The 144,179-nt window shown below is 38.7% G+C and overlaps 3 protein-coding genes and 1 pseudogene across 10 annotated transcripts in view; 1 reads left to right on the plus strand and 3 right to left on the minus strand.

The window, feature by feature from the left end:
- Positions 1-495: 495 nt before the first annotated feature.
- Positions 496-24,455, plus strand: Il7r (interleukin 7 receptor). Of its 2 annotated transcripts, XM_034523659.2 has the most exons (8): positions 496-667; positions 5,118-5,256; positions 13,528-13,685; positions 16,927-17,084; positions 18,783-18,951; positions 19,769-19,862; positions 19,968-20,043; positions 20,409-24,455. In XM_034523659.2, exons 1-8 carry the CDS (start codon positions 586-588, stop codon positions 20,904-20,906), a joined length of 1,374 nt encoding a protein of 457 aa, XP_034379550.1. In that variant the 5' UTR covers positions 496-585; the 3' UTR covers positions 20,907-24,455. The 2 variants fall into 2 exon arrangements, with proteins under 2 accessions (XP_034379550.1, XP_076772215.1); XM_076916100.1 differs by lacking the exons at positions 19,769-19,862; positions 20,409-24,455 and having other exon boundaries at positions 19,968-20,047.
- Positions 24,456-40,079: 15,624 nt separating this feature from the next.
- On the minus strand, positions 40,080-113,189 carry Capsl (calcyphosine like). Of its 6 annotated transcripts, XM_076916103.1 has the most exons (8): positions 77,744-77,875; positions 64,880-65,145; positions 61,702-61,838; positions 55,545-55,722; positions 54,730-54,939; positions 51,665-51,700; positions 47,534-47,622; positions 40,080-44,600 (listed from the first exon to the last, which is right to left on the minus strand). In XM_076916103.1, exons 3-8 carry the CDS (start codon positions 61,836-61,838, stop codon positions 44,579-44,581), a joined length of 672 nt encoding a protein of 223 aa, XP_076772218.1. In that variant the 5' UTR covers positions 64,880-65,145; positions 77,744-77,875; the 3' UTR covers positions 40,080-44,578. The 6 variants fall into 6 exon arrangements, with proteins under 6 accessions (XP_076772218.1, XP_076772219.1, XP_076772217.1 ...); XM_076916104.1 differs by lacking the exons at positions 64,880-65,145; positions 77,744-77,875 and adding an exon at positions 113,103-113,189; XM_076916102.1 differs by lacking the exon at positions 64,880-65,145.
- LOC117723731 (UDP-glucuronosyltransferase 3A2-like) lies at positions 83,523-113,196 on the minus strand (annotated as a pseudogene).
- Positions 113,197-142,220: 29,024 nt separating this feature from the next.
- Positions 142,221-144,179, minus strand: part of LOC117723971 (UDP-glucuronosyltransferase 3A2-like) — a 21,843-nt gene continuing 19,884 nt past the window's right edge. For both annotated transcript variants that reach the window (XM_034523574.2, XM_076916107.1), the window contains one exon: positions 142,221-143,120. In XM_034523574.2, coding sequence (XP_034379465.1) covers positions 142,844-143,120 — 277 coding nt within the window. In that variant the 3' untranslated portion in view covers positions 142,221-142,843. The remainder of the gene's footprint in view (positions 143,121-144,179) is intronic.

Here is a 144,179-nt window from a genome sequence, read left to right on the forward strand (position 1 = left end):
AAAACACTACTATTTTTTTTTAAACATAGTATCAAACTGTCTTCTAGACATTTGTCCTTATGCCCACAGAACAGTCCAGCCTTGCCTCTCATTAGAGAAGCTCTTTTTTCACTTCTCTCTCAGAGAGCAGAGAACTGGGTGTGACCATTGAGGGTTCAGCCCTAAGTTGGACAACCATATTTTAGCATCATTATCCTAAAACAAGAGCTTGCCCAAACAACCAACTGGGGAGCATCATACATTTTGGTTTTGGCCTTGTGATCCTATTACATTGGGTCCTGAGGTCATCTGAACCATCACTTGAAGTCTACCACCTTGCTCAAAAGTAAGCAGTTATGTTCTGCAAGGAATACTAAGATATATACCAAAAAAAAAAAAAAAAAAATTACACTCTGCCTCTCAGTTTCCTCTACCTCTGCTTACAGCAGCAATCCTTTTGCTCAGACTTCCTGTTTCTGGCACTTGCCTTCTTCTGTGATGTTCATAGTTCCCTGTCTGTGGTTAAGTAGGCACAGAGCTGGGTTTGGTCTCCCCCTCTCTCATTCACTTGCACACACAAGTGAATTCTCTCTTCTCTCTCTCAGAATGATGGCTCTGGGTAGAGCTTTGGCTACAGTTTTCTGCTTAATTCAAGCTGTTTCTGGAGAAAGTGGCAATGCCCAGGATGGTGAGTCATTTCTAACTCCTTTTTAAAAAGGATTTCAGATTACCTTTAGCATATATGATCAGGGTAACCCAGTTCTCTAACAGGCTGGGGAGCTGGGCAGCTAGTATTTGGCACAAGTTAGGTTGTTTTGTGGGTATTAATCATCAGGACAGAGGGAATGAGGATGATACTGCAGATGGCTTGTAACTCACGAGAACTGTCAAGGAGCACTGAGTTTCATTCAAAGTCTGTCTCATAAATGTGGATGGATGCTTGTGCTCTCAGAAAAGAAACCTCATAGCAATTCTGTTTGGGCTTGTTGGACAATCTCTTCCAAAATTGCACCTGCCTGAAAATCAAGCCATCACTGTTTTGTTTAACTATTTATTGGAGTACTGAATCCTTAGATATCCATGATAAATTAATGGCCAGAAGCAATAGATTTGTGTATTCACCAGAACTGTATTTCTAGTGTCTAGAACATAGAAGTTACTTAATAATGTATTTCTTCAAAATACTTTAGCTTTGGCAGATTCATGTTAGGTTGCTGATGAATAATTCAGTAATGGGCTGGGGAAAATGTCTTCTTTGAAATACACAGGGTTGCTTATATATTCAGAGAATACATCATATGGTCATCATAATTCTCTTCAGAATCCATAAAATACTTAGATCTTGAATGCTGAACTATGCATTTTAATTACAAGACTGTGCTCAAAAGTCTCTGATAAACACAAGAGCTCCATGGAATGTGAATCTCCAATTTTTTTCTACAAATTAATTAAAAACTGTTTTTATACACACAAACACACACCATTAAAACGGGGATAAGTGTGTGTGTGTATGTGTGTGTGTATGTGTGTGTATGTGTGTATGTGTGTATGTGTGTTTATGTATGTGTGTATGTGTGTGTATGTGTGTGTATGTGTGTGTGTGTGTGTGTGTGTGTGTGTGTGTGTGTGTGTATGCCTGACCTATATGTGCATGCCTAAACTGGGTGCAGTAGCACATTCCTGTCATCCTGAAGCTTAGGGGGCTGAGGCAGGAAGATCCTGAGTTCCAGACCAGCCTAAGCTACAGAGTCAAAGCTGGTCTGGAAATACGTATGCATTTTCTTTATCAACAATATCAAGCCTCGTGACTTGGTTTAGCTCTTTAGTCAAATTCCCTTAGTAACCTTTCCTAGGCTCAGATATTTGTGTGACTTTACTTTGTAATCAGCAAGGATGGAAAACCCTTGCCTTTTCTCATGACGAGAATCTTCAGAGGAGTCACACTTTGCAGCATGACAGAGCATGAGTCACATTGTGAGGGAGACTCGTTATCTCATGTTAAATGTGTGCAAATCCATGGCAGGAAGCATGAGAACCTTGTAGCTGTATGGTGCAATACTTTGCCACTATTTTCTCCTGTTGACCATATTATTTCTTAAAAAAAAAAAGTAAAAATTCTTGCTGTAAACTGGATTTTTACTTCAGCTTTTGAAATTTTGGAATGTTCTCAGATTGGTGAGCATAGCCACCCATCCACGTCACACAGCCATGTCAAAATACATCCCACTCTGTGCTCAAAGAAATCTGCTACTGTTGGTTTAAAGACAAAGTTAGTTTTCTGATAACTAAAGGATGGTCAAATCAAGCAAAGGAAACCTCAAAAGCCCTGGCAGTTCAAGCTCTTCATCAAGAAATTTCTCTGTAAGAAGTCCTCTAAATGACACTGCCTTGCTTATAATATGTATTCCAAACCTTTTAAATTTCTTTACTTAGGATTTTTATTTAATGCTTAGGTACTTCCTATTAAACATTGGATGCATTAACTCAGTGTTCCACATAATGACAAAACCACATTAAGAATAAAAGCTTCTGTTGATTCACTACAATTTTTTTCAAAAGAACTCCAAATGTTGCATGCATATTTCCATTAATTATAACTCACATCTTACCTTTCATCCTGACTTCTCCAAGACTCATAGGAGAGCTCTCACCCTTACTGAGAACTTACTATGATCTGAAGGAAACCTCTGTGCAGATCTATCCAATGGCTTCTGTTGTGTGTGTGTGTGTGTGTGTGTGTGTGTGTATGTGTGCATATGAATAGGGGGCTTTAGGTGTCTGTGTATGCAGTAAGGGAGCCCAGCTCCAAAGTTAGAACAGCACAGATCAGCATGCAAGCCCTCTGCATGTGCTACTCTCAGCTATGAGTTCTTTGGCTCACAGCAAGTGGAATACGCTCCCACAGTGGCATGTGACTTTCTCCCTGTTTTTTTTACTGGAATGTTTTTGGTTACAGAGCAATTGCTCCCCATAACAACACCTGCTAAAGACACAGCTGCATTGATTGCAGGAAACATGGCATGATCAGCTAGTTGCATATCGTGTGAGGTAACTTGAGACATAACTGTCAGCCTGGGTGGCTGGAGTGTGTAGAGGTCCTCTCTTCAGCTGGTACCTGTCATCTGCGTGAAGTGTGCCTTCTCTGTCTCGTGCCATTGATGGAAATGTTTTGTAATTAGGATGTTCCACAGGCTGTCTACATCTAAACAGTAAGTCATATCTATTACAGAGTGAAAGTCACAAGCAAAGCACCAGACAGTGTGAGAGCTAAGAGCTGCCATGGAAGGGCAGGCAACAACTTACACCACACATACAGAAACCTGCTGAGGTTCTACCTGTGACATGCTAGGCTCTGAGAATGCCTAAAAAGTTAAATCCCTGCAGCAGTGCACAGCGACCCCAGTCTGTATCTAGGTGAGCTCTGAGATCTATTCTTTAGTACAGTCACTTACCTGGTTGACCTGTTCATAACCAATTCTATTAACCTTTTCATCGACCTTTGAAGATCAGTAAATGAAGAGAATGCAATTGAAACTGTGCATAGCTGCTAAGCCACTCACCTGGGGCCATTGTTAGTACATCCTGTTTCCATATGAAAATGAGAAAAGGATAAAGTCTTTATTTTGGGTGAGATTAAACCCCTGGAAGCTGTCAGGATCCTCATACTCCACCATCATGATATAAACCTCTGATTACTCTAGATTTTCCTTGTCCTCATTGAAATGTATTTACTTAAAGATTTTTCTGACTTTGTTCTGCTATTAAATATAATTATACATACATAGTGTATATATGTATATGTGCAGACTTTATGTATACATATGTGTATATTTTATGTGCATATAAACACACAAATACCTATTTAATTGTAGGCTCTACAAGTCAGCTCAGGATGTCAAATAATATCTTTGACAAATGGCAGTTACCAAAAATTGCTACACGTACAAAAAAAATTCATTTCCCACTTTCTCTGAGAATATTATTGATATGTATAGAATGCAGTACCTAAAAAAATCTAATCATTAAAGCTAAAATGTTTCATCCTTGGAGTTTATTGTTTTATAGTTGCCTCAGTAGACACTTAAGATGCTCTTTGTTGCCTCAGAATGGCGCCATCAATATTGCTAGTAAGTTATGATGCCCTTTTAGGCAACAATAAGCAATCCCATAAAAATGCGAACTTGGAACCAAAATAGTTATTATCATTTTTCATTTGAAAAGTAACTTGAAAAGGGAACAACGGAAGACCAGCAGGGAAAAAAACCAAAATTGGATTAGGTGGCATACAAATGAAATATAAGATCTCTTATCTGAAATGTGTAAACACTTCAGTGTAAAAAAAGATAATTTCAACATTTTAAAGTCTCATTGGGGATTCATTCATTAACATTTAGCACATTCTATATATGTGAGGCATTGCCTTCCCTGAACATGTTAGATCACCTGGATGAAGGAGAGAATATAGCCTCAAATAAATATTTTCTAAATATAGTTTTAAAGTGTAGCAAAGGAATTCTGAAATAAACAAGGAAAGGGGTTTGTTTATGTCCCTTATAATTTTCCAACATACTAGTCCAATGGTAGAACTGTTTAGACACACCTAGAACTTATGAATGGTAGAACTGTTTAGACATACCTAGAACTTATGAATGGTAGAACTGTTTAGACATACCTAGAACTTATGAATGGTAGAACTGTTTAGACATACCTGGAACTTATACCACCACTATGATAAAATTTTTTCAGTTAGAACACTCTGTAAACTGCACCTACACATTTGGTTTTGCATGTGTGTTTCTGGTGTGTGTGTGTGTGTGTGTGTGTGTGTGTGTGTGTGTGTGTGTGTGTGTGTTTTAGAGAGAGAGAGAGAGAGAGAGAGAGAGAGAGAGAGAGAGAGAGACTGAGACAGACAAAGACAGAGAGACAGAGCGACAGAGAGACAGAGAGACCACACTGAAACATTTTCTCTGTCCTTAGAATTTCTTCCTATATGTGTGTGTGTGTATGTGTGTATGTATGTATGTATGTATGTATGTATGTATGTATATAGTTTCTCCTTCATGTCTGTCACATAGGTGACAGTTTATTAAAGGGTATCAGACTTTTGCCCCTTCAGAGCTGTGCTTTGCTCTTCACAGGAGACCTAGAAGATGCAGAACCGGACGATCTCTCCTTCTGGTGCTACAGCCAGCTGGAAGTAGATGGGAATCAGCATTCACTGACTTGTGGCTTTAATGACTCAGACATCAACACCACGAACCTGGAATTTGAAATACGGTGAGGAAGATAGTGTCCATGGTGCTTAGAAGTCCATCTCCTGACTTTCTCTGTGTTCTTTTCAGGACCTGCAAAGGAAGGAGTATCTGTCCTAAGTATCAAATGCTGAAATTTACTAGGTTCTCACAACTTTCTGAAATACTTTGTCCATTGCCAGAAATTAAAGTGAGGCAACTCGCACTTCATTTATTAGTTCCCGGGGACACATACAAATGGTGGTTTTTGATCTTGGAGATTCTACATCCCTCCATATTCACAGCAATCTAAATAAGTGCTGCTTCTCCTAAAACATTCTCTTAAGGCAGTGTACTATTTTCAAATTCTATTATGTAGTGTAATTCCCTGGCTTCCAGTCCCAATGCCAATGCTTAGTAACTTTTTGATTTGCAGCAAGTTATGTAACATATATTCTTTAGTTTCTTCATTTAAAATAATGAATAACTAGATCTCACAAGAAAGTTCTGGTGGTTAAACAATTTAATATCTGTAAAGATCTCAAATAAACATCTAATATCTAATTAAGTGATAAGTCTATGAATATATATATATATATCACCTACTCTGTTGAAACAGTTTAAGTCCACATAATCTAGTCAATTGAAACGTCCAGTAATCCATAGGACCAAGTTGATTCTTGGTTTCATCTGGCCCTGGAGAAAATGAAAGAGAAGCTTTAGGTCAGAAAGCTGATAAAGAACTGACGGAGTTGTACTTTCTCCCTCCCCCACCAGCCATCACTTGTTGTCAAGGGTTATTATCTCTGGTGACTTGAAAAAAAAGTACTCTAATATGAAATTCTGACTTGTGGCTATTTCCAAATTCATATCAGATGACCTCATTTTTTGTAAGTTTCCATATAAGGAAAGTATGTCGAGGCCTGCAGTAGTAAAAGAGGACTTTCTTAAGTTCTAGGAGCACTAAGGAAGTCCTTTGCCACCTACAGCCCAGATAAGCTGTAGATCCTCCCTTTCCTGAATCTATAGCAGTTTCCTGAATCTATGCACAACTTTTTCCTGAAGTCATTGGAGGAACAACATCATGGAGTTGAATGTCAAAGCATAACCTCAGTCTGTCTTTGTTATTGTATTTTTATAGCACACTTCCTATGGAGAACAAAAGCATAAATATCCAAGATCTGGAGACAAGCCTCAGTCAGTAAAATTTTTGTTATGCAAGCCAGTGAACCTGAGTTGAGATGCATAGAATCTACGTAAAACCTGAGTGCAGTGTCTGTAATCCTACCCCTGAGCTATGCTATGGATGGGGAGTTATGAAGATGGATGGAGCTGTGAGCTTTGCTAGCTAGTCAAGCTAGCCCAGTCAATGAGCTCCGGGTTCATTGAGAGACCTTGTTTAAGACAGTATAGAGCAAAGAATGATAGAGGAAAACCCAAGACATTGGCCACTGTCCTCCAAGTGTGTGTGCACACATGAACACCCACAGGCATATGCACGCTCGCGCGCGCGTGCACACACACACACACACACACACACACACAATGGGCATACATACATGCCCCACACTCAAACTGAAACAAAATGCAGATGTCAAGAGTCATTCCTACAACTTGGTAGATCAGATAGTTAACTCATCTAAACAGTGTTCTCAGTTTTTATAGGGAAAAAAAATACCCCTTCACACAGACGTCTGACGCTAGGTTTTCCCACCCGGATCTTAATGAACTGTGGTGAGTGCTGCTGTGTCACTTGACCAAGCCAGGACTGACCTTTGTGTCCACTTTCATTCACATATTCAGTCATGTTCTTGCCCACTGTAACAAAGTTCCCTTTACTGTTTTCAGTTTCTCTGACGTATATTAGTCTCTCCAGAGCAGCATTACGTTATGTTTTCCAGTTAGATATTTCTGTTTAGAAAGCCTGCCTTAATGTGTGTGTGTGTGTGTGTGTGTGTGTGTGTGTGTGTGTGTGTGTGACTTAAGCCATACATAAGGTATATAAAGTGGAAAATACCTAAAAAACAATTTCTAGATCACTAACATTTCCATGAGGCATCTACACTGTCAGTGGGATATTCATGTACCTTCTAGGTTGAGAAGATGGTACCTAAAGAGTTCTTAATTTGTGTGTTTCTTCTTCAAGAATACTAGCTATTGTAGACTATTGGTTTTCTTTTAAAATACATGTATGAAGTAGAAGTTTGGATTTGATGAAGTTGTTTACATAGGTGGTAAATTTAACATCTGTCCTAGATCCAGTTACCAATCTCTGAACAAGAAATGTATTGTTTGTTTGTTTGTTTTTTCAGTTAACTGATCTTCAGGGAGGGATCAGGTCAACAAAGATCACAGATATGAATTACATGTACACCAATGAACTAGTTCACAATGACAGATACAATTATTATGAAGATATGGATATTCTTTATGGGCTCTGGTCCTATAGGATTTAGTGGGGAAAGTGTACAGAGCGTGGAAAATTCCAGCAGATTACATACCAGAATAAACCCAGAATTACCTGGGGAAGAGTTCTACCTTTTCTTCACTGAAATTCTAGTCAGGTTTTTGGTGCCAACTGATGTTATAGCCCTTACCATTGATATCTATCAAGTATCGTTAAGTATTCAGTTCTCTGTATAGTAGATACCTCCTTACATTGTTAAGGGTTTTCAAGCCATATTCTGTCTTTCTGGGCCATTTTTGTTGGTTTTGTTTCTTTCTTTGTTTGTTTGTTTGGTTGATTGATTTTGCTATATTTGTTTTTCTGCCATTTTTTCTTTCAGTCTGAACATCTGTTTATATTGATAAGACAAATGCATCTCTCATCCTAAATTGCACAAGACTAGGGGAGGGAGAGAAAAATGGAATTAAAATTTAGGTTAAATGGTCCTTAGTCATCACTCTCTATTTTCAGAACCAGATCTGAGAATGTGGCTTAGGGCCAGTGTCCCAAGGAATGTCATACAAGGTCAGAATCCTGAGCTATGTTTGTATTACCTGAGTAATAACTGTGATCTTCTCCTTTCTGCACATAGTCTAGAACATTTAAGGTCAATAAAAATATAATGCAATCAATAAATCTATTAGCATACAGGTCATTTTAAATTTTTTAAAATTATATTTTAATTACATTTATTGTTTGTGTTTGTGCATATGCATATATATATATGCAAGTGTGCATGCATGCGTGTATGTGTGTGTATATGTGTGTAGTACACAGGTGCCACCAATTCTCTTTTTCCATTATAGGGGTTTTGTAGATTAATCCAGAGTCTTACCTACTGAGTTGTCTTCTAGCAGGACATTTTTTCAAAAACTAAAATAAAAATGAAGTAAATCACAACATGTGATTTGATCAAATTTAATTTGGTACACTCAAAAAATTATTATTTCAACATGTAATCAATACACATAGCATACTCAGATACTTTATGCCCTTTTTATATAGAACATATTCAAACTGAATGGTAAATACATTTAGACCATATTGTAGTTTGGACTAGCCATATTTCAATTGTTTTACAAATATATATATAGGAGACTGGCTAGTGTGTTGGACAGTAGAGTTTCAAACCATCTCTAAGTCAGCCAATACACAGTTAGAAACAGAATAAATTTTTGTAAATGAACTGCATATTTCCACTGGTGGTGATAGTGAGTTTCCTCCCATTTTGTAAGTAAAGTCAATGGCACAAACAAAAGTTGGTCATTGTAATCAGTTTGCTTTACTTTAGTGTGTTAGCATGGCTTCCCTTCCACATGGCCAGTTCTTGGATCATAAGACCCCTCAACAAAGGGCCTGGATTCATGGACAATACATGGAACTCCTTATTAGTCATCACTTACTAATGTCATTGTCAAAGAAATGGTCTGAGACCATTTGCAATCAGGCCTAAATTTCTAAAATACCAGAAAGCTGCTTCAGGCTCATGGCATATAGCTGAATAGTTTACTCATTTACTTGAAGGATGTTTTAAATTTAAGTATTAGCGTGAAGCCCACTAGCCTCTGTTTTCTCCACATTGCACAGGTACCTCGGGCTCAAAAGTCGGTATTTCCCCCAGTGTTATCTCTCACTTCTGTTCTAACTCAGCAAATCTTGGCATTATTGCAACTAAACAGTTGTTGGTGACAGGCTTCTGAGCTTTTCACTCATTTAACATCTGTTCCCTTGTATGTAATTTACTTCGTTGCTTTTTAAATTTGTACTCTTTTCTAAGTGATACATTTCAGGGAAGACATTGTATTCAACCCACACACAGAGATCCTGGAGTGTGGGCTCTTGAATAACTCTCTATCCTGATAGATAGTAGTCCAGAAAAACTAAAATTGGGCAGTGGAAGGGGAGGACCGGATGGAAGGAGGATCTACATGATCTACATGAGGAGAGGGAGGCTGATATTGAGGTGGAAAGTGAATAAATAAATTTAATAAATATAAAAATTTAAAAAATATATGTTAAAAATATACTTAAAATAAACTACAATTTGTTTACTTATCTCTAGTTTCAATAATTACATCTGGTTTTGACCACGTCTAGCTTTGCCAAAGCTATGAGGATACCTTTGTCTTTCTCTACAAAGGACAAGATCTATCTAATAAAAATTAAAAATGTATAGCATACTCCTCCAGTGACTTGCTACTCATTATTTACAAAGATGAGGTATAAGAAAATAAGCATTATCTAAAATACAACTCCTAGGCATGTGACCAAGTGAAAGAAATCAAGTATGAAAGAATAGTAAGGTTATTGCATTGATGAGAACTACTACTGGTTGGCAAAACTAAGATGTGGTAGAAGGGAGAATTCTGGTCTTTTTCTTAGGAATCAGGTTAACTGTCACACACTCAAAAGGCAACTCTTCAGTGTAAAAGAAATATCCTATACCTAGAACTTGACTGATGTTGGCATGTCATACACATTTCTCAAAAACCATTGAAGACGGAGATATTTTGCTATGTACAATTCCCTCCTCCCCCTCCAAACCCTGCAGTGAACTGTCAGCAAAGAAGAAAGTAGGCAAGGTTAAGTGAGTTATGGGGAAAAAATAAAGAAATAATGAAGTCATGCATTCTTACTATAAAAATAAATGATACCAAATAAAAGGAAAATTACTAGGTTTTTCTCTTTTCACACTTTTAAGTTTAATTTTCCTCTTTTTGAAAAATGTCCTTGTGAGCCTGTTTGCCCACAGGCTCTTTGTTCTTCAAGCCCAGGTAAGTCATCCTTAAGAGAGGAAAATCTAGGATTAGAAGTAGAGGTCTTGGCAGAATGCCTCTATGCAAGTTGTTTACTCCAAAAGAATTCTTCCTACTAACCAGATACATGTGAATGTGTGTGAGAGTGTCTGTGCACATCTGTGTGTCTGTGTGTGTTTGTGAATCTGTATGTGTGAGAGGAAGAGACAGTAACTGTGTATGTATCTGTCTCTCTGTCTCTGCTTCCCACTCCTCTCTGTGTATGTGTGTGTGTGTGCATGTGTGTATGTGCATGTGTGTGTTTGCATGTGTGTATGTGCATGTGTGTGTGCATGTGTGTGTGCATGTGTGTGTGCATGTGTGTGCATTCATCTGTGAGTGTGCATGTATGTGTATGTGCATGTGCATGCATGTGTGCATGTGCATGTGTGTGTACATGTGTGTATAAATGTGTGTACATGTGTGTGTGAGTATGCATGTGTATGCATGTGTGTGTAAGTGTGCATGTGTGTGTGCATGTATGCCCACAAGCATATGTGATCAGAACGTATTATGGGTCTTGGAAACTAAGAAAGTTTGGTGATTTTTTTTTGGTGAACTGCATGAGTGTGCCTTTTTTGGTGTGTAGTCAAATCCTGGTTACTCTGAAAATTGAAAAAAATTTTTTACATTTTTTCCTATTTTTATTGCTTAAGCTTTAGATTTAGATTTAAGATATGTATAAAATTGTGTTGGATTAAGGATCATATTTATACACTATGGCATTCTGTGTCATCTGTTTTTATTCTTCTATTTTTCAGTGATGTTTTGGGTTTTTTTATATTTTTAAAATATTGATAAAATTTTGATAAATAGTATATAACCTGTTAAGGGAAACACTCTTAATTTATCAATAGCAAATTTGCTAGCACATGAACATAGCTCCCATTTATTTAAATTTCTTCAAATACCTCTTTGAAATATTTAGTAATTTCTACCACAAAGGCCTTGAACATCCTCTATAAATTTCATTTCTAAGCCTTATCTTTCTACTACTATCACAAGAGAACTATCATTTTTAAACTTCACTTTCTAATTTTCTGATGTTATTCATAGAAACATAGCTGGCTGTTTTCTGGTGGCTTTGATGAATTTAATTATTTCATATAATTATGTTGGAAGTCTTGATAAATGTCCATGTAAACAGAATTTTTTTTCTGCAAATAAATGTGTTTTTTTCTTCTCAACTTTGCTTATACTTGCATTTGTTTCTCTTCTCTTGTGAACTGAGGAGGACCTCCAGAGTGCTGCTGTGTATGTGTGTACAAAGAGAACTGTCCCCCTTGTCCTGATCTTTACCATTTTGATTTATATTAAATTTTTATAATTGCATTTCAGTGAATTGAACAAGCAGCTTTATTCTGTTTCTTGTTGGTTGGGGAGTTTTTAATCATGAATAAATATGTGATTCTATCAAAAAAATCTGCTTCTGCAAAAGATGAGTAACTTTTTAGTGTTTTATTCTGTTAATGTGGTAAATTATGCCAGTTGATGATTGAATACTGAGCCTGCTTTGTGTTGCTGGCACTCACCATACCTGACACAATACAGTATGATTATTTTGAAGACCATCATACACACAGTTCTTAATTATTATTCTTTCATCTTTTTTAATAGTCCAGTCATTATCCCCCTCCTGGCCCACCCTCTAACAGTTCCTCATCTTATTCCTCCTCCCCCCATGTCCAAGCGGATGTTCCTACCCAACACCCACCCCACCAGACCTCCCCACTCCATGGGGCTTCAAGTCTCTCAAGGGTTAGGTTCACTGAAGCCAGACCAGGCAGTCCTCTGCTCAAATGCACATTTTTAAGACAATGTTTTATATGTCCTATGCTGGCTCAGTCTTACTAAGTGGATGAAGATGATCTCAAACTTCTAGTGTTTCTCCCTCCATGCTTCGAGCATTGTGAATACAGGTATATTCCACCATACCAGATTTATGTAGGGTTTTGAAGAAACTGGGTAAGTATTCTACAAGTGAGTCATATCCCCAATCCCATGTATGCTAGGTTTGGGTTTCAATTTTAAACTGGCTTCACAGAATAGCATATATCATCTCTACTTGGGAAAGAAATTTGGTGGTATTGGCACTGTGTCTTTTTTAACCAATTAATAGAACCCAGCATCCTATAGCTATTAAGCATATAGTTTTAATTGTGAGGGTATGTGTTCATATAAACCTGACTTATATTAAGATCTTCAGTTTGTATGGGGGGTTTTAAGAATGCTTTCACTTCAAAAATTTACATTGACTCTCACAAATTGTTATGTTTCCTATAGTTTTAATATTTACGTAATATACAGTTGTGTCTCCTCTGATATTTAAGTATTGGTAACTTCTAATCTTATACCTATGGTATCATAGAAGTTCTATATAGATGGTGCTGGACTCAAATCCACAGCAATCCCCCTGATTTACACTTTCAAATGTTAGGATTATAGTCATGATCCACCACACAGAACTTTGTTTCCTTTTCTTGACCTATCTTGTGGAGTCTCAGTAGCCAAAGCACCTGTGACCCTGGGCATGGTGATGCATACCTTCAGAACTACGTGGGATTTCTGTGAGTTCAGGGCCAATCTAGTCTATGTAATACATTTGGGGCTATATAAAAAGATTTCTGTCTCAAACAACAAAACAAAATAAAAGGCTCCATGAAAACACCTTAGTTTACTTATTAAATATATGTATTTGTATATACAAACATTTTCAAGCAATTTTGCATTTTTTAATCCTATTTGAAGTAATAGTATCAACATTTCTTACAGTTATAATAGATTTCATTTGTCCCCAGAAGACACTGATTAATTTTTTTACCTAAACAAAGCCTTTGCTTCTTAATGATCAATTCTGAAACTACATAGATCTTGCTCCTAGTTTCCACAAGCCTGCTTTTACTGCTTCAAACTCATTCTCAAATAATAATTGTAATAAAACAAAGAACTATGTTATTTTAATTCATTCTTTTTTCTCTCAGTATTATCTCTCCTACTTATATACCTACAATGTTATTTTAATTTTATACAGAAAATCCTACCTAAATAAAGATTTATAATTTTTTTCTTTCTACAGTGGTGCTCTTTTAGGCACGAGTTGTGAAACTCTTAATAAGCTGCAAGACGTATATTTTAGAAAGCCCATAAAATTCTCACTGATTGGTAACAGCCAAATATGTGTGAAGCTTGGAAAAAAGGATTTAATTTGCAAAACTGTGGATATAACCAAAATAGGTAAGAAGTTGTATATGATTGTATGGTTTCCATGGTTTTGATAGCTGCCAAAACATGTCTTTGCTTTCAGAATGATAAAAATATGCAAGTTATGAAAACACTTTGTAGTAGACAATAGCAACTTTTCTAACTAATTTTTTAAAAAATGAAAATTTGACGCTTGAATCATGAATTCCTACTGTGAGAAAGTATGCTGAGAATATTCAAATTCAGCTAGGAAAGAGAGTGTTCAATATCAGCATAACGAATGTCACTGAAGCAGGCTATCTAGCACCTTCCCACACACCTTTTCTGGTTTTCATTCACTTTCTCTGAAGGTCTTGAGGTCTTTTCTCCATATTCACATCATATTCCAAATATGTATAGTTCAATTAACAAATCATTTAAACAATATATTTTCCATATTTTTCAAAGTTCTACAAATGAAAGAGAACTTATGGGTAGGAGATAAATGGGTGGATAGATAGATAGATAAATAAGTGAATGATAAATAGATGATAGGTAGGTAGGTAAATTGATGGATGATAGATAGATAGTTAAATATATATATATATATAGATAGATAGATAGATAGATAGATAGATAGATAGATATGGTATAATACAGTTATAGATAGATAGATAGATAGATAGATAGATAGATAGATAGATAGATAGATAGATATGATATAGTTAGAGATGATAAATATATAGATACATAGATATGATATGATATAGTTACAGTAGATAGATAGATAGATAGATAGATAGATAGATAGATAGATAGATAGATAGATAGATAGATGAGACACAGGTTAATTTTAAGAAGTAGTTCATATGATTGGGATAGTTGTGAGTTTAAAATCTTTCAGATTAGCTAGAGGGTATAAATGAAGAATAAGTGTGGATGTTGCAGAATTGAGTCCAAGTTCTTAAGGCAGGAAACAAGAATGTACTGAATTCTTGAGTCAGACTTGTTTCTGAAAGAAATTTCTACCTGTGAACTAAATGTTTTTTACTGATCAGACAATGCCTACTGATTATGGAAGGTGTCACCCAAGTCTACTTACTTACATTTTAATCATATCTTTAAAATACCATTAGACTGATACTTAGCTTTTAAAATGTAAATAGCCTAGCCACTATGACCTATAATATAATTATATTTCCAAAGAGATTAAGTGAGGCATGAAACATAGCCAAATTGATTTGACCTAGAATACACATGATTATATTTTGTTAAGCATAAATAGTAAAAGCAGTTATATTTTATGTTAAATTATAATTTAAATTAATACAATGTCATGTTACCTATATATATTTTTTCTGCCTTGGGGAATTTACAAATGAAATATTATATGGGAAAGCACTCAGAATAATCACATAAATGCAAGTTTTGCTGGTTTTAAAGGCTATGACCCCCCCTTCCCAAATATCTCTTTCACTGCCTTAAAAGAAAACAGAGCTATTCTTACTGGATGTGAGATACAGTGGGAAAGTTACCTCAATTGTTTAATGATAATGATAAATAGTAAAAATAGAAGTTCCATGTCTAAACAATATCTTGGGGAAAGAGCAGAAGTCACAGAAATGAAATATTCGCCACATAGCTTTACATGCTGACCATACAAGAACAGCATGCGCTAGCCTGGCACAAATGGCAGAGGAGGCAAGAATTCCAATGGACAAGATCTTTGAGTTTTGCGCATGAGCACGGTGGTGTTTACTCATTTGGAGATGAGGTTTTCTATGGATCAGTGCTGAATTCGTGCACTGTGCCAAGGCACCATATTTAAAGGTTCGCCATTCATATTGCAGAGGTATTTCTCTTGGAGAGTGAGCAGAATGGGTACCAACTCTTGATTTTCTAAGAAAACAATGCAACGTTGGGAGAACATCTGTTCTCTTTCTTACATTAGCTCATCTAAGCACACAAACTTGTGCAGTCCTGGGAACATGTAGAGCACACCCACAGGATCTGGAGATACCTGCCTCATTCATGGTCCCAGCTCCAAAATACCCAGTGCTCATAGAGAACCATGTGGCATCTTCCACAACAGACTTCAAGACTAACCTCTTATGTGAGGGGCAATGAGGGGAGCCCATCTCACTGAGAAAAAGGTGGTGTGGGTCTTAGGGGGTCCTGGAAATTACCTGCACCCCTGAGCAAATAAGATTAAAATAATAATACTTCTCATAGGATTATTTCCTCCTAGTTCCTCAGGAGCCATCTCATTCACTGAATTATCATTTCCACAATTTTAAACTAAATGTTCCTGACTAACACCTAGAACCAGAATCCTAGTTATCTGCAAATTTCTCTCCTACTTCCATTTCCTCAGGGACCCTAGCCTCTAAGGCTAGAGGCCCAGTTTCCCGACTTCCTGCTTTGTTTCAGTCATATTGAGAACATTGTCTCAGGGCAAAGCTGGACATAACAACCTGATAAAGATGCTTTTCTAGAAAATCAATACTTTCCTCTGGGTTTGTGCTGAATGATGTGATACCTTTCTCCTTCCAGTAGTGTATCTTACGTGACAAATTGTTTTCTAAGCAGAAACTCTTGAGGCAGGCACAGGCCTATGAAGCAAAATAGGCTAATTTAGCTAAAATTGACAGAGGAGAAAGTCTGGAGGCCACTCTGGAATTAGTTAGCCAGGGCCAGGATAAAGACTCTGCACTTATTTGTATCTAAGATGAGGTCCAGAGGTCCCAGATATATCCTTGCAATTTTTTATTTTACTTTGGAGCCCATTAATAACATTCTGATGTACATAGGTGATGCTATTTATTTTATGACCACTTAGGACTTCCTCCATACTGTGACCCAATTTTCTTTCCCAAAGGCCTTCAGTATATAGAAAGAGGCCAATATGAGAATTATACATGGGAGGATTTGGGGGCCAAGACTAGAACTGGTACAGTTCTGTCTACTCACAACACTCAACCACAGGGAGGGTGTGGCAATGCTGTCTAGATGTGAACCAAGGAGAAAGAAGATTTGTCTTTGTGAATAGTCAGCTCCTAAAATAAAAGGCTCTGGGATCAGTTTTAGAGCAGCAGGGTTTTAAAACATGTAGTTATCAACAATTAATGAAAAAATTATGAATTTGAAAGAGGGCAAGGAGGGTATGTGAGGGGTTGGAGGATAAGAAAGGGGAAAATGACATAATTACATAATTTCCAAATGTACGTATGTCTTTTAGCTCCATACACAGATTTCATTTCATTTCTTTTCTTTTCTTTTTTATTTTTTTTAACAGTTAAAGCTGAGGCTCCTTCTGACCTGGAAGTAGTTTATCGAAAAGAGGCAAATGACTTTTTGGTGACATTTAATACACCTCACTCAAAAAAGAAATATGTAAAAATATTAAAGCATGATGTGGCCTACCGCCCAGAAGGGGGTGAAAGTAACTGGACGGTAATGTAGATCAATCACGTTCATAAAATAAATATCATCTTGCTCTATTTTCAGAACTTAGTCTTCACTCAAAGACCCCACACTGCCTGCATCTGTCTTGGCTCCTCTTCCGTAAACTTGCTTTAGTTCATCTTTATGGTTTGAACTTAGGTAAAAATGCACACTCAGACAAACCTGGTCCCTGCTATACAAAGCCTCCATGGGGTGTGTACGGGATAATCAGGAAGAATGATGGCTCTGCATAGCATAACCAAGAACTAGCCATGATTTTTTTCCCTAGGACTTTTGGGGGCAGCAGGAGGTCAGTAGAAGAAAGGGCAGAAAGGTTTTCCTGTCATTTTGTTTTTACACTAATGCCTAAGGATTCAGTGGCAGAAGGAACACATTGTTCTTCTGCTCTTCATTTTCTGGATGTTAAGTCATCCTCATCATTGTCTGCTGAGGTTAAAATGATCTTGCTGGGCTTATCATCTATTTGGGAGACGAGCTGAGAGAGAAACAGAGGATTCTGGGCAGTTAGGATTCTCCTAATCTGCCAGATCAACGTCAGCCATCTATTATTTATCTAAAATAGATAAATAAATAAAATAGTTTATTTATCTAAAATAGATAAATCTCTCATAAATATCTAAAATAGATAAATAAACAATGGCTTCTCTTTCTCAAGAGCAAAAAATGCTCACATATGCCTGATGCACCCTTTACTCTAGCTGGGTAATGGGTATTACTTTGCAGTGTGCTGAGGCATGCTACTTACAGATATGCATTTCTATCCAAACCATCTGATGCCTTTCTCTGCCTACTCCACACCCACACACAAACTGGATGACCTTCATCTTACTTTCTCCCGATAATCATCTAGGCCACCAGCGGAAAAGCAACATTAGAAGAAGAAAGAAGGGGTATGAACAGATGGTTCTAAGACAATCAGCTTACTGTCTTGTTAAGAAAAAAGTAAATTAAAATGTCTAAACTCTACTGGAGGTTTATTTATGTCAATACACACAAATATAATTTTAAGTCGAATAAAAAATTCGTATTAAATTACCACAGAACTGCTAACAGATGGTCTGTCTACATAAAATCATTAGATCATCATTAAGCAATCATTGTTGAAAGCATTGCAACAGGTGAATGAGCAGAAAACTTAGAAAACTGTCATAAATAAGAAATATATAAATTCATAGAGCATTCAAATAAATATAAATAACAATGGGATACTTCTTTTGTCTGTAAAATCAATATAATATCTTTTTCTTAAAAACAATACAGTGTTGGAAAAATCATATCTTTATTATTATGTGTGGTGTCAAATGTTATCATTCTGGAAGGAAATGACTAGTGTTCACTGCCTACCTTTTGTTTTCCTTTGGTGCATGGAAAAGATAGGAAGGAAAAGGAGATAGTGGAACAGAGGATACAGCTATGAGCCTAGAAGTATACCTTCCAAAGTGTAAGACAATAATTCAGCTGAGGGCAGATCCATCCCATTAGTGTTTTCTGACCTCACCTGATGTCATTTAGAGCCTGCCCCTCCTTCTGCCGCTAAACCTTTGTAGAGTTCTATTCCTTCATTTAAGGAATATGAAAGAACTTCCAGAGACTACCAGCATGACTGAAAGAGTTCGTGTTAGAATTGAGAGATCTAGTCAACATGTCTTTTTACTTCTAATAATGTGACTTGTTTTTTCACCCTAGCATGTATATTTATCCCATACAAGAACAACAATCCTAGTGAGAAAACTACGACCAAAGGCAGTGTATGAAATCAAAGTCCGATCCATTCCCCATCACGAATACTTCCAAGGCTTCTGGAGTAAGTGGAGTCCAAGTTCTACCTTCCAAACTCCAGAGCCCAAGAATCAAGGTAGGGGAAAAGGATGTAAAGCCCTGGGCCTTCTTCCACAAGACTTCATATTCTGAAGTGTAGCAGATCAGTGTAAAAAAACCCACAAGTCAGGACACAGGGAGCCCTCTTCTCTCTTTGGAGTATTTTCTGGCTGCCACCTTTGCCATTTTTATGGGATGAGATCAGTGGGAGCTGAGCCATAGTGCCTGATAACGGATATAGATTGTTTCCATGTCACTGTCTCAGGTACTCAGGGATCTAATGAATCTGCATGAACTTATTACACACTATCCTTTCTGCTTTTGTCAGGGGTCATGGCTGATGTCTCTGTGATCTCTCTAGGTAATAAATATTTTTGACTATCTATTACATCTTCTTTCCCAGAACAATAAAGATGCTATGGGGAATACAAATAGCCTGAGCAGCCAGAGTGCATGCTCCAGGACAGTGTCCAAAGCAACTTAACTAAAACTTCTTCTATTGGAGGGGAATGGAGGTTTCCCCTGCTGTACCAGCTTCACACTCTCATTCTGGAACTTGCTGCAGCTTCAGTGTGAACATTTATCTCTTCGACTCTTATTTAGACTTTTTTCCTTTGGGGTATGTGTAGTTGGATAGATGTTTTTAGGCCATAATGAAAGGTTATCTTTACATTTCAAGTAGCTGATGTTCTTGCCATGGTCATTGAGATCAACACTACTCTTCCTGTCTCTCAAAGAACTGTTTCTAAGAAACAGTAAGTGAGACTGTTATTAAGTAAAATCAAACCACCCTAAATATATAACCCCACTTTATGCTTAGTGAATTTTAACCTTTATCTCTCCTTATATTCCAGGTGGATGGGACCCTGTTTTGCCAAGTGTCATCATTCTGAGTTTGTTCTCTATGATTTTGTTGGTCATCTTAGCCCATGTGCTATGGAAAAAAAGGTGATTTTCTTTAATAATTAATCTCCCTCAAATAAGGAGAAAGAGATGTTTGTGTGCCTTCTCCTTCTGCCATTTATTTTATGTCTGAATGTTCTCTGGCTTTAGGATTAAACCTGTTGTATGGCCTAGTCTCCCTGATCATAAGAAAACTCTGGAACAACTATGTAAGAAGCCAAAAAAGGTAATTGTTTAAGGTGGAGAGAGAAACACCATAATGTTGACATCTTAGTCTAAAGCAAATAAGACAAGGGGAAACTGACGCTCAACTTTTGGTCTTTTATGTATCACATAAATGAGATTCCTTGTAAGACTCTGAGGAATAAAACCAAGATACACAGGGCATGGAGGTGGGGAAAATTAATGTTTATCTCAAACCTGGAGTATCATAGCTCCTTCAGAAGTGAAGCCAACTGAAGAGCAAGCAGGTCATTTTCTCACATTGTGCAGTACATTTTGTGAGAAAGTTTCTTAGACTTTTTTTTCCTGAGTCAAATATACAGTAGTGCCTCTTTCCAGTGCCACTAATGCTTCTGTCTTTCTCTGCAGAATCTGAATGTGAGTTTCAATCCTGAAAGTTTCCTGGACTGCCAGATTCATGAAGTAAATGGCATTCAAGCCAGAGATGAAGTGGAAAGTTTTCTGCAAAATGATCTTCTTCCACAGACTGAGGAGCTGGAGAAGCAGGGACACAGAGCAGCTGTACACAGTGCCAACTGGCCATCTGAGACTTTAGTCAGCCCACCAGAAACATTCAGAAGAGAGACACCCCTAAGATGCCTGGCTAGAAATCTGAGCACATGCAATACCCCTACATCCCTTTCCTCTAGGTCCCCTGACTACAGAGAAAATGAAGGGAATAGGCCTCATGTATATCAAGACTTGCTGCCAAGCTCTGGAAACACAAATGCCACTGTCCCTCAACCATTTCCTCTCCAGTCAGGACTCCTGACACCAGTTTCTCAGAGACAGCCCATCTCTACTTCCTCAGTACTGAATCAAGAAGAAGCATATGTCACTATGTCTAGTTTTTACCAAAACAAATGAATTATAAGACATCTAAGACCCCTTCCACTGAAAACCAAATGATCACTGAGATGGAAAGTTTGGAATGCTTGTTCTCCCCCATAGCTCACAGAAGAGAAAGTCAATACACATCTTTCAACCTTCTCAGAAATCATTTTGATCTCCTAGCTCAGAAGCATCTTCACAAAACTAGAAATTTCCCCTTTGTTGGATTAGTCATAAGAGTCCAGATGACCCAGTTAAAATCACAAAACTCAATTAAATGAAAAGTAAAGGGAAAGATAGAAGGAAGTAATGACTGCAGGAAGAAGAAAAGGAAAGATGTGAGTGGTGGGTTTATCATTAGTGTTTAATGTATATCCAGCATTGCACAACTGCCCGCATTTCCTCCTCATGATACTACAATGTGGGCTCATCCATTACAATTGTTATTTTCTTTGTCATAGATGCTAAAGTTGAAAGTAGAAATTTTAAATAGTGTCTAAGTTTTTCTTCCAGCAACAGAGGAGGCATGCATTCCAACTTCACTCCTCCCTTGCCATGAACTTGTCTTACTGTTGAATGTCAAACATCATCACTAAGTGGATGGTTACGTAGTTATTATCCAAACTGGGTCGTTTTGGAAAGGAAAAGTGAGAAATAAGTAAGCATAAACTGTGTCTGTCTCAGAGATATGTGGATGCATGGCCATTTTACTTAAAGTAGCTATGAGTGTGGACGTGGAGAACAAAACACACTTATGGGTGTGGAATACCATTACTGTGTATCAAAGGAAGTGGGAGAAAGAAAAAAGGCACCAAGCTCATTGGATTTTGTTTTATCATCTTGTTTGAAAACAAACTCAAGAAGCAATAAGTTACAAGCCAAGAAGTTCCAGAGTCAGTTCTCAAGACCACGATCTTCCTGCTGCTATTATCCATTGACTTCCATGGGAAGTCGTAGGAGGAGCTACAGCCAACCTACAGCAGTTCAACATTTAACACGGAGTGGAGAAATAGTCCTCTTATGTGTGGAGACACCATTACAAAATTACCCCAAGTTCTACAGCCTCGGATAGTGCCTGAAATATAGGAAGAAGGGGCTTTGCACACCTTGATGAGTACCCCAGCTGAAACTATGCTCACGGAAACACAAAGAAGATGGGTAAGTTACTCGAGTTCAAATGTTGATTCACAACTGCAAGCCACAAATTTGAATCCCTGCTGCTTATGGCCAGTCTCCGGAAGAAAACCACAAATAACTGAAAGACACCATGATTGAGTGACTTAGCATTAAAATTCTGTTTCAGTGTTGACATTGGTTGTTTGAATTGGTATGTTTGTCCAGTAATGTATTATATCCATGTATTATATTCAGATAAGCACAACTACTGCTAATGCCTAATTATATACTCAGAACTATATACAATGTAATATTACTGCTTGGGTCTGCCAATTTTCCTCTTGGTATTTATAAAGGAAAACCAAAACTCTTGGCCAGAGACAATATGCAAAACAGAGATGTCAAGTACTATGTCCAAGTAATGAGAAGTACAATGAGAAACAGGTAACGAATTCATCAATCAACTATGTCTGGATTCAGAGAATCTCTAGTTACTCATTTTCTGTAAGCCATTGTCTCTCTCTTAACCCAGGCTGCCATGGAAATGTTTGCCTTCAAATACAAGAATGGGGTATTTTCTGGAATTGACAGCACTGGTCGTGTGTGTGTGTGTGTGTGTGTGTGTGTGTGTGTGTGTGTGTGTATGTGTATGTGTGTGTGTAAGCTCAGCAGTTTTTCTCTGGCATTCTTTAATACATCCACCATCCACTATAGTGAAGGCCTCTGGATTGACTGTATACTTTATTAAATGAATTAATAGTATTCTGTAGAGCTGTTACACAGATGAATGTATGGTGTGCTTCTCATTTCACATTTAACTAAATGTTAAGGAATTCTATGGCTGTAATGTACTCTGTGACAGTGACAACTACACGCAAATGGGCTCTACAGGTCAGCACAGGCTTTTTTTTTTTCTTTCTTTTTTTTTTTTTTAGCTGCTCAAAACATTCTTAGGTCATTTAATTTGATAAGATTTTCAGAGAGATTATTTTTTAGTTAATTCAATAATGAACTAATAGTCATTTATTGAGAAGCCATGCTGCCTTACTTTTACACTATGTTAGCCACCAAACAACGGAACTAGGCACTCCAAGCTCACAGTTATATGGAAAAAAGAACAGACTAGTATTAAAATACCATACTTAAGTTTCATGCCAAATATTAGTCAAGATTCTAAACATTTAACAAAATCAGTGCATTTTAAGCAGAGTTTCCTAAAAATATTAGATAGTTCTCAGAACAGCTGGAAGAGTAAAGAGCCAGTCTTGCAGGCCACAATGTCTTCCTGTATCTCTGAGACTGACAAGTCCAGAAACTGAAGATAGTTACCTTCACTTGGGTCTTCTGCTCCTGGGAAGTCTCAACAATGACACCCAGGGACTTCACACCACAGATTGCCGGAGTATGACAGAGCTACAGCTTGTGGATGACAGCAGCAAGCTTTGCCCTTGTGTGGGACATAGGGGTAGGTAAGAGAAACCCTGGTGTTTACACATACAGTAAGAGGCAGGCATTACTACAGGGTGGGGGTGGGGGAATCCCTACCATACAATGAAGATTCCACTACTCGGGCAGAAGAAAAGATAAACAAAACCAGGTAAAGAGGATGATGAGATAACTCAGCAACTATGAACACTAGCTGCTCTTCAGTTTCAGAGAACCCAAGTTCAATTCCCAGTATCCCTATGGTGATTCATCACTGTCTGTAACTTCTTTTTGTAGGAATCCAACCCCCTATTCTGGCCTCCCTGGGCACTAGGAGGGAATGTGATACACAGGTGTAGATGCAAACAAAATACCCACACAGATAAAATAATAATTTTTAAAATGTTAAAAAAAAATTAGGTAAAGACTATATGGAAGAAGATGCAAACAAGGGCAAAGTGAAGGTCACATTTCCTGTGGTAACACAAAGCACTGGAGTGGGCCAAGTAGCCGAGCCTGGAGATGACATGGGGTTTTTCTCAATATAGGAGAAAGTATAGGGAACCAAGGACTTGTGAGAAAAAGCCTTCAGAGAAATGGACACAAAACGCAACTCCTGCAGTCATCACTAACTCAGCATCAGTATCTTCAGAAATCAAGAGAAGTCACATTTTCATAAAAGTAACATCATTCGTCTTGAACGTTCACTTTAAGCATATCTGTATACTCTGTGTTGCGTTGGTGAACTTATACAAAGCACTGTGGTACAGGTAACTTACAAACAACAGAAAGTCATTTCTCTCAGCTGTCATGGGGTTCTGAGGGAGGCTCTGTATCAAAGAGCACTGAGTTCTCACTGTGCCTTCCATCTTGGAAGGTGTTCCCGAGGACCTTTGGACCAATTTTACAAGTTCCTACCTCGGAGTAGAATGCACAATTTCAATATGAATTGTGAGGATACCAATAATCAGACTGCAGCATATTATAAGGTCATTCTTCCTAGGGTACGTTCATAATTTCATCAATAAACTGAATAACAAATGACTCTTTAACTTTTTATTTCTTTGAAATGAGAAATGATTTCAAGATAATTGAAGATACAGAAAGAGTTTCATCTTTAAAAATATTTATTTGCCATCTTTAGAATTTCTGCAAACATTCTGCCCCTCAATTTTTTAGCAATATTCTTAGATTGTAGAGTTATCTCCTCAGAATTTTCAAGGTCATTTTCTTAGATCAAGAGCTGCCTTTTGCTGCATATTCATAATTCATTAACTCTCTAACTATAATTATCACAACTTCTACTGCCTTAAATGAGTGGCAACATCTTTATCTATCTTCTGTGAACATCCATGTGATTTAGTACAAACAGTTGTACAGAATGTACTCTCATCCTCGTCTTAATGGAGATGCCATTGTATTTAAAACAAGATGGATAGGAACTGTTCACTTGGTGAGTGGTGTGGTGAATTATGTCTATGAGTTAATACTTACCGAAGATCAAGTATTCCAGAGAGTCTAAAGAGTTGTGATTAGAGAGGAAATGACAGAGTTGATAGAGGTCAACAATTTAGCATACAATTTGAATGTTGTTTTTCATCCTATAGGGGCTGGGTATGCTTGCAAAGATGTGTGGCTTTAAGAACTTCACGTGGTCCATCATCTCCCACTGAGGCCAGACAAGGCAGCCATAGAGACTGAGCTTCACGTCTGCTACAGATGTGCTGGGAGCCTTGTTTCAGCCCATGTATCTTCTTTAGTTGTGGGTATAGGGGGAGGGACTCTGTGAAGGAAGGACCAAGAAGGGGAGCAGCATTTAGAATGGATGGAGAGAAAGAGAAAAAGAGAGAGAGAGAGAGAAAGAGAGAGCAAGAGAGAGAAAGAGAGAGAGAGAGAGAGAGAGAGAGAGAGAGAGAGAGAGAGAGAGGAGAGAGAGAGAGAGAGAGAGAGAGAGAGAGAGAGAGAGAGAGAGGTGAAAACAGAACTTCATGTGGGAGCTGGAGAGATGGCTCAGCATTTAAGAACTTACTGTTCTTGCAGAACTCAGTTCAGTTTTCTGCACCCACATGGCAGCTAAAAATTGCCTATAATTTCAGTTCTAAGGCTTGTGTTGTTCTCTTCTTGTCACCTGGGATTCCTTCACGCACATAGTACATATAAGCTCATGCGGGCACATGCACACACACAACACACACATGCACACAAACACACACACATGCATACACACACAACACACACATGCACGCTCACACACACACACACACACACACCTGGTAAATCTTTTTTTTTTTTTTTCATAAAGGTATTTAATAATTTGGGAACCCAAATTGACACTCTATAAATTGTCATTTTCATGATAAAGATTCCACTTTTTCCTTGCTCTTATGAGGGGATTCTGTGTCCCTACATCATCTGGACAGCTAAGTGTATCTGAAAAACTAGTGAAAACTCAATTTCTAGGATACAAATTTCTGTATGGAGGCTTTCTTCTGACCCAGACTTAGTTAGTAAGATACAAATTAGACATTGCAAAGATCTGTATTAAATAATTTGTCCACATATGATAATTTTAACTATAATAATTAAAGGTAAAATTCTACAAGGATCTAGAAAGAATGAACACAGATACAAACACAAACTCATATATATACATATCACAATAGCAAAGAATTAATAATCACATGAGATCCAGAAAGATCTGAACTCATAGACTGTGGCAGCATGCATGCGGCCTGCACAGATGAAATCTGAAGATTCCAATGGTCAAAACTAAATTTTCCTTTGCAAAAGGGTGTCATTTGCAGACAAGTAAATCTTTTAAACACATATTTCAAAGCCATCAGGTACAAGTATGTACTGGATTTCATGGATGGAAACAAAATGCTTTTTAACATTTTCCTGCCATTTTGATCAGAGGCAGCCTACTAAACTCTATTTGATTGACTCAGCCCTTCTGGTCCAGTTACATGCCCTCATGCTTTGACTTACATAAAATCACCTCTGATTCTTAATAATTCCAGGGTTCCAAAGTATCAGACACATTTTCTTAGCTCCCCCACAATTCTTTCCATCTTTATGTGGCTTCCCCACCCTAGCCCCTATATAATTTTCTTACAGAAGACATCACCATGTCAAAATCAATATCCTTTTCTATGTCACTTTTCCATGCCTTTATTTCCTCCACATCTCCTTTTATAGTACTAATTACCTTTTCCCTTCATTGATTTCTGGCAATTCTCTTCCATTTTAAAATTCAGCTTCTACTTAACATCTGTTGTCCTCTCTATTCTTAGGTGTTTAATAGATACTAATCCATGCAAGTGATGAAGTGGTTGGCCAAGGAGAGGAAATTGACACAAAGACCTATTTGATATTTTGGCCTTAGGTTCATCTTAGACATAGTTATAGTTCTGGGTAGACGGAGAAGTTCTTCCTGTGCTGTTTCTCATATGAGATGCCCCACACAATATCAGAAGAAATCTGATCAAGTCTTGCCCCAGGGAAAACCTTTTGATGGCTTCCAAGGAAGGTACTGAAGGCTCTTGGGGATCTAATATATTCATTTCTTATGGCTACTGCTGCAAATGATCACCCTATTTAGATGGTTAAAACAAATGTATTCCCCCTATGTATCAAGGGGTCAGGTATCCAAAACAAATCATAGATGGGTAAAGATCCAAGTGTTGACTGGACTACATTGTTCTGGAATCTCTAGAGAATTCATTTCTTGCTTTTCTCACTACTTATACAAATAGTATTTTCTAGAATCTTGAGTCCAGACCATACCTCTATCATGGAAAGGGATCATTGCAACCTCTCTTCTTCTTATCATAACATCTTCTTTGGATGTCATCCTCTTCCTTTCTCATAATGAGAACTGATGTGGTTATATTAAACTTACTCAGATGAGAATAATCTCTCCATTTTAATATGTTTACTTAATCACATCTACAGAGCTTGTTTGTCCTGTGCACATGCTCTTGTAATCAGGATATATCCATCTTCAGAAGCCTACTGTATAAGGTGCCTTGTCTAATTTCTGGTCTATCTTCATTTCCATTACATCTCAGATACTATCTTCTCTGCAAGGGTGTAGCCTGATAGGTCAGGATTTGGCTGATCTGTAAATCCCTGTACCACTTTATGCTAATTGCTGTCAGTACCACACCAATTGGGGATTAATGTTGCATTAGTCAACTAGTTTATTCGTCGATTTTCTAAATAAAAAGATAAGCTTAGCTGCTCACAAAGAGCTGGTCCCACATCCTTGAGAAATACGGCATCTGGGTAGCCACGTGCAAGGAGTCAGTTGACTTCCCTGTCCACATTTCCCTCCCCAGCTGTGCTCTTAACCACTGTGACCACAAAAGTGGGGAAATTATAGAGTGATGGGCGTAAGAATTTTCCTAGCTTCACTTCTCTGATAATTATCTACATTTAATTTTGTTTATTGATAAATTTAGTTCATTTAAGATCACCACGAAAGTCAACCTTAACTTCTGAATTATGACACTGTGTGCTTTTGTGCAGACATTTGTATGTAGCTTGAAGTAAGAGCTGTAAAGAGTAAGAAAATGTTATGTATAAAACTTGATGAGTCCAAGGAACATATTAATACTCCTCAAGACATGGACAAAAACAAAATGTGGGGCAAACAACAGGCAAATCCCCTGAGGTTTGGAAAATAACCTGAAGGTTCATTTCTGTTGAAACACTTGAGTTAATCTGGAACACTCCTCAACTGTAAATTATTTGTGCTATTCTCTCTCTATTCAAGATAAATATTTATCATCCTGAAGGGCAATACATCATGTAGTATGAAAAAAGATTTCTATTGATGTCATATTTGCTCCTAAATATGTAAGGAGTTTAAGACCTTGGATCAAAATATTTAGAAAACTCCTAGGTATTTTAATGTTAATTTTAGCTGCTAGTGGACTAAATTATTACTTTTAGAGACCGTGGAATCAATAATTTAATTATATAAAAGTTCAGTAAATGCTGTAATATGACATTGATACAAACACTGTAAAATTTATATCTGCACAGTAATACATTTTCTTAAGGTTAAGTTGCCAACATAGATTTCAATAATGGTTAGTAGTTTGCATTTAAATACTTAGTAAAATTCTAATAGAACTTAAGACAACATCATTCTCAGTTATGAGCTACTAAAATATACCAAAAGATGTAAAAATGTCAAGTTATATTATCATTGGAAACTGAAGTTACTTCATGCTTAGAAAACACCAAAGAATAGAGTAAATAAAAAGTTGAGGCTTCCTAAGGCATTTCACTTGCAATATTTCTTTATGTTCACTTACTCCTTTAACCCTTATTGGGTTTTTACTATTCCACCAGCATAGTATTTTATTTTACACCAACCTCTATAACTTAACAAAAATCCTCGAATCTCATTCTTAACAGGCCATCATGTTTAAAAACTGATGTTCATTTTGTTTACATTTCACATGTATGTACTATGTGTACATTGTTCCCCTCCTCCCTTCTGCAATCTTTTCAGTGTTCCTCCCTTCATGGATTCCTGTAAAACACATGGCTTCTTTTTCTTGAATTGTATTTGCTACATATATACAGAACAAATATATAAATACCTAGTCTAGTATAAGGTTTTATTGTTCACTGTTTGAAATTAGATGACCAATTAAGAGTCTCATTTTTATACGTAGCCTGTTATTCTAAGTATGGCATATAGAAATAAATGTTCAGTAGCTTGCATAATTCCAAAGAACAAAAGAATTTGCAAAATACTAATTATAGGTGCTAGAGAGATTGCTCATGGATTAAGAGTAATGGCAACTCTTTCAGATGACTCAGGGTAGATTCTCTGCACTCACATAGTGGCGCTCAAGCATGTGTATCTACAGGTTCAGGTGACCCAACACCTCTTCTGGGCTCTATAGGCACTAGGCATGCAGGCAGTCAAAGCACTGACACCCAAAATGAATTAAGATATTTTTAAATCATTATAAATACTAGTTGTACACAGACATTCAGGCAGACAAAGCACTCTAACAGAAAATAAATTAAAATAGTTTAAAATCATTAAAAACACTAACTGTATAAGTGCTCTTGCAATTTGATTCAGTAGGCATTGATAATCAGTGGTACAGAATGCATAATTTTTGGGTTGAGAACTAATTATGAAAACTTAATCTAGTCCAAAATTTTGAGATTTATTTTAATTTTATGTGCATAGATGTTTGTGCCCGCACATATATATCTATGCACAAGTTGCATGCCTGGTGTTTATAGAGGCCAAAAGAAGGTGCCAGATCTTCGGGATCTGGAGGTATATAGATGGTTGTAGACTACCATGTGGGTGCTGGAAATCAAATGCTGGTCCTCTGGAAAAGCAGTGCTCTTAACTGCTGAGTCATCTCTCCAGCCCCATTTTTAATTTGTAAAGAAAAAATACATTATTTTAAAAATTAGTTTAGAGAAATATATCAAATATTTGTGGGTAAAGAAAAAAAAAACCTATCTAGCCTGTTATTTCAAAGTGAAGTCCACATCACTGAGAATATTTTAAAGGTGACAACAAGTGTTGTAGAGGCTGTGACTGGATGATCTTGAGCTTTGTGGATGATTTTGTGGGTTTTTTTTTTTTTTTTTTTTTTGGATGTGGAAACATTTCTAAATAAGGCATGACATACAGAAGCAAGACAAGCAAAAAATTTTTAAAAATCAGATACAATTTAGAATGGTGATGATTTTATTATTAGGTTCTAAAATCTCCTCAACAAAAGATTAAAATAAAATAAAAAATATAGAAACAAACAAACAAAAAGAAAGACAGTGAAATGTCCTTAACAGTCCTTAACATTCAAAAACTTTTAGAAGACTGAGAATCCAAGGAGGAAATGAGTAAAGCATATTAATAGTAACTTGAAGAATAAATGAGACTAATTCAAATATAAAAACATGCTCCATTACATCAATAATAAACCTGATCAGGTATTGGGTGAGGGCAAAGGACTGAAGCCCTGAGGGCCAGCAGAAAAAAAAATGGAAATATGCAACCTCAGAAGGTAGGGACCCTCCAGACTACACCAGAGACCTGGGAGGTGAGAGACTCTCAGGACTCAAAGAGAGGGACCTTAGATGAAATGCCTCACAGTAGAGAGAGGGAACTTAAAGAGCCCACCTCCAACAGGAAGACAGGGCATCAAATGAGAGAGGGGGGTTGCCCTCCCACAGTCAGAACTCTGACTCATATTCCTTCCTGTCTGAAAGAACTACAGTAATGGAAATGGAGAGGAGCCTGAGGAAGAGAAGGTCCAGTGACAGGCCCAAAGTCGGACCTAGCTCAAGGGGAGGCCCCAAGGCCTGACACTATTACTGAAGCTATAGTCCGCTCTCAAAAAGGGACCTAGCATGACCATACTCCGGAAGACCCAACAAGCAGCTAAAAGAGTCAGATGCAGATATTTGCACCCAACCAATGGACAGAAGCTGCTGAGCCCTGTGGTTGAATTAGAAAAAGGCTAGAAGAAGCTGAGGAGGAGGGCGACCTGCAGGACTAGTAGTCTCAATTAATCTGGACCCCTGAGATGTCCTAACCACTGAACCACCAGAAAAGCAGCATATACCAGCTGATATGAGGCCTCCAGCACATATACATCAGAGAACTGCCGGGTCTATGTTCAATCAGAAGTGATGCATCTAACTCTCAAGAGACTGGAGGCCCCTGGGAGTTTAGAGGTCAGGTGGGGTGGGGAATGAGGAATGGAGACATCCTCGTGGAGACAGGAGGGTGGGGAGGAGGTGTGAGATGTGGAATAGTCAGAGGGTAGACCAGGGTCGGAGAGATAAAATCTGGAGTGTATAATAATAATAATAATAATAATAATAATAATAATAATAATAATAAATAAAAGAAAAACAATAAAAATGGCAACAAGTCGAAGGTGTGTGTCTTTTAAAACAGCACTGGAAAGAAAGGAGCCAGCTGCTTCCAAGGTTCTTGTGGCAATGAGTCCACAAGACTCTGTGTTTCCCTCTTGGAACTAGGTGACTAGCTTAGTTGAGTTTCACATAGTGGAGCAAGAAGAGGAACAGTGCAAAAACTGTTACTCTCATCTGATAGCACCCTATTCATCAGTTATCCATTTTATCATCCAAGTGTGTCCTGTGATTAACCTAAACTCAAAAAAATAAGGAAATACACTCCCCAGGCACAGAATCACATGTCAAAGAGGAGAACAGGGAAAAAACTGAAGAGTCAAGACACACAAATCGATTGGTCACACATGAGAACAACTCCAGCTGCATTTATTTGTTAATAAACATTTCCCTCTGAAGGACCAGGCCTGTCTCATGGGCATGACTGCCATTTTTCTACCACTTATGAAATAGCTATTCTCTCTCTCATATATATATGTGTATATGTATATGTATACATATTATATATTATATATATATATATAATATAGATATATATTTCTCCCTCTCTAACACACATACCACAATAATAAAATAGCAACAATTATATAAAACATTTTAATATAATTCTTATTTGTAATTAGAATTCCCATTCCAATTCTTCTCTGCAAAATTGGGATTAAAATAGCTTTATTACTGACATATGAAATGAAAAGGAGATCGGTATTACAATAAATGCCTGAAAGGCCAGCACTCGGGAAACTAAGGCAGAATGTGTGAGAATTTGGGGTAGCCTGATCTGTATATAGAATGTGTGAGAATTTGGGGTAGCCTGATCTGTATATAGAATGTGTGAGAATTTGGGGTAGCCTGGTCTGTATATAGAATGTGTGAGAATTTGGGGTAGCCTGATCTGTATATAGAATGTGTGAGAATTTGGGGTAGCCTGATCTGTATATAGACATTCCTTTCCAAAAATAAATAAAAGATATTGCGCTGTTTGAGTCCTAATCTGAATCCTTTGTGGTATGGCTGGTTGAGAAATATAATTGAAGATTCTGTGTACTCTCTTTTAAATGCCTGTTAAATCCCATCACAATTCATGCAGTATGTCTCTACAAACTACAGTGCCAGACACAATGGGAAAAGATTATGCATATTATCTCTCTGTGTACATCTCTGCTTGTACACCCTATCTGCAGAATTAATAGTGAAAAACCACATGGTGCTGCCAAGGGACATCTAAAGAAACCTAGGCTTTCTTCATCAGTGCTGGGTAACATCTTCCCTCAAAGCTCTTTATAGCTATCTCCAGACTTTTATCTTCTGAAGCAAGTCCTCTCTTGAATCTATTTTAATTCCACAATAAGACTTTATTATAGAAAAAAGGGGGATTAATAATGGGAGAGGATAGAGAAAGACACACACACACACACACACACACACACACACACAGAGAGAGAGAGAGAGAGAGAGAGAGAGAGAGAGAGAGAGAGAGAGAGAGAGAGAGAGAATGCTGACTCCCATGATTGCAAGTATTGGGCAATATTAAGTAAGGGGCAGACCTGCGCATAAGAGTCAGCAGCCAGGGTTGATGCTGGGAATTGGAATGATGTCAGCCCTATGTTACCACTGAGGGCCATGCAGTCGTCTGGTCTGTTCTGCAGCCTAAAGCCATGTTGATGTTCATGAGCAGTGCTGCCATCACCAGGGGCCATATTCATGTGAATGGTCTACACTGCCATGTCGGGTTAAGGTGAAGTTCTGGTTCTTACTGCTACCAAGGGCCATATCTGGGTCCAAGGTCCTACTGCAGCTGGGGTTTGTGTTGATATCTGTGGCATCTGTTACAGCTAAAGACCACCCAGATGTCTATGCTCTGTGCTGCCACCTGAAGCCACACCAGTGCCCATAATGCTGCCTTGGGGGAGACAAGGGGGCATCTTGATTTGGCTGCCACCTGAAGCCACATTGATGTCCATGCTTCAGAAAGCTTCTGAGGGTCTTGTCTGGGTCTGTGGTCCCACTGCAGCAGATCTGTGGTCTGTGCTGTCACCAGAAATGATGTGGAGGTCCCATGGTCTGTGCTCCCATTGACTGTGAAGAGCAAGAAGGCTACTTTTGCTGTGATACCAATGACCCCAGAGGCACTGTTGAGAGGGAGGAATATGGGAAGCTTCTGTGACAACACCTACCACCCCAACACCCCTCCAAAAAATGTAATAGCCTAAACAGGAACCCACCAAAGAAAGAACTCTTTAAAAATGTGATGGAGATGCCAAAGAGTAGCTCTCTACAATTGATGGATTCTGTCAAAGGTGTGGGAGGGAAAGGACTCAGTTTTTTGTTTTACCTCATTTATGGGATGAGGAAGTCACAAGGGGAGTGGACAGACATGGAATGACTGGGAAGGGATTGTGATTGGGGTGTATGATGTTAAACTCCCAGAGAATCAGAAGTGTTATGTGATGGAAAAATTTCTGTCAAGTAAGCCAACAAACTAGAAACTCACGTAACTATTAATGTTACAATCCTGATTGAATTTTGATGCTCAGGTCATTCAAAGCAGATACTCAGAGTGGGTTTCTGTGTTGCAGTCTTCAATTTATAGTCAGTCAGTCAGTGCAGATTCCTGTGCCTTACTATCAATAAGTTGTCAACAACACAGTTCACTCGGAGATTTCAGAAAATAGCTCTGCTTAAATTTAGTTTCACTACAATGGATACAAGTCAGGGCAATCAACCAAATAATAGAAGCAATACAGTGTTCATCCTCATGATGTCATAGAACACCACACTCTTGTTCATACATCAACCAGGAAGAGACATTGTCTCGGCACTCAGGCGTTATTGTAGCTGATGGGGCAGATGCCAATGGGACACACAAAGTCCCTTTTGTTATCACTGATTAAGATCTGAGCCATGTGTTTTCAGAATCTCGGCATTTTACTTAAGCAGCTAAAATACAGGCTTGCATAGATTATAAAAGTATAAGAAAACATTTATTTGAATCAAAGGTTAGAACGGGTTAGAGAGCAGCTGCCTACGGACATAAAAGTATCCCAAGGCCATGATTACAAATTAAGGATTTCTTTTATTCAAGAACTCAAGATTCAAGAGAATGAAGGTTTGATTATAAAAGTACATATTAAGTGTGGTTCTACTCTGATTGATTAGGTTGTATAATCATTTTTATACTGTTCATATTCTTTCCCCCTAATGTATAGGATTTTAATCCTAAGAACTCTTAACTGTGCATTGGCATAAGATGGTAAATAGAGGATTCTCTTCAGCAATTTCTGAAGGATGCAGTTTGTCTTTTTGCTAACACATACAGAACCAGTTCAGATCAGATGTGACGTTATTCTGCCCCGCCAATACAACAGTGCTGTTAGAGAAGAAGTCTATTCGATTGTGTAGAGAAGGATGCACATGTAACATAATGCAATTAGGGGCCTGGAGTTTCTAGGTGCATATCATTCAGAGTGTATGTGTGCAGAGTGTGTGTAGGTGTTGGCCAGGTTGCCAGGAACACTATAAGTAGAAGGAGATAAATATCAACTAAGACAAATGAAGTCCTAGGTAACTAAGCGATCCCCAAATTAGCCTGCATCACTTTTTTAGGTTCTTTGACATACAGATTTTTTGAGAGTTAAAAATTAATTAATTAACTCAAGAGAAAGCTCAAGAATAATTTTATTGACGTTTGAGTGGGGGAAAAGTACAGAGTAGACAAAGATCTACTTTGGCAACTGCCAAGATGAGGTGGAAAAGGAAAAATAAAACCACTAAGTTTTGTTTTCAGAGCCAGAGGTGACAGCAGCAGACAAGACAGACTGTGACTCTGTGAGCAGAAACTTTAGAATAAGGATGCTGTCCACAAGTATAAGATGCCCAGGATGTCAGGAAAAGAAAAAGTCAGATTGTGGTCTGTATCCAAAAATGAGAAATGGGAGAAAAGGAAAGAAACAAGTATTACTTTCACTCAGAATGTGGGCAGGCTTAGCATCTGGAAAGACACAACACATACTTCTCCTCACCCCAGATAGGGAACCCACAACATACCAAAGTACAACAGTCCTGTGAACACCACACTTGACTACCACAGTGACCACTATGACTGACCAGAACAGTGGATACTACAGCTGACCCACATCAATGACCAACAGAATGACAGTTATTGACCACCACAGTAGACACTACAACTGACCTCCACAGTAGCCACAATAACTGACTGTCACCATGAACACTACAACTAACCTCATCAGTGACCACCACACTGACCGCTATGACTGCCAATTACAGTGGACACTATAACTGAATGCCCCAATGACCACCACAGGAACTCACTACTATGACTGACTTCACAGCTAACACTACAACTCACTCCTGCAGTGACCGCAATGGCCAACCACATCAATGATCAGCACAGTGACCAATATTTCTCCCGTTTTCTCTTGGGTCTTCAGATGTATCGTGGTTCTTTTAACCTTCAGAACCCAGGCTGCTCTTTGGAGGTTGTAAAACAGGATTTTCTCATGGAACTGCCTGGGTGACAGGAGCTCTGTCTGTATCAGAAATTATCTTATTGGCCATGAATAGTGCCATTTTAGTCCAGAAAGGTGACATAGATATGTTGTGCCCCAAAGAGTGCCTGGAAAGTAGCTAGCTTCAAGTGTTTATTATACCCCCTACTACAGGAATGACTAGAGTATGGTTTTCCATAAGATGAGAATTGAACTCTAAAATCCCTCTTCTTCTTAGAGGCTAGGATGGTGAAAGTCCAAAATTTCTACATGGATGATTGAATTCTTTACTAACAAGACAATTTTTTAATCTATGAAGGTGCTCAGTCTGACCCACTGTATGGTCACTTAATAGATGATGCCCATCATTCAGCAACTACGAGGGTTTTAGAAGCTCTTTTGCATCCAGGACAAATACCAAAGCACTAAGCAGGTTCTCCATCTGTACACATATAGCAGAAGCATGGGAGATGACAATATGCCATAGAAGATCCCTCTGAAAATGGAAGTTAGTGGACATTGTGGATAACTTAACTGCCAGCTGAGGTGACTGAACTTACCAGTGAGGTAGAGATGACTATTCATGATGTGAGTGAACTTTAGACTTTAAAGCTTGTGGGGGATGGGTAGGAAGGTGTGAGAGTGCAGGCAGGGGAAGGCTTTGGGATCTGTAACAATATTTAAGATAAGCTGAGAATGCAAAGTGAGAAGAGCCACAAACTATAAACAGTTGACTCTAATATGAAATAACATGAAATACTGACAAGCACTTGTGCAGAGCTTTCACGGTTGTGAGTCACAGCTGCAAGAGAACAGATTCATGTGTGCTACCTGTTTGGCCCTCATTCTGTAGTGTAGTCACTATTATAACCTGCTTAGATGAGGAAACTAGGTTTTATTTATGTCAAAAATGAGTGTATTACTAATAGGTGTTATTTCTACAACCCAGTTTGCTTTATTGTGATATTTTCATATTATATGAAAGTATTTTGAGTTCCTGGGGAAGACTGATTCTCTCTCTCTCTTTTTTAGCTGTTGTTAGTAGCCTGTAGCTCTTTATCTAGGGTGGACCTTCTAATATTCACTCCATTGATGCTAGCACACACTGTGTAAGTCTTGTTTAGGTAAGCATGTGGTTGAGACTTCATGAATGCTACTTCCCTGTTATATATAGAAGACATACAATCACAGAACGTATCCTACTTTTCTGGCTCTTGCAGCGTTTCTGGCCCCTGTGCTCTGCTGTTCTCTGAACCTTGGACATAGGAGTTTGGTTGCAGCTTCTCTACCAGTTGGGCTTCTCTGCATTTTGACTATTTGTGTGTTTCTGCTGTCATCCATCTGCAGGGAAAAGAAGCTTCTTTGATGAGGAATAAGACCCATACTTTTCTGTGGGTATAAGGATAAGTATTCAGATTGCAGTTAGAAATTATACTGATTTAGGAGAGTGGCAGCTATCTTTCTTTTTAAATACAGGTTCTGCTATTAGAGAAAAATGTGGTATTTGTCTGAGTCTAATTTGCTTTGCGTAACATGGTGTTCTCAATTCCAACTAGTTACCTACAAATGACATAACTTTGTAATTTTTGGTGTCTAAATAATACGTTTTCTTGTATGTATGTATGTATGTATGTACATATGTATGTGTGTGTCATGTATATACACATACATGACATGTACATACATCACATTTTCTTTACTCATCCATTGGTGAGTTCTTAGGCTGGTTCTTTACTGTCTTTTGTGACTAGTGCTAAAGTAATCACCAATGTGTAGATACATCTTCTGTAGGGTTAAGGGGGGAGGGGCTTGTGTCTGCTCCTCCACAGGACTCTGCCACTAAGGGAAGTAGGACTAGGGAAGTCGACCACATTTATCCCATGCTGTCACAGGGTAGGTGTCAGGCTGTGGGGAAGCCATGGGACACTGCTTTAGAAGGTAAGGAAGCACAGTCTAGGGTGCAGGACAGCTGGAGCTTGCTTGGGGTCCCTGGGCCTGCAAGGAGGCCGGGGCCATCTGGTTCTCAGGCTCTTGGACACTTAGGCACAACTGGGAGCTGGAGAAGAGCTGAGAACTGAGTGGGGCCATGGGCTGGATCTGGCTCTGGGCCAAAGGGGAAAAGGGGGGAGCTCCAGCTGGTCCCATGGGGGAGAATCTTTAGCTTGACAGCAGCAAGCTTGAGCTTGAGCTTGGCTTCAGCTTGGTGGTACTGTGGCTGGCAGTGCAGAGAGGCCTTCTACGAGAGATTAGATGAAAGCTCTATAGGCAAAGGCCTTCTCCATGGCTTCCCATGGTGGATCCCAATGTAAAAGGCAGTCGATGGTTTTAAGGAATTTGTTGTCATGGCGGAAATTGTATGAGTAAAACCATACCCCTACTTCTCAGGGTGGGCCTGAGGTTAAATACCTTTTGCTGGGAGGAATGTCTGAGAAGGAAAGTTTATTGGCTAAGCCTCCAGGCCTTTAAGTACCTCATTAAAATGGAGATCTGTCTTGAGTCTATGTGACCTGTCCTCTACCTGTGGAGGGTCTCTGGGCATTTCCCTTATGTGGCTGATGGCCACAAAGCTATGGAGGGCTGTAGCTACTGACAAGGGCTTGGTGCCTGGGAATCAGGTGAAATGCCTACTGTCCCTTCAGGGTCACCAGGGTTTCTGGCCTTAGCTCAACCAGAAACCAGGCTACCTTTCACGGTCCCATAATCTTCTATATGCTGAGTTGAGTTCTTTATGTAAGTACCAAAACATGGTATATATAGCAGAGCCAAGTGACAGTTTTATTTTCCATCTTTTGAGGACCAGTTATACTGATTTCCATAGCAGTTGAAAGTTAATTTGAGGTTCCACCAAGGGTGAATATGGGTTTCTTCAACACATAACCGTCATTGTATATCTTCTTTAAACAAAAAAGATCTGTATATTTGTGTGTAGTACCCATCTATGTTTGTGTATGTGCACTGTTTGCATGCCTGTTGCCTGCTGATGTCAGAAGAGGATGATAATTACCCTAGACGTAGAGTTCCAGACAATTATAAGCTGCTACATGGATTCTGGGAATGGCATGTAGGTCCTCTACAAGAGCAGCCAGTGCTCCACGGTACTGAGCCATCTCTTCAGGCCCGAGCTTATCTTCTTGATGATAATCATTTTCCTATAATGAGACAGAATTTTAATATAATTTAATTAGCACATCCTTTATGGCTAAGGATTTCATGTAGTCATTGACAGTTTTGCTTCCCTTGAGGACTTTCTGGCCCATTCATTTGCCCATTTATTGGTAGATTATTTGTTCTTTTATTTTATTTTTATTTACATTCTTTGTACCAATTCCTTTTCACATGAACATCCATCAGAGTGTTGTCCATTCTCCAGTATGTCACCTGCTTTCTTCTCCAGGCAAAACCTTGGAATTTCAACCTCACATATTTTTATTGTGTGTCTTCTAATATTGAAGCTGTATTTGGAAACACTTTGGTTTTCTCTGTATCTTGAATTTCTTCTACTTTTCTTCCTAGTGGTTTCAAAGCTTCAGGTCTTAAAGTGTTCACTCTATTCACAAACACATGTCTCCTCCTGATTTATTAAATTGTAAGGATTAGTTATTCTAGTTAATGATCTCCAGGTAATGTGGAGCAGAGACTAAAGAAAAGGCCATAGAAGACTGCCCCACCTGGGGATCAATTCTATATATAGACACCAAATCCAGACACTACTGTGGATGCCAAAAAGTGCTTGCTTACAGGAACCTGTTATAGCTGTCTCCTAAGAGGCTTTGCCAGAGCCTGACAAATACAGAGGTGGAAGCTTGCAGCTAACCACTGGACTGAACATGGGGTCTGCAATGGAGGGGTTATAGAAAGGACTGAAGGAGCTAAAGGGGTTTGCAACCCCCATAGGAAGAACAACAATATCAACCAATCAGACTCACCAGAGCTCCCAGAAACTAAACCACCAATCAAAGAGTACACATGGAGGGTCCCATGGCTCCAGCCATATATGTAGCAGAGAAAGGCATTGTCTGGCATCAATAGGAGGAGAGGCCTTTGGTCCTGTGAAGGCTCAATGCCCCAACATAGGGGAATGCCAGGGCAAGGAGGTAGGAGTGGGTGGGTGGGTGGGTGGGTGGGGAAGTACCCTCATAGAAGCTCAAGGAAGGGGAATGGGAGAGGAGGTTCCAGAGGGGAAACTGAGAAATGAAATAACATTTGAAATGTAAATACATAAAATACCCAATAAAAATGATCTCCAGGTAAAATTTATTCACTTTTCATTTTTTTATTTTTGAGATTATAATACTCTTTATTTCTCACTCCCTCTGACATGATGTACACAAAGCAGCTGAATTCTGCAGTCTGCCCAGTGGAGATACATTAATGCAAATTCAAACAACGTGAAAATAATCAACAAAGATATACTAAGATAGCTGTGATAATTTAAATAAAACTAATAACTCAGATGCTTTATTCTTCTAAGCCTGGTTATCAACATATAATGGATTTGCTTGCTAACAACAAAAAAATTTCTCACAGTCTGGAAGCTAGAAGAAAGAATCAAGACACTGAAAACTGAAATCTGGCCTAGTTCATAGGCCAATTTCCCTAAAGAAACCAAGCATCACTGGATAGACAGGTTGGCTATATTCAGAGCAAGATCATGACAATATTAACGAAACTAAAGTCTCCCTTTTACAGTTAGATATCCAAAAAGAAAGGCCAGCAATTATCTATTACAGTCTTCAGATGTGAGTATTGTGATCTCATTAGCAAGCTGCAGAAAGCAGCTTAATTCTCTCATGTTTTAATATTCAAACCCCTTGCTCTGACTTAAATGACTAAACATCTCTCATGACTGTAATTAGTACTCCAATAACAGATTTGCCTCTAGAATAAAATTTTTCTCATTTGCCGACATTGATAAATAACAAGTTTAAAGTATATGTGATCATTTCAATTCCCCTCAGGAAAAAAATAACCTCCTAATTTAGATAAATGAAAACTATCTCCCTGCCTTCCACAGAGACAGATAAATAAAGAATTGTTACTGAGCTGTAGCACACATTCAAGTGCTGGAATGATACCAATAGGCCCTGGTGATAGGATTTGCCTTATGGAAAATCATTACCTTGAGTGATTATGTAAGTTAATTTTATATTTGCTAAAATTGCCAAAAATGGGAGGATCTCAGTTCTGTTCTTCTTTATCCTGACTGAGATCTATACAGCATACTCCACAGAGGATTGAGGCCACCAAGCCTGCTTCTGTGATCAAGAGAAAGGCAACAGGGACCATGGTTTTAAAGAGGGAGACAGCTGCTTGTCCAGAAAACCACTTTTACTCTGCTTCCATTAAGTCAGCTCTCAATGGAAAGAAGTTTTGCTCTTAGAACTATATTTCTCTGTATTTATTAGAACGAAGAGTTAAGCTGCTGTTTCTCACATCCTTAATGTTAGATTCACACCAGACTCAACTAGATTCAATCTTCCCGCATCTTGATTTTGTCTTCCAGCTTCCAGACTGTGAGAAGCAAGTTTGTTTGGCTCATGAAATATACATTACAACCAAACCCATTGTATGTTGCTGCAGCAGGCTGAACTCTAAGGGTGGAGTTTTGTAAAACTTTTCTCATCCACATTGGCATATTTTGTGGTCATTACTTAGGTTCCATTTATATAAACATATTGTTGAGTTTGCATAAGCATACCTAAATGACTTCCAGGTACCCTGCAAAATACATACTATAGGTGTGGAGGTTGAGTTCTCATTCAGTGATAACTGCTTCTTTACTAACAAAGTTAGCTGAAAGTTGATTGCTCACGTCTTTGAGCCCTTTGTAGCAGAGACCTGAAAGAAATAAGTAGGAGAAGACACAGAAAGATGCTGTTGTGCTTGTCATGCCTCACTGAACACATGACCATTTGGGAATTTTGTCAAAATGTTATTTCTAATGCAGAAGTTTAGGATGGCTGCTAAGCTTTGGCCAGTGAGATCTGAGTTCTTATTAGTATTATATAAAAATCATAGTGATTGCTTGACCAGCCTGACTCCCTCTTAAGGTCAGAAGCTATCTTGTTACATGTCAAAATAAGTTAATTCCTGGTATTTTGGGGGTAAAGGGGATGACATCTTGAGCCATTTTTCATAGCCTGACCTCCACCCTTATCAGATGTTCTGCCAAATAATTTTGAAATATGCAGCCAAATTCTTTTGTAACAACAACAACAAAATAAACCCAACCCTTGAAAAATCCCTAGTCTTTTAGTATGTCAAGCTATAACAACCCCACTATCTCCTTTGTTTGCTGCTGTTTTCTCCACACCCCCTGAGGAAGAGAGCCTGTCAGACAGAAAATAAAGCTTGCTTACTTTGAACAAAAACATAGGTGATAGCCTTTACTCTCATTCTGTGGGACTGACAGAAGCTCAATGTGTCTTTGTGATTATTTTGATTCAACCAGGAAGCAGGGGGTTGTATTTGCCATAGCTGACCAGTGGCCAGAGGTCTAGTTTTAGCAACTACTGATATGAGTTAGGAGTCTGCACTAGCAAGACCCGAGTTTCAATGTTTTGTCCAGTGGGGAGTTTGTTTCTCTCCAATCCACGCCTATGTGCCATTGTTTTCACCATCTCATGATTTTTAAAGACTATGGAAAGACAGGTGAAGCAGCAGCCAAAGTTTACAAAGTATAATGAAATAGTGAAGGTGGGAAAATCACTGGCCAAACACCAAACGGCATACTAGTTAGAATCTCTACCCTTCTCCACTCAAAGGCTCCTCTAAAAACCAGAGACATCAACACCACAATGAACCTTGTTCACTGACCAGCTTTAGGAAGCTTAGCAGCCATCCTAAACTTCTGAATCAGAAACAGCATGCTGACCAAATTCTCAGGGGGTCATGTGTTCAGTGAGGCATGACAAGCACAACAGCATCATCTTTCCGTATATTCTCCCACTCATTTCTTTCAGTTCTCTGCTACAAAGGGCCCACAGACATGAGCAATTAACTTTCAGCTAACTTTGTTAGTAAAGAAACAGTTATCACTGAATGAGAACTCAAGTTTCACACCTATAGTACATATTCTGTAGGGTGCCTAGAAATCATTTAGATACACTTATGCAAACTCAAGAATATGTTTGTATAAATGGAACCTAAGTAATGACCATAAAATATGCCAATGTGGATGAGAGAAATTTTACAAAGCCCCACCCCTAGATTAAGAACTACAATAAAGCATTAGCTACTGAGAGAAGAAGAACTGTTTTTTGTTTTTTGTTTTTTTCCGGAACAAACCTCACAATATAATGTACAACCCCAGTGGTCATTCTCAACACATGTCCATATAAGCAATACTAAATGAAATGGAGTCAGTAAGTTGTGTGTTCATATGTGTGTGTATGTGTATATGTGTATCAATGTACATATTGTGCTTGTGTATATATAATAGTCAGAATTGAAGAAGATATCATGAATTTGGTAGAGAATGGAGGGCACATGGGAGAACTTAGAGTTGGTCAAGGAGGTGTAGAAATAATGTAAACACACTTCTCTTACATAAAACTCTTAAAGAAAAAAAAAAAAACACTGGAAAAATTCTCCAGATGATATGAACCCCATCTCCATAGTTTAACACAAAGTTCCAAAATACATCCAGTTATAACCACCACTCCATCATCCTTTTGCTGAGATAATAAGTGATCTCATTCCGTGAAAGTCCAATCTCCAACCTGGTATATTACCCAGCACACCTGCCATTTCTCCTATATTTATGTCTCTCGTACTTGATGGCGTGGGACTTTGCTGAGTTTTAAACTTTGCATTAAAAATTGCAGCTGAAGAAAATCATGCTTTCAAGAGTAAAATGTGAAGTATTTCAGTAGAGTAAGTAAATTCAGGAAATCTTACAATTAGATCTTACATCAGTCAAGACCAGGAACAACACAGAAGTGTGTGTGTGTGTGTGTGTGTGTGTGTGTGTGTGTGTGTGTGTGTCACTACAACAGAAATAACCAATACAAGTGACTTTTATACAGAAACAACTTCCTAATCTCAGTTCATGATTCCCTTCTTTTATTTGTTCCTTCCTTTCATATTGACTTAAAACTAGATTCTCGAGCATTTGTGAAAATGAATACATTCAAGTTCTTATTAAGATTACTCAAGAGCTATTGCAATTAAAACACCGGATTTTAAAAAACATTTTAGTTTTATCTTTTAAAATATGTTTAAGGTACAATATATCACTTCTCCCTTTTTTTCCCTCCCTCCAACCTCTTCCATATCACCTCCCTCTAGGTCCTCTAAAATGTATAGACTCTTCTTTATTATTGTGATAGATAAATGATATAGATAGATGATAGATAGATAGATAGATAGATAGATGATAATAAATAGATAGACTCACAAATATATGAATACAACCTGCAAAGCCCACTTTTGTTGTCTAAGAGTATATGGTTTCAGGGATAACTGCTTTTTATTGGATAACCAATCAGAGCTCTCATTGTTGGAAATAATAGTTCTCTTAGCAATTGTTAGTTTCCTGAAGTTTTTGTCTAGAGTTAGTTTGCATCTTGTTATAATCCATAGCATTAGACTCCTTGCAAATGCATTCTGCTTTCTGAGAGCTCTCAATTTCCTCCAAGAGGATGTTAAACAGAATTTATAATCTCCAAGAATTTGTCATCATCAAAACGAAATAAGCATCTGTGTCGATTGAAGCGCTGACGCCTGCATAATAATTCAGAAAGTCTTCCTCTGAAACCTGAAAGGAAGAAGGTAAGGGTGGAAGAAACAGTGTCAAAATATGAGAGCCATATACTTCATTTCTCCCAAGACACTAGCTATATGTGTGGTTTGCAACAAATGATCTAGCAGCATTGCCTAAATCAGCAAGAATTTGTCCTGTTTTCTGAGTTGGGATATTTACAGTGGGCAGCCAAAGACTCACCTGCATCTCAGTTGTATAAACTCCTTCCTCAGGACATTACTATTGATCTCTAGATCTCTTTCACGTCACACAATAAGGTAGTCATTGACCATATATAGGTGTTTGAATTTATGCTAATTAAAATGAAGTCTAATGAAAAAATCAAATTTCTTGGGAACTGACCATACTCCCTCTGCTGACCAGCTACATTTAGCCAGCAACTGGCCTACTTGAAAACATAGATGAGATCAATTCTGACACTACAGCAAGTCCTATGAGGCAGTCCTGCTCTAGAATGTACACTGCCTACTTGTGATCATGATTAATACAGTCAACCCTCTGTGCTCACAGGGTCTGTATTCATGGATTTCATCAACTTTTTTGGAAGAATTTAAAGTAAGTAAAATTGTGTCTATACCATATATGTACAAGAAGTATGAAACTTATGAACAAAAAAAATGATGTCATTTCATATAAAGAACTTGAGGATTTAAGAATTTTGTTATTTAGGGTAAGTCCTGGAATAAATACTCTATGGATAAAGAGAGATGATTAAGCCTTAGGATAAAGATTTTATAGTATAAATGAGCAGACAATAAATGCTTTTCAGAAGAGTCCAGGCCAAATACATGTAGAGATAGAACTAGAGAAAGGGACATCTTACAGAATTCATAAGGGGGCACTCTGAAGACAGGATGCATACTACCTGCATCAGGGGCAACAGCCAGGTGCAAGACAATTGCCATATAGAAGGTACAGCATCCGACTTATCAGTATGGTCAAAAAGTGTGTTTCCATGATTAGATCAACCCTGGCTTTCTATGCTAGGTGACTGTACTGAGAACAAAGAATAGTAACCCGAATCTAGTTTCCCTTCCTCCCACTCTCCTTCACATCTCCCTCTCTCCCTCTATCCTTTCCTCTCTCCCTCCCCTTCTTCCCTTCTTGTTCTTGGCCTCCACAATTCCTTGCACTAGTAATAGGGTTATTCTATCCTTCTTGTTCCTAGAAGCACAACCCAAGGCTGAAAATGAAATGAAGTTGGTAAGCCTCTTAGGTGAACATAGTCTGACCCTGTGGAAAGAATAGAAAGGAATAATAATAGCAAATTGTGTTTTAATATCCTATCCTTGGCTGTCAAAATGATAATTTTATGAGTAATTATGTCATGCATTTTAAAAAGACTCACCACTTTCAAAATAAAATGTTATCACCTGTAATGGAAACATCATACCAATAATATTTATAAATGACCCTGAAGTACAATCACTTTACTGTAATAAGGTCATCAATCAAAACATCACACATCTAGATTAAAGTAGGGACAAAAATCAACACTTGCCCAGTCCCCAAAAATATACATTCCTGTTAACTTCTCTACAGTTCATTACAGTAAAGTATTCTATATTGGAAAAAAGTACTGCATTTTTATCAAAATCTAAAGCCCAGCCAGGGAGCCTAAGGAACCAAGTAACATGTTAGGTAATGAGAGAAAACGTACTTTGGAAATTGTTTACTGGCACAGTTAGATGTTCTTTTATTCAAACAGTTGCTGTTTCTGACCTTTAATTTTAAAAAAAAAAATCTGCTAAGTCAGAACTTGTTAAAGGCAAATCTCTCAGAAAGTACCAAATGATGTTTTTTTTTTTTTACCAGTCTAAACTGGTAGTTCACAGAAATCTCAATTTCTGGTTACTAGAGAGGATGTCCCAGTTGTTTTCATTATCACAAGTAGATAACTTCACATACATAGAGCTTACTGCTGGAAGCACACATTAGTTTAAATAAAACATGTATAGTATAAATACCATCAAAATTCTTATTTACCTAGTAGAATGCTGTTTTGAAACAAGTGTTTATTCAATTTCTACTTAACTGCTTGCTGTCAAGATAATATTTAAGCATGAGAACATCTCACTGTAGAGAAAGTAGCTTGAGCGACAGTTTTGTGATAAAATGACAACTCACTATTGGCCTGGGACTGTTTTAAAAGCTGTACGGGACATTTTCACCACTAGTATACTCATTATATTTACATGCAAATAAATATCTCCCGTAAACCTATGGATATAGGAAGACACAGCCCTTGTAAGTATTGTTACGTTATTGATTTATTTATTTAACATTTGTTTTTGGTTTTAGTTTAGATGAAATAAGAGTGACTTTCTACTCAAACACTTTCTAAATAACTAATTAGTTAAGCTTAAATTCCCAGTGATTTACTGCATGCACTTTCCAGCTTCAACAACGATCTTAAGTAAATGTATTTTGAATGATATTGCTAAATGACATTTGAGACATGAGTAACTATGAAACTTGTAGAATGGTACTTTATTTCTCTGTTCCCTTGGAAACGAATGGAATGTCCTGGACTTAGTAAAGCAGTACCTGCCATTAGATAATACCCCATATTTATGATGTACTTTGTCCTATCAGTGTAGAAGAACCAAGACCCAAGGGAATCCTGGAAGGAACAAGCCACTCTCCCATCCATTATTTTCTCTCCATGTTGGGTTCCCTTTCTGTTTTGAGTCTCTCTCAGACAGATGATTGTCACGAGTTCTGTACACAGCCTAAGCATTTCTAAAATACCAGCCTCTGGTATCTTAAAGCACTAGAGAAAGATGCTACAAGATCAATACCAGTGTCTGAGTGCCGAGTGTTAAGGTCAGTAAATTCTGTTATGAAGAATCAGGAGAAGAATCCAATACAAGTGATTTTAAAAAAAAAATGACATTTTGAGGGGTTTTTCCTGCGGTGTACTTTACCTTTCTGCTACGTGTGAGATCCATATCAGAGACTCAGCTGCCAGTGCGTGGTTTGTATTCTCAGTGAGTTTTACTTCCATTACTTTTTTCTGAGGGGAAGAAAAAACTGGCTTTGGCAAAGCAGGTGTGAGAATTAAACTAGAAGACCGCTGTATTCTCAGAGAGGAAGGGCTGCTTCACCACAGCCTCTCACCACACCAACCCAGAGAGAATGTCTTCTCACAACAATGTTCTCAGAAGTCCCATCAATCATTTGCTTATATATCTTTCAACAGATTCCACCCGTCGTCTATTTTAGAAGGAACAATTTGCAGCATTAACTTGGTGAGGTCTTTTCTGTTAAAACAAAAGAACTTAGCCAGCTCTAACCTGAGTACACAGTTTTCATCTAAGCAACTTGGAGGAGTTAAACTAGGCTGAGAAGATGGTCTGTCAAACTAATCTCTTATACAGCAGATTCTTGGAGCTTTTCTTTGTACTTTGAGCCACAGTATTTTTTAAGATTTAAAATCTTGTTGTTGTATTCGAGAAGCTCTTAGTTTTAAAGCCCCTCAAAAATCTTTGTTCTCCCTTTGAGTCAAAAGCAGTCCCGTGACTAAAATTTCTTTTGCTGCATCAAATAGATTTCTTTAATTAAAATAATAATAATTTCCAAGAAGATAAGCCAATTTGTTGGCCAATTTGGAAAGTTTGAAGTTATATATTTTGTATTCTGTACTCAAAACAGATTTGCAGAAATGAATGTATGTGAGTCACAAGTTCCTAATACAATTTTATCAAACAGGAGTAGAAGAGTACCCACATACCAGCTAACTCCTTCCTTGATTAAATATCAATGTAACAGACTAACCGTAGGTAGATTCATGAATGGGGTCACTTCTTACTTGTACTCTCATGGTCCAATAAGACAATCTACATTGGCCAGGACAACTGAATGAATACATCCACTATCTTCCCTCACAAATAGGATATGCATTGAAATATGCTCACACTGTCATAGCAGACTGTTAAGATTAACTGTTAAGATGTTAAGAAGCATGTTTATTAAGTTGTAATTCCTTCACACAGTGCCATATGATGGACTCTAGCTGTCTACCTGAAAGGCTAGGTGAGGGTTGGAGAAGGAAATTTCAATGTTAGGTTGTACACCTTCCCCACTATCTCTCATCTATCAACTGTTGAATGTCAATTTGGTTTACAGGCCACTGGTAGGATCAAATTCACTGTCCCATGCCCACTCCAGAGAAGAGCATGAAGTTCAGTAAATAATTATCAAGATATTTTTACTGGCAAGCCATGCATGCTGAGTCATTATATTACATGCTGAATCAGTTGGCAGGTGACGTGGAGGGCTGCCATGCCTGCCTTCGATGTGATATGAGAGTCTGAACTGGAACTATCCTCATGCATATAAACTACACGGAGCAAATGAACTGTTACACAGGGGTGGAAAGATCCTACCAAGAACAAGAGAGTGGTGAGAAAGTAGTTCTTCAGATTGAGGAGGGATTCTGCTCCAATCTATACCTAATTCAATGCATTTTGTTTCTCATTTGCACTGAGACTGGAATCCAGCTCTTGTCAGTAACTAAGTCTCTTCCCATTCTTACACAAGGCTATGTTCTGAAAGACACCTTCCAGGTTCAGTATTAGGTAGTATTTCAGCCAAGCTTTGGCTTGGTCAGAAGATTCCAGCTTGGAAATGTCTACATGCATTAGTTTTATTTCATTAAAAAGGCTAATAATTCTACCCTCTCTCCTTTCCTGTATTGGATCCATGTCCAGTAGAAAAAGTCTTCCCTAGGAATGTGTTTAAGGATTTGTGTTGTGTTCTGCCTTCTGACCCAAGTGGTTACTTCTCATTTTACAGGTGGAACTCTGTTTAAAATCTAGAAGTTAAATAAATTGGAAGCATGTTTATTAAGTTGTTAGAAAATATCTTTAAATGGCTTTTCTCTCTTTCTTCCGTAGCTACTAGGAGTGAATTAATAAGTCATTCTTGACTGTTTGTGTAAAAAAAAAAAATCACACATGAAATTGAAGTAGGGATGCAGTATCCCTTGGATGTTAGGTTCTTAAGAGACCTTGTTTCTCTAAGGTGAGAGAGGGCCTTGGTGGAATCTTGTTCCTGAGTCCAGAACATAAACCTATGAAAGGGAGGCAACTGAATGTGCACAGTGAGACAAGAGTTATCTAAAATTAGATTGTTGTGTCCTGAACCCCCATAAGACAGGAAGCAAAATATCACTGGAAGAAACAGAGCTGAAAGTCATGACCTAGGCTGGGCTCAGAATCACATGCTCACTTCATAACCCCCATTAAGCAAGACATGAGTCATACCCAGAATATCAAAGACATAAATCTATCCAGAGAAGTAGGCTTGATATCCACCATGCCTAGGACACAGGAGACTTCTCCTGAGCCACAGTTTGCAGGGTACATGCTTTTAAAATGATACCTTCCTGCATAGTTGTGCTTCCTATATGACTTATAAATATTTTCTTATTACATTTGGTATTGATTGCCCTGCCATTCTCTAAAAAGATGAGTTAGTAAATCCAATGGAAAATATGGCTTGTATAATTATTGGGGTTGGGGTGTGGGGAGAGGCTGGCTTCCTATGACATGAAGACATTCATGCCCAATCTCAAGATAAAGGCCTCTTTTCCAGCCAGTATTAAGACAAATAAGTTGAACTTCCCTAACAAGAAACAAAAGCAAGACACACTAATAAAGAATGATATAATTCTCAACTTGCAACACTTGTTTCCGCAGGTTTTAAATCAATATCATTCCTAATATCAACTTAGAGAAGTGTGTAAAAAAAGAATTAAGTAATGGGGATGGGGTAAAATTAAAACAAAGCATCTTCAGACCCACACTATGGAGCTTCTTAAAGTCATAAGATAAAGTCATAATGGTGAAGACACCATTAACCAAATCTATGTCCATAAGCCAATGCCTACGGGTAGCCAGATATAGGGTCTGTACAAGGACTTTCAAGCAAGAAAAGCAGCTAGAATTCCTCCCAGCCCCAAACCAGAGGCTGCACACTGTGTTGTGTGTCCATTCAGAGTAGAAACTGCAGCTTCAGGCTCTGTTTCTCTCATTTCTGGGGCTTCCTGTAAATATCCACTAGCCCCTGTGGGTCAGTTCTCTCATGTCAATAATATACAAGCATATACAAGCAGGGCTGAGTTCAAGAAGGAGAATTGAAGTCATGAAGTGTCAAGATGGAAACTCTACTTTGGAATGTTCTTTGATTTTATTCTGTGCCACACCCATCCTCTTTGGATGGATAGAATTGTCAACAATGATGGGTGACATCAGACAAGAGTTAAACATTGCAAAAAAAGGAGCGTTTGCTAGTTACCACAGTGAAGCTGTTACATATAAAAGAGTAGAGTCTAGCCCAGGGAAGTGTTAAACAGCCACGGGTCTACCCTTCAAAGAAATCACCTCCACTCTCACATCTGTCTTTAAAAAACAATACAGTCAAACAAACCAATGGTCATGTTCAATCTATTTGTCAAAGCAATGCTTTCATAGACTCCAAGGAGTAAAATGCCAGATTCACTTGTAGAAATTATTGAATCTAGGATATTGTTTCTTTCTGATCCCCAAATTGAGACTAAAACTCTTAAGATTTTACTATATAAATAAAGGAATTCTCATACCTGGATTAAAGATGAAAATATACTGGTTATCTGAGCAAACATGAGATCATAATTAAAATATTCAAGATTTCATTGATGACCAAGGCAGACAAGCCAAAGTTGGTTAAGTATCTGTGTGAATCAGCCACAGTGTTAGGAAATTCAGAGATGTAAATTTAATAATTCTTATTTTAGAGATAAGGAAATAGTTTCAAAGGAGGCAAACCCTTAGTTAATTACTTAGCGACTTTATTTCTGTTCTTTTGTCAGTTCTAGAAATACAGTGTGTTGGCAAAGAAGAGTCTGTGCAATGAACAGTGAATAAAAGAGCATTCTGAGTTCGGGGGTGGAGCTTAATCAATTGGAGTCACGTGACTGCATACATAGCCTGGTCTCCAGGGCCAGGTATTTAGAGCTTCCAGGCAGTGGTCATCATGATGATGAAGTACACGTCTGTGTCAATGGATGCACTTACACCTGCATAGTAGTTCATGAATTCCTCAGGGGTCACCTGTAGTGGCAAAGTCAGAAAGAAAAAGAACACTTTGCTTCTTGTTTCAATGGAGGCTTCCCTTCCAGCCCTGTAAAGAGAAAGAGCAATCCCAGCAAGGATTTATTTATTCCTATGGGATTCCAGCTGAGGAGCAAACCTAAAAGAAAAGATGAAACCAAGCCAAAGATAATGGTGAGAGTGACTCAGGGCAGGAGGAGAGGTGACCTGTGAAAATATCCAAGCCATCCTAAGTGGAGAGACAGTCATGGAGTGAGTGACATCTTTGCTTTAAGAAGTGAGGCTTGTTAGTTCAGACACAAGAGACTAGACTCAGAATAAGAAATATGTGTCCTTCAGCCTCAGTTAATACTGTCTGGCACATGTCAGAAGCAGGCTATGTCCTATGTCAGCATAAGCAATGTCTCACCTTTCAGTAAATGCTTTGTTCTATGGTTAAAGAAAGTCATTTCTAGTAAAACACATGTGGTTTGCATTCATTTCTTAGGTATGAATTCCTCATTCAAGGCTGAGAGTAAGCAGAAACACAACCTTCTGCTGCTTTCCTCCCAGCCTTCCCCGGCCTCTCCACTGTGTACTGCATATGACTGACTGATGAGCATATCAGCAGATGTGTTTATTCATGTTAAGATTCATAGGATTTGGGGGACAGAGAATGAGGGAAAGTCTCATAAACTAATAGGAGATGACAACTTCTAAGTCAAAAGATAAAATCATTACAAGAAAGGAACTTGATAAGATAAATAACTGAAGAATTGTTTCTAGTCCATAACAACTTAATCTGTCCCACTAATCTTTAGAACCATTAGCCTCCCTTTCATGTTCATTCGGGGTTCATTGACCAACAGGAAAATTAAACAAAACAAAACGAAAAGCAATAAGCTAACCAAATCTATAATCTTCCCCAAACCTCTTCCCTCAAAACCAGTGAAAGACTTTAGGAAAAAATGACCCTGAATTAAGTGAATAGTGGATCTGAAAATACAAATAAATAATGTACACATGGGAATTATTCTCTATGTTAAAGTGTTTGTCATAGGGTCAGTTTTTGTCTACAATATACTATGGCTCTTAGGATGTTAGTAAAACTATAAAAGTTTGAGGGATGGAGAGATGGCTCAGCAGTAAGAGGGCTGGCTTTTCTTTTAGAGTACCTGGGTTCAATTCCCAGAACCCATAAAAGTTTGAATCACTTTGATGAACATATTTGTTATGCCTATTAAATAAGATATCTGTGAAGCCTTAGAAAACTGCTAGGTGATAAGTATCCAATAATATTGTTCAAATTTATTGTTATATTAAATAAGGCTGTGTATAGACTATGTTTAGTAATTAAAAATAAGCTTTTTATATGACTTAGATGTAAGAATCTCAAATATGGGGGTGTGTGAGCGTACATTAAATATGAGGCATACATTAAATATGCAAAGACTTAGGGTATGTCTTTCTAAATGTCGGGTTTTGTAGTTCCTCAGTATAGCTAGAAATCTCAATTTTCACCCCCCCCCAATGATAATGAACAGCTAATACTCAACATTACCAGGCTTATGGTACTCAAGCAACATCAAATATTGTAACTACCCCAAAAAAAAAAAACCCTCAATAACCTTTTGAGAATTTGAGAGATCACCGTGACTGATTAAGATAAATGTCAGAAGGAGATGAAACGGGGACGTTAAATCAGTTGAATCACAAATGGCTACTTGGACTTGTTAGAGACAAGGAGACAAGGGCAGCTGACATTTCCCCTGTGACAAAGAGGAACCACCTGCAGGAGGAACCAGAGACAACAAGGACCCATGTAGAGCTGAGCTATTAGGGGAAATGGCAGTTGGCTATTTTTCTCTGACATCTTGGAGATCAAAGACAGCAGTACTAGAGGAAACACGCTGTTCTGTTATTTCTGTCCTAGACATTTGGCTGCCCAACAGAAGCTGGGACTCTCTTGTATCTGCTGTCACAATTCTTCAACCTACAAGACACTACTTCAGCTACTTCTCCATGTCTGTCTGCAAAATGTCAGCAGGAAGGGAACTTCCCCTTCTTACCTCCCACCCAGTGATAATAAGACAAGTCATCGGGCTTTCTGGGAAAGGGAGGGGGAAATTCTCTTCAGAGGGAGGAGGCTTGCTGCTTCTTACCATATCCACTATCCCTTCCTAGTCACTGTCCCAGTCACCTTTTCTATGGCCTAAAGTTTCAAAGGTTCTGCTCTTGCTGCTGCTGCTGCTGCTGCTGCTGCTGCTGCTGCTGCTGCTGCTGCTGCTGCTGTTGCTGCTGCTGCTGCTGCTGCTGAGGCATTCCCCTCCCCCAACCCCATAAATATCAGATCATCTAAGACAAAAACTGCCTCCAACTGGTTAAACAGAGAGCTTATGCATCTTATTCCATCTCTCCCGTTACACATTTTGTATACTTGAAGGTAGCTAGCAATTGATGAAGATGGAGTTGCCTTTGTCTTGAAGTTCACTGTAATTTAGATGTGCACACTAATCTCAGAACTGACTAAAGAGTGAGTCAGGGTAAATTCTTCTCTCTGAGACTCCTTTACCAACGGCCTCTTTTCACACAGTCAAGTGTGAAGGCGAACGATGCTCCTGAGGGCAAGAGTAAAAGGAGCCAAACATCCTGAAAGGCCTTGTGAGTCTGCTCCAAAGCATCTTGGTCTCATTTAAAATCAAGCATGCTTTTATTGTAATCCACTTCATGAGAATATAGCTAGCTGCACATAGGGAATACAGTAACAATAAAACGGGCTGATGTTCAAAACAACACATTTTCCATGATGAATCATTAGTAACTCACAGATCTCCTACTAAGAAAGAGATGCCTGTCTTATTACACGTTCGAAGTGAATATTTTATCACTTTAGTTTTCAACCATTCATATGGCCACCAAGGAATGTTTTCTTCTATTTGTAACAGTTATGGGGTCAACATATTGAGATTTGTAAGTATCCAAACCTATTTCTCATTTACAATTTTAATTGGGGTAGATAAATTGCATTTGGATTCATCTTTTTCACTTACCAATCCATCTTTATCATAGGGTGAGTCAAAGTTATCCAGAAATTTCCTAAAGACTTGTTCCTCCGTCCATTCCCCATTTTGATACTTTGGATGATGTTTAGCGTTATAAACTTCACGAAGGTCTTCGATGGTTATAACCCCATCTCCAGTTTTGTCTAACTTTCTGAAAGCTTTCATGATTACCTCTTTTCTGGCTCTGGACATTGGGGGCTAGATAAATAAAGAAGATGGAGAAATACACATGCAAATGAGCCTCTTCTGCTGCAGATGTGATTCCTTACTCCTTTTAACAGTGTGAAATTGCTTGCATACCACTAACTAAGATGTTTCAGAAAGTCCCTCGGCTGTTTCACAGTGTTTTGCCCACACTCTCTGAGATATACTAGCCAGTTCTGGAAACAAGCCTTGAGGTAGCAGCTAACCCTAAAACACAAGAAAGCCAAACTCCTCAGCAGAAAATATTGATCCATGGGAGTAGGGTTGAGGACCATGCTTACTCTTTTTTTCTTAACTTTTTACTGATTCTTTGTGAATTTCACATTATATACTTCAATCTCACTCATCTCCCTGTCCCTTCAGATCTGCCCTCTATCCTTGCAACCTCCCCCCTCAAAAGAAACCAGAAATTATAAACAAGCGAGTAAATAAATAAGAAACAACACCCATCTTGTCATAGAAGCTACAGTGTGTCACAAAGTATACCATGTTGTCCAAATACCCTTTGCTTACAAATGTTCATGGCAGTGAGTGATTGGTTTGGTTCAAGTCCCTGGCTTCACTATCAATACTGAATCCTCACATGGGCTCACACTTACTCTTAATGTGAGTAGAAACTCATTGAAGTCTATCGTTCCATTCCCATCTCTATCGAATCTCCGGAAAAGTTCTTCTGCCTCCTCTTTTTCCATGACCACAGCATAATCATTTAAGCCTTTTAAAAATTCTTTGAAATCAAGGGTTCGGTTGTTATTGTCATCCATAATCCGAAATACTCTGAAGATAACAATATGAAACAAAATTAATAGCAAAAAATAGATGAAAACATAAAAACAATGTGTAAGTGAGAAAATGCAAAGAGCAAACCACCCCTCTTTGTCTTTAAAGTACAACACAGAAGTTTTAGTTTTCTCCCATAGCCTCACTGCCAAGTGCAGAGGTTTCCTTTGGCACTTCATCCAGTAAGCGAACCTTCAAACACACATGTGCATGGGCATACAAATCCACAGAGAATGCTACAATTGCACTGTTTGATTCTAAGTATATGGCACGGACAATAGTTTGGATCTTTTCTGTCTCCTGAAGATCTAGGTGTGAAGGCTTGGCTGTCGGGTGCTCTGTGGACCTGGAGGTTAGTGATGCCCACAGAGACCTCGTGGAAAGATGTCAGATGTTTGCAGTCATGTCTTTGCAAGGGATATTTATCCCTACTGCCTGTTCTTTGGGTTGATGCATTGCCTTGCCACAGGCCCAAAGCAATAAAGTTCAGTGATCCTAGACTGAAGCCTTGGAAACTGTCAGCCAAAATAAACTTGTCATTCTTGTAGGCTTATTATCTTGTTATTATAATGAATAGCTACTAGCATAGGTAATGTTTTCAGAAATTCATGTTTGCTAATAAACCCATAGTTTCCTTGTCTTCTACTAAAAGAAATGGCAGGAAAAAAATGTGGACAAGCAATTGAATAATAGTACCATATTAATCTTGGTAAAATTTCTAGAACCTAATATTGAGCACAAATAAAGTCTCTAATTTCTCCACCATATGTGCACTGACCACAAAAACTGAATGGATGTTATTTTGTCTACAGAAAGCTGCTTAGAAACACATCGGTTACAGCCAAGGAATCTAATCATTCCAAATACATGATACTTACTATTTTTATGGAAGAGATGATATATCTACTTATTGATCTTGTGATGCTTAAGGTCTTTCTATGAATTTCATAGCACACTGTTATGATCTTCCTCTTTCCCACCCTTTCTCTTCTTTCCCACCATACCCCACTCCCAATACAAAAGCCCCAAGAATTATGTTTTCACTCATAAGAGACAGAGTTATCATTTAGGATTTCAAAAAGACAAGCTTGTCTTCTAGCTCTACAGTAACACCAGCTATGTAAACTTGAGCGTAACTTATTACCACTCTGGGCCTCACTTTCTATAAAAGACTACACTGCTGATCCTTCATTTCTAGTTAAAGCTAAAATAATAGGCAATTTCTAAGTTACAACTTACAAGTTCTCTTCACAAGTTCTGCAATGAGCAATTCAGATGCAAATGACAAAGAAGCTGAGGCCTGACTATGGGGAGAAAGTAGACCAGTAAGGAGTAGAAAAATGGATGATGCATATGTGTAAAATGCCACAATGAGACCATCTACACTGAATGGCAATGCAAAACATAAAAATAAATAAATTTTCAGTTTCTTATTCCTTTGTGTCCCATATATTTAGAAAAATAAAAACAGAACAAGAACACTTTGAATATTGAATAAGCACACCAAACAGACCTGAACATGGGCTATATGATAGCAGAGCCCAACTGTTTTACATTGTAATAACTTTACTATGTAACAATAACTCTACTAATATTCTTCAACTAGATGAGTTAATGAACAAATTTTCCTTCTATTAGAAGTGGATTGATAAGTTTCTTCTTTAAGTGACAAATGTTGTGAATTTGGTCTAATGCTTGTATTATGTTAAATGGGTTCCCCAAATTGCACAAGAATCTGCATGTAAGATGCTGAGGGTCCCTGCCCCCAGTTTGTTCTGATTGGTAAATAAAGTTGCTGGCAATCAATGGTTGGGCAGGGAAACAGAGGCAGGACTTTAGGATTCCCTGGCAAGGGGACCAGACCAAGAAAGGAAGGAGGATTTAGAACCACCATGCTGAGAAAGGAGAAAGACCAGGCCTGAGAAGTGTAGGACAAAGAGACTGTCAACATGTAAGAGTCAGGGATCATGGCCCAGGAGGGCTGCAGACCTGGGTCCAGGGTGGCCAGGATATAATATAAGTTTTAGTAAGTAAAAATTCAGGAATATCGGAGAAGAGAGAGTGTTAACCATGTGGAGGTTTTGGAGTGACCCAACCATTGAGCTGTTGAAGGCATACTAAAATATAAGGTTGCATGTGTGTGTCCTTCATTCAGGAACTCAGAACACTGGGGTGTGTAGCAAAGAAAGTGCACCCAGAACACTGGGGCGGGTGGCAAGGGAAGCACACCAACACTGCTGGGGTGATTTGAGTAGGATTGATCAGCAACTGCTACAGATAAATCTTAAACAAATACTGTATTGTTAACATGTCTTGTATTGTTCAATTAACTTCAACATCAGTTGGATATCTATCTATAAGCTGCCATATGTTAGATTAAACTTGTAATGGGAAATACAAAGGTGAATAAGACACTCTATCCTTAAGAAATTCAGAGAAATAGAGGAGAGAGGGAGGGAGGAATAGAGGGAGGGAAGGAGAGGGGGAGGGGGAAGGGAGGGGAAGGGAAAAGGGAAGGGGAGGTGGGGAGGGAGAGGGAGGGGAGGGAGAGGAGGAGGAAGGGAGGGGGAGGAGGAAGGGAGGGGGAGAGGAGAGGGAGGGGAAAGGGAGAGGGAGGGGAAGGGAGAGGGAGGGGAGGGAGAGGGAGGGGAAAGGAGAGGGAGAGGGAGGGGAGGGAGAGGGAGAGGGAGAGGAGAGAGAGGGAGAGGAGGAAGGAGAGGGGGAGGGAGAGGGAGAAAGAGAGGTGATCAGTTATTCTGAGTTCTGTCAAAGATAAGCCTTTTCAGATCAACAATAGTTTGTAGGACAGCCCTTGTCCATTTGTGTAAACAAAAAGCTACCAAAGGTTCAAAAAGATGTAATAAACATGGACAAGTCGATCCATAGAAAAACATGAAGAATTTTAATCTCAAATTCTAAATGACTTAAGCTTTGTTACATGTTTAAAAGGTAACTACATAGTTTTCATGAGCAGATGTCAAAAGGATAAAATATTAGAGACACACTTAGACATAGCTAGTTGAAAGAATTATAATGCAGAAACTTTGGAAGTGAATGAACCAGTTAAGGTGCTGTGATAAAAGCCCAGGGGAAGGGATTGAGTGTCTGCACATGAGCAACTGAGATGAAAATATGAGAAGAGACCTGAAGTTACTATAGAAGTCATGACATCAGTGTGGTGGGCTGATGAAGATAGTCCTCGGTTTTCCAACTCAAGGAATAATGAGTGTTGGTAGCTTCATTTATAGAAAGAACTGATTCATCTTGTGAGATAGTAAAGCAACTAGCAGAGATTTCACTAGCTGCCAATTGGTTAAAAACTTAGCTTATATCTTTCTTATATAAGATACAAACTAAAGCTCAAGAGAGAATTTTCTGTCTAGTGTGTACAAGGGGATAAAGTAAGAATGAGCTATCTCAGCAGGGCATAGGATGTATGATGAATCCAAGGTATGACTAGAAACAGCAGCTAAATAATTTTTTTTTGGATACTAGAAATTATTTAAGAAAAAATAAATACTACTGAAATTCTCCAGACTTCAGTGTTAAAAAGTAAAGATGTCAAAATAATAATAGTCACTTTATGTTAACCTTGAGAATAAATACTTACAACAGGCTGGGAAGATGGTTCTATGAACCTCTGTTTCACAGAATAAGTGTTCTGGAGGTTGGCAGATGGTAGATACTGACTGAAGGGATGGCCTTTAAAGGCAAGGCTGCTGAGAATGGTCGTGTTTGTGTGGACATATTTACTGGACTACAGATTTAAAAGAAAGGGGAGTGCCTGCCTTTCAGTAGATTTTAAGGCAAAGGTACAAAAAGGGCTCCCTTCTGTATGAATTGAGGACAGACTAAGAGACACCACGGGCAACAATGGAGACAGATGGCAGTTTAAGCAGAAAGCCCATGGTGAGATGGTCTCAGCTCACATTGGAAAGACTAGACTGGGTGAAGGTAACAAATGGTGGGAATGGCATGGGCAGCAGGAAGCATCCAACATTATCATCAATACTGGAAGACAAGTCAGCGTTTCTCTGATGTCTGCTCTGAACACAAAGAAATGAATCCAAGGTGAAAGACCTAGAGGTTGGAACCACACAACACTGAAAGGAAGTGGCCTATGAGAGCATGACTGCCCAGGTCCATGTATCTATATCCCTGAGTCAAACTTAGTTTAAGAAAAGCATGAGAGTGAGAATTTGTTTCTTGGGATTTTTTTTTTTTCTTTTTGCGGTGCTAAGAATAGATTTCTGGCATCTTTGGGTGTGAGGTTGGATTCTCCTGACAAAGCCATCCTGCAATTCTTTATCAAACACCTTCTTGTATGCGCCCCCTTTTTCTCCCAGGAGGCTGTTGGCCACAATCCTGAAGGGAAAGGGGGAGCACAGGCAGAGAGCTGGGTTCAGACAGCCATGAGTATGGACAAAATGACCTCAGGAGACTGCTGCAGTGAGACGAGTCTACATTGTTGTTTTAGGGATAAGGTATATAATGGCTTTTGGGGGGTACAGGTGGAAAGGGCTAATTGGTCATGGCATCAAGCAATCTGGAAAGGCCGATTGGTTATAGTACAGGACCTAATTATGATGCAAGTAGGAAGTCAGAGGTGGAAATGTGTGCTGAGTTATGCAGCCATACAGGGAGCTCTGTATAAGGTCACTTTTTATACAAAGCCAGACAAGGTCAACCTCCTGTATTCAGGGACACAAAGATAGGCAAAGATATGGAAGTCCTGCTGAGAAAGGGAATCTCCCATTTTGCAATGAACTCAGAAAGCAGTCCAGTCATGGGGGGCTGCTACCTTAATAGCAAGGTTCTCCACTACTTATTCCACTGAAAGGCACATTTAGAAGATGCTTACTCTCTTGGTCTCAGTCCCCCATGTGACCTGAAGAAGCTTGTCTACCCATGATGTCCCCAGAATACGTCCAAGGCCAGGCTTATGTAAGATATTCAATATAATTTGTTAAAATACACACAAGATCCATCCTTAGGAGGCTCACAGTATCCTTTCTTCTTGGGATTTTCAGTCCTCATGTCCTCATGTTTAGTCACACTATCAAATGTCAGAGAATATAAGACGAATCGTCTGATCCACAGAATGCTACTGGGAATGACCACTCAGTTATCCCATGAGCAGTTACAGAGACAAGTAAGACTTGATAGCCTGGCTAGGAGCAAACTCTTAGATGCAATCTCATGTAGCCAAAGCTGCTGGCCTTTAGCCAGAAAAGACATTGGACTGCTGGTCATGTAGCCTCCACCTTCCAGTGCTAGGATGACAGGCATGTGCCACCATGACTGTTTTCCAAATTCTTTAATCTCTGATCTGTCTCCTTCCTCTACCCCAGCTTTGGGGAAGGCCTTTCTCCATAGTCTTCCAAGCACCCATTACCCTACTTGTGCTTTCTTTTATCCCCATTGTCCCGGGAGCATCCCTTCCTTGGAAAAGACAAATGCTTTGCTGAGTTTGGGGTTAAGAAACATTTCACGAGGACTCAGATATCAGTTCTCTCAAACAATGCATTTCATACCTGAGAAACTGAGGCCTTAAGAAGAAATGATTTGTCCAATGTCACAACAACAGTGTAAGGCTTTCCAAGCCATTTCAGAGTTTTCTACTTACTAAGATATTCCTTGTATCCTCAACTGTGGGTGTTTGAAAGAGAGTGGCTCCCTTAAATGCACACCTTTGAATCTGGTCCTCATCTTTCTCTCTCTCCTCCCTCCTTCCTTCCCTCCCTCCTTCCTGTTTGTGGATCAAGGTGTGAGTTTTCATCTACTACTCTAGTGCCATACATACCTGCTTGCCTGTTGCCATGTTCCTTGCTGTGATGGTCATTGACATGAACCCTCTAGAACCACGAGAGCCAAACTAAATGTTTTCTTGCATAAGTTGCCTAAGTAACAAATGTTACTTACATCATGTTTTTTTTTTAACTGCAATAGAAATATATAACAAAGACACCATCCTACCTGCCAAGTCCTTTGATGCCTGCAGAACCCCTGGCCAGGCACTGTAATCTCAATCTTTCAATAGGATCAGTGGCTGTGGAGAGCTTTTTCTTGGATTGGATTGCCATCTCTCGGTCATGGCGTGCTGTCCCTGCCATCTGAGAGGAGAACCCAAAGCATGTTAGTGGCATTTACACCCTACTGCCTACCTCTGGCTAGGCAGTTGACAAAAGAAACTTTACAGCTTTCTGTCTACTGGCCTCCAGGGTCTAGTCTCAAACATCACAGAATTTGCCATTTTTGACTATGCCTATTGTGCACGTGGCATATTTGCAACTTATCACGTTTCAAAGACACCTGCTTCCTTCCCTGTGGACAATAACTTAAGTGCACAGCCATTTACCAATATGCTTTGATCCTTCCAAAGCCTTCCTCCCACCATACAAACAAGTCCTTATAAAGAAGGGAAAGGGCCCAGGGAAAGGGACATAAGAAAGAGTTCAAAGGCTGCTAACAATGCTAAATTTAAACAAAGCAGGATGTATGTAGACATGGAAGTACCAGAAGCCATTTATCCTGGACCATTATCTAATAGTTAATTTCTCAGCGTTCCCTTGTTTGAACAAATTGTTTGTGCTATATACTCTTTTTATTTATAATGCCCCATATGCCTTTGACTCCCCATTTAACATTCTCCAACTTGGATTAAATGCTAACTTCTGTTGCTTCTGTTTTCACTGAACTCAATATGAGTATTAATGATGCTTAACAGTAACTCATAGACTCCCTTTAGTAGGTTAATACTCTCAAACCAATTCTCTCTCTCTCTCTCTCTCTCTCTCTCTCTCTCTGTCACACACACACACACACACACATACACACACACATACACACACACACACATAACTTTGTCTATTTGTTTGTGTTTGTGTAATAAAATATTCAGAAATAGAAGAAGTTAATCTAGGCAGCCCAGAGTTAGTTTTCAGAGCTTTTGCTTCCATGAAAAAAGCACAAGACCAAAAGCCTAGCGACCTGGCCTTTGGTCTTGCCTCTTTAAACCATTCCTGATGAATACGAGTTTAGCAAAGTCTCCATTATCTACTGCTTATGACAGTAGAGACCAGAGAGCACACAGCACCAGGATCTGCTCAGCATCTAATGAGGGACTTTTTACTTCATCATGACACAGAAGGCATCACATACCATAGCAGAAGCATCTTAGCTCAGGGCCCCTTTCTCTTCTGTCAAGCCATACTCTAGCCATTATGGAGATTCCACTTGTGGACCTCCATTAAGTTTAATTTTATCTTAGAGGTTCTACTCGAAAGTGCCATTAGCATATGAACTTTAGAATTAAGCTTCTAACACATGAATGGCGAGTGCACATTAAAACCAGAGCAGGAACCAAAGTTTAGATTGGTAAAATAACTTTCCTGCAAGTCCCCTCAAACAGAAGACATTGGGATTTTGAATCCTAGCAGGACTCTTTCTCTTCCACCATATGTAACAATATGTAAGAAATTCAAAGTAAATTTTGTTGGCACTTTCTTATGCAAAATAAAAACAGAGTTTGGGAAAACCAGATACTGGGAATTGGGACTCTACCCACTTCTGCCTTCTGAGACTGGTTCTACCAAGGCTGATGTAGGCTGATATCTCCGAGGATGACTTGATAACTTCAGGAAGGAAATTATAGCCAAGCATGTGTTTGAAATGCCCATATTAAGCATCCTTCTCTATAAGTTAGCCCCTCAACTCATCAACAAACATCCAATATTTACTATGTTGTATCCTTTTTTAATGTACCATGTCAGGACAGAAGGTAGGAGGGGCACCTGAAAGAACCAATCTCTTGAATAGCATAGACTCTTAATTTGAGGCCTAATATTAAAGCAGAACAGGACAAAAGAAAGTTTTCAGGACCTGGGTTTGAGGAAAAGACAGGATAGAATAGTATTTCTGATAATGAAGGGCAACACATAAGAGATCTGAGGTTTCAATGACACATGCAGCCTCTGGATAAGATATCATGCTGTCACTGACATCACAGCCCTCATTAAAGTGTTTCTAAATCCAAAAGACCCCCTTCTGACTCTTTGAGCACAACAATATAATTTGTCAGGTTGGCCTGGGCCTAAAAGGAGGTCCTTCCTGATGCATGTGGCCACAGCACCACCATGTGTTGGCTCATCATATGTACAGTTCCCATATTAGAGGTACAGTTCAGTCCATTCCTTCAACAAATGTCTGAGAGATTCATTCCCTCTGCCCAGTTTGCTAGGTTTGGGGCAACTGAGGACACAGACGGCCTGCAGAGCCTGGAAAACCCATGTAGGTCCATTACTGAGCTACAGTTCATGTCAACAAGAAGGGCGTGGCTATCACAGCTCAGCATGGGGACTTTCTGAGACACCAGAAAGGAAATGATGCCTACATTTTACTCATAATGGAAGGCAAAAATTTTCAAGGTTACAACAGTGAGGGTCTGACAAGCAGAGCAGTATATATCTTAGATGACTATCATATACACGCTCTGACCAAAGCAGATGAGTAAATAACACGAGTAGGCCAATTTTTATTTTCATTTCCTTTGTATGTGTGTGTCTATGTACATGTATGTCACATGTGTAAGGGTATACAAGGAGGACAGAAGAGAGAACTGGATGCTATGAATCTGGTCATGGACAGGTGTGAGCTGTGTAATATGAGTGTTGAGATCTTGGGTCTTCTGGAAGTGCAGCAAGTGGTCTTAACTGCTGAACCATGGAGGGCTGGTGGAGATGGAAAGGAAGTGTTGGAAGGAGAGATGTGGGGGAGAGTAAAACCAGTCAGGTAACTGACATCCAATCAAAAAGAGCTTAGAACGAGAATGAGGGATGAAGGTGGACCACAATGCTTACAAAAAGGAAAAAAACAAAACAAAACAAAAAAAAAAAACAAAAAAACAAAAAAACGTGATGTAGAGGATCCTGTGGGTACAGTGTAGAGAAGGTACAGAAGATGGGCTGCATGGCCAGGATGAGCCTGGTGCATCCGATGTGCTGCCTGGACCCTGTGGACAGTAATAGATGCATTTAAAATGGCAGATGACTGAACTTGGGTTTTGAGGGGAAGGGGGGACTAGGGCTCCAAAGCTCTTGGTTGCCTCTGCTTCTCCCTCCCCACACCCACAATATCAAGTGAAGGAGACACTCACAGAACAGCAGGAGGCAGTGACTGGGAGATCTGGGACAGAGGTTGAATGGAGTAGCCAGCCTCAAAGGAGACTGGTCCACTGGTCTGGAGCAGGCTGGCTTGATCCAGCATTCTTTTGAACAGCTGGCTGCCCTTGACAGAGTTCTCAGCCTCGACTTCCAGCAATCTTGTCAGATGAGATGTGGAAAGTTGCAAACGCAGGGACCTGCTTCTGAGAACATTTCTTTTTCCTTTCTTTTTTTCACAATAAAGATAAATCTATTTTGACTATAGTGTGAAAAGAGAAAAGAGTGATATGTATCATAAGGAAGTTTTTAAACATACAGAGAGATAGACAGATGGACATGGATAAATGGATGGATGGTAGATGATAGATAGATAGATAGATAGATAGATAGATAGATAGATAGATAGATAGATAGATGAGACAGAGACAAGTGTGTCTTTCTTTTATCTTTACTATTTTCCTTCTTATGAAAACAGACATGCAACTTTTTCTATAACCTCAGATTCTTTTATTTAAAGTTTATGATTCTTATTAGTTTTTCTTCTTCAAACTGTTCTCACACAGATTTATCAAGTCTGTTCTGCATTCATCTTTTTCTTTCTTTCTTCCTTCCTTCCTTCTTTCCTTTCTTCTTAAAGGTTCTGTTTAGACTGACCCATAGGAAATAAAGATTCACTAAGTGCAGGCCCCACCTGCACTTCTCCACTCCATTGGGTCGTCTTTATTGCTACCTGGTAGCTGCAAACTGAATTATCCCTCCCTCCCCTCTCCCTCTCTCTGCGGGTCCACATGGTCTTAAGTGAGGACAGAATGACATTGTTCCTGCCCCAGGGATAGGGCCAATAGACAGGGCCTCCACATGTATCGATGACTGCCAAGAGCACAAGGCTTGTTTGTACACTATTGTACATATTTTCACATCCCTCCAAGGAATGTCCTCCCCTGTTAATGACTTCATGATAATTAGAGACAGTATGAGTCCAGAAGACCAAGGTGTGGCTAACGTAAAATTGTAAATGCTGGGACCTTCTCAATTATGCAAAAATATAAGGATGCAATATACATTATATTGTAGAAACTTAAAATTAATAAAAAGCTTCTATTTCTGTTTTAAACTCAAACATTAACTTCCCCCAGGGACACATCCCAGGAGAAGCACATTCTAAAGACTCAAACAAACATTCCAGGAAGAAAGACCCAAGAAAGGAGTTTATGAGCCCTTAACACAGTAAAACCTGGGTAAGCAGAAGCTACTTAAGCTGATATTTTTTTGTTGTAAAAAGATAAGGTGTAAATTTGAGTTACTTAGCCTGAGGACAGAAACCGAGCCTGAGAACAGCTGTTGGAGTTTGGCCTTTATGGTTAATGTTTAAGAAGTAATTGTATAACTGCCCTCATAAATTTTGTAAAAACAGTATATAAGCTGCCCTCAGCTGTAATTCAGGGTTATTCTTGCTGGCATACAAGGTAACCCCAGTGCACTGGGTTTTTTTTTTTTTATCAATTTATCAATTTATTAATAAACCTCATGTTATTGCAGCGAGTCCCACATCTGTGAGTGTCTCTGGGGGAGAGTGTTGCCTGGTTTTAGATCATTAAGTCCAACAATATCAAGGGCTTCACAGATCTAAAGGAACAGAGGCAGCTACACTATGAACCAGCTTGTCAGAAAGATACAAAGTCAGGCAGATACAAATGCAGGAAGATTCCTGAGTTCAAGGTCAGCCTTGGTCAGAGCTAATTTAGGCTCAGGTATAGTAGACGGGAATTTCAGGACAAAGTCTCACCCAGCTAAGTTTACAAAAGCAGGCAGCTCTCTGAATTCTTTTGCAATGTATTTTTTAAAAAGTGCTTGCAGTCTCCTAAGAATGAAGGGGCTGGGTCACAGAATGCTGATTCATAGGATAATCAAGGAGAACCTGAAGTAAATGACTGGACAGATATGTAAAATAAAAGACTGGGCTTCTAATCTGCAAGAGATGAGCTATCAAGAGAAATTTTTTTTTTTTTTAGAATTTCAAGAGAGAACTGTCTCAAGCAGAACATAGAGAGCTGTCTAGAGATCAAAACAGAGAGAAAGCAAGCTGGAAAGCCATCTCTAGCAGAGCGTAGGCTGTGAGCTTCGACCCAGAAGTTTGACTTCTGGCAGTTTGTTTTGCATCTCTCAGACACCCTTCCTCAGAACCCTTCTCCAAGCCTAGGCTGATCCTTGACATCCTTCTCTCCTTCTCTCCTCTACAAAGAACCTGTAAACACAGTAGTAGATGTAGTCACCCTTATTACTAACTCCAAAAAGACATCTTTCTGTATTCTCAAAAATGAAACCCTGCCTTTGGTTTCCCTAACAAGAGGTCAAGGGAACTGAAGCAGGGTGGGCCTTCTCAAATAAAATTAAAAGAAAGGAGTCAGTCTGTGAAGATGCAGAGGGTATAGGACAGACTTATAACTGAGCAGAGGACACACAGGGGCGTGCAACCAGGAATATACCAGGAGGAAAAAATGCCTGCTCTCCTGGCCAACAGGGGTGTGTACCACAGTGATGGGCTTGGTCATTTGGTTTCTGTGGTCTTCCTTTGTCCCCTAGTGTCTAGTGTCGGGAATGTGTACTACAAGAAAACCACCCTACTGGGTGGCAGTCTCGTGAGCCCAGCCTTGTAAGTGCCGTTTTAGGCATTTCTGTAACTGTTAAGTATCCACTCCATCACATTAGACTATTGCAAAAGCAAAAGACATAGAGCTGTAATAATTCGGCAGCTTTCAAACATTGCTCTGTGTGCAAAGAGCAGAGTAGAAAGCAGTCTACAAAAAAAGCAGGTGGCTACTAATTAAGATAGAAGGACTTTCGGTGATTTGAAAGAGGAAAGCAAGCTGGCCTTCTACTCCAGTTCCTTTCCTAACTCTGTTAACACAGACTTCATCCTGAGGAAATGAGGAGGAAAATTCCACCAGACCCCTCCCCTCCTGGAAAAGAAAGGTCATAGAATGCTTTGGCACTCCTCCCCTCCAGAAGGGAGAAGCTAATTAACATTCCTCAGACCACAAGGGGTGGGGACTGACCTGAGAGGGGGGCACATGGCCCAGAGCACATGAACATTGGTCATGCACAGACAAGGGAGGTCCTTATGCCTCATTCCCTAAAGACCAATCAGTTTAAAATGTCACACTGTGCTGCCAATTGAATTATGCCTAATGACTGCTGCCCTAAAGGACTGTATAAAAATTCAATGAATGAGTGGCATGGGGTCACTTCTCCTTTTGGGATGCAGGATAGCCCGAGCATTAGAAATTTCTCTTGCTTTTTTCAAGAACCGTGTGGTTCACTCAGGGGGTCTCCGGTAAACAAAGGCTCTGGTCACCAGAATCTTACAGAACTTGACCATGACTTTTGTTGCTTTCACATCCATTTCAAGTACAGATTTGTTTTGTTTTGTTTTGTTTTGTTTTGTTTTGTTTTGTTTTAACATTTTCTTGATTCTTCATGAGTTTTTCATCATGCACCCCAATTCCACTCACCTCCCCAATTTTTTGTATCTGCCCTCTGCCCTTGCAATCCCTCCACAAGAAAAAAATACAAAAACCTCATTGTGTAGTATGTCACAGTGTATCCCACAGTATACTATTTTGTCTATACTTCTTTACTTGCAAATATTCATTGCAATGAGTCATTGTCCTTCGAGGCCTCTGGCTTCAGCTATGCCATCAATACTGGATCTTCACCTGGATTTCTCTCAGACATTCTGTTATTGCCCTGTGTCATGAAGAACCTGCAGTTTTGCATCTATACCAACACATGAAGGTGAGCTTTCCTGCACTACCCTGTGTAGCTTGCCCAGTGCCTTAGCTAGCAAGGGGCAGAGCCAGATCTTCCACTTTCATGACCTCTTGGCCAGCTTACTCACACCATTTCTCCAGAGTGCCCCAGTCAGTGAGGAGCAAGGCCAGTCTGCACAGTCCTTGGACATCAACATGATCCCAGGAGGCAGCCCAGACCAGGATCATCTGCATGGTCTTCAGTGATAACGTGAGCCACAGACTTCTATGCAGATCCCTGCTGCTGCATGGCCATGAACCCAGACATAGCTCTCAGTGGCAGCACAGGCTGGGACTTCACCATGGCCTCTGGTGGCAGGGCCACCTATTCAAATCAGACTATTCTTCTCCACCCTAAAGTCTCCAGTTCTGCTTCTCTTTATTATGCTCAAACTGCTTCTCATTCTTTCCTGTCTTAGTCAAGGTTTCTATTCTTGCACGAAACATCATGCCCAAGAAGCAAGTTGGGGAGGAAAGGGTTTATTCAGCTTACACTTCCACATTGCTGTTCATCACCAAAGGAAGTTAGGACTGGAACTCAAGCAGATCAGGAAGCAGGAGCTGATGCAGAGGCCATGGAGGGATGTTACTTACTGGCTTGCTTCCCTGGCTTGCTCAGTTTGCTTTCTTGTAGAACCCAGGACTACCAGCCCAGGAATGGCACATTCACAATGGCCCTCCCATTCTTGATCACTAATTGAGAAAATGCCTTACAGCTGGATCTCAAGGGAGGCTCCTTTCTCTGTGATAACTCCAGGTTGTGTCAAGTTGACACACAAAACTAGCCAGTACATCTCCCATCTCCCCACTACATACTTGCATATCACAGTGGCTTCCGCTGTGGGGAGGCACCTGGCAGGTGGACCTCTGGGTTTCTTGTGCCATCTGAGACTTGTGGAAATGGGCTGTTTTCTGGATGTTTTCCACTTCCCATTGCTACATTAGCATGATAGGGGGCTTTAGCTGGGTGTCTACAGCCTGAATATTTATGTCACATGCCGGTAGGCTGGCTTCTCAGTACAAGTTTATCTTTTCAGTCATTCTGATAGGGTTTCAGGTTTAGCAAATGGCTCAAGCCAAGGTCAGAGATAACATCTTAAAGGCATCTCTCCTTCTGACTGTCTAGACCCAATGCTTGCTCTAAATCCTATTCTATAGGGTCCCTTAAATATGCTTCTGGTCTAATCCTCTCTCTTCTCCTTCACTCTTTCCTAATAAAATACCACAAACTAGATAATTTATTTAAAAAAATAAATTTATTTCCTAGAGTTCTAGAGGATGGAAGGCCAAGAGCAAGGCACTAAAGTTTAGTGGCTGGTGAAACCCTCTCTGTTCTTTCAATGCAATGCCATGAACCCTGTATTCTTCAGAAGTCTATTCTTTATTCTTTCTATTAATACTGAGGTAAAAATTAAGTACTACTCTTTATGTTTGTGATAGAACATATTTGAAAACTACTTCTTAAGTTATCATTGTTTTATGGTCTCTATGGCTGTAAGAAAACACCATGGCCAACGCAATGGGGAACAGTTTATTTTCATCCACAGCTTAGCCTGTCACTGAAGGAAGTCAGGGAAGAAATTAAGACAGAGCAGGAACCTGGAGGCAGGAACTCATGCAGAAGACATAGAGGAGTGCTGCTTCCTGGCTTGTTTCTCATGGCTTACTCAGCCTACTTTCATATAGCACCTAGGAACACCAGCCCAAGGGTAGCACTGCCCACAGATATTTTGTCCCTTCCACATCAATCATCAATCACTAAGGCCTTGCTCACAGGACAATCAAGTGAGTGCAATTTCTCAACAGAGCATCCTTCTTCTAAAAGGATTCAAGTTTGTGTTAACTGGACACAAAACCAGCCGGCACAATTATCATGATAAAATATCTACTTCATGACTTCCTTTTTAAAAAATTCATTCAACTGGCCTTAGGACTCCTAACGCAAGGACATGGGACAATGTTTAAAGAGCACATAGGGCCTGGAACACAAAATGTGAGGAGTGACTCTATTTTCAAGACCACAAAATTTAGCCCTACATTTGTCCACCATTAAGAATAGAGATATTCTTAATATTTGTCTCAAAAACAAAACAAAACAAAACAAAAAAAGAATAGAGATGATGATTATGTATCTCCTTAACTCTTGAGCCATGCACCTCCCTTGTCTCATTCTGGTCTTCATCGTGCTTTCAACATGCTTATTGGATATCTAGTCTGTGCTACCCAGTAGCAATGTAGGAAGTACTCAATGACCTTTGCATTCTTAGGGAAAGTTTCAACTCTTGAGTTTGAACTACAGCTGATTTTGTTGACACCAGAAACTAATTCACTGTCACTCCATGCCCCTCTTACTCTCATATACTGTATTTTCCAACTGATGGCCTTGGGAACAAATTCTAGCCAATGAGATCTAAATGAGACTGTGGAAGAGTCTGGAATATATCTTCTATCTGTTTTGCCTCACTTCTGTCTTGATTTAGGTTATGATGTCTGACCATAGAAGCCTCTGCATATTCCTGAGGGAGAGATAGGGGCTCATAGCTATAACACCTTAGAACACTAATATCATAAAGCTGTTTCACCTGACTCCAGGGTACTGTTGCACGATTTGTATTGCGTGTTTAGTCCGTTGATGGTCAGGTCTTTTGACGTTTGCACCTAAAACATTCTTGTTTGACATAACTGGCAAACACTTATTCCCATGGTGACTTTATTTATTGATTCTAATTGATTTAGATATTGATTTCGATCTGGGTAAAACAACTATACAGACTATTAGGATAAACTTTTCCCTCTAAGAATTAGGCTGCAGTAGGGGTAGGAAGGTGGAGGGGAGTACCGCTCCATTATAAACCTCTTCTCCCAACTTAATGTTATTTGTTACATATCAGCCTCTTTAAGGCTTTTTTTGACCATGGAAGAGAGAGAAATCTGCTCAGCATGCCATTTGAGGGCTCCTGTGACTTACATGCACAGTGAACATCCAGACTCAAACACAGAGATTACATTCAGATTCTGTCACGATGAGCTCTTTTGGGACTGCCAGGCAGTGTTGAGGAAGCCTAAGATCATCTTCATTGTTGTTCCTCTGTCATCTCTCTCTCCTCCTGGACTGGCTTTGAGTCTCTGGGGTTTTGATCAGAACATAACTCGCAGCCTATTCTGAATCTAATCAACCTGCCAGATGAAAACTCTTAAAGTGAGAATATATGTAGCTTTTAACCAAAATGAGCATAGATCTAGCCAGATTTGTACACAAGACAGTAAACAGATCAATAAAGTCTAGAAAAAGGAAAGATGAAATGAATGTTTCCAGACTCCCTGGTTTCAATAGCATGCTAATGTGAACGAGCAAGCGACATTTTTCCAGAACGATAAAGACTTGATCTCAGGCAGTGGTCTCTAATTCACTTCAAGGACAAAGATTTTTCTCAACATTTTCAAATGCAGGAAGAGCCACAATCCCAGTTAGCATTTATACCTTTGTAGCCATTACTCACCCAAAACACTAAGTCACTTGTGTAATCTGGTACAGTGTTTCTCTGGGAATCATTTGTTTATATAAATTCAATATGTAGACATCCACATAGCTTATGAGTCTTTTGGTATCTTTAATTGATACTTCCAGAAAATGGAAAATTATTAGTAGATAGAGATCTAGTGTCCTAGTACAACATTGGTGAGACCGGTATATCTGGATGGATTGCTGGCATAACCACTATTCATAGCTGAGAGTAAGACTTTGATCTCCTTCAATGTAAAAAAAAAAAATCTGGAAGCAGTCTCTCCAGTCAATGTAGTCCCAAGATACTAGTTACTTTTATACTCAAAGGTTTCTAAAAGTCCATAGTAGCAGAAGCAACACCAGTCAGTACATCCACACTCCAAGAATCAGGAAACATCAAGAGACAATGCCCGTCTAAGCCAGATCCCTCATTAAGTGCCTTTCAGAAAATCAATTCTACTTCTACTATGGAAATATTATGGGTCACTCCTGAAAAGGAGACTAAAAACCCTGATTTGGGGCTGAGGACTCTATTCCAACCCTGACCCCTAAGTTTCTGTTCATACAAAAGAGTCTTGGGATTGAACTGGCAGCCTACAGTTTTTGCGACTGCTAGCAGAAGAAGCAGCTATTTGAGGAAGTTAGACTATTGCATCTCTATAACAGCTCATTCCTCAACACTGACTACTGCAGTGGTTCTCAACCTGTGGGTCACGACCCCCTAGAGGGTCACATATTCGATCTTCTGTATAGCAGATATTCATATTACTATTCATAACAGTAGAAAAATTACAATTATGAAGTAGCAACGAAATAATTTTATGGTTGAGTGTCACCACAACATGAGGAACTGTATTAAATGGTCACAGCATTAGAAAGGTCAGAACCACTGATCTGTAATCTGAGGTTTGTACAGGCATGTAGAGGACCTACATGGAGAAGACTAAATTCAGAATTTACCACAGCAATGACGTCATACCTTCCAACCACTGTTTCTTCAAACCATATGCTGTTAAAGGTTTCGAAGCTGAGATTGTGATAGTGAATAATATGTTCACGATTTGTACTTCAAGAATCCACGAGAAATCGGCTTCAGCTTGTAAGCTGAGGGTTTGTGAAAGGTACCCTGTCAATGAACTGATATAAGATAGATGACTTCCCCAGAATAGTTGAGCTAATCTTAAGAAACTGCCCATTGTCATAAATTTTACTACCTCTATTGTTCTTGCAAGACAATGGGCCCCGGGAACTAACTGTTATGTTTTGCTATTGTAACTACTGTTTGCTTGCTGGAGATAACTGAGGCATCTGTAGAATGTCTGTTGTAAAAGTTAAGCACTGTAGGATATGAGCTAATTTGACTCACAAAAGCCTTGTAACTTTGTGTGTCTGTGTCTGTTTTTTCCTTTATAAACCCTGCACTAACAACATGTCAGGGCTATACTCTCAGTTTCTAGCATGCTCCCGGACAGTATCCACAGTCTTGCCCAGTATTTGATAAAGCCTTTTATTTGTTAAAATGTATTCATGGTCACAGTAAATTTCTGATAGACCCATAACAAGATACTCTGGGTTCATACAAACATAATAAAAAATAGCCTCTACCCAAGAACATACAAGCCTCATCACCAAATCTGCCCCTCCACCTGCTTCTGTAACTAAGGATTTATTGGAAAGCAGTGCACAGATGTGTTTATACAGGACCTGTGTCTACCTTCCTGCTGTGCCTAAAAGATAAAGAATTGCATCCAAGACTTTATGTCACAAAACCCGGAGTGTTTATTGTTGGGTTTATAAAAAAACAATTTGTAAAAGATAAAAATAAGAGCAACAGGAAAGATTATTTAGCACATAAACTATATCAAGGTCACCTGCTATCGACTGAACTATGTTTTTCAGATAATTTACAACCAGTCTATTTGAAACAGAGTTGTTCTTTTGGTTTGTTTGGTTGGTTTGTTTGTTTTGTTTTTCATCTGAAGCCAGTGAGGTGGCTATATGGGTAAAGCTGCTTGCCACCAAGACTGGTAACCTGAGTTTAACCTGGGACCCACACAGGGAAAAAAAAAAAAAAAAAAAAAAGACAGCGCTAGCAAGTGTTTTTCTTTGTTTGTTTGTTTGTTTGTTTGTTTGTTTGTATTCCTCAAGCATGACAAGACACCCATCATGCCCCCAACTAAAACAAATTAATTGAAAAAGAGGAAGAGAAAATGAAGGAGGAAGTAGAAGGAAGAGGAGGAGGAGAAGAAGAACGAGAAGGAGAGGAAGGGGAAGGGGAAGGAGGAGGAGGAGAAGGGGAGGAAGAGGAAGAAGAAGAGGAAGAGGAGGAAGAAGAAGAAGAGGAGGAAGAGGAGAAGGAAGAAGGAGGAGGAGGAAGAAGAAGAGGAGGAAGAGGAGGAGGAAGAAGAGGAGGAAGAGGAGGAGGAGGAAGAAGAAGAGGAGGAAGAGGAGGAGGAGGAAGAGGAGGAGGAAGAAGAGGAGGAAGAGGAGGAGGAGGAAGAAGAAGAGGAGGAAGAGGAGGAGGAGAGGGGGGGTTATAGTATAAAGAAGATCCTGATGTTAAATCTTAGCTTTTTCAATTTACAATTACATAAAGTAGCAGAAACATAGTTAACCCTTATTTTACAAAATAAGAAAATGAGTGTACAAGGATTTAAAAGTAAGACAAGACTTTAACTATACTCAACAAAGAGCCCTTATAATCTCCACAGAATATTAATATATAAAATCTAGGACAAAAATTTGAACGAAGCATGCCTAGCAAATCAGGTAAGGCCATAGGCTTCTGGAGGAGATTGGCCTTCCTCCTGACATCTCAAATTGTAGCTACAGAGGAGACATTTCCCAAGGGAGTCACACCCACAAGATACTTTGGATTCATACATAACCAAAAATAGCCTCTACCCAAGAACATGCGAAGCTCATGCACCAAACCTGACCCTCCACCTGCTTCTGTACAGGCAGGATCTTGCTTGTTTTCATTATACTATCAACAAACATAGAGAAAGGGGATCATGGACATAATCCTTTCACAGTAGCATCAAGGAAGGAAAATAAGATGTCTTGGAATAAAGCTAATCAAGGACCTTTGCATGAAAATTTTAAACCTCCGAGAAAAAGAAAACGGAAGACAATAGAATTAAAATTGTAAAGAAAAAAAAAATCATCTCACCAATGAACTCCAAATCAAAGTGCCCGACACATTCATCACAGAAATGGGGGAAAAAACCCTAAAATTCACAACCACAAAAAGAGCCTGGATAGCAAAAACAAGTCAGAGCAGAAAAGAGCAATGTTGGAGGGATTACCATTCCAGATCTCAAGATAATTACAGAACCATCCTAATAAGTCAATGTGGAGCTGGCACCAAAACAGACAGGTAGTCTGTCCTGGCTAGTTTTATATCAACTTGAGTCATCTAATAGGAGGGACCCTCAATTGAGGAAGTACCTCATAAAATCCAGCAATAGGACATTTTCTTAATTAGAGATTAATGGGAGGGGAGCAGCCCATTGTAGATGGTACTGTTGGGATTTGTTGTATGAATGTGTGTCTCTGTATATTTGGCTGTTAATTCTGTACAGGCAGAGAAGTAAATGCTGGCAGAATCTTGCTATGTCTGTCATTCCGTGGCCCATTACCAGTCTCATATTTTGTAAATATTCATTCTTCCTCAGTAGCCTAGAGGCAATCTATAATTGTATCTGATTGGCTTTAATAAAGATCTGCTGGCCAGTAGCTGGGCAGGAAATTGGGGGGAGGGGTTGTAAAACTTCTGAGAGAGAGAGAGAGAGAGAGAGAGAGAGAGAGAGAGAGAGTGAGAGAGATGCTGGGAGAAGAAATGAGATGCAAGAGATTCACCCGAAGACAAGGAGGTGAACAGACTGTCCAGATCTGAGTAGAGATGCAGAGCCAAATGGTGGAACATAGTACCAGGATTAGCTGGGTTAAGCGATATAGCTGCCTGGGAGAGTGCCCTAGCTAGAAGTTCTAAGCTTTAAAATATTAAAAAGCCTCTGTATCATTATTTATACCACTGGTGGGTCCAAGAATGTCCCACTATCTGATACCATCCCTGGGCTGATGGTCCTGAATTCTATAAGAAAGCAGACTGAGCAAACCATGATGAGCAAGCCAGTAAGCACCACGGTAGTGGCATTCACACCTTGGCGGGAACCAACCACTCTCTAATTGAAGAACTGCCTCTTCAACAATAGGAGAATCATTCCTAATACTGAAAGCCTAACCAACTATCCAGGTCTCGTGAAGTAATGGATCTTGGAAGAGAACCTACAACCACCACTTTACGAAACCTGCGTCATCTCTAACAACACTCTAAATATTTGTCCTTATACCCACAAGTAAGCATAGTCCTCATGCCTCATGAAGGAAACTCTTCTTTGCAACAAACAGAAAAAAACAAACACCCAAAATGCACCATCCCAGTGGATGTATCTATAACACAACTCCTGCACCCAAGGCTCAGAGATCATTGCAGAAGAGGGGACAGCCAGAAGAACACAGACATAACAGCAATCAACAGAAAATAAAAGCCATGAATTTGTAATCAAGGAGAAATATATGGAGAGAGTTTTGAAGAAAGAAAGGATAGGGGAAAATGATATAATAATGATCGCTTTTTCCTTTGTATGTTCAGTCATATTTCAGAAACATCTTCCCTCCTTGGCCTAGAAAAATGCCACCTATCCTTAGATAATCACTTTGGTGAAGTCTCACAAAATCACTGCCCCCACAGTGAAATGTTTTGAGGTTTACTATGAATACAGGGAAGAGTTCCTGGGAAGCTTACCCCACGTGAAGCAGTCAGTCCTAAATATCTGTACTTATGGGCATCACTAAATGAATTCATGTAGTGCCGTGTGTGTGTGTGTGTGTGTGTGTGTGTGTGTGTGTGTGTGTGTGTGTGAAATAGAGAGGGGGGAGACGAGAAAGAATTAAAGAAGAAGAGACTATGAATTTGAAGAGTGAGGGGAACAAATGAGAAAGTGTGTGTGGGGGGGGGTGGGTATTAAATAAATATAGTACTAATGTATATAATTTTCAAATAACCAAAAAAAACCTAAATTAAAAATTCTAATTTTTATCCTGAATCTGTCATCAATTCACAGGATATGGTATAATCAGTACAAGTTTACATCACAGAATAAATAGGAATAATGCTAAATCTGTTGATCACTCTGTGAGTTGGAGACAGAATTCTAAGCCGTTTCTTCTGTGGCCATCGGGATAGTTAGTGCAAATCATCAAAGAAACTTCTCATCCAATAACCCAGCAAATAGGCACCACTCTGAAAGTGTTATTTATCTCCTTTGCCAAATGAAGTTGATTTTTGTCTAAGCATCTATTCCAAGAGTCTACACCTGGAGACAAGCTGTTTTCTCTATGCACTGACAGCCTAGGGATGGCTTCCTCAGGGTATGAACTCTTGCCGACTTTTAACTTTTCTTTTTAGATAATAGATCCTCATCATTAACAATGAAAATGTGACAGAGTTAATAGAATAAATAAAAGCATTTAATTACCTGAAATGCTAATCTGTAGCTTCAGGCTGCTTCAAGCTGAAACTATGGACTCTGACTTCTGCACCTGGGGACTCTAGTCTCCTCCCATGGTTCTGTGTCTCCCTCTTACCTGCCTTCCTTTGCTGTCCCTGCCCTTCAAGGCTTTCAGTTTTAATTGGTAAGCCTGGGAACACTGAACCAAACTCGTGCTCTGATTGGCTCAGCTCGCTGTCATTCGTATGCTGGTTCTGCCTTTTCTCAAGTTTACACTCCTTGTTACCTAGGAAATCCCAGTGACTGTGAAAGCCCAAGCTGTTTGTTCTAGGAGAAATGACAGGCGGAAGTTCTATTGGCAATTGTTTGGTTTCTAAAGCAGCATCAAAACTGGTATCCCATGTTTGAAAAGGAAATGTTTGGTAAATTGCCTTACTTGCTTCAGGCTGCTCCCCCCCTGACTGTACAAGGCTGGCTCCCTGGTGGCTTATTGCCAGGGGAACCAGGAAAACACAACCCTTAGGAACAAGCAGCAGCAATTAAAGGCAATGGCACACTGAGAAGATACCTTTGTCCTCGGTATTTTGACTTCTTTAACTTTATCCTTTATTCTCCGTTGGTTCCACACTTGGTCTTAGCAATGTTTGCCAGATCAAAAGCAGACTAGTTGTTTGCTTTGGAGGAAATTATCTAAGCTACATTTCCTACATTGAGAATCTGTAACATCCACTAGCTTAACACCCGCCCTCCCCCCAGGCTCCCTCTATCCTGGTTTCATACAAAGAACTAGGAACAGAACTTTCTAGAAAGGTTGCTGGTCTACTTTCTATTTTGCATTTTTACTCAGACAACTGTGGTAGTTGACTGTTAATATCATTAAAATGAACAGTATAATTTCTGAAATTTGACAGAAACATCAAATGAGAAGCTTTATTCAATATTAACAACCACCTGCCCCAAAACTTTCTTTTTGTCTCTCTTGGGGTCATAGGCTATGTCCAGGTCCCCTTCCAGAAGAGTGTGGAACTTAACAAACTAAGAGAAAGTGTAGACATGGGCAGGGTTTCAGTTTGCTTTTCACTTCCAGATTCATGCCTCTGGGTCTGGGTTTGGGTCGATTTAGTTTGAGGCAGGCTGTGTAACCATCCATGGGGTCACCAGTGGATACATGGCTGAAGACAATCAATCATTCTCCCATTCCAGGATATATCATCAACAGATAGTTCAGCCTTGAGGAGCAGGGCCCACAAAATCTCTCCTCCATCCATGGCAGGCTGTTAGTGTGCAGAGCCCTCTTTGAGCTCCCAGAACAACGGTTGTGCTTTGCACTGAAGGTGTGTCACTTTGAAGTCCTTCCTCCTACTTTCCAACTCTTACATTCCTTCTGCCTCTTCTTCCCCAGAATTCCTTGAGCCCATTAGGGGATTCTATGCATACCTTGTTTAAAACTGGCTACACAACATCCCTTAAACTACTAACTGCAGCAATAAACTATTCAAAGGGAACGCCTTATCACTGGGTGACATCTGAGGTCTCTCATGTTTCTTTCCCAGTTCCTCAAAGACTGCTTCACCACCAGGGGCAGTCTCCTTCCTGTCTTCTCTGATTCTGAGGTCTATTCTTCCAAGGGTCTGGGTCTGGGTCTGGGTCTGGGTCTGGGTCTGGGTCTGGGTCTGGGTCTGGGTCTGGGTCTGGGTCTGGGTCTGGGTCTGGGTCTGAGTGTCTGGGTGTCTGGGTCTGGGTGTGTCTGGGTGTCTGGGTGTCTGGGTGTCTGGGTGTGTCTGGGTGTCTGGGTGTGTGTCTGGGTGGGTGTCTGGGTGTCTGGGTATCTCGGGGTCTGGGTCTGGGCCTGGGCCTGGGCCTGGGGAGTCTGAGTCTGAGTCTGAGTCTGAGTCTGAGTCTGAGTCTGAGTCTGAGTCTGAGTGTGGGTCTTTGCTTATTTGGCCTAGATCTTCTGCTTTATCTTTGAGTCCCAATATTTTACCTTTTGCTTGACTTTTTTTCCTACTTGCTATCTTTTTCTTTGAGCTTTCTAATTGAGTTATTGTGATTTTCATTCTATCTTCATTTCATTTTGAACCCTCTTCTGTGTTTTGATCTCCATATCGATTTCCACTCTCAAGTCCTAAATTTGCCTTATCTTTTTGATAGAAAAGCCTTACAGTTGTGAGTTCTAGGGCCTCACTTGGGTGTTTCTTCTCCTTGCATTCTTTCTTCTTAATGTTATTGTTCTGGGTTTTTTTGTGTGTGGTATATTAAAAAAAAAAAACTTGAATTTTGATGAAGTTTATAATCTTTTTTTTTTGTCCTGAGTCCTGGGATGCATCTGGTAATTCTCATTGACAAGATTCCTATAAAGTTGATAGGTTGACTGGTGAGATCAAGTCTTATCTTTCATATCATTGGCCCTTTTGTGAGCAGATCTCAGCATGTGGACTTCTTTGGTCATTTCTGAGTCTGATATGAAGTGAGAAGATTGAGCAGAAGAAAGCTTGAGTCTAGATGTTGGATGTGATTTGGGTGGAATAAAGTCAGGTAGACAGAAGGCTCTGGACTGGATTGCAGGAAATGGGTTCTTCAAAGCACACTTTTCCAAGGCATCATAGCTCCTTTTCATGGGAAATGGTATTTGGAGATTGGAATATGATACCTAGGCCCATGACTTGCTAGTAAAAGACTGCTGACATTTTTTTTTTAGAGAAAAAAAAAAAAATATATATATATATATATATATTCAGATCTAGAGAATAAACAGGTTAAATATGGTTATTAAAAAATCTCATATCTGTACCTCTGTGTTGAACTATTCCTATCTTTATCAGATAAAATTATGAATTTTTGGTCAGCTCTTAAGCCCATACATTAACGATATTGCTCTTTTTGAGCCCCCATTTTTTATTCTCCTTTTAGTAGCTACAAAACCTCTCAACATTACCAATTATTTGCTCATTTTCTTAATCCTATGCAAAGATAATTCATTCTCAAATGATAATCTATACAACTATGAAATACAGATAATGAATTGCAAGGTCATTTGTAATATATGTGTCTTCAATCTGAAAATTTAAAAACCAAATTAAACTTTCTCAACTGTCATAATAGATTTTCATTTCTATGTTTTTCATAATTATAAAAGTGATGAAGAAAAGTATGCTCGTTTCCATACATATATTTTATTTTAAACATTCAACTATTTTTTCTATTTTAATGTGTTTTGTATATAAAGTACTAGCACATCTGCATATCAGATGCCATGTGTAATCTGAATTGTAATAGCCTCATCTACACACTGCAAATGAACCCTCACACGATTTCCTGGTATGTACATCTTTTATATAATATTTTATGAATAAACACACATTGGTCATAGTTCTTTAACTCCTACCATGTTGATAAAAAAAATAGGGCATTCTATATTTATTGCTCCTCTATGTATCTTCTAATTAACAACATTGAACTTCATTCTATACCAAGTTATAAATCTTTGGTTCATTCCATTTTACCTATAGCTGTTACTCCAAAGAGTGGATAAACTGTAGTTTCTTTTTTTTTCTCCTTATTTTAATTTCTCAAACATCAAGAAATAAATCTTGCATATCAGAGTATATCAAAAATGTTTTCTCCTAAGTTTTCAATTATACATGCACTTTAATGCTGATTTCTCTCAAGGGAAAAAAGATTTCATTCATATGTTGCCATTGTCAGACAAAATGATTTATATTATATCCTGAGAGTGGCCGGTCCCAACTAACAGGAACAGAACAATGGAGCCAAGCAGGTACTCTGAGCCATAAGGAGAGATTATGAGATAAGAAAAATATAGGAGTAAAAAGAACTTGTTAAATATGTGTGGGGGAGGAGGGGTATCTCAAATGATCGAAGAAATGAGAATTGAAGAAGGACACCTCACAGGGGAATGAAACTGTCAGAACACGGTGAAAGGCAGAAAGGAGCAAAGGAAAGAAATGTCTGGGAAAGGAAGATTTGTGCAGGGGATCCAGATAATGAGGAGTCAACAGGAAGTCAGTGTACTGTATACGTATTATGAAAAAAACAGAAATACTGAAGACAAGCGGCAAGAGAAAACTGGAAAGTCCTCATGTCGGGTGGGGAAAAGCCTTTAAAGAGCCAGAGTTCCCAATGTCCTACCCCAGGTCAAACTTAACAGTACAACTTCTTTTTCTTCCATGTCCCACCCAGAGACCTGAACAACAAGCTCAGCACTTTCTTAAACAGCCTCGGGTGCCTAGAGTGAACCCCAACAGAAACAATAAGACACCCAGCAGGTTCTGAACATGCCACAGCTGTTGAAAGGCATGGAGCTTTAGGTGTGCTCCTCCCCCTGGTTTGTAGGAGGTGTTCAATCCAGCCCACCAGATGCTGGGTAGATGTCAAGGGGTGGGAGCGCCAGATGGCTCTGGCAGCCATTGCTGCAGACATATACTTATGGGCAGATACAGAGAGAATGTGTTACCAATGGGCTGTGCAATATACTTGAGACCATATAACATACACACAATACCTATGCACACACATACACATACATATTTTTTTTCAAGGACATACTCATAGGTCAGTATACCCTTGACACTATCTACCTGAGTTTCAACTAAACATTTAATAAAATGCTAAAAATAAAAACCCTATACATAAAGGATCAAAATTAACCCTTGAAGAGAAAATTTTTTAAATGACGATGTCTGGAAATATTGTGCCTATGGTGCTGAAGGTATACTCACGTTAAATACATTTGAAGATGTATCACAGAATGTATATCTGATTAAGTGATATGTGACAGAATGTATATCTGATTAAGTGATTAGGACATTGAAACCTGAGTGTTTACTCCTGTTTGGTTGTGAAATCATCGTGCTAGATGGGCAAGAGATATGTGGGTCACCTGTTCTTGTCTCACTTGTGCTATATTTATGAAAAGTTCCTTTATAGCAGACTTTTTCTGAGCCCTAGGAACAGAGTGGAAACTGGTCCACACTGCTTATTCATGGTGCATGCTTTCTAGGTTCTAGTGTGGAGCGGACAATAATGACACATATGCTGGAGATATTGCAAATCAAAGAGAAAGTGGTAGATTATAAGTGAACTCAAGGGTAGAAAAAAAAAAAACTCATAGCTAATAAGTGGTCTGCTAAGATGAAAACGTTGGAGAGACGGTCCTGTGATGAGCATCATAAGACCTTAGGAGAGGAGACCAAGCATATTAAGAACATGCAAAGGTCCTTGTTGTGGTTTGAATGAGAATGACCCTCATAGGCTCACACATTTGAATGCTCATTTCTCAGTTGCTGATCTGTTTAGGAAGGGTTAAGAGCAATGACTTTGTTGGAGGAAGTTTGTCACCAGAGGCTTCAAAAAGCCCACACTAGATCCAGTCTTGCTCTCTTTTTCCCTACCTACAGGCCAGGATGTAAACTGTAGGCTACTGCATGCCTTTCTGCCTGTGTCCACATCCCTGCTATGAAGGTTATGGACTAACCATCATATGGACTGTAAGCAAGCCCACAATTAAATGTTTTCTCTTATTTGTTGCCTTGATCATGGTACTTTTCCACAATAGATTAGTAACTGAGACAGTCCTCTTCTGATTCAATTAGAAGCCTGTAGGCATCTCATAAATTATCTGAAAGATACTGTGTAGATAAGAAGTCATCACACCACAGGAGGTAAAAACATACTCTGTGCACTGCACCTAAAATTAGGATTAATACCAAAAGATAGGCAGGGCCTTTAAGAATCACACACATATTATAACACATCCCACAGAATTCTGATTTCACTGGAAAACAGACTACACAGATCCCATGTTTTCAGGTTGGTCAGCAAAAACAGTAATCCCCACCATGGGAACTCCATGCTGGATGGCCTCCTTTACACTGTTCATCCCCCCATGGGTGACAAACAGACGAATGCTAGGATGAGCTGGTGTAAAGGAGAAAGATGGTCCAAGATTTTAGCATAAAAAGCTTCTGATACCAGGTAAAACAGCAGAGCCAAGGAATACCAGTAGAAACTCAAAATGTACTGAAAAGAATGTCACTTTCCTAAACCAGTGTGGTTTCTTAAGTACATTCCAAAGTATAAATCTCTCTCCTTATTAAATAATCTTCTTTTGGAAGCACATAGAGACCAGAAAGCTACAACTAGTCAAAATGTACAGAACAGCTGACTGTGGGGTGTCTGGCTCGGACTGATACACCTACAATTTATTTTCTGCACTTAAGGCTCCGGACACAGACCAGATAAGTGAATGGCAAGATCCTAAGAGCCAGGGAGTCATGAAGTCTCTGTAACTACGATAGAGAAATTACACCCACAAAATCTTCACAACACAGCTGTCTAACCTGAACAACAGCATTAATTGACATCCCAGTATACATGAGATGTCATGGACCTGTCACTAGATAGAGAGTGACAGGCAATTAATACCTGAGAGAGAGAGAGAATTACCTTCCCTCAGGAATGAGCACCCTGATTGGTTTTATCCAATAGCAAATGGACAACACTAAAAAGATATACATGCAGGAAATATGGATAGACTCAGACGGTTGTATTTATAAGTTTACAAAAATATATAATATTATTCATATATATGTATGTATACATATGTTATTCATATTTATGAATAATTATATATTATTCATATTTATGAATAGTTATATATTATTCATATATATGAATATATTATTCATATATATGAAGAGAAGGCTCTGTGAATTGGGGAGGAGGTAGGTGAGGGGTAGTATATGGACAGAGTAGATGAAAGAGCAGAGATGGGGAAAATAATGCAATTATATTTTTTTAATTAAGTGAAAACATGGAAATTAAGAAAAGGATATTCCAGAATGCAAAGTTCATTTGACTCACCACCCAGATTCTGACTTCAGTCCAGAATCTAACTTCTCTTGACTGAGAAGCCAGGGACAGCTACAGAGGACCGTGACAAGATAGGCACATCCCCCATCCTTGCACTCATCCATTTCCCCCACGGTTAATGCTTTCTTCACTTTTCTCATCCATGCTTTCTCTTGCCTTGCACATCTGCTTTCTCACTAACTGTATTCTCTGTGTGTTGCTTCCTCTACTTGGAGAGAAGCCTACAGTATGGGCTCAGTAGACTTTCACTTCTGTATTTACAGGTCTTGTTGGTTGCTCCATGCTCAGAGCAAGCTAATATATTATTGACAATTATAAAGAATTCATCTCAGGCTGTGTTTCACATGGAATCTACTCATGTTCCCTGGAAAGTAAGTCCTTCCTCTGTCATATAGCTGCAGTTTTACTAAAGAGCACCTGTGTCCAAAATTCCCCAGCTAATTTTCAGTCCATAAACTCATTTTTTTGAAACTCTGATCCAGCCATTTAGTGTGGCAGAGGTGGGTCTCCACAAGAACAAGTATTCGAAACATAATGAACTTACTCTTGCCTAGTGACTCAATGTCTCAATATTATATCAGGTTGACATGCAAGTAATTTCCTGTATGCTCAAACTTTGCAAATTTCAATAAGAAGATTTGCATTTTTCAAAGCTTAGTAGACAAGTAACTTGTGTCTGCATGTTTCCATTTCATGCTAAGCTTATGCCATGCAAGTATTCATATGGACACTGTAAACCTGCAAGCAGGACTTTATTCATGCAGTTCATATATCTAGTATCAGATTAAAATGACTATATTCAGCTTAGAAGCAGTTCAAGGAAGAAGTTTATTTGGAGACTTGAGATGTTTTGTGAGTTGAAAAGGAAACAAAAATTGCTATTACACCCTGTTTGAAGCACAACCTGGTTCTCTAAGAACTCCAGCTAGCTTCTTTCCTGCCTTCTGGAGACTTATCTTTATGATCAGCCTCTTCCTCTGCCAATATCAGTGCCCAACGAGACACTGGGTGAGTCTTCAAAAACATGTAAATGAGAGTAAAGTGGCAGATCCAGGTAATCCTTACCCAACAGGTCATTCTGAGGAATCCAATCCACTATTTTGACATTTGGGGCCAATCTGACATCTTTAGGCCAATGAGAATCCTTACATGTTCATAGCACCCCTTGAGGGAGGTGAGCAAAGGCACTGTTCATCTCCTTAATAGCTTCCTTGGTCTGATGCATGGTCACTATGGAGCCAGAGGCCACAAGGACAAAACCTGAGTCTCCAAACTAAGTGATAAAATTCTCCAAGTCCTAGAAGAATCATAGAGGGAAGAAGGCAAAGGTGATGGTTTGTAAAAGCCAAGGCAGAGATGACGTGAAGCAGGCCAGGTATTGAATAAGCTCATGCTTCAGTTGCTTGTTTTCTATATGATGAAAGTCCTTTCATAGACCCTGTGTAGATGTGTCATGTGTGCCGTGTTCAAGTGTTCATGCTTATGGAGGATTTATCAGGAGCTGTTTTATGAGATTTACCAACATATTCTCGCATAAACATATATTTTGGGGTTTTGTTGTTTGGTTGATTGATGATTGGCTGATTGATTGATTGATTGGAGAAGAATCTTTCTATTATGTAGCCCTGGCTGGCCTCATACTCACAGATATCTACCTGCCTCTACTTCCCAAGTACTGGGGTCAAAGATATGTGCTACCACACCCAGACTAACATATGTTTTGAATAATTGGGAATGACTGGGGCAACATCATACATCTCACATGATGTCCTTATCATATAACATACCTGCAAAAGTTCAAGATCTTGAGTGTCTGTGTCTAACAATATTTATGAAATTGGAAGTTCAGATGGCTGAGGATTTGCTTCTTCACTGAAATCTTATCTACAGTGTCAGACTCAGCATCTCTTTCATTGAAGGCTATGGGTAGAAAAAAAGAGTTGAGAGTTTTCCATGTTGACTTAGAAATGCTAGTGTTTTGGATAATGCAGTGAGAATTCTTGATGAAAAAAATAAAAGGAGTGACTGACCTTCTTGAGTATAAGTTGGAAATCCACAAATGATGTTAGTGTCATAAGAATTATGAGCAGAGTGGGATAGATCTTGTCAAATGTACCACTTAGAATATATCGCTTCAATATTCCATGATATTCTGATTTTACTGACTTTTTATACTTCATCTCCTGTTTTATTGTTTGAAGCTCTGACATGAAGTAGAAACAGGAAAATGTGTTTTCAGTACTAACCATCAGGGTTAGTCTCAGATTGGTGTGGGGTTGATGTGTATTGCCCACATTGTTGGGATCTTATTCAAGTGAAATTTGCACATTGCAAGTGTATGTGTTATAAAGTAAAACTATACATTAATTTAGTATAGTCATTATGTTACCACCAGTCATATATGATTTCTAAACCTCTTATCGAACAAGCACTCATTCTCCATGCCTTCCTTTTCTGAGCCCTAAATCTACCAGTTTGGTTATTTTGTCTCTATGTTGACATATTATTATACACAAATGGAAATATACATCATATGTCATTTCTGTTGTCCACTTTCCTTTGTATACAATTTTGAAGTTTATACACATTATATTATGTACCATAATAGTTTTTGTGCAAGAAAAATACTAACATGTATCTCTCAATTTGGTTTTTGTGTTGCTGTATACATACCCATATACCCATTGATCAATATCTGATTTGATTCGCTTTTGATCTCTTATGAATTACCTTTACAAATATATATATATATATATATATGTGTGTGTGTGTGTGTGTGTGTGTGTGTGTGTGTGTGTATATATATATATATGATTTTACTTGAGTAACTTTTTAAAAATTGTTTAAAAAATTTAAAATTTTTTTAAAATTGTTTAAGATCTGTTGCTAGGAGGAGACTGACTTGATATGCACATTCTACATTTAGCAACTTGAGGCAACTCTAAATTATTTTGAACATCAGTTGCACCACTTTATATTTATTGTAGAAATATACCATGCCAAATTTTTTACACAGTCAGTTTTATACAATTTATTATCTTCTGGTTTTGTTTACTAGGCTTAATACCAAGTAATAATAATTTCAGCAAATGGATTGAGAACTATTCATTCCTGTGGAATTTCTTTGATGACTTAAAGTACAGGGGTAAAGCTTTACTTATACATTTCATTTAATTCAAAATCAATCTGCATGGCCCTAGCCTATTTTTTTATATACTATGACTTTTTTAATGGCATAAGAGAAACAGGGTACAAAATGTTGTGATAGACTGATGGTGGACTGTTGTGATAGACTGATGGTGGACTTCAAACACATATTTTATGATTGACTTTAAAAGAATTGGTCTGAGTTATTGGAGTGTTCACTGGTTCAAAATGGAAACCAATTTTTAAATGTCTAAAATTGTGACTTGTATTTTTAATTCATTTTCAGGTCAGCATCTTTAGAACATTTGATTAACTTAATCAGACATTTATTATCTATCTTTGGTTAATATCAACCAATTTTATGCAATTAGTTCATTGAAAACTAATGAATGGCATGTTTATTTGCTGAATATAATCAAATATTCATTTTATGATTGCTGTACAACAATTATTTACTAATATTGCCTACAAACACCCCCTGACAAATTTAGTGAACATTTAGTCTTCCAACAGTTACTCCCCAGTGGATGGCTTCCTAGCCCAGAAAGATTTTGTTTTAATGTTTAGCAGGCTGGTTTGTTTTTCACTAGTTCTATTATATTGGCTGTAACACTACCTCCCAGTAAAATATACTTTCTTTCTTTGAGTTCATTACCTTTGAGAATCTGCATCATCTGATCATTCTTCCCAGTCTTGCCATCTCCCCTTGACATAGTCTATTAACTCAGATTTCTATGTCTCTTGGTCTAACTCAGTGTCCTTTCAGTTACCCTTTCTTAAGTTTATGACTTCAGTTCACATTCTCTCCATAACTGACATATTTATCCCTTCTCTTTTCAGTAAAATCATGTCTCATTGTTTCTCAAATAAAATGGGTGTTCTTTTAAGCTGATCCTAATCCTCTGGATAGCTCAACTCCTACAGATTTGGGTGCCATGAATTCCTTACCTTGCAGAAACCAAGTATTGTATTTTACATCTCTTATCAGAGTAGATCATCTCCTTTATTTTATTTTATCTTCTCTGAAATTTTAAAAAATGATTCATTCACTTTACTTTTCCAGGTACAGACCCAAATAATTATTGTTGATCGTTCTCTTTCTGCATTTTTATATACAAAGATGCTTATTTATTTAAAATTCACTAAAACATCTATATATTTTCTTTTTAATTTTTTAGATCTATCTTTTTACTTATTCACTTTACATCTTGTTCACTGCCCTCTCCTAGAACCCCCCCCCAATCCTTCACCCATCCTCCTCCCCTTCTTCTCTAAGCATGTGGGGGCCCTTGAACATTCCCCAACCCTGGCACTTCACGTCTCTGAGAGGCTAGGTGCTTCCTCTCCTATTGAAGGACTGGCCTATTTTTAATGAAAGATTTTGGTTAATGATACAATCTACATTCTAGCTTTGGATTTTCTATTTGTTCTTGAGTTACTTTTGTATATATATAATTTGTATTTATTAATTTATCCATTCAACTATCTCATATACCTAGATAATACATCATGTTTGTAAAATTTGTTCATAATTCTTATTGTTTAAAATTATGTGAAAATTTTTGCCTCATAATTTAACTATTTAATTCTTCTTTATTATCTTTTCAAATTGCCCTGTGTAAGTATTTGTCAATTCAAACTACATGAGCAACTTTGAGAGCTTACAGTTGGTAGACTAAGTACCAAAGGCTCAATGGGCTAGAGATACAGAACAACAGACACAGTTCTTGGTTCTACTCCTGCAAAGTTCTTCCCAGCTACATGTTTTCAAAGAATTCTCTGTTCATTCTTTAAGTCTTCCCAGTTATCAGTTATTGGACACCAGGACAGCTATCAAGCAACAGTAACTAGCAGAGATGTTCCATCAAATCCAAGACTACAGGAAGGCAAAAGAAGCAAAGACTTTGTACCATATAAGCAGGCTTTCAACCTTGGAGTTGAGCAAATTTCAGCACTGAAGTTTAAGATGTGGCCGTTGAATATGCCCCCTGCTTCAGCCTAGTTCTGTTAGGGGCTCATCTGATAGGTAACCATTTCCACATATGACCTAGAGGTCTCTGAATGAGATCCAAACTGACAAACTAAAATAAAAACATCAACTGTAAATGAAGAGCTAATACTAACCTTTTCATAACTAGTCCATAGGAAAGGGGGTTCATCCAATATCAGGGTCTGACAGCCGCAATAAAATATGATTTACTTTAGACCCAGGACTTCTCTACTACAAATGAAATAAAGGTCTCTACATGAAATCCATACCAAGAGCTAAAGTTTAACTCACCTGTGGCATTGGCTTAACAGGCTTGTCCAGTAAACCTCCAACATAAATAGTATTGGGAAGCAGAGGGCAAGCAAAGTCAGAACTAAAAAGCCACAGCTCGACATTCTGTAAAAGATGAGACAAAACTGGCTGAGCGCCTTCTTAAAAATGTTCCCAGATGGTGCTGTCAAACTGAGAATGTATTTTCTTTTGTCTCATGGAGAAATCAATACTCATCAGAAAATTCTTTACTCGGTCCCAGAAGTCCATTTTGTCAGTCAGGAGAGAGACAGACGTTGGAACATAAGACAAGGGACTTGGGAATCCAAAGTCTATACTGGTAGACAGTATAGAAAGAAAAACGACAAATGGCTTTCCAATCTTCTCAGAAACCAAGAAAGAACAGAGATCCACCCTATCAAAATACTAGAGGTCAAGATTCTCATTCCTTAAGGAATCCGTGATGTCACCTCTGCTTAGCAAGTGACTGCATAAAGTCCCATAGTGTTCATATAGCTTTACAATGGCTTGGAATTGCTGTCTGGAATAGGAAAGTAAAACAAACATGGTAGGAAGCATTAATTTCACACTATTCAGTAGCATACACAGTGAAAATACTTCAGAGAAGTAACGTTGCAGCCACATCTCTCCACTTCGTTTGTAACAATTATCTTCAACTCTGGTAATCTGTTCCTTATATTTCTGCCACCTAAAATGTTTCCACTTCCTCTCATTCCATTTAAACCCCATCACCATCGACATAAACACAGTTCCCTCTTGTTTGTTATTATTGACCATGATAGGTCTGAGTTCTCCATGTAATTGTTCAATTATGTGACTGTATTTTCTCTTTAAACCACATTGTGTCTCAAAGAAAATGTCAGAAATAGAATTTTCTTCTTTCTATCCTAGAAATTAAATCATTAAATATAAAACTACAAGACTCATTTAAACTTTATTTTTATGTACAAAGCACGCTGGCATAACTATTCTTAGCTGATAATGTTGCAGTTATGGCCATTCCTAGTAGTGACTTTTCCAGGAACTCTGCCCTGAAACATTCTTCACATCATTTTCTGTATTAAAAAAAAATCCTTTTCTATAAAACTAGAGAAATGGGTGATAAAACTCCTGCACAGAGAATGTAATAATATTCCTGCTATCTAGAAATCATAAGAATCCTGGTCCAAGATGGGATGAGAGGATGTACAGTGCAACAATTAGTATGGTGCAACATCCCACAACAAAACCCCCCACAAGGTGAGAACCCAGGATCACTTAGATCTCTGCCTCTTGTGCAGAGAACTTCAAGTTACAATGTGGACTTGGTTGTTTAAGATCCTCACTCAGCTGGAGGTTTGACCATGTAGAGGTTGTAATCTTTAATAGATACCGTCTAATGAAAAGTGTTTGGGAGCCCTTTTTAGGTGATTAAGATAGTTCTCATGGGACCCTGAGTTACTTCTCTAGAAATTATTATACAACAACTAACCCTACCCCCTCAATTAGCGCAAACATAATCTCATCATGGTGCCGTTCACCAACGTGAGTAAGAACATGAGTTCAGCTGATAGTGGTACCATTACCTTGAACTTCCTAAACTATACCCCAAATAAAAACTTATAAAATAACCATCTTCAATTATTATTCCTTATTTCTCTGAAATAAAAATTTAAAATCTTTGTCTTAGATTCTTTGAATATGTAATGCATAAAAGTTGCACATGAAGTCTTATAAGAAAGACACAGCTATAACTCTTCCTACAGATTTGTCTTCATTAGTAGAGTAAAGACAACAAAGATTGAATGAGTGGTGATAGTTTTTCCACTCTACTGCTGCCCTGCATCAGTTTTTTATCCCTCTACTCTATCATTCATCCAACCAATCATGTGTCCATCATCCAACATTTACACTTCAGTTTTACTTTTAGTCATCCATCCACCCATCCATCTGTCCATCTACCCATCTATTCATCCATCCAACCATCCACCCACTCACTCATTCACCCATCCATCCATCATCCATCCATTCATCCACTCGCCCATTCATCCACCTATCCACCCATTCATCTATCAACCCAACAATTCATCTATCCGTCTATCCATCCATCCATTCCTCCACTCATCCACCCATCCTTCTACCCATCCATCCATCCATTCATCCATCATCCATCCAAACATCCTTTTCTCTTGAACTCATTCATCTATTTTTTTTGTATGACTTTATTCATGACATTTTGGTCCAGAGATTCGATGCAAATTACCTGCCTTGAAGGCTTTCTTTCACAAGGAAATCAAACTGTTTTTGAATTTTATTTCATTGTTATTCAGGTGGAAACCAATTAATTACCTGATATGAATTTTTCTGTTTGTTTAAATCTGAAAAAATACTGATTAGTTTAAAAGGTACATATATCACAAAATAGGGTTTTACATTAATATCATAATACAAAATAATTTATCTCATTAGCTTCATACCTATGAAAATCGGTATATAAAATACTCTAATTTTGCCCCTTTTCATTCATTTGACTATATGGCTAAGTAATATTTATTGAGACTTTATAATGATTTATAAATGTATTCTATTATAATTTGCACATATTTCCATTTACCAATCTCATTTAAAGGAATAGCTGTTATCTCCACCTATATATGAAAAAATGGAGACATACTGTGTTGGATACTAATCAAGTCTGAACACACAGTTAAGTAGTGTTTAGAACACATCTGTGATTCCTTAGTTTCAGATTTTTCTCTTTTATCAAAAAGGAAAAAATACTCTTGTTACTTAAATCAAAATAGAAAATAGTTTAGGGTTTTTGTTTACTTGACAGAGTATTTTACTGGCTACAGAACTCTGAATGGGCTTGAATCACAGTCCACCTTCCAAAGGCTCCTTAACACTGGAAGTAATTTAATTTTGACTTCACTTAGTACAAGCAGAATTTATTATTTATTCACAATGTTTGGCATTGCACTCTGAAGCTCAGGTCTCATCATTTATGTTTTTGTGTCTTGTCTAGAACACTAAAGAAAAGCTCCAACTGTATCACTTTGGGAATTTTCTTAATTTCAAGGCAATCAAACCCGACCAAGACAGAATAATCATCACCTGAACTCTACTCCAGAACTTCACTACTTTGCATTTGGAAACAGAATGTGGAATTGGGTCATGCAGTTTAGCTACTTGCTTTTTTGATACTTCAAATTGAACCAGGCTTTCTCAGTTGTAGAATTAACTATATGTGACACTATCAAGGACATTGACCAGGTATATATAGTCGAGAAGTACAGTCGAGAAGTACACTAGGCATGTTTAATAATCACACACACACACACACACACACACACACACACACACACACACATATATATATATATATATATATACATCTATATATGTATATATAGATGTGTATACACACATCTATATCTATATCTATATATCTAGTGGCTCACATATAAGGATGTACATCTGCAACACAAAAAAATAACCCAGAAGGCAAGGGGGGAACATTGTAATTACAATCTCAAAAATTAATAAATTATTAAAATAATAAAACTTTTGGAATCACTGATGAGCTCTAGGATGCTCATCTTTGTAGGGGAAAAAGTTACTTGACACGTACTGAGTAGTACCACATGAAGTAAGTGAGTTGGACATTAATGTTTTGGAAGCAAACAGTGGCATTTAATCAGTAAAACCAAGCTGGGCATGGTTACCATAACAGATAGTGAATTCGAAGTAGTATTTACAGTAGTCTGAGTCTCAGGGAACTATGATATATACTAATTTATAATGACATTTCTCAAAGAGAAGTAAATGAACAGGCTAATATATTGCTAATAGACCAATATATGAAAGAGCTCCAAAATGCAGGCACGGGGGATAGAACAGAGACTGAAGGAATGGTGAACCAATAACTGACCCAGCTTAAGACCCATCCCATGGGGAAACACCTATCTCTAACACTACTAAATAAACTGTTATGTTTGCAGACAGGAGCATGTTGTTCTCTGAGAGGCTCTACCCAGCAGCTAGCTCCAACAGATACGGACACCCACAGCCAAACAGTGGATGGAGCTTGGGGACTCTTGTGGAAGAATAAGAGGAAGAAGTGTGGTCCCTGAAGGTAATAAGAACTTCACAGGAAGACCAACAGAGTCAACAAAACTGGACCTCGGAGTTCTCAGAGTGTGAACCACCAACCAAAGAACATACAGAGGTCGGCTGAGGCCTCCCGGCTCATATGTAGCAGATGTGCAGCTTGACCTTCATGTGAGTCCTGAACAACTGGATCAGGCAGAGGCTATCCGACAAGCTGTTGCCTATAAGGATATGTTATACTAGCTGGGCTGCTTTTTCTGGCCTCAGTGTGAGAGGAATCGCCTAACCCTGAAGAGACTTGAAGTGCCTGTGTGGGATGGGAAGACACCCAGGGAGTTCCCAGCAACTCAGGAAGGGGAATGGGGGAAGTATTGTGCCCAGAAGGGGGGCAGTGAGTAGGATATAAAGTAAATAAGTAAAACAAACAAACAAACAAACAAACCATGAAATGAAATTTACAAAAAAAAGAAAATAATTGTAAGTTCCATATCAAGATTAAAAGTTACACCTGATATGTCTACAATGATTATGAGTGAGGGAAACTTCCATTATTTGTGTTATGCTTTCATACCGTGATTTGGTAATTATGAATTGAATTTATTTTAGTTTTTCTCTATCAGATAAAATAAATTGTATTGCTGGGGTCGGCGGGAGAGTTCCAAGTACAGAAATCAAATAAATTACTTGAATCACCAAAACAGAGGCACCAATTAATTCGTATTCACAGAGCTCTTGAATAAAGAAAAAAAGAGGTCTTTCAAGAACAGACCCCACAACTTAGACAGAGATGTGAAGTGCTAACCAGTCTACTCTCTTCCTCCTAAAAGCCTATAAGCTTTATTTTAAAATGTGGCTATCCACTAGGGGAAAGGAAACAATTATATCCTTTATTATACGTTAGCTCTAGACACTATGAATGATCCACAAATGTAACTGAAGTCTCTCACGCAGAGTAGAAGTTTTTGGCTCAAGGATAATTGGAAGAATTCTCATTTCAGTCCAGCTCATACTGACTCCAGCATTTCTATCCCAAACTGGAATTAAGAGAATCACCATTTGCATAATCTGCAGGGTTAATTCCTCCAGCTGTAGACCACTGAACTAACTGCTATTTATTTTTTCCACGAAAACTCACTTTGTATCTTTGACCTTATTACAGAAGTGTTGAGATTTGGGTCCTTTGAGAAATGATTGAGCCACATTTAAAAAAAAAAAAATAAGAGTTCTCACAACAATCAAATAACCAATAGTTAAGATACAGGAAAGAGGATATGATTGGATCCATCTGAAGAGACAAAATAAAATTCACTGGATCATATGCAAATGTTCACTTAAGGAGAACTCAGTAAATGAAGGCATTAATAAAAAGGTAAAACACTGATTTTTTTTTGAGGATAACTGTTTTTCCCCAGCTGGTCTTGTCATTGCAGAGTAGGTCCAGAGACATAATAGCCATGTTCATTAAAATAGAGGCAACTGCAGAATGCTCAGTTGGCCAGTAACATAGACTAATGATTTGACACTTTTGCTATTATTTTCTTTGTGGTTTTGATAACGGGGTTTCTCTGTGTATCTCTAGCAGGCCTGGAACTTGTCTGCATCCTGGGTAATAGTCTACAGGAAACTAGGTGCAAACAAAATCTCTATATAACAATATACAAATATGTAGCCATATCTTAATAATGTTAATGGGATTGTAGCTTATGCTCAACATTCTATTTTCTTACGTTTAATTTTGTTGAGCTCATGATATAACAGTAACACTTGAAAGACCTTCAAAGAAAAAAAAAACTTCAATTTGTGGCCAAGAGAACTTAAATACTAGACATAATTTACATTTCTACTTCAAGCAAAAAGTGAAACTACTTATATAAAAATCTTTTTACACACTGTACACCAAAAAGTGGAGGAAATTTATTATTTGGTTGAGGAATTTTTATAATAGTTTATGAAAGAGGTCAAGTGTTAATCATGAGTGGAGGATACTAATTTAAAAAAAAAAAAACATCAAAGGGACAGCTGGAATTAACAAAACAGAACAGCATGGAGAGAACCAAACAATGGAAAGTCTTGAAGAGAGTGTTTCCAAAATGAGGTATTCTACATGACTGATCCTTCTCAAACGAGCAATGACCTGGTGAAAAATCTCCAATTCAGTGATATCTAGGGGTCACACATAGTCTATATCAAATGCACTACTCATGTTTGTTTCAACTGTTAATTTTTAATTATTGTTTACAGAAGTCTTCCAGTTGTTTTTTAAATCGGGAACATTTTGAACATTTATGTTACCTTTCAAATTGGGTCTTAAAAGACCTTATTCGAAAAAGATAAGACTGCAGTGGCAGGAAATATATGAAACTTACTTGGATATGAGTTTGACAGGTATGGAGTGGATAAGTTTCAGAGCAATTTCTTTGATCCATTTATGTTAATTTATGCTACTGCTAGATACAGAAATTTGGGAGTTAAAGAGACAACAATGGAAACAAAATAACAAGCTGCCATCTAGAATCCATGTTCTTGCGACTCGAGTGTATTTGGTAAAAAGTTTTACTTCTTGATGTGAATTTGATTAACCCACTTAAAAAAAAGCATCAGGGAAAAAGACCTCTAAAGTAGACCTGAAAGATTCTAGATGCACAATGGACTACAATCAAATTAATTTTGGAAAATTATGGGAGCCTAAGGAGAGAGAAGCCAGAACAGTACAAGTGTCCTCACATCAGCGGGCATTTCTTAAAGAAAACCAAATAAGGAGAGAAGTTACAGCAATTGTCAAATTTGGGGAGGTTGGGGTTGTTTAAGAGGTGAAACTATCACTATAATTAAAATCTGATGGTTGTGGGATCTGGGGAGTAAGAGGAATTGTGTTCCTCTGCTGAAGCTATATTTTTACATCTGTACTTATGTGGTCAGAGACAACCCAAAACATATAAAACTACAACCTCTCTAGTGGCCTTGCTCACATTAACTCAAGAAAAGCCTGGCAATCTAGGAGAAGAAATCTTGAGGAAGGCAGTCATGCTAGAGGGTATTTTTGAGCAACAGTAAATCATCCTGGGCAAAGGTGAGAATTTCAGCACTGCTCAAACCGGACAGATTCCTCCTAGAGATAGGAGAAAGGGCATTGTGATCACAGCAGGGCAAAGATCATCCTTCAAGGTTTCAAACAGACAAAGTTAAAAAGCCAGCTAAAAACAGCGCCTTTAGCACTGGAGAAGAGGAGAACAAGCTGTGATCGCTGAGTATTACACCAGAAGCTGTGGTGTAATCTTGTGAGAAGCTGAGAAAGGCTTCGGCTCTTGTTTCTGCTAGGTGACAGCTAACTTAATTGCAGTCACTCCATGGTTCATTCCAACACACACAGATTTGAATTCCTGGGAGAAATCCGAAGAGCAATTTAGAAAAGGTCTGCAAAATGACTTACGGTGTCTTGCTGCTCCGATAAGTCTTTACACTTTTGTTTCTAAACCTTTGTGTTATGTTTCCTCGACCCCAAAGTAATGGGTAATGCAGAATTAACAAAACTGTATGTTCTTCCAATTTTTCAGAAACTTAAGTAAAATGCAGCAAGACCCCAAAGAGCCCAACTCTCACTTATCCTTAGCCATTTTCCCACGTTTTCTGTGACGAAAACCACTCCCAGATTGTGTTGTGATGGCTCCAGATCCTGACCATGAAAAATGCTTATTTTCTAATGGAAACTGAGATGTCCCTGCAAGAAAAGGGGTGCATGTCTGAATGTCTATCCTCTGCCTAGAAAGAGACATTGAGTTTTCAAGCCTAAGACCTCTGACATCCACGCTGAGCAAAGGCAACTATCTTATGACGATTTTAACAGGAAAAGAAACTACTAGTGTCTCAAAACTCCTATTCTTCACAGTAGGATTTCCCCCCGAACCCTATATAGTTCCCTACTTTCCTTCTTTCTGTCCAGCCTAAACCCAGATGGGAATCTACATGTCTGATGCCCTAAATTGCTCCTTTCCTCAGCCATAGATGTACAAGACTTTCAGGACCCTGAATTTTTCCAGCAAAAACATTCACCAAATGAAGTTATTGTCAGAATTTTGGCAGCTTCTGAAACCAGAAGTCTAGGAAAAAACAAACTCACAAGCAATACAGTCTGCCATCCAGCCATGCTCACTCTAGAGCATCACAAAGCCTGGTCTAATGTGCCCTGATCTGAGCTTTTATATGTTGGGCCTAACACGAGGTCTAATCTCCATTCCACCTTCACCTTGTGTCCATGTGTCACAAATGCTGGCTATAAACTTAGGAAGCAGTAACAGAGAAGAGATCTTCTTCCCATCGTCCCAGGGGTGGTTAATTTTCATAATTTACTCTGTTCACTCCTTCCCTAGGAAGAACCAGTGTTGAAACAGAACTGGTACCTGTTCCAGCTGTGTCCCCACACCTCCTTTATGTCTGGAAAAGTCTGCAAATTATAAATGTAGTCTTTAAAAATTATGTCAGTCACAGCTTCTAAAGAGATGTATACTCATGTGTCATCTTGTGCTTTTGCGAACCTGTAATACTCCACTGACTTGGATATTGTTCTGAATACAAATGTTAACATCTCAATTTCCATTACTTCAGATACTACTTTTGAATTTTCCAAGTTTTCTGTGATGGAAATCATTCCCAGATTGTGTTGTGCCAGCTCTAGGCCCTCTCAGCAGCCTGAAAATGTTTGTTTTCTAATGGAAACTGAGATGTCCCTGTAAGAAGTTCATGCCTGACTGTCTATCCTCTGTCTAGAAAAAGATACTGTGTTTTCAAGCCAAAAACTTCTGATACTAACCTTGAGCAAAAAAAAAATATTTTATGAAGATTTTAGCAGGTCGGTGTCTACAAGATTTTAGTTGGTATTCAGTGGGGTTTTTTTTTTTATATTTTTGTTCATTTCTAGTTTTAAAAAGAATGCAAGACAAGAGTATGGTTGTCACAAAAGTTCTATCTTTATAAGTGACTGAAAAATGCCTTTCAAAAAGTAATGTTCCCAATATCCTACCTAATACTTCACTTTACATGTTCATGCTATTTGAGCATATATATATACATATATATATATATATATATATATATATATATATATATATATATATATACCTTAGAGTTATTATCTATCCAGAAATCATATCATCCTTCAGGAACAATCTTCTTTATGAAGGTATTAGGTTTAATGTTAAACATCTTCATCTTAATTCGGGCTTAATTCAAACTCTAGGAATCAATTTGAAGACCTTTTTTGCCAGGGTATGAGTCATTATAAAATCATGATAGTATTTAAAGTTCAATTTACACATAAGTGCACATATAGGGGGCTTAAAATCTTATAGAAAGTAGAGAAGAGAAAAAGAATAGTTAATTTAGAATGTAGTAAGGAATTTTTATAGTCTAGCAAAGTGGTCATAGAATTTCTAAGGTTCATCACCCCACTATCCTCAAGAAGCTAGCTAGGCTTCAAGTACTTGGTATTATTTCTCTCCTATTTAGTGGGCCTTAGGCCCAATTAGACAGCTGTCTTATGCCACCAACAGTCAGTGCCACGTCTTGGAACTTCATGTACATCTTGCCATTCTGGTAATGATAAGTGTAGTTAAACACATGTCATCAAAGAAGCTTCTTTTTACAGCAATTGGACATTGTCTGGAGTCTTGGGCTGACAAAAGCAGTGAAAGGGAGGCCAGTGGAAACAGTGATAATTGACAAAAAGTCTAGGAGCTCAAGATTGTTTGGAAACTGAATGTCTCATGTTGACTAAAAGGACCTGTAAATCTAGAGAAGTTGTATGTGTTGGCTGGAGTCTCTAGAATTTGAAAAGTCCATACTTTCATAATCTGAGATATTATAGGACATGAACACTACAAATGACCTACCCTTCCAGCTGTCTGTTCTAACACATTATTCAGGAGGGAAACTGGGTCCCAGAAAAAAGTTATGCACAGCAAGACAGCCATGCTAGTAGGTTTTGTTAAGCAATGGTGAGTCATCCTGTACAAAAGTAGAATCATCTAGGTATTCCACAAACAACCATTTAGTACTGGAGACATAGTAGTAAGCAGTGTACATTCAATAAGTGCATAACTTTCCTTCCTTTCCTGCCCCCATATATATATATATATGTATGTGTATACATATATATATATATGTATATAATATGAATATAATATATATATTCAGAAAGGAGCTATTACATTTTTAATATAAGCATCAGAATAAAAAATGTGTGTGTAAATTTTTGTATGTGACATTTTGGTATGATCCTGGAAAAGTTGACTTAGGTCCTTGATTCTTTTCATTGTTGTCTCACAAAATGTCAGGAGGAGACCAAACCTGAAGTCTATTCTCTTTGGTGCTCTCCTAGACAAAGATCCACAGATTTGGTTTTCTAAAAAACACTTAAGTACTCTGCTGTCATTTCAAAGGTATTGGAGAAGGAAAGTCCCATCTTTAAGTCACCTCTTAGAACAGACATATCTGTCATGATTTTGGTTTCTATTCTTTAAGCTAACACAAAAGTAATAACGTAACTACACAATGAGGGACTCTCTGAGTCATTCCAAGACTTCCAATAACTCAGGTAAAAAAATAAAAGGATCCCTACAGGCCGCATGTGCTAGGTTCCTCTCTGCTACCTTCTCATTTTTACAGGTTTGCTTTAGAAGAATACATTCCTGGTATGAGTGACGCCTAGCAGTAACTACACCCTGGCCTCTAGAGCTTGATAGCTTACATATTATCTTCTACTGGGGGCTAAAGAGTTCTCCTGAAGATTTATTGTGAGCAGCTAAATGTCCTAGCCATGCCCTGTAGAAAGTGACAGGGTGCTTAATACTAATGATAAATATGTGATGCCAGCCTTGAGGGACAGAAAGGACTCCTAAGGCAAATACAAAGCAAAGGAAATTACTATTTTTTATCTTAAATGGCACCATTCCTAAGATAGTTAGAAGCCTCTGAAAGAAGCAAATAATCTCCAGGTCACTAACCTGTTACCTATTAAAAGTATGACTCAACAGCATTGTTATACGTCTCCGTATTCAACCACCACTGTTGTGTGTACACACACAAGAAGCCAAAGCCCTTACACTTTAACACGGCAAAGCTAGTAGGGTTTTTAAACGCTAAACAAATAAAAAAAAAAAAAAAAAAAAAAAAAAAAAAAAACCATAAAGAGGGGGATTACATGGAAAAAAGCAACTTGTATAATGAAATACATTGATAAGACAGCAAAAACAACTTACATATGTGTCAAGCTGTAAGAACATGGTCAAATCCCTTCACAATGAATTACTCACTGGCTGGTGTTACCCATTAAAAAAAAAAAAAAGCCAATGAAGCTCTCCAGCTTTCATCACCTCTTGATTGAATGAAAATTCACCAATCTCAGACTCCACAAAACTCACTAATATATTTTTGTATTTAAGTAACTTGGCTTCAGGTAACACCTGTAATGAACTGGTTATATAACAAGTTATAAATTAAGTATTGAGAATCCTTTGTAGAAAGTTGGAGGTTTGTTTGGCTAAAGACTGTGAGTTTTTGCTGGAGCCTTTAGGCTATGCAATGGATGTCTAAAACAGTCTGAAAGATTTGGCATCCCTGTCTGCCTCTTATTCTAACGCTTTTGCTGTCATAACCCTCGGGTTTGTTTTTACTTAACTCTAAACATAGACTTGTTGATCAATAAAAAAGCAGTTATTTAAGACTACATAAAATTTAATGTAGCTTATGCCTTGTTAGGTCTGGTATGCTCCTCTTACCCTGCCTTGTCCCTTACCAGAAGTTGAAGTAAATAAAGTTCAGCAGCCTAAGTTCTGAATCAAACCCCAAGGCCAGGACAGTTATGAGTATAGTTAAGATTTGATGTAAGAGTATTTCAGCATCAATTATGTCAGTAATTGTTATTTGCCCATGGCATGGATCTCAAGTTGGGCCACCCATTGGTCAACCATTACCTCAGTCTCTGCTCCATCTTTGTCCCTGAACTTCTTGTAGGCAGGTCTAAAGTTTTGTGGATGGGTTGGTGTGTTTATCCCTCCACTGAGAGTCATTCCTGCCTACAGGAGGTGACCATTTCATATTCCATATTCCCACTGCTAGAAGTCACCCTCAGCTAGAGTCACCCTAATTGACTCCCTGGAGCCTCTCCCATCCCAGGTCATCATAGAGATGACCCCTAACCCCTGCCAATTTCTGTGAATTCTTCCATCCCTCTCCCCCAGCTCTACCTATAGACGATCCCCTTCTTCCACTCTCCACCCCCTTCACCACCCTGTTCCCTCTCTCCACCCAACTCTGATGACAATTTTATTTCCCCTTCTGAGTGAGACTCGGGCATGTTCCCTTGGGCCCTCCTTGTTATTCAGCTTCTTTAGGTCTTTGGATTGTAGCATGGGTATCCTGTACTTTATGAATAATATCTACTTATAAGTGAGTAAAGACCTTGTAAGCCCTTTTAAATCTAAGATACTTTCTAGTTCTATCCATTTGCTTGCTAATTTCATGATGACACTACTAATGGTACTCTGTTATGCTTGCAGACAGGAACCTAGAATAGCTGTCCTCTGAGAGGCTCCACCCAGCCACTGACTAAAACAGATGCAGAGAGCTAAGCCAAACGTTAGACAGAACTCATGATGTCTTGTGGAAGAGTTGGAGGAAGAATTGAGGAACCCAGAGGGAATAGAGACTTCACAATAAGACCAAGAGAGTCAACTAACTTTGACCCTTGGAGGCTCCTAGAGATGGAACCGCCAACAGAAGAGCATACATGGGCTGGACCTAGCTCTGCACATATGTAAGAAGTAGAGCAGGGGCCTTATCCTGACTGTGTTGCCTGAATGTGAATCCTGTCCCCTGAAGTGTGCTGTCTTGTCTGGCCTCAGTAGGAGAGGATGTATCTAATCCTGCAACTACTTGAGATGTCAATGTGGTGTTGGTACTGAGGGGGAGCCTCACCCTTCTCAGAGATGGAAGGAAGGGAGGGATGGATGGAAGGGCCATGTGCAGGGAATTGGGAAAAGAGTAGGGGCTGCATTCCTGATGTAACGTGAATAAATAAATTAATGGGCAAAAATAGTATGTCAGCAAATCCTGGATAAGATTGATTGTGGATTAGCCCAGAAACCTTGATGCCATAGTGTTCACACAAAACAAGCAAAATATCTTTTCAAACCATGACTCTGAGCAATGAAATAGTAAGGAAATTCACCTGATACAAGAGCATCAAAAAATTTCTTCACTTACATTATTAAGCGAATACTATGATGACTTACACCAATGGTGAAATAAAAAAGGGAGAGAGGCAGAGGGTGTTTGTGATTGCTTCGCAAGAATCTGACATGGGCCAAGGACAAACAAATGGTCTGCTTGGCAGGAATATGACATTGGCTAAAGACGAGGAAGTAGAAAAGTAACTTCAGGCAGGAATCTAAATCTTAGGCTAAAACAAGGAAGTAGGCTTCAGACATGAAAACAATTTGGGGCTACGACATGAAAGTTGGCTCAGATATTTTGGTCATCCTGATAAGCCTTTAAAAACAGTGATCATGGGAATGTTCACAGAAATGTGTTTAGTGCCTTGCTTGTTCTTTGACTATTTGTGTTTATTGTCTTGCTTGTTCCTTGACTGTTTGCATCTACTATATTGCTAGACCCTCAACCTAGAACTGACCTTAATACATGCATGTAATTAAAATGATATAAAAGTAAAAAGGAGGAGGAGGCATGGGACAGGGGGTTCTAGTGAGGGAAAATGGGGAAGGGGATGACATCTGAAATATAAATAAATAAAATATCCAATAAAAAAGAATCTTCTCAGATGAGCGTTGAGACAACAAATGATTTTAAAGGTGTAAAGAAACAGGAATACCAGTGTCTGTGAAAACTGGAACAACCACTGTGAAAACCAATGCAGAGGTTTTCTCCATAATTTAGGAGATATACCGCAGGATTCAGCTATGACAGTCTTGGAAAGGTACCTAAGGTCTTTATATCCTACAATCAAAAGACCTGCATATCCATGTGCATTGCTTGCTCAGCCATCATCAGAAAGCTTCCCCTTGCAGCAGATAGAAACAAATATAGAGACCCACAGCCAGGCATTATGCAGCAATCAGTCCTAAATGTGAAGTCTGTATCAAAACTCTCCTTCCCTTTGGGGCTCAGAACACCCTGAAAAAAGAGTGTAAGAGGCAAAGTGGGTGGAGAATACCAAGAAAACAAGGCCAACTAAACATAAGGAAGTCTCATATGAACTCAGAAAGACGGGGGCACCATGTATAGGGCATGCATCAGGTCATATGTATATATTTATGCATATGTACATATATACACATATACAGACATATATACATATTTACACATAAACATATATATTTACACACACACATATATGTATGTATGTACATATATATTAGTTTAATGTTTTTATGGGATTTCTGACTGTGAAAGCTAGTGAGACATGTCTTTTTTTAGGGTACTTTTCTTTTGATTGTTTTACTTATCTAATTCTGATGTGATAGTTTTAGTTTTATCATATTATATTTAATTTTGTTGTAATTTGTTATTTTCCCTTAGAAACCTATTTGTGTTCTAATGAGATACAGAAAGGCAGTGGATCTAGTAGGGAGGTACTGGGAGGAGTAGAGGGAGGGGAATCTGTAATCAGAATATATTAAGTGCGAAAACAATTTTATGTTTAATAAAAGAGAAAGGAAAAAGAAATCTGTGAGACAAGTTTAATAGAAAGGGACAAAAGAATAACACATTCATGTACAAAGGAGTTTCAAGTGGAAATTTGGTTTCACTAACAACTCAGTCGTGTCACATGATGTTTTTCTAGAAGCAGTCTTGTTAGAGGATGTTTTGCTGAAGCAGACACATTAGAGAATGTTTTGCTGAAGCAGACATGTAAGAGGGTATATGATGGTTTGCTAGAGCAGACTTGTGAGAGGCCACGTGACATTTAGAAAGAGTATAAATAAAACCCCACAGACATGCAGGGATGTTCTTGTGTTTGTTCACTGTGCAATGCTTTGCTGGTTTTCCCTGACCTTCACTTGTCATAACCTCATAGAGAGACTCATACCAAAGAACTTCTCATGGTATTCTGGCTGCTTCCTACCATGTCCTTGGACTCATGCTGATTCCTCAGAGCCTGGAGGTTTCTTATGAGTCAAGCTGTTGCTCCTGATTTGCATTTGGTGTTGGCTGATTGGACTAGACTGCCTGGACTGATTCGTGTTTGGAATTGCATAAACTACTTCTAAACAAGTATACCTTGTCTTATTAACCATCTTTCTCCTCTATCTTTGATGAGTGGGCTATAAGGTAGGTTGAAGCATTTAAGAATCCTGATTAAAGCAGGTTTTGAAAATTCTAAGCCTACAGACATTACCTCTATTAGTGAACTTACATAGGAAGGTGACAAAGTACATTGAAGAAGCTGGCTCTTCTTTCCCTGAGTAGAGAAGTTGATGTGACGGTACTGGCACAGATGACAGGAAACTTGTTGACAGGTAAAAGGCACACCTTCCACATTCTAGAGAATTACTCCAGCCCATCATTTATCTAGCTATGAACCATCTACCATGCACAATTCAAGCACATCCATCCCTACAGCCATCAACTCACCCAGTCATCAATTTTCTTAAGCTCACTCAAAGCATCATGCATTCATCATATACTCACTTTTAAGTCTTTATTAGCAATACTTTGATTCAAAGAATTGGAACACATTACCTGCCATGAGACAATTCTTCTATAAAACGATTCTGTCTATTATCAAGTTTCTTTTGTTTATCTTCTGGTAGATACCAATTTATAACCTGGTATGATTGATTATACCAGGCTATAATTTCTAAAATCTAACAAAACACCAGTTGAGTAAAATTTAAATTTATCACAAAATACCACACATTATTATGGTGATAAAAACAGTTATTTTAATTAATGTCATATCTTTGTGGAAATTTGATTTTTGTTTTCCAGTGGATTTGCTTTTCTTTTAATACACACAATTCTGTATTATAATAATATTTATTGATACTTTACAATAACTCAAGAAATTTTATATAGGCTACATAATGAAAATTTCTAATAATAACTTTCATTTAAAGACACAGCTACTATTTTTAACTGTACAGGTAAGAAATCCCAGATGGAAACATTCTAAAATTATATAATTCATCAACTTTGTCACCATATTGAGTTAGACTATGTTGTTAATTACAAGTCAGTTTGATTGCAGTTCTCTGTGATTCAAAGACATATTAAAATGAAATATATGAAGTGTTATTTTGTTTGTTTCCCTTTTAGTTGCTATGCATTTCATGTTTGTGGTTTGTTTGTTTGTTTGTTTGTTTTGTGGTAGAGTCACGTGCAGTATCCCAATTGGCTTCAACTCACAAACCTAATTCTTGAAGCTGCCAAGCACTTTTATTATAAGCACATCTTAATACAAACAGGTTTTTGCCTTGTTTGTTTGTTGGTTGGTTGGTTGGTTTCAGTAAATAAACAGGCTCTACCCTCAGTCAAAATGCTAAATCTAAAAAAAAAAAAAGGAAAAGGAAGGAAGGAAGAAATTAAGGAAGTCTGCCATATCCCAACTGGCCAGTCTGGCTCTTTCCCATATTACTTGTGAACAATGAATAATCTGAGCCCGTTTTGTGGTTTCATTTCTGACAATTTCAAGCTATATCCCTCATTTTGAAGGAAAAAAACCCTCAATCCATCCTCTCTTGCTATTGATGAGATTTTCAAACTGAGGTAAGTAGGCCAAAAACAGAGTCCTCAAGTGATCTGCATTAGACAGTTTAATAATTTGTATTTAAAGGCAGACTATAGGGTTGGGAACTTCCTTTCATTGTTCCTGTCTCATGAGACACAGTCCCACCCTAACTTGGCATCTCTACTCAGTCTTGATTGTAGATTCTAGCACCAATTGTGGCTGACACTCTTCAGTGGAAAGCCTCTTATCTGTGCATCTGCCAGGCAGTGATCGTAATAAAGTGTTAGGATGGATCTCCTATACAATACAATATACAGGTAAATAAATCCAACTGGATGCTTATGCCCACACAACACAGACATTAATCACACAGAATTCTGGAAAATGCCCTTTCTATTCCTATTGATTACATGTCTACAGATTTTTGAAAATGCTATTAAAAGGTTGCATAGAAAAGACCTGTCAAAATTGCCATGAGTGTGACCATTATTTTTGATGATGTTAGTTGGATCTTAGAAACTTATAAAAACATACACCATTACCAAGGTTTTAAAAAAAAGCAAAACCAAAAAAATAAAAAGATTAGAAGTGAGATGGAAAACAGTTAAACAAAACTAAAGATTATACAGGAAACATACGGAAATCTACTAGTTTAGAAGATAATTTTAAAGGAAGAAAAAAATCTCAAAGGGCCAGTGAGATGGCTCAGCCAATTAAGGCACTCACTGCTAAATCTGATGGCATGAGTTGGATTCTGGAAACTCCTGCAGGTTGCCCTTGATTTTCACACGTGAGCATCCATACACACATACTTACAGTCAGTAAACAAATTTACTGTCAAAACCATACTTAAACTTTATTTAGTTGTTTTTAAACAACTTTTAAATTGTTTAAATAGAGGTGTCATGTATACTTAAATAATGCTGACCTCAGAAGTTAAGAGTGATCAAACAACAAAAAACCCAGTGCTACTGTGGGAAACATTCCTATGAGATGTTGATCCAGAGGACAGCATAGCCTGTACACATAGCTCTTAAGTGGCTAGCAGAACTAGATGACAAAGCTGAGGTCACCACAGACTTTGGTTGTAGGCAAAGCAAACTCAAGTTGAAATTGACTTGAAGCTTCCTCCCTTCTGGCCAGAAGATGCTACACAGGTCACTGGTGGGGAAAAGTCATCAATGGTTTTACATAATGATGGACCATCCATGTTAAAATTTTGACCTGCAGGGAAAATGTGCTCAGTGTTATGAAGGTGATCATCTACCTTCTGACTAGACTTAAAGCCTGTTAAACAGGCACAAAAAAAAAGTACTCACCACTGTAAACCTCTTCAAAAGTTCATGGCTGGTAGGACATATTCTGTATGGAAGAAATTACTACTTTCATTTCACTAAATAGACATGTTTTCCAATCACCTTATAGATATTTACGTTTATACCCATGTATTATAACTGTTGCTCTCATCCTTCATTAGAGAATTTCTTTGTGCAGCAAACTGCAATAAATGCAAAGATCCATGTCTCTTCGATGTGCTGAGAACAAGTGGTTGTTGAGTGCTAAGCCCTAAAAACAGCATCTATCTCCATCACTCTCTGGGGTCAAAGATCATAGCACAGGAGGAGATGAAACTCAAATAAGGACTGGATGAAGGGAAGAAGTGTCACAAAACACTATCTCCTGAACATGCCACGGATGCCTCAATCTCGACCTCACTACAACTATGATTGCCTACACCAGACCTGACTTTTAGCCAGAATAAGGAATGACTCATGGGACTGTCTTGCTTGGGGAACTACTGCTGACTTTCCATAGATGCTGGGGGGGGGGGGGGTGTCATTGTCACCATTGGTTCGACCACTAGTAAGCCTCCTAAACTCCAGTGAATAACTCTTTTCCAAGTTCATGTAAGTGTTTATCTTAGTTAAATGCATTTCACCCCCACCTCTGTGTGTGTGTGTGTATCTGTCTGTCTGTCTGTCTGTCTGTCTGTCTACCTGTCTGCCTTTCTGTTTCTCTCTGTGTGTATGAGAAATCTGATATTTAAGGGGAAAATGCATGTTTTAATTTCTGTAAAGCCAATAGTATTGAACCAACTTCACCTTACATACTGAATGAAACTGTTATACATTTAGTTCCAAGGGACTAAAGTAAACAATGCTGTTAGAGAAAGATAAGCCTATGTTCTATTCTGAAAAATAAACTCTAAATTAGAGACTTTTATTTAAAGATATTTAATGTATTTTTGTTCCCATAACAAAATATCTAATACTAGTTAATTTATACATTAAAACATTATATTGAGATGGATCTACAGTTGAAAGTGTGTACTACACTTGCACAGGACTCATGTTAAGTTCCCAACACCCACATCAGGCAAGACACAGCTTCCTGTTAGCTCCAAGTTCAAATGATCCAACCATGTCTTATGGCCTCCTTGGGCACATGTACACACATACAAAAACTCACATACAATCACATGCAAACATACATAAATTGAAATTTAAAAAAAATCTAAAAACTTAATTTGCTCATAGTTCTAAAGATTGACCATCCAAGATTGGGAAGAGTCGCCTGAATAGCCTGTGATGGGCTTTCACTGCATCACAATACAAAAGTGCCATGTGTGGGTACAAAAGTCACAAAACAAAAGAGATGAAAGAGGCCAGGGAAGGGCAGGCTCATTCTTTCATAAAAACCTACCCAGCTGAGAACTAATCCACCCCTGGGAAGACAATGTAATTCCCTTCCAAGTGTTAACCCTTATAGGCCAATAAGATTTTACTAGACATGCAGCAAACAGATCAGTAATTATTCAACACCATTACATCACAAAATCTGATTCTAGCACATTGATGTTTGGGGTACATGCTGTAATTAGAGTCAACCTATAAAAAGAAGTCAATAAAATACAGAAGTATATCATATGCAGCCACGTCTACATAGTCTAATCAGATCTATAATACGCACATACACAAATACACACACTCACACACCACAATTTAACTCTAATAATGCAAGATACAGATGTTTTGTCAAGCAGTTGTATACAAAAGCTATCATTTATTTTTTAAGTAATTTATTGTAACAATTGCTTTTAACGATACCTGGGTGGTGAACTGTTTTATAAAGAAGTTTGGTCACATTGTGGCCACTGCCATGAAGAATTTGTGACATGTGGCTCATCACTATATAATGGCTTCCACCTAGAAACAATACATAAAGTTCATTCTTGTGGAGATCAAGGAAAATGGTTCTGATTACCATAGATAGCTAACATAAAGAAATCCAAACTAAGTGTAAAAACACAGAATGCCTCAGGATGCTTAAAAAGAAACCAGCTCTTCCATATCCGGTGTTACATTGTAGGTAGTACTCAAGAAGGACATGAACCCACCAGAGCTTTGGCCAATAGAAATCCTTCACCAAAGATCTGAAGGTCAGGCCTAGAGAGAAGGCTCAGCAGTAAGAGTGCTTGCTATTCTCACAGAGGACTTAGGTTCAGTTCTCAGAAGTCATGTGATGGCTCACAACCATCTGAAACTCTAGTTCCAGGAGGTCCAACACCTTCTTCTGGCCTCCACAGACTTGCCATGTGCATAATACACTAACATGCATTCAGGGAAAACACTCATAAATGTAAAATGATAACAAAATATTTTTTTAAAATTTAGATACTCTTCATCCTATGATACATGTATATTTTCCATGGTATCTGTAAATCACTGAAATCATTGGGCTCAAAAAATTTACTGTAACCATGGAGAATACATCATGATATAATCTTTCTCTGGGATTTTATGTTATTGCTGAGGAGAGAGATGCAGTATCTAAAATATTAGGTAAAGAAATTTTCATAGGGATAGAAGGATATGGAGGCCCAATTTAAGAAGTTTCTCTTCTTGGACCTGGGATTATAGCTTCTTAAATAAAGTCATCAAGGATCAATGTGAGGCCTGAACAACCCCGAAGTAGTTACAAAAAACACCAGATGCATGAGAAAGTGAGACAACACTAATTCTGCAGTACTCCTTGGTTGCTAAGTAAAGAGGATGGTTGGGAAAGAAACAAGACTCATTACACTAACTTCTTCTCCTTAGTCACAGTTTTTTAGAATATTTGTTTTCAGTCATGAATTAAGAGGAGAAAGATAAGAAAAAAAAAAAGAAATGGAAATCCTAAAACAAAAGCTGAGAGAATAGGTTAGTCAGGAGCAGTAAGACCCATAATGATGAAATCAGGACAGAAAAGTTAGGGAAACAGCATGTATCTTCTCAGTGAATCACTCCTTCCATCCCATGTGTGTTGTCTGAACAGCTCAGATAGAAGCCACCACACATGAAGTGTCTTGCTCCTGCTCCCATCAGACTGAGAAGAAGGAGTGCCCAGTGAGGCAGCCATTCTAATGGATGCTCATGAGTAAGAGCTCTTCCAGAGAAACACTGAAAATTTCAAACTTCCCAAAACAAGAAAGTGGGGACAAAAAATAGTGAAATATCAAAGTCTGGGGGCCTTACCATCATTACCTCAGAGACCCTGTGCAAAAGCAGCTGGGTGAGGCAACTTTTGTACCTGTGGCTTAGAGATAATTGAATAAGAGAGGCAGAGTGATTAAGGGCAAGAGGAACATGAAGTTTGCTCAGGGGTTGTGTCTCCTAGGAATGTCAGAAGGTAAACTCATGAAGTCTTACCAGCAAGACTGCCTAAACATGAGGCAAACAAGGACAACAACAGAGACATGCTAAAGTAGATGTGGGAAATCCCAAGAGCCCTTAACCCTAGACAGACAGACAGACAGACAGACAGACACACACACACACACACACACACACACACACACACACACAAAACAAAGCCAAATAGGAAAAGCTGAGAGTAGGAGAAATAGTCTTCCCTAGGGATGAGCATACCAACTGGTTAACCAAGAAAACATGGTTATCCCTAAAAACATACATACAAGTAACATTATACAGCCTGAGCAGGTTATAACTAGTAATGTATGCTTATATGCATGTACTTGTGTATATGTGCCAACAATTAGTGAGAAGCCAAGCCCTGGTGTTGAAAGAGAACAAGAAGATGTGTTTGCAAAGGTTTGGAGAGGGGAAGTGAAAGTGGAAATGGAAATGGAATGTGGCATCAGAATTTTTAACACTAGTGTAAAAACTACCACTATAAAACTACTGCATAGGAAATTTTTATACAACATTAGAAAGGTGAGTTGTATTCCTGCTAAAGACATCCCATGCCTTGACCCTTGTTTTCCCCTAACAAGAACTGAGTAGAAGCCATGTCTATAGTCTGTGTTTCTATCCATCACTGAGGTCCTCAGGCTCCATCCCTGAAAGTGCTCTAACAGTGGAATGATGGTCTAACTGCCATCTAAGAACAGCTGAAAACAATCACCCATTTACACAGACAGACTTCAACCTTTTGCACTCATATATCCTAGACAAACACAAAGTAGGTACCACATGAGCCATAAAATACAGAATTATAAGACCCATCCATCTTCAAAGATATTGAGAAAGTGGGTAAAACACACAAGGAGCATAGAATCCTTCTCAAGATGACCATTCATCTTCTCAATTTTACCTTGATAAGAAAATATTCCTAATATTCACCCCTTAGAAATTTGACATAAGTCTTTGAATGTTCTGCCCCTGCCACTGAGAATGTTCTCAAATCCTAGGGCTTAAGACTCACATAAATCTTTGACCACAGTCCTATATGATTACTTCTCCAATAGTTAAAAGAAAACTTCTGCTTTTCATAAAATTACCATATAGCTGAGATAGTTACACATAGTGAAGATGGACTGGTACAGGTTAATTTACTATTCATTGTTAAATCTAGAATGTCAATAGCTTTGACATAAAATGCCAGATTATTTGACTTTTAGATAATTATTATATATGAATTATGATCACAGGTTAGAAATAAAGCATCTACTCACAAGTAAAAAGCCCCAGTAGAGGAGCCTTTTTTACAAACCCGCACTCCACCTCCTGCTGCTGTTTCTATATCACATGAAATCACCATCTACTGTTGCTCTCACCGTTGGGTAGAGTCCCCTCTGAGCACCACATTGCACACACTCCATAGCCCCTCCCCAGGTTTGGTCTATGCCTTGCTATAAAAATCTCATGCATGGTCAACTATGTACCATTTTTATGAAACATGGTAACCCAGGCATCACAGTATTACAAGACTCTATATTCCCAGCAAGAACTTACCCAGTGTAGTTATAGTCAGGATTTTTGCAGCTTCCAAGAGAAGAAGCTCAAGGAGAAAGAAGCTCACTAGAAGCCAACTCCGATGTGCAGCCATCTGTAGAACACGTGGAGCTCAGTCACAGGCTGCACACCTAGAGAGCTGTGCCCCACTAAGGGACCCTCTAAGCCTCTGTCACAAAGCACTCTGTGTGGCATTTAAATAGGGTAAAGGGGGAAGATATTTTATGTTGATTTTCCAAATGTTCTTTTGCCCTTGTCTCTGGCAATATCTTTCCAGTGGACACTGTTTCGCACTACTTAACTAGAACTCAAAGAAAAATGGGTGGAGAGTTGATATTTAACTTGTTCTATAGCCACAATATTTTCTTTACTGCCCCAAATAACTCCAATATGGAAATGTAGGGACCTTGGAAAATTCTGTTAATGACAGCACCCTTAAGGAGCATGTACCATGAACATTTTACATGCCTATTTTAAGCTTTCAAGAAACTACCTCCTCAGACACTCCTCTATCTGTATCCTAGTGCCATTCCTGGAACTCATTACCCTGGGTACCAGTTTTAAAATTTCCAGTAATGTCAATCATAAACTAATCTTCGAAGAAAACACCCAAGAATATTGCTGAATCCCTCTCCGTAGTCACAGATGCATGAAAATATTCTAGTGGCCTTTGTACCCAAGACAGAAGAAAAAAAGGTTAAACTTCAAGTTCTAAATGAACATCATAAAACAGAATGGAAGTATTACACAACCCACCCAAGAGCAAACTCAGGACAGAGTCTAAATCTGTTTACTTGTAAATCAACACAAGAGGAAGAAGCAATGCCCCCATGCAGTCATCTTCATGCTCCAGTCTAAAACCAAACTGCTTTAGCCAAATTTCTTAGTGCAGCTCCAAAGCAGAAAAAGAATCTGCTTCAGTACTTCCCAAGCATGCAGAAGAATACAGCCTCATATTTCTGCTTTGCTCTGCAGCAAAGGCTTGTCTAAAAGGCTTTCCTTATGCCTGAGTTTAAGCATGATGCTCTGGTGTAATTCACAGCCTTACAACTGAAGAGACAAAAAGAAGAAAATCTGAGAAAGAGGACTGCAGTCTTCTTCCCCCCCAAAATTAGTCAATCTTTTGTTCTCATACTTCTCAACTATATTAGAGTAATGGAACACTTATTGTCAGCTACAATAGATTAAGGGATACTCAGACAGCTGGTAAGGCATCATTTGTGGCCAGGTGTGAGACTCCTTCAAATGGAAGTAGCTTTGGAATCAGTGAGGAGAGAATGGAAATTTCATGTTCACCCAAAGTGTCTAAGCACCATCCAGTTCACTGAGGTTCTGGAAGACACAGTGGATTCTCTCTTTCTCTCTTTTCCTCTTCTGCCTCTTTCTCTTCCTCACTCTCTCTCTTGCTCTCTCTCCTCCTCTCTATCTCTCACGCTCTCTGTGTCACACTCACACACAGACACACATAACAAGGAATGAGGTTAAGACTGCGTGTGGTGAGAAGTGGAAAGGAGAAGAGTGAAATAGGAACAGATAGATGAGCTGAGAGATGGCGGGGACACGTAGGAGAAAACATGGTAAAGGATAACTAACATGAAAGAGCTTTGAAACTACCATAGGGAAACCTACTATAGTAGAAGCTTCCTTTAAAAATTGCATACACATATATTAAATGGCCTTAAATGGGATTTTACACTGAGAATGCCTTCTGAAAGCAACACAGGCTTTCAAATAAAACACCAGTAGGTATCATAAGTATAAATTACTTCTTTTCAAGGTTTTGGTCAATGAGATGCCATAGAAAGCCTCCTCCCTGAAACCTGACAATCTGGTTCCATTGCTCTTGTTTACTCCCCAGATTGAAGGCAAAACTCTTGTTGAAGACAACAATACCTTATTCATAGGACATGGAACAGACAAGCTGGTGCCAAACCAGAAGCTTTATTCCTTCCTACTAGCTAACTTTTTATAATGCTAGAAGTTTCTATACATGCTATTAGAAGAAAAGAATCATCATGAGTCTTACCTAGCTGAGAGTTCTGTGAATTGCCAATTAACAATTGGCCTGAGATGTAATATGCACAGTGGTAAAATAGGGGCACAGATATTGTCAGAGTAACCAACTACTATCTAATCAGATTAAAAGCCTGCTGGATAACATGAACTCTATGACTGGTACCATTTTCAGAGACAAAATTCTGGGGCTTTTTATGCCATAAGCCATAGGGGTGAACCCTAGTGCTCTTGTTCTATTAAATAGACTAGTTAAAAATTGACCCCTAAGTTCTTCATTTTACATCCATAGATTAATTAGTGCATTTTAAGCCCTCACCATAGAAGTTTCTTTTTCCAGTAGATGATGATTAATACAGATACCAACTAATGGTCAATGTGCAAATAAGAAGGGACTGATATCTTCTGCTCAAAATAAGACCTCTTTTGGACATTGCTCTCCAAAAAGCTTAGGGATAGTTGCATGACAAAAGAGAAAAGAAAAATTGAAATGACCAGTAGTAGATATTTGGAAAGTATAAAAATATTATTTGGGGGGTGGGAGAAGAAGGGAACCTGATCTGGTATTTGGTGAGGAGAAAGGACTGAAGCCCCGAGGGCCAACAGAAAGAATGGATAAGGCAACCTAGGGATGTAGGAGTTTGGGAAAGTTCAGAATGCACCAGAAACCTGAGAGGTGAGAAACTCTCAGGACTCAAAGGGAGGGACCTTAGATGAAATGTCCAACAGTAGGGAGAGAAACGTATAAAGCATTCTTCCAGCAGAAACACAGGGCATCAAGTGAGAAAGGGGTTTGCTCTCCCACAGTCAAAACTCTGACATATAATTGTTCCTCGCTGAAAGAACTGCAGGGATAAAAATTGAGAAAAGCCTGAGGAAAACAAGGTGCACCAACAAGACCAAAGTGGGATCCAGTTCAATAGAATGTCTCAAGGCCTGACACTAACACTGATGCTATGGTGTGCTAGCAAAAAGAGATCTATCATGACTACACTGCAAAATACCCAACAACCAGCTGAAAGAGTCAGATGCAGACTTTTGCTTCTAACCAATGGAGACTGAAAGCCCCAAGGAGTTTAGAGGTCTGGTTAGGTGGGGCATGAGGGGTGGGGACATCCTCATGGAGAAATGGAGCAGAAATTAGGTACAGGATGTGGAACAGTCAGAGGGTGAACAGGAAGGGGAATAAAATCTGGAGTGTAAAAATTACATACATACATACATACATACACACACACACACACACACACACACATACATACATACATACATATATACATATATACATAGTTAAATTTTTAAAAAAGATTGTTTTTCAGACATAACATCATAGTTTCACACATGAGCCAATAAGGTTAGGATGGCAAAAGGAAGACTTACTGAACAGAATCAGCCAAGCAAAATCTAATCATTGATGGAGAGTTTTTCCTGAGGCTACACTATCTGAGGAGCTGTTAGCAAGTGACAGCTATCAGGAGAGCAAGAATTACTTTCTCCAGAAATGCGAGAGCTCTGAGATGTCAGAAATCTAGTAGACAGACACATCTCTCCATCTCTCTTAAATTAACAAGTTAAGAAGTAATATTAGTGCCATTTCATAACACACAGATAGAGGTACATGATTTCAGATTGGTAATAATTTTCATGATGTCATTTTCATCCTACATTAAGTACTATTTTTCTCTGTTTTTATTGGATATTATATTTACATTTCAGATTTTACCCCATTCCCCCCACCACACAGGAACCTCCTATCCCACCCCCTCCTCCTGCTTCTATGAGGATGTACCCCCACCAACCCCAAAACTCCCACCTTCCCATCCTCAAATCCCGCCCCCCCACTTGGTGTTCAGCCTTCATGGGATCAAGGATCTCCTCTCCCACCTATGCCCAACAAGACCATTCTCCCCTACATATACAGATGGAATCATGGGTTTCTCCCTATGTGCTTCCAGACTGGTGGTTTAGACCATAGGAAGCTCCAGTTGGTTGGTATTGTTGCTCTCCTCATGAGGCCACAAACCCATTCAGCTCCTTCAGTCTTCTCTCTAACTTCTCCATTGAGAAACCCTTGATCAGATCAGTGGTTAGCTGTGAGCATTTGCCTCTGAATATGTCAGACTCTGGCAGATCTCTAAGAAGACAGCTATATCAGGCTCTTGTCAGCATGTATTTCCTGATATCCACCTCAGTGTTTACATTTGGTGACTGCACATAGGATGAATACCCAGGTGGAATGGTCTCCAGATAAACACTCCTTCCATTTCTGTCCCACACTTTGTCTCCATATTTGCTCCTGTGAGTGTTTTGTTACTCCTTCTAAGTAGGATCAAGGCATCCACATTTGGTGTTCCTTCCTCATGAGCTTCATGTGGTCTGTGAGTTGAATCTTGGCCCTTTCAAGCTTTTGGGCTAAAATCTGCTTATCAGTGAATAAATACCATGTGTGTTCTATTGTGATTGGGTTACCTCACTCAGGATAATATTTTCTAGTTCCATTCATTTACCTAAGAATTTCTTGAATTCATTATTTTTAATAGCTGAGTAATACTCTATTGTGTAAGTGTACCACATTTAGTTGTATCCATTCCTCTGTTGAAGGACATTTGGGTTCTTTCCAGCTTCTGGCTATTATAAATAAGGCTGCTATGAACATAGTGGAGCATATGTCCTTGTTATATGTTGGAGTATCTTCTGGGTATATGGCCAGGAGTGGTATAGCTGGGTTCTCAAGTAATGCCATGTTCAATTTATTGAGGAACCACCAGACTGCTTTCCAGAGTTGTTGTACCAGCTTGCAATCCCACCAACAATGGAGGAGTGTTCCTCTTTTTCTGCATCCTCACCAGCATCTACTATCACCTGAGTTTTTTGATCTTAGCTATTCTGACTGGTGTAAAGTGGTATCTTAGGCTTGTTTTGATTTGCATTTCCCTGATGACTAAGGATGTTGAGCACTTCTTAAGATGCTTCTTAAGGTGCTTCTTGGCCATTAGAGTTTCCTCAGTTGAGAATTCTTTGTTTAGCTCTGTGCCTCTTTTTTTTTTTTTTAATTCTTCGAGACAGGGTTTCTCTGTGTAGTCCTGGCAGTCCTGGAACTCACTCTGTAGACCAGGCTGGCCTTGAACACAGAAATCTGCCTGCCACTGCCTCCCAAGTGCTGGTATTACAAGCATGGGCCACCACTGCCCGACTTGTGCTTCATTTTTTAATAGTGTTATTTGGTTGTCTGGAGTATAATTTCTTGAGTTCTTTGTATATATTGGATATTAGCCCTCTATCGGATGTAGGATTAGTAATGATCTTTTCCCAACCTGTTGGTTGCTATTTTGTCCTATTGATAGTGTTTTTTGCCTTAGAGAAACTTTGCAATTTTATGAAGTCCCATTTGTCAATTCTTGATCTTACAGCATAAGCCACTGGAGTTCTGTTCAGGAACTTTTTCCCTGTTCCTAGTTATTCAAGGGTCTTCCCCACATTTTCTTCTATTAGTTTCAGTGTATTTGGTTTTATGTGAATGTCCTTTATTCACTTGGAGTTGAGCTTTGTACAAGGAGATAAGAATGGATTGATTTGCATTCTCCTACATGCTGACCTCCAGTTGAACCAGCACCACTTGTTGAAAATGCTGTCCTTCTTCCACTGGGTAGTTTTAGCTCCTTTGTCAAAGATCAAGTGACCATAGGTGTGTGGGTTCATTTCTGGATCTTCAATTCTATTCCATTGATTTTCCTGCCTGTGTCTGTACCAATACCATGCAGTTTTTATCACTATTGCTCTGTAGTACAGTTTGAGGTCAGGGATGGTGATTCCCCCAGTAGTTCTTTTATTGTTGAGAATAGTTCCTAAATCCTGGATTTTTGGTTATTCCAAATAAATTTGCAAATTGCTCTTTCTATTTCTATGAAGAATTGATTTGGAATTTTGATGGGGATTGCATTGAATCTGTAGATTGCTTTTGGCAAGATGGCCATTTTTACTAAGTTAATCTTGCCAATCCAGGAGCATGGGAGATCTTTCCATCTTCTGAGATCTTCTTGATTTCTTTATTCAGAATCCTGAAGTTCTTGTCATACAGATCTTTCACTTGCTTGGTTAGATTCACTCCAAGATATTTTATATTATTTGTGACTATTGTGAAGGGTGTCATTTCCCTAATTTCATTCTCAGCCTGTTTATCCTTCGAGTATAGGAAGGCTACTGATTTGTTTGAGTTGATTTTATATCCAGCCACTTTGCTGAAGTTGTTTATCAGGTTTAGGAGTTCTCTGGTGGAAGTTTTAAGGTCACTGAAGCATACTATCATATCATCTGCAAATAGTGAAATTTTGACTTCTTCCTTTCCTATTTGTAACTCTTTGACTTCCTTTTGCTGTCTAATTGCTCTAGCTAGTACTTCCAGTACTATTGAATAGGTAGGATGAGAGTGAGCAGCCTTGTCTAGTCCCTGATTTTAGTGAGTTTGCTTCAAGTTTCTCTCCATTTAGTTTGATGTTGGCTACTGGCTTGCTGTACATTGCTTTTACTATGTTTAAGTATGGGCCTTGAATTCTTGATCTTTCCAAGACTTTTAACATGAAGGGATGTTAAATTTTATCAAGTGCTTTCTCGGCATCTAGTGAGATGACCATGTGTTTTTTTTTCTTTGAGTTTGTTTATGTAGTGGATTACACTGATAGATTTCCAAATACTGAACCATTCGTGCATTCCTGGGATAAAGCCTACTTGATCATGATGGGTAATTGTTTTGATGTGTTCTTGGATTCGGTTTGCGAGAATTTTATTGACTATTTTTGTATCAATATTCATAAGAGACATTGGTCTGTAGTTCTCTTTCTTTGTTGGGTCTTTCTGTGGTTTAGGTATGAGTGTAATGGTAGCTTCATAGAACGAATTGGGTAGTGTTCCTTCTGTTTCTATTCGATGGAATAGCTTGAAGAGGATTAGTACTAGGTCTTCCTTGAAGGTCTGAAAGAATTCTGCCCTAAAATCATCTGGTCCCAGACTTTTTTTGGTGGGGAGACTTTTAATGACTGCTTCTATTATTTTAGGGGTTATGGGACTGTTTAGATGGTTTATCTGCTCCTGATTTAATTTTGATACTTGATGTCTGTCTAGGAAATTATACATTTCATCCAGATTTTTCAATTTTGTTGAGTATAGGCCTTTGTAGTAGGATCTGATGATTTTTTTTTTAATTTCCTCAGTTTCTGTTGTTATGTCTCCCTTTTCAGTTCTCATTTTATTAATTTGAGTACTGTCTCTGCCCTTTGGTTAGTCTGGCTAAGGGTTTGTCTATCTTGTTGATTTTCTCAAGGAACCAGCTCCTGGTTTTGTTGATATTTTGTATAGTTCTTTCTGTTTCTACTTGGTTGACTTCAGCCTTGAGTTTGATTATTTCCTGCCGTCTACTCCTCTCGGGTATACTAGCTTCTTTTTGTTCTAAGGCTTTCAGGTTTGCTGTCAAGTTGTTAATGTATGCGCTTTCCATTTTCTTTTTGTGGGCACTTAGAGCTATGATTGTTCCTCTTAGTACTGCTTTCAGTGAGTCCTACAAGTTTTGATATGATGTGCCCTCATTTTCATTTAATTCGAAAAAGTCTTTAATTTCTTTCTTTATTTCTTCCTTGACCAAGTTATCATTGAGTAGAGCATTCCATGTGTATGTGGGCTTTCCATTGTTTTTGTCCATGTCAAAGAGGAGTCTTAGTCCATGGTGGTCTGATAAGGTACAAGGGATTATTTCAACCTTTTTGTATCTGTTGAGGCTGTTTTGTGACCAATTATATGGTCTATTTTGGAGAAGGTACCATGAGGTGCTGAGAAGAAGGTATATTCTTTTGTTTTAGGATGAAATGTTCTATAGATACCAGTTAAGTCCAATTGGTTCATAACTTCTGTTAGTTTCATTGTGTCTCTGTTTAGTTTCTGTTTCCATGATCTGTCCATAGCTGAGAATGGGGTGTTGAAATCTCCCACTATTATTGTATCGGGTGCAATATATGCTTTAAGCTTTAGTAAAGTTTCTTTTATGTATGTGGGTGCCCTTGCATTTGGGGCATAGATGTTGAGAATTGCGAGTTTCTCTTGGTACATTCTTCCTTTGATGAATATGAAGTGTCCTTCTTTATGTTTTTTGATTACTTCTGGTTGAAAAGCAATTTCATGTGATATTAGAATCACTACTCCCGCTTGTTTCTTGGGGCCATTTGCTTGGAAGATTGTTTTCCAACCTTTTACTCTGAGGTAGTGTCTGTCTTTTTCACAGAGGTGTGTTTCCTGAATGCAGCAAAATGTTGGGTCCTGATTATGTATCCAATCTGATAGTCTATGTCTTTTTATTGGAGAATTGAGTCCATTGATATTAAGAGATATTAAAGAAAAATGAATGTTTTTTCCTGTCATTTTTGTTATTGGCAGTGGAGTTATGTTTGTATAGCTACCTTCTTTTAGGGATGTTGGAAGATTACTTTCTTGCTTTTTCTAGGTTGTAGTTTCCCTCCTTGTGTTGGAGTTTTCCACCAATTATCCTTTGAAGTGCTGGATTTGTGGTGACACACTGTGTAAATTTGGATTTGTCATGGAATATTTTGGTTTCTCCATTAATAATGATTGAGAGTTTAGCTGGGTATAGTAGTCTGGGCTGGCATTTGTGTTCTTTTAGGTAGGGTCTGTATGATATCAGTCCAGGATCTTCTGGCTTTTATGGTCTCTGGTGAGAAGTCTGGTGTAATTCTTATAGGTCTGCCTTTATATGTTACTTTGCCATTTTCCCTTACTGATTTTAGTATTTTTTCTTTGTTGTGTACATTTGATGTTTTGACTATTATGTGGTGGGAAGTATTTCTTTTCTGGTTGAAACTATTTAGAGTTCTGTAGGCTTCTTGTACATTTATGGACATCTCTTTCTTTAGGTTAGGAAAATTTTCCTCTATAATTTTGTTGAGGATATTTACTGGTCCTTTAAGTTGGGAGTCTTCCCCCTCATCTATACCTATTATCCTTAGGTTTGGCCTTCTCATTATGTCTTGGATTTCTTGTATATTTTGGGTTAGTAGCTTTTTGTATTTTGCATTTTCTTTGACAGTTGTGTCAATGTTTTCCATGGTATCTTCTGCACATGAGATTCTCTCTTCTATCTCTTGTATTCTGTTGGTGATACTTGTGTCTATGACTCCTGTTCTTTTTTTAGGTTTTCTATTTCCAGGGTAGTCTCCCTTTGTGATTTCTTTATTGTTTCTACTTCCATTTTTAGATTCTGGATGGTTTTGTTTAATTTCTTCACCTGTTTGGTTGTGTTTTCTTGCAATTCCTTAAGGGATTTTTGAGTTTCCTCTTTAAGGGTTTCTATCTTTCTACCAGTGTTCTCCTTAAGTTCTTTGAGAGTGTTATTTATGTCTTTCTTAAAGTCTTCTATCATCATGATGAGAAGTGACTTTTAATTCTGAATCCTGCTTTTCTGGTGTGATGTGGTGTTCAGGGCTTGCTATGATGGGGGAACTGGGTTCTGATGATGCAATGTAACTTTGGTTTCTGTTGCTTACATTCTTGCACTTGCCTTTCACCATCTGGTTAACTCTAGTGCTGCCTGTACTTGCTGTCTCTGACTGAAGCCTGCCTTTCCAGTTATCTCTCTTGTGTCTGATCTCCTTGGGGTCCAGATGTCTCTGTGATCTTCTCCAGCTGCACTGAGTACAGTGGTACCTCTAAGATGCCTCAGGATATGGTGCTTCCAAGGTAGCAGTCCAGCTAGGTGTCTGCTGTTCTGGGTGCAGTGTCTCCTCTAGGATATCTCAGGATATGTTGTCTGATGCTCTCAGTTCAGTTGTTCCTCTGTGACTCTGGGTTGAGTGGACCTTCCAGAATGTCTCAGGCAGAATCCGGGGTCCACACAACAGCAGACAGGGCAGAGGTCTGGTCCAGGCCTCAGATCCGGGAGCGGGGCAGAAGGGGAGTGCTAGTCCGCAGAGGCAATGGGGGGGGTATCTGCTGGAATCTGAGCGCTCACAGGACCCAGCTATGGGCTTAGGGCAGTGTGTGGGTCTTCCTACCTAAGGCTGGCTGTGGGATCCGTGGAGCCTCCAAGATGTCTTGGGAGGAATCCTGGGTCCACACAACAGCGGACCGGGCAGAGGTCTGGTCCAGCATGTATGTATTTTTTACATTCCAGATTTTATTCCCCTTTCTGTCCATTCTCTGAATGTTCCACATCCTATACCTCCTCCTCCCTGACCCCTGTCTCCATGAAGATGCTCCAACCCTCATGCCTCACATCACCAGATCTCTAAACTCCCTGGGGCTTTCAGTTACTTGAGGGTTAGGTGCATCTTCTCTAACTGAACTAAGACCCAGCTATCCTCTGCTCTATATGTGTTGGGGGCCTCATATAAGCTGGTGTATGCTGCCTGGTTGGTGGTCCAGTGTTTGAGAGATCTCAGGGTTCTAGATTAGTTGAAAGTGCTGGTCCACCTACAGGATCACCCTCCTCCTCATCTTCTTCCACCTTTTCCCTAATTCAACCACAGAAGTCAGCAGCTTCTGTCCATTGGTTGGGTGCAAATGTCTGCATGTGAGTCTTTAAGCTGGTTGTTGGGTTTTTTGGAGTGTGGTTATTATACGTCCGTTTTTGTGAATGTGCCATAGCATCATTGATATTATCAGGCCTTCGGACCTCCACTTGAACTGGATTCCACTTAGGGCCTGTTGCTGCACCTTCTTTGCCTCAGGTTCTTCTCCATTTCTATCCCTGCAGTTCTTTCAGACAGGAACAATTATGGGTCAGAATTTTGACTGTCTGATGGCAACCCCTCCCTCACTTGATGCCCTGTTTTTCTGCTGGTGGTATGCTCTATGAGTTCCCTCTCCCTACTTCTGGGCATTTTATCTAAGGTGCCACCCTTTGATTCCTAAGAGTCTCTCACCTCTCAGGTTTCTGGTGCATTTTGAAGGGTTCCCCAAACCTTCTACCTCCTGAGGTTGCCTGCTTCCATTCTTCTGTCCTTCAAGGCTTTCTTCATTTTCACTTGCAAAACAGCAGATCAGGTTCACCTCTTCCCCCCACCCCACGACTTCCAAATAATCTTTTTATACTTTCCAAATATCCACCTCTTGCCATTACAATATTTTCTTTCTATTTTATCTTGCAAGTACCCACAAGCTTTTAGAGAGCAATGTCCAAAAGAGGACTTATTTTGAGCAGAAGATATCAGTCCCTTTTTATTTGCACATTGACCACTAGTTGATATCTGTATTAATCATCATCTACTGGAAAAAAGAAACTGGGATGTGACCCAAAAATTTGGGCAAGAAAGAACACAATATATATGTTATATGATATAGGTGGTAAAAGTCTTACCCCATTGTGCCAGGAAAGATTATTAGCAAAAGTAACCTTCAAGCTTCTGCAAACAACCATAAACACTTAATTTCTAACCTGTGATCATAATTCGCTTATAATAATATTACCCCAAAGTCAAATCGTCTGGCATTTTATGGCAAAGTTATTGACATTCTGGATTTAACAATGAATAATAAGTTAATCTCCATTGGTCCATCTTCACTATTTCTAACTATCTCAGCTACATGGTAATTTTATGAAAAGCAGACGTTTTCTTTAAATTGCTGAAGAAGTAAAGATTATACAAACTGGGGGCAAATACTTACTTGAGTCTTAAGCTCTAGGATTTGAAAACATTCTCAATGACAAGGGTAGAACATTCAAAGTCTTATCTCAAATTTCTAAGGGGTGAATATTAGAAATATTTTCTATCAAGGTAACCCTGAGAAGATGAATGGTCATCTTCAGGAGGATTCGATGCTCCTTGTGTGTTTTACCCACTTTATTAACATTTTTGAAGATGAATGGGTCTTATAATTCTGTATTTTATGGTTCATGTGTTACCTATTGTTTGATTGTCTGTGGTAATAAAGTGCAAAAAAGTGAAAAGTCTGCCTGTGCAAAGGGGTGATTGTTTTCAGCTGTTCTCAAGTGACAGTGTGCCACCCTTAGAGCACTTTCAGGGATGGAGCCTGAGGACTTCAGTGCTGGAGAGAAACACAGACTAGAGACATGGGCTTGAGCCTTCTACTCTGTTCTTGTTTAGGAAAACATTCGTCAAGGGCATGGGGTGTCTTTAGCATGAATGCAACTCACCTTTGTAATGTTGCATAAAAAATTCTTATGGAGTAGTTTTATAGTGGCAGTTTTTACACTAGTGTTAAATATTTTGATGCCACATTCTTTTTCCATTTCCCCCTTCTTTCCTCTCCCCAAACTTAAGTAAATACAGCTTCTTGTTCTGTTTCAATAGCAGGACCTCATTTCTCACTAATTGTTGGCACATATACACAAGTACATGCGAATAAACATACATTGAGTTATAACCTGTTCAGGCTGCATAATGTTACTTGTATGTATGTTTTTAGGGATAACCATGTTGTCTTGGTTAACTAGTTGTTATGCTCATCCCTAGGGAAGACTATTTCTCCTACTCTCAGCTTTTCTTACTTGGCTTTGTGTGTGTGTGTGTGTGTGTGTGTGTGTGTGTGTGTGTGTGTGTGTGTGTGTGTGTACATGCTTCCATGTCTGTCTGTCTGTCTGTTTGTCTGTCTGTCTGTCTGTCTAGGGTTGACGGCTCCTGGGATTTCCCACATCTACTTTAGCATGTCTCTGTTGCTGTCCTTGTTTGCCTCATGTTTAGGCAGTCTTGCTGGTAAAACTTCATGAGGTTAGCTTCTGACATTCCCAGGAGACACAACCCCTGAGCAAACTCCATGATCCTCTGGCCCTTAATCACTCTGCCTCTCTTCTGCAATGAGTGTCAGGTGCAGAAGGTGCCTCATCCAGTGGTTTTTGCACAGGGTCTCTGAGGTAATGATGGTAAGGACCCCAGATCTTGAAACTTCACTTTTTTTCTGTCCCCACTTTCTTGGTTTGTGCAGTTTGAAATTTTCAGTGTTTCTCTGGAAGAGCTCTTACTCATGAGCATCCATTAGAATGGCTGCCTCACTGGGCACTCCTTCTTCTCAGTCTAATGACTGCAGGAGCAAGACACCTCGGGTGTGGTGGCTTCTATCTGAGCTGTTCAGACAACACACATGGGGATGGAAGGAGTGATTCCCTGAGAAGATACATGCTGCTTCCCTGACTTTTTCCCCCAATTTAAACATTATGGGTCTTTTTGTTCCTGAACATTCTTTTCTCTCAGCTTTTGTTTACAATTTCCATTTCATCTTTTCTTATCTTTCTCCTCTTTAGTTCTGGTCTCAAAACAAATGTTCAAAGAAATTGTGGCTAAGGAGAAGTCATTTGTGTAATGATCCTTGTTTCTTTCCCGATGATCATCTTTACTTAGCAGCCCAGGGGTACTGCAGAAATCATGTTGTCTCAGTTTCTCATGCATCTTGTGTTTTTTGTAACTACTTCGGGTTGTTCAGTCTTCATGGTGATCCTTGAAGACTTTATTAAAAGGGCATAATCTCAGGTCCAAGAATAGAAACTTCTTCACTGGGAGCTCCATATCCTTTATCTTTATGAAAATTTCTTTCTCTAATATTTTAGGTGCTGCATCTCTCTCCTCAGCAATAACATAAAATTCCAGATAAAGACAGTGTCCATTACATAATGATGGACATGATTACATGACTACAGTATTTTTTTTGAGTCCAATGATGGCAGTGATGGAAAGATACAGTGGAAAGTATACCTGTATCATAGGATAAAGAGTGTCTAAATTTTAAAAAAAAAAATTATTTGTTTTCATTTTTCATTTATGAGTGTTTTGCCTGAATGTATGTCAGTGTATTATGCACATGGCAAGTCTGTGGAGGCCAGAAAAAGGTGTTGGATCTTTTGTAACTCGAGTTTCAGATGATTGTGAGCCATCACATGACTTCTGAGACCTGAACCCAAGTCCTCTGTGAGAATAGCAACCTCTTTTAACTACTGAGACATGTCTCCAGGCATGACCTTCAGATCATTGGTGAAAGATTGCTATTCACCAAAGCTCTAGGGGGTTCATGTTTTGGGTATTACCTACAATATAACTGAGGGTATGGAAGAGCTGGTTTCTATCTAGGCATCCTGAGGCATTCTGTGTTTTTACAGGTAATTTTATATTTTTTAATGTTACCTATCTATGGTAATCAGAACCATTTTCCTTAATCTCCACAAAAATGAACTTTATGTATTGTTTCTAGGTGGAAGCCATCATATATTGATGAGCCGTGTGTCACAAATTCTTCATGGCAGTGGGCACAATGTTACCAAACTTCTTTATAAAACAGTTAACATCCCAGGTATCTTTAAAATCAATTATTACAATAAACTACTTAAATAATAAATGATAACTTTTGTATACAAGGGCTTGACAAAACTTTTGTATTTGGACTTCTCAGAGTTAAATTGTGGTGTGTGAATATGTGGGTGTATGTGTGTGTGTGCCTTTGTGTGTGTGTGTAAGTTTTATAGATCTGATTAGACTATGTAGACTTGGCCACATATGATATACTTTTGTATTTTACTTACTTCCTGGTATAGGTTGACTATAATTACAGTATGTACCCCAAACCTTAATGTGCTGGAATTAGGGATTTTGATGTAGTGGTGTTGAATAATTAATATATTTGATGTTGGCCTAGTAAAATCTGATTGGTCTATTAGGGTAAACACTTTGAAGGGAATTACATTGTCTTAGTAGGGGTGGATTAGTTCTCAGCTGGGTAGGTGTTTATGAAAGAATGAACCTTCCCTTCCCTGGCCTCCTTCATCTCTTTTGTCTTCTGCCTTTGTAACCACATCTGGCACTTTTGTGTTGTGATGCAGTGAAAGCCCATCACAGGATATTCAGGTGACTTTGCCCAATCTTGGATGGTCAATCTTTAGAACTATGAGAAAAATAAATTTTTAGATTCTTTTTTTAAATTTTCAATTTATGTATATTTACATGTGATTGTATGTGAGCTTTTGCATGTGAGTTCAAGGGCCCAAGGAGGCCATGAGTCAAGGTTAGATCATTTGGACCTGGAGCTACCAGACAGCTGTGACCTGACTGATGTGGGTGTTGGGAACTGAGCCTAAGTCCTGTGCAAGTATACTACACTCTTTCAACTGTTGAGCCATCCCAATGTGATTTCTAAAATAGAAATTAACTAATATTAGATATTTTGTTATGGTAACAAAACTACATTAAATATCTCATTACTTGAGTATCTCTCATAGTCAACACTACCCACTTTTATTGATCATTTTGAGAGGCTCTTATGTCAAGTGTTTCTGAATGTAGTGTTGAATCATGTATCCTATCATATTTAGGACTCTATGGAGAGATAGTTATATTCAGTGGCACATATATGAGTTTCTATTTTTCAATGAGACCTACATTTCAAGAAATATTTTCCAGTGACTTTCATATTTGTGCCCAACATTTAGGATGCATGATTGAGCTGACCTCACATTCTTAAAAATCAGTAGCTCCCCCAAAACTCTGTACAGTGATGTCAGAAGTTTCTATTTAATTTAGTAAATACAGAGACTCATAACCAAACTGAAGATCATTAATCCCTGCTGATTAAGGCTCAGAAGCTCAGAAAACTTCACTTCCTTGTTCACTGGATATCTTCCTATACATTTAATTTTCCTTGACAGTCTGACTCCAGAGCTGTAATTCATTCTTAGCCTGTTTTGCTTGTTTCCACAATTTTGACATATTGTTCATGGCTACAGATTCTGCTCCTTTAATAAGCTATGAACAAAAAAAAAATCTACCAAAATTCTCCACATTTGTGGACCTGGCGTTCTTCATATGTAGGTTTGAGTGTTACAGGATACTTTAGAACAGTAACACTCAAACCTACATAATAACAACACCCGGTCCACAAAGTATCTTGTTTTTTATTTCTTCATTCTCTATTTCTTTTCTTTTCTTGCTCACCCAACCATGACCTCATGTTTGTTCTCATTCTTATGTTGTTTACTTTCATTTTTCTTTTATTTCTCTTAATTTTTCTGAGGCAGGTCCAGGCTCTTATGGAACTCAGCTACATTGCCATGGTTGTTCACAAACTCAAGGGAATGATTTTTTCTTAGCTTCTCAACTTTTGGGATTAGAGGCATGAGTCACCACACAACTCAGAGGTACTTTTGACATCCACAAAATCTGGACATTTCAGATGCAATAATGCTTTATTCACACTTCTTATTTTTTTAGTTGTACAATTTGAGTGGATTTAATGAATGTAGAAATAATATTATTAGGTTATTTTCCCCAAACTTCAATTGAAGTTAAGCATTAAACCATTTAAAATGAAGTAGCTGTTTGGATCTGTTGGGATAACAGACTTTCATTCTGTGATTATTACACCTGAAATACTATATGATGTATTCTGAAGAAGTAAATATTTTTAGGGTTTATACATAATTACAATTATTGAATTGGTACCAGGAAGAAGCGTTTAATGGGTTGAAGTTATAGTTCTTTTCCTTCCTATATCAAGCACCCTTAGACTCATTGTAAAGTAACTTTCTTATCTATCTATCTATTTATTTGATTTGACAAAGAGTCCTATGTATCCTGTGGGTATTTGGCTGGAAACACTGAGGGTTCCTCAAGGGGAAGTTAGGCACAGCAGCTGTAGCTACAGCTGTTCATTAAAGGGCTTCTCCATGGTTCCTCATGGTATGACCCCAATTACATGAGAAAGTCCATGAGTTTTGCAGGCTTTATTTTCATGGCAAATGTAGATGGATCTGGATGTGCACCTCCCTGAAACTCAGGGCAGACCTGAGTTAAATAGGGAGGGAGAGAGAGATGGGAGGGGCTGGGGAAGAATGCTTAATTGGCTCTGCCCTCTGGCCTTAAGGTACCTCATTAGTATGTAAATCTCTCTAGGGCCTGAGGCATGTTCCTCATGACTGATGGCCTTAGACCTCTCTGTGGGAGGGCTGAAGCTAAATGAAAAGAACCAGGGCCTGGGAGCAGAGCCAAACTCCTGCTGTCCAATAAAAGTCTATGGGCTACAGGCTTAATGCTCAACCAAGTACCCAGTTGCTTCTCACAGCCCACTGCCCCACAGTATCCCAGGAAGGTTTCAAAATTGCTTTGTAGTAAATAATAACATTAATTTTTCTTTCTTCCTCCACTTCCTGAGTTTCTGGATAATAACTGTATAACAAAAAACCTGATTGTGAGTATTTCTCAGGATCAAATGTAGGACTTTGTACACACTAGGCAGTAACTTCAACAGCTGAGCAACGTATCAATACCTGTATGTCTCACTTCTTATCAAGCATATATCTCAAGTTAATTGTTGTTCTTGTTTTGGTGGGACCAATCCAATAATATCACTGATCTTCAGTCATTTGATATAAATATTCAGACCAGGACATGTATGTATAAGTGCTCTGGGTTACCAGAAAGTCTTTCACCCTTCTATCAGGCTGGTTCTTATTTGTAGTGGAGATTAGGTGAAACAAAAACAAACAAACAAGAAAATAAAAAACCCAGATATATAAATATGATAAAGTCTCTAATTCAGAGTTCATCTTTTAGATTAGAACATAGGACTATCTTTTTCTAAAGTCATTGCTTAATTTAGACCTTGGGAACTAAATATATAACAGTTTCGTTCAATATGTAAGGTGAAGTTGATTCAATACTATTGGCATCTAAATTTTAGGCTAGAACAAGGAAGTAGGCTTCAGACATGAAAATGACCTTGGGCTAGGATAGGGAATTTGGCTCAGATACTTTGGTCATCCTGATAAGCATTTAGAAACAGATCTCATGGGAATGTTCATGTAATTGGGTTGAATGCCTTGTTTTTTCTTTGACTATTTGTGTTTATTATCTTGCTTGTTCCTTGACTATTCGCATCTATTTTATTGCTAGACACTCAACCTAGCATTGACCTTAATACATGCTTATAATCAAAACGATATGAAAACATAAAGAAAGAGGAGGTATAGGATAGGTGGTTCTAGGAAGGGGAAATAAAAAGGGGGATGACATCTGTATTGTAATTAAATAAAATATTCAATAAAAGTTTATAGACACATATTCAGCATATATAGTTGTGTATTTTATAAAGGCATTTTGTGAAAGTATTTAATATTATGTCAAAAATATTATTTAACACTATGTATATGAAAGGAGTGAATTGGCCTGAGCCAGGCTGACTCTGTGACAGGCTGCAAACAAGCAGTTTAGGTGATCAGGCTTGACTTTCTTCTTCCCAGAACTGGACAAATCAGTTACTGAAACAACAACAGGCTTACATAAAAGAGATCCTTCTCCAGCTTCCAAAAGGACAGTTAGCCAAGTTTTTGGCCAAGAGGTCAAGTGGTACCTCTGCTTGATACAAAGCAAGAATAGGTAGTCTGAATCATAGCATCACATACCCCCCCCCCGAGATAAAACCCACCAATCAAGATATAGATCACCTCCCCTCCCTAATGTTCTTCTTTTTGGCTTTAAAATTGATTCTGAAAATTCAGTCAGGGTTCTTCCAGATGGATGAAATTGGGCCCTACATGTAGGGATAAATGTTTTTTTGCTTTTGTATACTATTTGAATGTAAGGTATTATTATTCAGTGATATGTGAACCCTAGCATATATACACACCATTTTCTCTTATCTTGACTCTTTTTCTACTCATCCTTCTTCTCTCATAGTGTCTCATCTCTATCACTCCATATATATTAGTGATTTTATTGTCTATATAAAAATTTGCATCTCACAAATTTTACAAAATATATCATTTATCCTTTGTGAGTATAAGACTCACCAGTGGCAGCCACTAAAATGGACATACAGTGATGTAATTCTATTCTTCTTCATGACTAAATTACATTTTGTACCACATTTTCTTTATCCATTAACCTATAGACAGATGCCTAGGCTGATTGTATAACATCCTTAGTCATTACAAAAATTCAAATTAGAACTACACCCAGATTTCTTCTCACACCAGTCAGAACGAATATCACTAAGAAGCAGGAAACAATAAAATGTTGTAGAGAATGTGGGAAAAGAAATCTGTAGACTGGTAGTGCAAAATAACAATCTCTAACTATATTTTCATATATTACAACAATATAGTTTATTGCAAAAAAGAATATATATATATAACATATATATAATAAAATATATAACAATATATTTTATTGCCTTTGTGTTTGTTTGTTTGTTTGTTTGTTGTGAGATGTTATCATATAGCTCGAGTGGGCCTTCAACTCAGATAATCTCCTTAATAATGCTGAGATTAGAATCAAGGACCACCATACCTATCATATATATCATCTATATGTTATATGTTTTAGTTATTTTTCATTTATGATTTCTATTGTGTTAGCATGATGTGTGTGCTTAGATGTGTGGAAGCCACACAGCATGTGTGTGGTTGAAATGACAATTTTGTGGAGATGATTTTCACCTTGCACAGGTATAGGTTTCTATGCTTGAAATTAAGCTGTCTGGCTTGCAAAGAAAATGTCTTACCCACTGAAGTATCTCACAGGATTTAAAACAAGTCATTTTACTTTCAAAGAGATATAATGCACTACCATGGATGTTTTCTGTGTTGTTCCAGCAGATTCAGCCCTCTAGACCATTTTTCTTCAACCTGTGGCCTTATGATCATCTTACTAACCTAATATCAGTCTTCAGATCTTACATTTGCAAGGTACTGTGAATATTTTCCATGGCACATAGTACTTGGAGACCAGTTCATGATCACCAAACGTGCTAGAAAATGTACAGGTGCTTTCCGGATCCATCCCGTAGCTGAGGCAGACACCCAGCGGCGTCTGCACCCTTGGGGAGACTGTATCCTCAGACATCCCTGGGAGGCCAGTGTCCTCAGGGAGGCAAGTAAGGCCAGTGGCGCAACGCCCTACGCCCCAGACCCACAGCTGGGAGTAGGAAGCTTGCAGGACCCCCCCTACAGGCACCCAACCCCGCCCCTGCAGAACTCCACTCCCCTTCTGCCCCCTCTAGATCCATCACGGTAGCTGGAGTAGACACCCAGCAGGGTCTGCACCCTCATAGAGACTTTATCTTGAGACATCCCTGGGAGGCCAGTGTCCTCAGGGAGGCAGAAAGCCAGAGGGTCTGCACTCTTGTGGAAACTGTATCCTGAGACATCCCTGAGAGGCCAGTGTCCTCAGGGAGGCAGATAGGGCCAGTTGCATACCGCCCTACGCACCAGAGCCACAGCTAGGAGTAGGAAGCTCTCAGGACAACCCCCCTCCAGGTACCCAAACCCTCCCCTTGTGGAATTCCACCCTCCCCTCTGCTCCTTTCCAGATCCCGGGGGCAGGAGCAGGCATCCAGTGGGTCTACACCATTGTGGAAACTGCATCCGGAGTCAGCCCAGAGAGGTCAGTGTCCTCAGAGAGGCAGACAACCAGTGGGCCTGCACTCTTGTGGAAACTGTATCCTGAGACATCCTAGAGAGGCCACCGACCTCAGAGCAGGGGACACCATACCCAGAGTCATCCTAGAGGAGCCATGGAACCCAGAGCAGCAGTCACCTTATCCTGAGACATTCTAGAGGAACCACTGCAGAGCAGCGAACATCTAGTTGGTCTGCTCTCAAGAAGACAACTTACCCTGAGACATCCTAGAGGAGACACTGCACTCAGAGCAGCTGGAGCTCAGGATAACAGGATCACAGAAACAGCTGGACCCTGAGAAGTTCTGACATAAGCAAGATAACTGGAAAGACAGTTCCCAGTCAGAAGCAAAGAGAGAGGGTAACACTAGAGTTAACCAAATGGCAAAAAGCAAGTGCAGGAACATGAACAACAGAAACTAAAGTTACTTGGCATCACCAAAACCCAGTTCTCCCACCTTAGCAAGCCTGGAACACCACATCACACAGGAAAAGCAGGACACAAAATTAAAATCACTTCTCATGATGATGTTAGAGGACTTTAAGAAGGTCATAAATAACACTCCAATAGAATTTGAGGCGAACAGAGGTAAACAGGTAGAAGCCCTTAAAGAAATGCAAGAAAACACAACCAAACAGGTGAAGGAATTAAACAAAACTATCCAGGATCTAAAAATGGAAGTAGAAGCAATAAAGAAATCTCAAAAGGAGACCACCCTGGAGATAGAAAACCTAAGAAAATGACCAGAGGTCATAGATGCAAGCATTACCAACAGAATATAAGAGATAGAAGAGAGAATCTCATGTGCAGAAGATACCATGGAAAACACTGACACAACTGTCAAAGAAAATGCAAAATGCAAAAAGCTCCTAACCCAAAACATTCAGGAAATCCAGGACACAATGAGAAGACCAAACCTAAGGATAATAGGTATAGATGAGGGGGAAGACTCACAACTTAAAGGGCCAATAAATATCTGCAACAAAATTATAGAGGAAAACTTCCCTAACTTAAAGAAAGCGATGTCCATAAATGTACAAGAAGCCTACAGAACTCCAAATAGATTAGACCAAAAAAGAAATACCTCCCATCACATAATAATCAAAACATCAAATATACAAAACAAAAAAATACTAAAAGCAGTAAGGGAAAAAGGTAAAGTAACATATAAAGGCAGACCTATAAGAATTACACCAGACTTCTCACCAGACACTATAAAAGCCAGAAGATCCTGGACTGATATCATACAGACCCTAAAAGAACACAAATGCCAGCCCAGACTACTTTACCCAGCAAAACTCTCAATCATTATTGATGGAGAAACCAAAATATTCCATGACAAATCCAAATTTACACAACATCTTACCACAAATCCAGCACTTCAAAGGATAATTGGTGGAAAACTCCAACACAAGGAGGGAAACTACAACTTATAAAGCAACAAAGTAATCAACTAACAATCCTAAAAGAAGGTAGCTATACAAATATAACCCCACTGCCAATAACAAAAATAACAGGAAACAACATTCATTTTTCCTTAATATCAATGGACTCAATTCTCCAATAAAACGACATAGACTATCAGATTGGATACATAATCAGGCCCCAACACTTTGCTGCATACAGGAAATGCACCTCTGTGAAAAAGACAGACACTACCTCAGAGTAAAAGGTTGGAAAACAATCTTCCAAGCAAATGGTCCCAAGAAACAAGCAGGAGTAGCAATTCTAATATCAAATAAAATCGGTTTTCAACCAGAAGTAATCAAAAAAGATAAAGAAGGACACTTCATATCCATCAAAGGAAAAATGTACCAAGAGGAACTTGCAATTCTCAAATTGCAATCAAATTGCAATTGGGAAATTGCAATTCCCAAATGCAAGGGCACCTACATACATAAAAGAAACTTTACTAAAGCTTAAAGCATACATTGTACCCTACACAATAATAGTGGGAGATTTCAACACCCCTACTCTCAGCTATGGACAGATCATGGAAACAGAAACTAAACAGAGACACAATGAAACTAACAGAAGTTATGAACCAATTGGACTTAACTGACATGTATAGAACATTTCATCCTAAAACAAAAGAATATACCTTCTTCTCAGCACCTCATGGTACTTTCTCCAAAATAGACTGTATAATTGGTCACAAAACAGGCCTCAAAAGTACAAAAAGATCAAAATAATTGCCTGTACCTTATCAGACCACCACGGACTAAGACTAGTCTTTGACATGGACAAAAACAAAGGAAAGCCCACATACACTTGGAAACTGAATATTGCTCTACTCAATGATAACTTGGCCAAGGAAGAAATAAAGAAAGAAATTAAAGACTTTTTAGATTTAAATGAAAATGAGGACACATCATATCAAAATTTGTGGGACTCCATGAAAGCAGTACTAAGAGGAAAAATCATAGCTCTAAGTGCCCACAAAAAGAAAATGGAAAGAGCATACATTAATAACTTGACAGCACACCTGAAAGTGTTAGAACAAAAAGAAGCTAATATACCCAAGAGGAGTAGATGGCAGGAAATAATCAAACTCAGGGCTGAAATCAACCAAGCTGAAACAGAAAAAAACTATACAAAACATCAACAAAACCAGGAGCTGATTCTTTGAGAAAATCAACAAGATAGACAAACCCTTAGCCAGACTAACCAAAGGGCACAGAGACAGTACTCAAATTAATAAAATCAGAACTGAAAAGGGAGACATAACAACAGAAACAGAGGAAATTTTAAAAAATCATCAGATCCTACAACAAAGGCCTATACTCAACAAAATTGGACGATCTGGATGAAATGGATAATTTTCTAGATAGATACCAGGTACCAAAGTTAAACAAGGAGCAGATAAACCATCTAAAGAGTCGTATAACCCCTAAAGAAATAGAAGCAGTCATTAAAAATCTCCCCACCAAAAATAGTCCAGGGCCAGATGGTTTTAGTGCAGAATTCTACCAGACCTTCCAGGAAGACCTAATACCAATTCTCTTCAAACTATTCCACAGAATAGAAACAGAAAGAACAATACCCAATTCATTCTATGAAGCTACAATTACACTCATACCTAAGCCTCACAAAGACCCAACAAAGAATGAGAACTACAGACCAATCTCTCTTATGAATATTGATGCAAAAATACTCAATAAAATTCTCACAAACCAAATGCAAGAACACATCAAAGCAATCATCCATCATGATCAAGTAGGCTTTATCCCAGAAATGCAGGGATGGTTAAATATTCAGAAATCCATCAATATAATCCACTACATAAATAAACTCAAAGAAAAAAATCACATGATCATCTCACTAGATGCTGAGAAAGCATTTGACAAAATTCAACATCCCTTCTTCATGTTCAAAGTCTTGGAAAGATCAGGAATTCAAGGCTCATACCTAAACATAGTAAAAGCAATATACAGCAAGCCAGTAGCCAACATCAAACTAAATGGAGAGAAACTTGAAGCAATCCCACTAAGATCAGGGACTAGACAAGGCTGCCCACTCTCATCCTACCTATTCAATATAGTACTGGAAGTCCTAGCTAGAGCAATTAGACAACAAAAGGAAGTCAACGGAATACAAATAGGAAAGGAAGAAGTCAAAATTTCATTATTTGCAGATGATATGATAGTATATTAAGAGACCCTAAAACTTCCACCAGAGAACTCCTAAACCTGATAAACCACTTCAGTAAAGTGGCTGGATATAAAATTAACTCAAACAAATCAGTAGCCTTCCTATACTCAAAAGATAAACAGGCTGAGAACGAAATTAGGGAAATGACACCCTTCACAATAGTTTCAAATAATATAAAATATCTTGGAGTGAATATAATCAAGCAAGTGAAAGATCTGTATGACAAGAACTTCAAGTCTCTGAAGAAAGAAATTGAAGAAGATCTCAGAAGATGGAAAGATCTCCCATGCTCCTGGATTGGCAGGATTAATTTAGTAAAAATGGCCATCTTGCCAAAAGCAATCTATAGATTCAATGCAATCCCCATCAAAATTCCAAATCAATTCTTCTTAGAGAACTACAGACCAATCTCTCTTATGAATATTGATGCAAAAATACTCAATAAAATTCTCGCAAACCAAATCCAAGAACACATCAAAGCAATCAAAACACATCAAAAGCAATTTACAAATTTATTTGGAACAACAAAAAACCCAGGATAGCGAGAACTATGCTCAACAACAAAAGACCTTCTGGGGGAATCACCATCCCTGACCTCAAACTATACTACAGGGTAATAGTAATAAAAACTGCATGGTATTGGTACAGAGACAGGCAGGAAGATCAATGGAATAGAATTGAAGACCCAGAAATGAGCCCACATACCTATGGCCACTTGATCTTTGACAAAGGAGCTAAAACCATCCAGTGGAAAAAAGACAGAATTTTCAACAAATGGTGCTAGATCAGCTGGAGGTCAGCATGTGAAGAATGCAAGTAAATCCATTCATATCTCCTTGCACAAAGCTTAAATCCAAGTGAATAAAAGACCTTCACTTAAAACCAGATACACTGAAACTAATAGAAGAGAAAGTGGGGAAGACCCTCGAATACCTAGGCACAGGGGAAAAGTTCCTGAACAAAACACCAGTGGCTTATGCTCTAAGATCAAGAATTGACAAATGGAACCTCATAAACCTGCAAAGCTTCTGTAAGGCAAGGGACATTGTCAAGACAAAATGGTAACCAACAGATTGGGAAAAGATCTTAACCAATCCTACATCTGATAGAGGGCTAATATCCAAGATATACAAAGAACTCAAGAATCAATCCTCCAGACAACCATATAACCCTATTAAAAATGGGGTACAGAGCTAAACAAAGAATTCTCAACAGAGGAAACTCGAATGGCTGAGAAGCACCTTAAGAAATGCTCAACATCCTTAGTCATCAGTGAAATGCAAATCAAAACAACCCTGAGATAACACCTCACACCAATCCGAATGGCTAAGTTCAAAAACTCAGGTGATAGTAGATGCTGGCGAGGATGTGAAGAAAGAGGAACACTCCTTCATTGTTGGTGGGGTTGCAAGCTGGTACAACCACTCTGGAAGTCAGTCTGGCGGTTCCTCAGAAAATTGGACATAGCATTACCTGAGGACCCAGCTATACCACTCCTGGCATATATCCAGAAAATGCCCCAACATATAACAAAGACATATGTTCCACTATGTTCATAGCACTCTTATTTATAATAGCCAGAAGCTAGAAAGAACAAAGATGTCCTTCAAACAGAGGAATGGATACAAAAAAAAATGTGGTATATCTACACAATGGAGTATTACTCAGCTATTAAAAATAATGAATTGGAGAAATTTTTAGGCAAATGTATGGATCTAGAAATTATTATCCTGAGTGAGTTAACCCAATCACAAAAGAACACACATGGTATTTACTCACTGTTAAGTGGATGTTAGCCCAAAAGCTTGGAATAGCAGAGACTCAACTTGCAGACAACATTAAGCACAAGAAGAAAGAAGACCAAGAGGGGATGCCTCAGTTCTACTTAGGACGAGTAACAAAAATACTCAAGGGAGCAAATAGGGAAACAAAACATGGGACAGAAACTGAAGGAGGAGCCATCAAGGACCATTCCACCTGGGTATCTATCCCATGTGCAGACACCTAAGCTAGACACTGTGGATGGCTGGAAGTGCATGCTGTCAAGAACATGATATAGCTGTCTCCTTAGAGGTCTGCCAAAGACTAACACATTCAGAGGACGATGCTCACAGTTAACCACTGATATGATCAAGGGTTTCCCAATGGAGAACTTAGAGAGAAGACTGAAAGAGAAGAAAGGGTTTGTGACCCCAGGAGGAAAGCAACAATACCAAACAACCAGAGCCCCCCAGGGTCTAAACCACCAGCCTGGGAGCACATAGGGAGGGACCCAGGACTCCAGAGGTATATGTAAGGAAGGATGGCCTTGTTGGGCATAGGTGGGAGAGGAATTTCTTGGTCCCATTAAAAAACAAACACAGAATGGGGGAGGGGAGTGAGGGTGGGGAAGGGATAGTTGGGGGGATAGGTGTAGGCACTGCCTCACAGAAGCATGAAGAGGAGGGATGGGATAGGAGGTTTCTGGGTGGTGGGAGGAAGTGGAGTAAGGGGATAAAATCTGAAAGGTAAATATAATACCCAATTTTTAAAAAGAGAGAGAGATGAAAAAGGAAAAAAGAGAAAAAAGATAAAAAACCTCCAATGTCCTGGAATTCTACCTGGATGCAGTGAAGACACAGTGTCAGAGGCTTATCAATTTATTCTTCCCCCTACCCCCTCCTAATATCTCAACTTCCATAATCAGCTTGAAGAAGTTAATGAAGAGTCAGCGCCCCTATTCCCTGGGCTTCGGGACTAAGGTGGTTAATATTGAACTGTCTTTCTAGGGAAAAGTAGAGGTTTTGTTGGAACAGGGAGGATTAGCTAGGATTTATTGCATAGCCACAACCTATTGATAGAAATCTGTATAATTAGTATCAAGATGAAGTTATAATTTCTTAAATGATACAAAATTTACTTTGATTTCAAATTTATGGTTTTTATTGGTACGAGTTTCTTATTGATATAAAAATGAGATGAATATTGGTATTCTCATGGGCATTGTGCCTGTATAATACTGGCTTAGACCCAGTTCTTCTTTAACTTTTAACAGATTTGAGATGGTTAGCCTGTGGGTTAAGGGACTATAGCAAATTCATGGCTTGGAGTTTATTGTTAGGGTGTTCTCTATGTTTTATTTCGAAATAGCTGAGAGAAGTTAACAGACAACAGTCCAGGTTACCTTACCTAGATAGTTGGTTTTCAAAATGTCAGAAATCCACAGAATTGACGTTACAAACATTTCTATATTAATGTTTATTTTGGTTAGAGACTGATCCTGAAAGCTTCCTGTCTTGGATTCTAAGAAGAAATTGAGCATCCTTGGAGTTACTCCAGTTGTGCAGAGACAGCCACAAGGCAAGAATTGCCTCTTTCCATCTACAGACATATTACTGTCCAGAAAAAGACACACTTGCAGAATAGTTGACTGATTATATCTGCCAAGACAGAGTAATCAGGCCTTAATAATTCTGCATCACCAAGGTCTGTCAGATGATTCTGGGCCAGAAGGCTGAAGATTTGATGCTCCAACGTTTGGTAGTATAGGGGCTGTCCAGGTGTTCAGCGGTCTCTATAAATTGGCTAAGTTTTAGAAGCTATGCTTTGTGCTTCCCATAATTTCAGTTAACTCAGTCATTCTAGATTTCTGACGCAGTTGAAGACCTATAGTCTCATAGCCAATCCTGGCTATTTACTTTGAGAGAAAAGATCTGAGTGAAAGGTTTTTAGCTGACATTTATTCTAAGCCAAGAAAAAAACCAGGTTCAAAACCAAGTGTTTTAGTTAGGAGAGATGACAGAGGTTCTGGTTAGTCAACAAAATGATGGACTGGGTATTAGGACTATCTTGTACCTCACTGGTACAAATAAGAATAATTATGCTCTAATTGTATTTTGAGAGAAAAGTGTTATTTTAACAGGAAGGGTGATATGTAGGAGGAGCTAAGGGGAAAGGAGTACTGAAAGAGATGGAGTAAGGAGAGGAGAAGTTGAAGGAGAGGAGAAGCAAGGTGATGAGAGAAAGAGAGGGGGGATGGAGGCAGATGTCTATGTGTCTCCACCAGTCAAAGATAGTTTATATATCTAGGTTGGGTATTGGGTTACACTTCTGATTGAGCATTACCAAATGTATAAAGCCTTTGACTAACACTTAAAAAATTGTATAAAAGCAAAAAGAAAAAGGGGCATGGGATAGGGGTTTTCTAGGGAGGGAAAATGGGGAAGGGGGATGGCATCTGAAATGTAAATAAAATATAAAATAAAGAAATGAAAAAAAGAAAATGTACAGGTGTAAATAAGGTTACAAAATCCCATGTAACTATCTAGAAGAGCCCATCTTTAACAAATTGTAAATTCTTAGTCAAACTTTAAATTGAAGTACACTTTCACTTGGATACTAATTTTTTCATATTGTTATTTCTGTATATCTCTTCGAAAACAAAAGAACACAGCTCTTGGCATTATCAAATTATTTAGAAAATTGTTTGCTCAGTGGTATGCAGTGGATTCTCAAAGGCTCATCTAAACAACTATGAAACCCAAGCAGTAAATCCCAAGGTCATCTGCATATGTGTTAGTCTTTAACTGAGAATTTGACACTCAAGATATTTTTAAACATTAGTTGTGTTAGTTTTTCATGCTTTTTGTGGTCATAAAAATCCTAGTGAGAAGATGAAGACCACTCATTTTGGTGTGTATTTAATTTCATGGATCCATTTCATGGATCTATTTTGTTCATTTTAACATGTTTTGTACATAAAGCCTTGGCACACCTGTGGGTATTGTGAACTGTGATGTGTGCAGCTTTTTCACACTGTATTATATGCTCATAGCGTAGAAGAACCATCATGTGATTCTCTAACATAGTTCTTTTCAAGAATAAAAGTACAGTGTATGAAGCATAGATGTTCACTATTCATGGCACATCAACTCTTAGCATCTTAAAAAATATGAAAAGATAAACTAGGTGCTTCATTTGCATCATTTTAGTTAACAATACTGAAACTCACTCTACATATATTTATAAAGCTCTGGCTTATTCTACTTTAAAAACACACATTACTCCAATAAATAAACAGACAACAGGTTCTTTCCTTTTTAATTTCTCAACATTTAGAAATAAATCATTTATGTCAGGAGCATTTTGAAAGTATTTTCTTAGAGTGGAACATTATTTTTCCCAGTTTTTATGAAACAATAATTATTATATTTTTCTACTTTGTATCTTCTTAGATCAATTCATTATAGTATAGCCTGAGAATGATTGCTGTCCCTGCCTAAGGAAAAGAGTGGAGAAAGGCAGAGCAGGTGTTCTGAGCTCAGAAGAGTGTTTAAAGAAAAAAAGAATTACAAGCCAACGCAATTTGCCAAATATGTCTTTTAAATCCCAAATGATAGAAGGAATAAAGAGAGGAAGAACATGAGGGGCCACTGGGAGGACCGCCCTATTGAAGCTGGTGTGTTCAGGATAAATGAGTGGGAGGAGAAATAGATGATGCAAATGATTTATGTCTAAGTAAGGATGAAGATCATAGGAGGAAAACAACAAGCAAAGGGGTTAAAAGTAGTGAGGTACCATCTCAGGTACATCAGTAGAAGATGAAGAAAGAGAATTCTGGAGGTGCTCTGTGCTGAATTTTGGAAGTCCTCTGAAGAGCCACAGACCTCCCATCCCCACATCAGAGCCAAGTACAGGATTTCAGCATTATGCCTGTTTGACCTTCCTCACTCCACTCAGATACCTGGCCACAGCACCAAGAACCTTTAAACAAAGCCATAAGGTGCCCAGCATGAGCCCTAGCAGAAAGAGAAAGACATCCAGGAGATACTGCTCATGCCATGGTTGCTGGAAAACATGTGGCTTGAGATGTGCTGCACCCCCTGTCTGCAAGATGTGATCTATCCAGCCCACAAGCCTCTGGGCAGGGGTCAGTGGGTGGGACTGCCTGATAATCTTGGAAGCCATTGCTGCAGACTTGTACCTGTGAACATAGACAGAGAGAGTGTTACCAATTTGCTGTGCCAGTATTTAAATCTTACATCACAAACACACATATATAAATATAAACAAGCCCATCTATTTATCTATCTATCTCGCTCCCTCTCTGTCTCTATCTCTGTGTGCCTGTCTCTTTCTGTCTTTCTCTGTTTCTCTCTATGTCTCTCTCTGTCTCTCTCTCTCTCCCCTCTCTCACATACACAGACAATTTCTAGTGCATATCTATAGGTCAACTCTAAACAAAATAAATATTGTTACTCTAGTCCATCTGAAAGTTTCCATAGCCAAGTAGATGACCCCCACCAAAACTATGAACATGTGGATAGTTGAGTGCAATTGGTTAAAGAGTAGTTTAATAAATAAATAAATAAATAAATAAATAAATAAATAAATAAATAATAAATAAAATCAAAGATTGTAAAAGTTGAGATGGTGCTGTTTGAAAGATTACAAGGAAGAGTTGGAGGAGAGGTTAAGGTTTGGATTTGGTCAAAATACACTACATATAAGCAAAAAATTTAGAGAATAGGTCCAAAACCATTTTTTAAAGTTCAATGTAAAAGCAAAACTTACACAGAATGATTATAAGTCATTTGTGAAGGGAAAATATTTAGATGGAGAACTACAACAATCATTGGAGAAAGCAAACTGGATGGGAGAGGGCATGGGGAGGGGAACACAGTGGGAAGGTCAGATGTAGGGAAATCCAGAGAGAGAGGGCCAGGAAAGTGAACCAAAACAACTAACAGAAACAAATGCAGAGACCCATGGCCAAATAGTAGACCACATCCAGTGAGTGTTACAGCGGAGTTTGGGGAAGGATTGGAGGACCATGAGGGGATAGGGACTCCACAAGAAGCTTAACAGAGTCAAAGAACCTGGACCCTTGAGTCCCAGAGAATGAACCACCAACCAAAGAGTACACGGACTTACCCTAGCTCCCCATGCCACCACCAACACATGTAGCAGATGTGTGGCTTGGTCTTCATACAGGTCCCCCAATAATTGAGGAGGGAGCTGTCCATGACTTTGTTGCCTGCTT

The sequence above is a fragment of the Arvicanthis niloticus genome, chromosome 19, assembly GCF_011762505.2.
Source record: "Arvicanthis niloticus isolate mArvNil1 chromosome 19, mArvNil1.pat.X, whole genome shotgun sequence".
Classification (NCBI taxonomy): Eukaryota; Metazoa; Chordata; class Mammalia; order Rodentia; family Muridae; genus Arvicanthis; species Arvicanthis niloticus.

Bases quoted from the DNA above. Each gene is read 5' to 3' on its own strand.
- Il7r (XM_034523659.2), top strand. From the start codon at position 586: ATGATGGCTCTGGGTAGAGCTTTGGCTACAGTTTTCTGCTTAATTCAA. The intron at 668-5,117 runs GTGAGTCATTTC...TGCTCTTCACAG, and splicing joins AAGTGGCAATGCCCAGGATG to GAGACCTAGAAGATGCAGAA. The intron at 17,085-18,782 runs GTAATGTAGATC...TTTTCACCCTAG, and splicing joins GGGGTGAAAGTAACTGGACG to CATGTATATTTATCCCATAC.
- Capsl (XM_076916104.1), bottom strand. From the start codon at position 61,838: ATGGCAGGGACAGCACGCCATGACCGAGAGATGGCAATCCAATCCAAG. The intron at 51,701-54,729 runs GTAAGTGAAAAA...TTGCCACTACAG, and splicing joins CCTATGATAAAGATGGATTG to GTGACCCCTGAGGAATTCAT. The intron at 44,601-47,533 runs GTAAAGTACACC...TCTTCCTTTCAG, and splicing joins ATCTCACACGTAGCAGAAAG to GTTTCAGAGGAAGACTTTCT.